The sequence below is a fragment of the Trichoplax adhaerens genome, genomic scaffold (assembly GCF_000150275.1).
Source record: "Trichoplax adhaerens TRIADscaffold_1 genomic scaffold, whole genome shotgun sequence".
In the NCBI taxonomy this organism is placed as follows: domain Eukaryota; kingdom Metazoa; phylum Placozoa; class Uniplacotomia; order Trichoplacea; family Trichoplacidae; genus Trichoplax; species Trichoplax adhaerens.
The window spans coordinates 3,700,304-3,844,482 of record NW_002060943.1 but is presented as its reverse complement, the minus strand read 5'-3'; the positions used below and the strand labels follow the sequence as shown (position 1 = coordinate 3,844,482).

At 31.8% G+C, this 144,179-nt stretch overlaps 15 protein-coding genes across 15 annotated transcripts; 6 read left to right on the top strand and 9 right to left on the bottom strand.

Annotated features, from left to right (window-relative positions):
- Positions 1–11,294: 11,294 nt before the first annotated feature.
- On the bottom strand, positions 11,295–12,164 carry TRIADDRAFT_51669 (uncharacterized protein; the record flags this gene model as incomplete). Its single annotated transcript, XM_002107758.1, has 1 exon — positions 11,295–12,164. The coding sequence occupies one exon, from the start codon at positions 12,162–12,164 to the stop codon at positions 11,295–11,297; it is 870 nt and encodes a 289-aa protein (XP_002107794.1).
- Positions 12,165–24,953: 12,789 nt separating this feature from the next.
- Positions 24,954–25,952, top strand: TRIADDRAFT_51668 (uncharacterized protein; the record flags this gene model as incomplete). The annotated part of the gene is made up of 2 exons (XM_002108565.1): positions 24,954–24,987; positions 25,021–25,952. 2 exons carry the CDS (start codon positions 24,954–24,956, stop codon positions 25,950–25,952), a joined length of 966 nt encoding a protein of 321 aa, XP_002108601.1.
- A 6,868-nt stretch (positions 25,953–32,820) lies between these two features.
- Positions 32,821–33,930, bottom strand: TRIADDRAFT_51667 (uncharacterized protein; the record flags this gene model as incomplete). Its single annotated transcript, XM_002107757.1, has 1 exon — positions 32,821–33,930. The coding sequence occupies one exon, from the start codon at positions 33,928–33,930 to the stop codon at positions 32,821–32,823; it is 1,110 nt and encodes a 369-aa protein (XP_002107793.1).
- Positions 33,931–52,076: 18,146 nt separating this feature from the next.
- Positions 52,077–55,123, bottom strand: TRIADDRAFT_51666 (uncharacterized protein; the record flags this gene model as incomplete). Its single annotated transcript, XM_002107756.1, has 3 exons — positions 52,077–53,527; positions 54,792–54,842; positions 55,012–55,123. 3 exons carry the CDS (start codon positions 55,121–55,123, stop codon positions 52,077–52,079), a joined length of 1,614 nt encoding a protein of 537 aa, XP_002107792.1.
- Positions 55,124–64,378: 9,255 nt separating this feature from the next.
- TRIADDRAFT_49613 (uncharacterized protein) lies at positions 64,379–71,472 on the top strand (the record flags this gene model as incomplete). Its single annotated transcript, XM_002108564.1, has 16 exons — positions 64,379–64,457; positions 66,512–66,624; positions 66,956–67,064; positions 67,439–67,529; positions 67,914–68,079; positions 68,348–68,449; positions 68,545–68,681; positions 69,358–69,406; positions 69,487–69,552; positions 69,795–69,923; positions 70,544–70,636; positions 70,749–70,804; positions 70,949–70,950; positions 71,044–71,112; positions 71,225–71,289; positions 71,395–71,472. 16 exons carry the CDS (start codon positions 64,379–64,381, stop codon positions 71,470–71,472), a joined length of 1,404 nt encoding a protein of 467 aa, XP_002108600.1.
- Positions 71,473–73,073: 1,601 nt separating this feature from the next.
- TRIADDRAFT_16636 (uncharacterized protein) lies at positions 73,074–74,720 on the bottom strand (the record flags this gene model as incomplete). The annotated part of the gene is made up of 6 exons (XM_002107755.2): positions 73,074–73,151; positions 73,253–73,321; positions 73,454–73,587; positions 73,778–73,868; positions 74,194–74,287; positions 74,611–74,720. Coding segments are annotated over 6 exons (576 nt in total), but the record flags the coding sequence as incomplete, so codon positions are not given.
- Positions 74,721–77,141: 2,421 nt separating this feature from the next.
- Positions 77,142–79,395, top strand: TRIADDRAFT_51663 (uncharacterized protein; the record flags this gene model as incomplete). Its single annotated transcript, XM_002108563.1, has 8 exons — positions 77,142–77,231; positions 77,915–77,992; positions 78,194–78,253; positions 78,362–78,436; positions 78,604–78,723; positions 78,812–78,877; positions 79,047–79,121; positions 79,285–79,395. 8 exons carry the CDS (start codon positions 77,142–77,144, stop codon positions 79,393–79,395), a joined length of 675 nt encoding a protein of 224 aa, XP_002108599.1.
- Positions 79,396–80,208: 813 nt separating this feature from the next.
- Positions 80,209–84,999, top strand: TRIADDRAFT_51662 (uncharacterized protein; the record flags this gene model as incomplete). Its single annotated transcript, XM_002108562.1, has 23 exons — positions 80,209–80,291; positions 80,386–80,503; positions 80,600–80,681; positions 80,819–80,925; positions 80,999–81,134; positions 81,271–81,344; positions 81,459–81,662; positions 81,774–81,923; positions 82,061–82,105; positions 82,230–82,337; positions 82,417–82,491; positions 82,813–82,896; positions 83,000–83,045; positions 83,112–83,205; positions 83,292–83,364; positions 83,449–83,517; positions 83,616–83,674; positions 83,760–83,857; positions 83,955–84,080; positions 84,205–84,332; positions 84,423–84,470; positions 84,574–84,690; positions 84,781–84,999. The coding sequence occupies 23 exons, from the start codon at positions 80,209–80,211 to the stop codon at positions 84,997–84,999; spliced, it is 2,343 nt and encodes a 780-aa protein (XP_002108598.1).
- Positions 85,000–85,494: 495 nt separating this feature from the next.
- TRIADDRAFT_51661 (uncharacterized protein) lies at positions 85,495–89,890 on the bottom strand (the record flags this gene model as incomplete). Its single annotated transcript, XM_002107754.1, has 12 exons — positions 85,495–85,613; positions 85,716–85,799; positions 85,961–86,885; positions 87,016–87,165; positions 87,330–87,424; positions 87,501–87,558; positions 87,667–87,766; positions 87,913–87,995; positions 88,074–88,187; positions 88,658–88,786; positions 88,998–89,087; positions 89,804–89,890. 12 exons carry the CDS (start codon positions 89,888–89,890, stop codon positions 85,495–85,497), a joined length of 2,034 nt encoding a protein of 677 aa, XP_002107790.1.
- A 4,027-nt stretch (positions 89,891–93,917) lies between these two features.
- TRIADDRAFT_51660 (uncharacterized protein) lies at positions 93,918–96,655 on the bottom strand (the record flags this gene model as incomplete). The annotated part of the gene is made up of 11 exons (XM_002107753.1): positions 93,918–94,019; positions 94,113–94,175; positions 94,274–94,349; positions 94,440–94,515; positions 94,564–94,646; positions 94,766–94,798; positions 94,947–95,011; positions 95,218–95,313; positions 96,364–96,395; positions 96,440–96,478; positions 96,643–96,655. The coding sequence occupies 11 exons, from the start codon at positions 96,653–96,655 to the stop codon at positions 93,918–93,920; spliced, it is 678 nt and encodes a 225-aa protein (XP_002107789.1).
- Positions 96,656–99,840: 3,185 nt separating this feature from the next.
- TRIADDRAFT_18386 (uncharacterized protein) lies at positions 99,841–105,075 on the top strand (the record flags this gene model as incomplete). The annotated part of the gene is made up of 9 exons (XM_002108561.1): positions 99,841–100,213; positions 100,423–100,744; positions 100,882–100,970; positions 102,492–102,726; positions 102,967–103,083; positions 103,445–103,507; positions 103,730–103,861; positions 104,162–104,616; positions 104,894–105,075. 9 exons carry the CDS (start codon positions 99,841–99,843, stop codon positions 105,073–105,075), a joined length of 1,968 nt encoding a protein of 655 aa, XP_002108597.1.
- Positions 105,076–106,315: 1,240 nt separating this feature from the next.
- On the bottom strand, positions 106,316–108,856 carry TRIADDRAFT_18415 (uncharacterized protein; the record flags this gene model as incomplete). Its single annotated transcript, XM_002107752.1, has 11 exons — positions 106,316–106,501; positions 106,572–106,665; positions 106,772–106,851; positions 106,955–107,037; positions 107,135–107,264; positions 107,373–107,467; positions 107,557–107,632; positions 108,054–108,144; positions 108,254–108,319; positions 108,581–108,637; positions 108,798–108,856. Coding segments are annotated over 11 exons (1,017 nt in total), but the record flags the coding sequence as incomplete, so codon positions are not given.
- Positions 108,857–120,171: 11,315 nt separating this feature from the next.
- TRIADDRAFT_13187 (uncharacterized protein) lies at positions 120,172–126,030 on the bottom strand (the record flags this gene model as incomplete). The annotated part of the gene is made up of 7 exons (XM_002107751.1): positions 120,172–120,261; positions 121,989–122,082; positions 123,006–123,123; positions 123,213–123,278; positions 123,487–123,641; positions 124,225–124,439; positions 125,677–126,030. Coding segments are annotated over 7 exons (1,092 nt in total), but the record flags the coding sequence as incomplete, so codon positions are not given.
- A 1,104-nt stretch (positions 126,031–127,134) lies between these two features.
- TRIADDRAFT_51656 (uncharacterized protein) lies at positions 127,135–130,035 on the top strand (the record flags this gene model as incomplete). The annotated part of the gene is made up of 7 exons (XM_002108560.1): positions 127,135–127,227; positions 128,244–128,429; positions 128,702–128,854; positions 128,994–129,205; positions 129,454–129,564; positions 129,727–129,824; positions 129,923–130,035. 7 exons carry the CDS (start codon positions 127,135–127,137, stop codon positions 130,033–130,035), a joined length of 966 nt encoding a protein of 321 aa, XP_002108596.1.
- Positions 130,036–134,348: 4,313 nt separating this feature from the next.
- TRIADDRAFT_19424 (uncharacterized protein) lies at positions 134,349–141,943 on the bottom strand (the record flags this gene model as incomplete). Its single annotated transcript, XM_002107750.1, has 15 exons — positions 134,349–134,536; positions 134,646–134,771; positions 134,924–135,040; positions 135,240–135,661; positions 135,817–136,130; positions 136,167–136,270; positions 136,443–136,562; positions 136,771–137,174; positions 137,573–137,966; positions 138,417–138,545; positions 138,647–139,041; positions 139,536–139,929; positions 140,439–140,585; positions 140,879–141,270; positions 141,522–141,943. Coding segments are annotated over 15 exons (4,068 nt in total), but the record flags the coding sequence as incomplete, so codon positions are not given.
- Positions 141,944–144,179: the final 2,236 nt, after the last annotated feature.

Below are 144,179 nucleotides of genomic sequence, written 5' to 3'. Positions count from 1 at the left end.
TTACCGTCAATAATGATACTGGATATAAATAGACTAAGACAAAACCTTGAAATTGACATAAAATAGTTGGAATCGGATAATCTAGCCAAACAACAACCACCATGGCTGGTAAAGCTATCATACCGATAGAAAGATCAGCAGCAGCCATATTAGCCAAAAGGATGTTATTAACTTTATGTAATGATGGAGTAGCGTAAATAGTTGCCAGGCAGAAGGAATTGCCTACTACTGAGCCCATTGCAATAATTGATAGTGTTGCAATAGTGACTAATTGTAACGGATTAATTTTAAAATTGGAAGTAGGCAATAAAGTAGTATTTGTATTATCAAAGCTAACTGTAGCTAACTGAAACATACTGTAGAGCTGATAGTTTGGTCTCACTAAATTTTGAATTATCGATTGCCGTCTAACCTTCTGCATAAGATGATAAAATTCACGACTCAATTACAACTAGCAATTGGGGAGAGAAATCTCACTCTAATATTATAGCAGAATAGAAATTCGATTGTAGCAGGGCAATGAACATTATCATGAAGATACCTTTGATAAGCTATTAAAGTTTTATGAGTTTAATTTTCTTATAATGTATCTGCAAGATAAAAAATGAATTGATTGCTTGAGATTTTCCACCGAATAGCGATGCAATTCTTTTAATTTGCTCAAGCATCAGAACATGATAATAAAAAACGTCAAAAAAGATCAGAAGAAATGTAACCATCAACGACAATACTTAAAACTTAATGGGTGGAATAAAAATCAAAGACTAACCGTAGGAATAATTTGAACTGGAAATGTCAGTAGGACTCATAAATACGTAACAAGCATAATATTATATTTATATTCGTTGCCATGGAATATATGGTTGCATGGAAAATATTAATACGCTACTTTAATTATCACTTGCTATGTACTTGCTATTTGTACTATCTATCTTCGAATTAATAATAAGAAATATCAAATATTTCACAGCTATCGACTGGCTCGTCGCTGTTTAAATATTAATGACGTCACGAACATTATATTGATTCTATTTATTCGCTTTCTATCGTAATGTATTGTCACAAATCAGCTTCGTGACAAGGATAACGTAAAACAAATCTCTAAATTACTATAGTCTCCGGGATTCAGTATCCCTTAACTACCTCACAAGAATTTAGACGCCTTTGATTCTACGTTAAACTCAACTAGACAATTGAGAACTACTTTATTCAACTTCTGACGGGCTTATATACCCTTCTACAGCAGTTAACATTCACAAGTCATTTTATAAAAATACTTAGGTGAGAACATCTACTAACTAATTTTTCACAGTCGGACTACAATATGTCCATTCACAGAATCACTTCAGTACACATTACAGCACAGCATTAAATTTACTGTAACACATTTATAATTAGAGTAATTCCTACTGTAAGTAACTAGTTGTAATATATTATCACTATATTATATTAACCAAATTTAGATAGCTATTTCTTCACGGTAGTTCGTACCGTAACATGTATATATATATATACATATACATGCAAGTAAATATTCTGGCCATTCCTAACATGGAAATAACCGAAAAATACGGATTGATCATTAGTTGGATAGGAACTATACAATAATGATAGGTGAATGTCTTAATATAAAATACATATAGAAACGACCGGAAAATAAGGATTAATCAATGGCTGGATTGAAATTATTGAAAAATGGTAGGTTAACGCCTTAATATAAAATTATAGTGTTTTAAAAATGTTATTTATCTACAGTTTTTGATCTTTTATCGGAATAGCGTTATTGTTAGCGAGTGGATTTGATAGGGATTTGTAGCAGTAGTATTTGTTCCACAGTATGCGATGACCGTAAAAACATCGATTCATTATAATCGTTGTTCTGCTATTATCGTTATTAACTTCAATTTTCATTTAAAATTCTATTCATCCGGAACGTAGGGTATATTTTAATACATATAAATATCTTTTTGCTTCAACTGAGGTCAAGTTAAATTGCTAATCTTGCTAATTTTTGAGAAATACATCTTTCGCATTTTTTACAACAAAATTGGAGATGCAAGTGAACCCAAAGTTATTCGTATTGAATACGCTTCTAGATGAAAACTATTACGGTATTTACCGTAATATTTTAAATTTTGTGTGGCAAAATGGCTAGATTTCAATCTACTTCGTTATTAACTTCATAAAAATATCTATCATAGATTTAGCTACGCGACATCAAATAGTTATGATACTCAATCTAGATAGTAAGGCACTTAGTCCTATTAAGATACGATAGGACTACACAGGACGTATATTATGGTATTTCGTATCTTTGTTGTGCTGAACTAAAATTTTAAACTTTATCATTGATATATTTACGGCTATTTTTATTAAAATTTTAAAACAGATCAAAAACGGCTGAATAATAATAAAATCGCCAAGCGACAATTGTAGACGATAAACATTCTAGTCTATCTCGTTATCAACTTTATTCATCTATCTATTATATAGATGTACTTACTCGGCATCAAAGAGTTGTGATACTCAATCCAGATATCAGGGTCCTTGGTCCTATTAAATACGATAGCTCTACACAAAACTCACGTTAAGATGTCTCTCATCCTTATTAAATAAATACTATAGTGTTTACTGTGCCGAGCTGAAATTTTAAATTAAACTTCATCATTGACATATTTGCATCATATTCGCAAAGAAATTCGAAAACAGATCGAAAAACGACTACATTTAAAAGTAAAAATCGCTAATTAACATGACTACTAGATCTTAACTAGTCCTAGTGTATGGAATGGCTGAGTACTGCTCGCTTTCGGAGAATGAAAACACTAAAAATCGAATTCTATCTTTTATAGAGAAATTTGAACGAGGGGTTATAAAAGAACCGAATTACAGGTTGTAATGTAACTTAGTATTGTGATTGTAGACTATTAGCCATGTGTAGTATAATGTACGGTAGATATTTATCCTAAGAGATATTTGGTAGCTGTAACTATAGACTGTAGTGGTAGAGACTCTATGCTAGAGTACAGATGACTATATACAGTAAGCTGTTGAGTTACTAATATGGCTGTAGGTAAAAATAGAACTGTAAATCATATATTAGGATATGGTTAATTCATTGTACTTTGGCTGGTGTGAATAATGTCTACGTAAGTACTGTAGTCGTATCCATATTGGATTAATGATGGTCCGCAGTAGAATAGTCTTACTAAGAATAATTTAACTATGTGTAAAATAAAGTAAAAGGTTGCCATGCGGATTGTAGCTGCGAATGCTACGGAAAGTATAAAAGCATGCAACTTTAGATTATTCTGTTAGTTCGTTGTAGAAGTCTTTAGAAGTAGTATTCGGCTAGAGTAGAGCTGTGTAGTTAATCTTTGTATAAGATTCAATAAAGCCCTTATTTTTCTAAAATTTGGAATTTCGTGATGGTATATATCACATAGGTATGAATCATAATATAGTATTAGTACTAGACAGTAACTAGTTCCAGTACAAGCTATATTTCGCGATTGCTAGATGAATATGTAATGATTTCAGCTAATTGTAGTAGTACTGTAGGTGGCTAATAAGATGAGGCGGCACACTTGTATTGTTTCGAGTATAAGACTGGGATTCTCCAGTTAAGCCGTATCTGATAGCCAAATATAGGATACTGTAATAGCTGTAGACTATTGCGTGGTTATTACAGAATACATGCAAAACTGTTCACTTTTTGGAGCTAAAAATTTTCTAAGGTTATCAATGATGTATGAGTGTCAAAGTTACGTCGATATTCGAAGCAATGCAGTAGTGTACTTTATAAATATATATGCAAAGCTAGATAGTGAAAAATTCGTCGTAATACTTTCTTATCATGAAATGTGCTACCAATTGTAAAAAATCTTGCAGATGGCATAAATTTATCGTACAGGTGCTACATGATTTTAATACATGTCTTCAGCTAGGTAGTAGATATTGGTATTGAAAGGTTGGTTATGCTAAATCGATTACACTTATATACCGAAAGATTGAATTTAAATTCTAGAACCGTGAAAGAAATTACACTGAAATCGTTGTCTAATTTAGAAAATAATACACTAGTATGGTGGGTTGTTAATAAGCTATAAAAATTTTTCAACTATAAGAATGATACACATCAACAGAGGCATTAAGGTATTTAGTATATACTGTAGGTTTTTTGAAGAAAGCCTGACTTTATAATAATTCAATTTTGTAATAATTAAATCTAGTACCGTATATGACAATATTACTTCTTGAAATATTTATAAAGGCATTAACATTATACGTTCATAACTGCTGAAAAAGTTCCATTTTGAAGAATAGAAGAATTTATAAAATCATTTCTAGAGTTAATTTGATAGCATCTGAAATGTACTTGGCCAAAGCTCGTACAATTTTATTCGTTTGATAAAATGATGATTCCTTTATAACGATCCAAATTCAGGAAGACATCTTATTATAATATGCTTAGTGCTATTATCAATAAGTACGCTTGCTTAATAGCGTAGGAAAGTAGTATTGTGCATGAACAAGCTGTTTGGTTGATAAGATAATTAATCTGCAACCTGTTTTTGTCAGGTAAATAATTACTTAACCCTTATTTTGTATTATTCGGGGTTAGCTCAGCTAGAAAAGTTTGACATAAAATATAGGAATAGGTGGATTAGTAACGATTATTAATTTACATTTTATTTACAGAAGCGATAGTTAGCGTATTATCTACTTTTAATGTCAAGTTAGTAACCCTGCTGCTGAAAAAGCTAATAATAATTAAAATATAAATGAATGCATAAATTATTGCAAATACCTCACTATATTCTAATCTTAGCTAGTATCACCGAATTGGTTACCGGATATTAGGTGAACATCTTATGTTATTCGCTTTTACAGTCTTTCTTTGCCTCAAGCTATTGCTGTGTAATAGTAACATTAGTGCTTTGGAGTTATTTTCTTTCAATTAATATACGAATAATTTCGTTTCAGTTATTAGTTTTAATCTGACAAAAACCGTTTACCTTCTGTATAGATACATCTATAATGATGCAAAGATTCTTCTGAATAAATATTTCCGTCAGACATGACAAAAAATATAATGAGCTTGCTGAGGGGAAAAGTAGTTATCTATCCTGTAATAATATGGATAACTCATGAGCTTTATACATACTTTGAAGAGGAATCATAAATTCATGATTCCATCGAGCAAAAATCTAAATTGTATTCTTATCATTTATTTAAAAATTATAAGAAAAGTCATAAGAACGCGGAGTAAAAAATCTTTTAGTTTACAAAATAATTCATAATGAAAAGGGTGTTGTATTGATCTCTTTCGCTTACAAGTTAAATCAGGCCAAATTATCGTCGGAAAACTAGTTTTGTGAAACAAATCTTACCTTACCGAATTGATGATCCCTAACACTTTACAGCCTATTTACAGTTTAAGGTAAGAATATATGAGTTTATTGCCTTCTCAGATAATTGTAGGACTTATACTGTACATAGAATTGATAAATGCGTCATAGGAAACGCAAGTCGTTATTTTTAGTTTTTGTTATAGTCATTTTTATTATTTCCATTTTTGTATTAATTCATAAACTTTTATGTTAATTACCTGATTAATTGAGGTTTTGAACCAAGTTCTTTCGCCAGTTCTTAGAGTACAATAAGAAGACTAAGAGAAATCCTTTCCTTACCTAATTAATTATTAACGAAGAATTTAATGTGAGCTAACGAAATAATTTCATTAGAATACAATAGCTACCATGACGATGAAAGATTTTCATAGTTGTCCCCTCGTTAAATAATATAATTGGATCATCTGCATAGAGATAAGTCGAATGCAATATTTTTGTTTGGAATTATAGTATTTACATAAATATTAGTCACTACTTTCATACCGTAATTATTAGGATTTTTATTAGACAATACTCATTAAAATTTTTGGCCTTGGAAATGATATTAACTTATCTGCGATAGTTTCGCTTTCTTATTCTGTTCCTTTGATCTAACTTCTAGTTTAATTTTTCGAGGTAATGGTAAATTCTCAATTTTGAATGTATAGCATAATCTTTTAGTTACAAATTATAACAAAATGTACGAATTTATCATGAATGTTTCATTGAGTATATGTAGTATTAAATGTAATATATTAATATGAAGCGATATAATGTGTAGTAGATCGGTCTATATTTTGTTCTCTTAATATTATTTGTAATGTTAAAGTGATTAATTTGCTTTGGGGATGAAAGTTGGCACTTATCTGATATTTTTTGGTTTAAGGCTGATCCATAGGAATAATTTAGGCGTATTTCTGCTTAAACGATAAATAAATAATATTACACAGAAATGTCATGAGATATCTTTCCAGAGAGTGATAGTAGATATAGACGTAGCAAAGCATGTCATGTTTCAAGCTGCGACAGTTTGTACTGTTATTACATCGTACAATACCTAAAAACGATATTTAACAGCACTGTTGATATATGTGTAAAATCGAAAATCATTATCCTCTATAACAGCCAATAGCTATTAATACTATTATTCATAAATGTTACTAGAAATCTTTCCAGGCAAATGGTATTAGATATAGATAGATGTAACAATACATATTACGATTCCAGCTGCGATGATTTTCATCATTATTACATTGTTAATAACTAGAAACAGTCTTCGATAGTAATATTAATATATATGTAAAGTCGAAAATGATTATCCTAAATAACAGCCGCCATAGGACAAAGTCTTTATTGTTCCTTGGTATAATAGCAAAATAGCTGTAATTGAGAATTATGAACATATAGTGATATAATGTATGTCTTAATGTATATATTTTTTTAGAGTTTGCAATGTTATAAAAATATAAGAGACATATTTATTGGTATACTTTAAATCGCTACTGTAAGTATAATGGGTGGCTAAAAATTGCTATAATTGTTTAATTTATAAAGTGTATTCTACAGTTGCTACAATGTTATAGCATATAATTGTAATGGTTATTTTTGATCATATATTACATCCTGTTGTCACGGTACGAACTACCGTGAAGAAATAGCTATCTAAATTTGGTTAATATAGTATAGTGATATTATATTACAACTAGTTACTTACAATAGGAATTACTCTAATTATAAATGTGTTACAGTAAATTTATTGCTGTGCTGTAATGTGTGCTGAAATGATTCTGTGAATGGACATATTGTAGTCCGACTGTGAAAAATTAGTTAGTAGATGTTCTCACCCAAGTATTATTATAAGATGACTTGTGAATGTTAGCTGCTGTAGAAGGGTATATAAACCCGTCAGATAGTTGAATAAAGCAGTTCTCAATTGTATAGTTGTTTTAACGTAGAATCAAAGGCGTCTAAATTCTTGTAAGTAGGGATACTGAATCCCGGAGACTATAGTAATTTAGAGATTTGTTTTTACGTTATACTTGTCACGAAGTTGGTTTGTGACACCTGTATAAATATTCGTTACTCTAGTAGTATAAATCATAGTAGTTATAACTAATTTATGGTGAATTACACATCGCAGAGTAAATAAATCTGTGATTGAACTGATATTATAACATTAAATGAGTTTAAGTTTACTTTTAAATATTTCTAACGACCGCTGATGCTCGAAGTATTGACTAGAACTCATAATTGCGACTGAAAAGTACCTAAATTTTGAATAGTAACGAAAATAATGAAATAATTTCATTATCTAGTATTTCGAAGCAATATCTAAATAGGAATTATAGTCTCAACTGCGAAAATTTAAGCCCTACGATTAATTCTGGATGTAAAATCTCGCTAAATCCTGATTGCTCATGATACTCTAGAAAGAAATCAAGAACCTAATCTTCGATAATAGCTTGCATAGAGACTAAGATGCGTAGCAGAATAATGTAGTTTAGGAAGTACTAGTCTGAAGGAGTTTGGTCGTAATAGCATCATCGTGATTTAATAAAATTATTTATCCCCATAAAGATGAACTTGCCTGCAGTGGCCATAGCGGGAATGGATGTTTAGGATATTGATCTAGTCGCAACAGCTTGCGTTAGGATTTTAAGTCTTCTAATTTCACTCTCAAAGATATCTAGATATACTCGATAATCGCTAATAAAGAAAAAAATTGAATCAGTTTCCAAATCCAGATTTGGTGTACTGGATTTAATGAAATGGTAATATAATATTTGCTGCGCTTACTTAATGTAGTACTAGTTTGCAAGGAACCAAATAACGATTACAACAGACATAGATTAAACTACATTAATATCGAATTTCTGCAGTTAGTCTTGATAATCAAAACCATCTTTGCTATACTATAGTACTGTATATGGCTTACACACAGCACCGTACAATGTTAAGAAAGAAATAATAAAAGAATAACATATTATATAATGCATTGGTACATATGAAAATTATGACTGTAAGAAATCTAATGTGTAATAGTTTGCTAATAATCTATGAGATTTAATATTATAGGTAGGTGGTGTCTTAATATCTTAATATTATCATAGGTCATCATAGCCATAACAACTACCTTCCTCTCTTGCCTTTATTTTAAATTCCAAATTTTATTACATTTGTTCCAAGTCAAATTCTTATGGAATTTTCAATTAAAAGTATTTTACAATAGAAATGAGCTGATTACATCAATTTTAAATACATGCTCTGTAGATTGAATAGCGTTACATAGCAATATTTCCCAGTAGATATTACTGTAGTAACACTTTCGTAAAGTCCAAATAACGCAAATATGTTGCTGTATAAAGACTTTATTATATTAACAATGAGTAAACTCAATCTTACTGTTTATTTCTAGCGCCTAATTTTGCTATAAAATATTTCTCCCACTTGAATTCAGATCCTCTGCTATCGCTAATATCAATCAAAACGATGTATTTTGAAAATATATCGTCCAATTAATTAAATAAAGCATCGATATTGCTTAATGCGATTGTTTTTGCCCATTTTTATGGCTACACCCTATAATTTTTCATCAGGAAATGATTTTTATTATTCTGTATACGATCCCAATTTAAGCCCAATTTGCCGTTAATAATATTTGGCAAGGTGCACTTCGAGGTGGAATGAATTTCTCATATAAACAATTAAAAATTCTAGCTAAAAATTTAAAATAAGGTTTCGAATGGAAAGAGCTTTAACGCCGTTATAGAAGGTTGAAATATTTACAGAAGCTTAGAACGTAATAAAATATTCAATCATCTGAATAAAGAACATACTGTAAAAGTCGAAATTTTGCAATAATATGATAAAGCATGGCAGTTGTTAAAAGTGCGAATAATATGTAGGTTTTTCAGAGGGCGTTTTAGATATTTCAGCGTTTAAGTTTACAGAGTTTTTGCCGTGACAAGGTTTCAATAAGTACAATTGCATTATCTACATTCTTGGCAGAATAACTACAAACGATGGCCTCGGCAATCTATTTCTACGTAAATAATATTTTACTTACATACTATGAAAATAATTAAAATTTTTTCCGGCAAAATATTAGAAGCGAAATGCTAATGAATCTGTAATGAACATATAATAGACTCCTGCTATCATTGTAGGTTTGCTTAGCCACATACTGTTCTACTACAATTAGCTGAGATCATTACAGAATCAAATGATTACATTTACTTAATTTTTTAGGCGTACGTATATCCTAATCATGCGATTGTCGTTGGATCGATGGATTTCTTCATATACGATTTGAAATTCGTGATGTGTTTATGGTAAGGGAAAAATTGTATTAATTAGTATTGAAATACAAGAAGAATAATATTAAATGAAAGAGAACTATTTACTGAGAAGAGACTTTCTATCAGGGGATGATAAATATGTAGTATAGTATTAAGAATTTAAATTAATGTTTTATTCCTATTACGGGCTCCATCAAATTATACTGTTGTCATAGATTCGATTTCGTAATTAGTTAACCAAAGATATTGGTGATCGAGATATCAACGAACAAAATTAAGTGCACATTGTAAATATATTTACTCATTGCCCGCAGTATATGACGAAATCACTACCATATAGTATATTTATAGCAATATTAAAAATACTATGGTTGACGATAGGGTAATATCTGAATGAATATCGGCAACCATTTAAATTGTTGATAAATTATTAATTGATTGCATGATAGTAGTTTTAACCATTGCAAACACGAACTGTAGAGTACCATGCTTTAGCGAACCCACAGTTTGTTAAAAGGATTTGAACTTTTTCATGTAGGAATTTACGAGCATAATCTTCCGTGAAAAATATTGCTGATTATATAGATTTTAAAATATTCAATAGGATATATCCTTTAAATCAAAATTTTGACTCTGAGATTAGTAGAACTTTTAAGGCATATGATATTAAAAGAACCTTTATACGTTTAAATTAGAGGTTATTGTAGACAAGTTAACCAGCATTTATTAAAAATTGAATGGCATTTATGCTTTTATCGCGTATTTTATTAATCACAATATATTGTGGCATATTTTTAAAGAACAATTTTAATTCCTCCACGATCACGGTTATTTAAATAATATCTCCTTAATTTCAGAATTAGACTTGAAAAAGTTACGCAACTGGACTACATAGTTGTTATTAATCAAGAGAATTAATTTTAAATGTTAATGCTGGATATGATATCGTTGAATTCTCAACCAGACAATCTTCCAAGGAAGTTAAAAAATTAAGCAGCGGCATAAGAAATCTAGTTAAATAATTATCTCTGGCAGACTAGATGTGCCAGTTAGTATGGTTGCTTTATACTATATCCATATAAAAACAAGTTTTCCAAAGTTATACAATATTATATGTCTATAAGACCGCACAAATAATTACTTAATCAATCAGGCATGTACCTAGCTATTTACGTCATTACGGTAGCAGTTACAGTCATATCCTGCCTTCAATCAAAATCACAAAATTGCATAAAAGATTGACTTTGGTTCGACAAAATAACACAAAATTACTCGGAGCAATGGAAAATAATAATTCAGTTTAGCAATCTATTGATTCTTTACTAATTTAACAACTACAAGTATATTATGGTATAAATATAAAGGAATCTAAATCGCGATTACGTTGCATTTTATTGATTATGCTATGTGTTTAATAAGTCATTGGAGCTTTAACCACAAATGAATTTTAGAATGAACGGAGTTATCTCAAATATATGATTATATGATTACATAGATTTTATATTCCTAGGTTTGATACTCTTTAAATAAAAAAGCAAATACAAAATACGGGTAGTCACATTTATATGTTTCTATCACATAAGTATACCGGTATATGTTGTAATTATGTATTTCTGGTGAAAGTGCTTGATACAGTGACTAAATTATTAACTCGACGATTTCGATGGATAAGTTGCAGTACTTTTAAGCGCAAAGTACTACTAGTAGCTATATAAATCATCGGATTTAAAGCCGAATTGGCAAAAGCAAAGAAATAAACCATAATTCCTACTAAAGAAGTTAATGGTACTGTAGTGCAAGCATCAAGAACACTGACAACTGATAATGGCAGCCAACAAATTATTTTAGTTCCCACTATTAAGGTGGTAGTAAAAATGGTTTTCTTAATATTACGGTAGCTGCTTCCAAAATGATACAGAGGCGTAGCAGTACTTTTCTGATAAGCAATTCCAAACATAATTGCATAGCAAAATAAAACGATAGCAATAGCTAACAACATTGCTGTAATAAATATGCTATTAATGATATGATTTTTAGCATAATCTCTCATAAAAAACCAACATATTTGATTTCGATTATCATAGATTCCTAGTCCATACTTTCCTTGAGCGATAATTGGTATCGAGGACATTATTGCCGATAGTGACCAAGCGGTGACGATTGCTTTAATAACTTTACTTCTACCTACAGATGCAGCATGATAATAAGGTTGAGCTACTGCTACATAGCGATCGATACTGATAATTACAGCAGTATTGATAGAAGTACAATTGAGAACTCCTAATGAAAATGCTTGAATTTGACATAAAACTGTTGGAACATTTTGACCTGCATAAGCTACTGCAATTACTAGCGGTAAGCATATCAACCCAAGTAAAAAGTCAACTATAGCAAGATTAGTTAAGAGTAAACCATTAGGTGTATGCCAGTATTTAGATCTAGAGATAGCCATCAGCGACAACAAATTACCCATTATACTAAATACTGAGATGATCGAGCAAACACATATAATTGCAATTCGTAAATTACTTAATATATGTGTGGAAGATGAAGCATTGACAGAATAGGTGGAATTAAATTGGTGGCTCGATTCGAATTGCCTTTTCCAATCCATAACATAACCCGTTTTTGATAGTTCGCTATACCTAAATGTAGGTTTATAGTGATGAAACTTAGGGACCAAGACGTTGTCGAAGTGATGTTTATTTCTCTTCTTTTAAATCTACTTGAGAACAATAATAACGGCGTCTCTCATAAAACTTGACGTATATTCTCCGTTAAATAATTAATTAGGCGTAAGTATTGACGATATATGCAAAATTATTTAAAGTAATTAATTAGATGATAATTTCTATTGGATCTTTCCGACGCATGAATCATGTTTTGAAAGAATTATTTCGACAAATCAATTGCGTATCTATCGTCTAATAGTAGGCAGTATTTTAGATAACCTGGTATATAACATCAAATAATTATTGTTTAGCGAAATAAAATACTGTCGTTTCAATTAGAGTAGTATTCGAATGGGTGTTTAGGATTATTTAAGTTAAAATTATAAAGGTTTACGAGCAGTAAAATTGGACAATATTCCATTGTATAGAGGACAAAAATGAATAAGACTCTAGAATTGATTAAATTATTCATTTTTACTTATACGTCGCTTTGAATCCTTTCAATCAATTATTAAAACCATTGACATAAATTAGAATAACATTGTTCGGCGTATTAACTCTCTAAGTATTTAATGTTTAGATTTGCTGCTATTGAATAATATACTAATGCCTATTACATTATATTTTTGATTTCTTTAAAATTGAGTCGTATTATATATGCTAATTTGGTCGATTAACAAATTGATGTCCTAATTTTACTTCCATTTTCATTATGAAATTAAAATCGTCATTAGTATACCGATGAAATAATAGCTTTAATTTATTGTCAGAAGAGTATAATATAAATTTATATTTATATTTATACCAAGCGGTATTGAATATTAAAATTAATTGCTGTAATAAATTCAAAATAATTTCTGCTTTATTATTCTATTTTTCTCATTCAAACCTAATAGAATTGTGCCAGTTGGTGTATGGTAACGGAGGGTAAATGAAATTAAACTTTTGTCAGCAAGTTCAAGTATCGTATTGATTGCTATAGATACTGCTTTATGGTGGCATAACTAATTAAAGGAATATCGAATTGTAGTGATTACGTTAGAATCATTTATTCAAAATTGCATGTATCTCGTGGTTTGGAAATTTAATTAGCAGTAAAGAGGTATATTTACTCACTTAATATATTACATTTTTTGCTTATTGTTGGCTTTACTTTGCAATTAACCAATAATAGCAAATGCTCTGAACGATATCTTTATGATTGATTTTACAATATACAATAGATTATGTCAAAAATTCTTGAAAAAATTCAGAAATTTTCGCCATAAGCTAAATTGTACAGTATTTTTGATACTGCTGCTAGTGATCGTGGTAATTCTTTGAGATATTATCGATATGGATATGATTGCTGATTTCCGTGCATTTAAGAGCTTACTTCTGAAGTCACCATTACCAGTTTTATATATCAGCTTCTATGTAGCTTACATGTTGTAACGAATGAGTGTATAATTCTGTAAGAAAATACACGTACAGGCATTTCTATTGGTCTACAACTTTGAACTAGCAAGCAAGACTAACACTTCGGGACAACTGTAAAGATTTTACTCGAATTTCATGGCAGACGCAAAGTAGACCGTTTAATTTCTTGTGCGCAAGCGAAAAATCATTATTAAACTCTTTTTTCATTACTTGGTGCATAAAACGTAAATAATATTTACGTATTCTCAAGCTAATCATTAGGCAATAGTCACATCAGAGGTTGATAACACATTGCTATATCGAAATTAGAAATTTCTCCTACTACCGCTACATAATGCTATTTAATACATATATGGCATTGAATCATAGGCATGTGGTATATCTCTAAAATTAAGCATCAGCTATATAGCCTATACAGGTTTAACTCAAAAATTATAGTCATTTTTAATGTAAACAAAATCCTTCTTATTTAGTATCTGCTATCTATAAATTGTACGTTACGTAAATTGGTTTGTAGCTTTAAGAACAGACTATCTGTAATAATTGATGCAATAAATTTTTGTTCACGATGATCTAACGTCGTGATGCGCGTATAGATTATGCTATTACTTAATGATGAACAATCTGGAAGGTTTAAATATCGGTACAATGTCTAAAATACACATAAATACTATGCTAGTTCTTTGAAGAGAATCATACGATAATAAATATTAAATGTGGCGCTCGAAAAGCCAGTTGATAATTCTGTAATTATAAATAGATAAAATCCGTATTGATTATGATATGATAATAGGTTGGTAACATGCTAAATTGTAATTAAACCGCATTAAAATACCAAACCATAGGAATGTATCGGTAACCTGTCTACAACAATATCGATCCTTTTTGTGTATCCTATTGATTATTATATAACTGTTACAGTAACCACCAATAGTCCCAAATGGCCGTCAAGGACACTCATAGGCACTACTGACAGCAGCTGCTTCGTACATGTAAAACTATATTTAAATACTGACCGTTAGATAAATATATTGGCTATCTAACTATGATTATTTCTATAAATATCATGTTCAAGTTAGAAATATTATTGTATTTATAGAAAGCAACTAATAAACCTGAAATTTCGGAAAGATGATGGGAAGCGAGTTGTAATTCTTGAAAATCAGAACTTTTTGAATTAAAGTGTATTTTGTGTATTTCACGTACAGAGTTTTTAAAAAATAGATAATGATTTACTTGAATAGTCTACTTTAAATGAGTTTCATTAAAATTTTTTCTAAATAAAATTTATTAAAATTCAGAATAGTAAGTGAATCGTATAATTAGATAGTCGTTGTACTTATACTTATATCTCGAGCTGTATACTGCTAGATATTAGTTACTGTACAAAACTGTAATAAAATATATTCAAAATAATTAAACCTTTAACTGCAGATTCGTGAACTTCATTAAGGCACAGTATTTGGTATCCGACAAAATAAACTCGGGTATATTTCCATCATGACTAGCGATTTCTGATAAAACGATACAGTATAAGCTAAATGAGCACAGAATAAATTGAATTATGCAATGTAAACAAAAAATGATAATATGTGAATTCCAATATAAGCATGAATTACCATAGGTACCTTATCAATCGGCGGTGTACATAGATTGTTTTTATGTTAAATTAAATCGTTCAGGCTATATGACTTCAAATAATTATAGCCTGAGCTAGCCAATTAAAATTGTTTCCAGGTAACTTATTTGCAGAAATAATGCGGATAGCAAGAAATTTGAATAGAAGAGTAGACTTAGAAATATCTTGACTGATCATTTAGGGTATTAATTAAGTAACTTATATTACTTCTAGAAAGATTGAAATCATTCGTTAGCGATAACTATAGATGTATAGGATAGAATAATGAACTTGTATAAATATTTAGACAATTACTCCGGACTACTATAAATGAATGAGTGTTATACTGCAATGCAGAAAAAGTTTATGATTTAATGGTGATATATAGCGTCACTTTGATAATCGAATTATAATTTCGACAATTTTCCTTTCGAAATGTAGATGAAATTAGAGTTGGAATTAGTTTATTGAGATATACGCGTATTAACAAATACTACCGGTATTAGTTAAAAATGATCATTGTGATTGCAAGGATAAGTTTAAGAATAGAGTAATAAATAAGAATAGTTAATATCTTGCGCGTTAATTAAGTAGTAATTTTTTTTTTTTTCTTAAATTACTAATATTTAAATTTTTAAAGAAATTTTATTCTAAAAGGCTTATAATTGACAATTTATGTGCCACATTGTCACGGTACGAACTACCGTGAAGAAATAGCTATCTAAATTTGGTTAATATAATATAGTGATAATATATTACAACTAGTTACTTACAATAGGAATTACTCTAATTATAAATGTGTTACAGTAAATTTAATGTTGTGCTGTAATGTGCTCTGAAATGATTCTGTGAATGGACATGTTGTAGTCCGACTGTAAAAAATTAGTTAGTAGATGTTCTCACCTAAGTATTTTTACAAGATGACTCATGAATGTTAGCTGCTGTAGAAGGGGTATATGAGCCCGCCAGATAGTTGAATAAAGTAGTTCTCAATTGTCTAGTTGAGTTTAACGTAGAATCAAAGGCGTCTAAATTCTTGTGACTAGGGATACTGAATCCGCAGATTTTAGAGATTTAGAGATTTGTTTTACGTTATCCTTGTCACGAAGCTGGTTTGTGACACACATTGTCCTGCTTATACCTAGCGTTTAATAAAAGTTATGATCACTTGATTGAATGAACAAAAATATTGCAATCGCAATATCAGTAGTTTTAAAATTGATATAAATACTTGAATTTGGATTAAGCATTTTTTAGTAAAATAATATATTGGATAATTAAGATTGGATATCGCAAACTAAATTTTTTGATATATTGCTCAATGTAGAAGAGATTGAACAAGATTAAAATCTAATACAGAATTTGTAAATTGTCACGAATAACTCCTAAATTGTTGTACAGCCGATAGTTCAAGTCTGTTGTTTTTTAAGCAATTATCGAACCTTCGCTCTGCTATAATGGTCATAGCCAAACGTATTTAGATAGAACTATTGTTGCCTAGATTATACTTCTGAGATGAGTTGCTGCTGTACAGTAATTTATACTGCTGTGAGAATTTATAATTAGAGTTTCGAATGCCGTAACTATTTTGAACGGACAGAAACTCTTTATAGCATGTTCCTTGTTATCGTATATCTCGAGTTGTGCAGAGTTAATTCAGCTAACCGGTACAGGATAAATTCTGATATTATAGTAGGTTAAGAAGTAGATCTCACCCACCCTCCCTTGAAATGAGCAGCGCGGGGGTATTTATACTACTGTTAAATGACTCTGATTATGGGTTCATTTCAATAGGTCAGTATAAGATTCTTACAGTACTTTTAACCTAAAGATTTCTTCATGTAAAACGAATAGCTCTAAGGTAGTAATTTCTGCAGAGTACTGATTATTAAAATAGTATTCGTTATATCGCTAAGGGTGGCCACTGGGCCTTTAAATTTTGATTTCATGTAATATTCTGATGAAAATTGAATAAACATAGAAGCTTTATAGAGTTTTCTATACAGCCATTTTGATTGTTACATTTTCTTATAACGGTTGTTATCGACAGAGCAAGCTTTGCTTGCATACGACAGCGATCCTTAGACACATTATAATGATTGGTATAGAATTGACCACAGTACGAAGGACATTCTACCGCACTGTAGATATCTTACAGTACCTGCTAATCTTAACTTGGTATGTCCATCACCGTACATTAGTTATCATAATGTGCTCTGGACCATTAACTAATCTTAATATAGCATAGTATATTACTGTTACTAGGATATATATAATATCGAATGATAATACTATCTGTTAATTTTATTAAGAAATTGACCATAAACGTATATTTGAAAGTTTCGCTCACCAACCTTAACATAGCATTAATACCGTATATAGTAACCATCCTTATTCAGTAAACATACTAATACGAAAGTTACTTAACGAAATTTGAATTGGTATAGAAATGAATGATCTGTAGGGTTTATGTAAATATTATTGAGAAGGTAGAAGTGATTGATACACATCAGTAGGTACTATTAGTTCTATTGCTCTCTTACAATTCGTAGTGTTATCCTACTGTAGTTCCCCTGTCCCGATTACTAATATGAAAGTTACTTAACGAAATTTGAATTGGTATAGAAATGAATGATCTCTAGGATTTATGTAAATATTATTGAGAAGGTAGAAGTGATTGATACACATCAGTAGGTACTATTAGTTCTATTGCTCTCTTGCAATTCGTAGTGTTATCCTACTGTAGTTCCCCTGTCCCAATTACTTTTGATTTCTATACTGTATATAGTAACCATCCTTATTCGGTAAACATACTAATACGAAAGTTACTTAACGAAATTTGAAAAGTGATTGATACACATCAGTAGGTACTCTTAGTTCTATTGCTCTCTTGCAATTCGTAGTGTTACCTTACTATAGTTCCCCTGTCCCGGTTATTTTTGATTGCTATATATCATATTACAAAAAGTATTTCTAAGAGGATAATGTTCGTTAGTCAGCGATCTGATAGTTACTGAACCTCTGTTAAATGAGCACATTATCGTAAACCGTCAGTAAAGCGACGGGAGTTTGCACTAGTAATAGTTTAAAATAACGTCGTAATAACTTAGAAGTAATCTGTTTTAACTCATGCGCAACCAGCGAAGTCATATTATGATATTGTCAATTTCTGTTCGATAATTATAGCCGCTTATTATAAACCTTTTAACAAGAAAATGCTAAAACGATTTATCAATTAAATCAGACTTGCTTCTATGTAAAAGCATTTTGGGTAAAGCTTTCTTCTCAGTTACGGTATATCGTCATTTCTTATTGACTATATGGCACTAAAATATTATGCCATAAATCTGCACAATTGACAAGATTAAGAAATTTATCAATTACTTCACTTAACCCCTACATATTAGCATTTTGAGCAAAACTGCCTTTTCACTTATGGTATATCGTCATTTGATTATTAATTGATATTTACTGAGCACTTACGAAACTTGAAATGATTGTAATAAGTATAGTTAATCCTTATTAAAGATATCTCATTATATTCTATATGAAATGACTGAATTAGGCTGGATTCTGATGTGCTGTTTTTATCTTAAACTTGTAAAATCTTGCAGTCGGATGTGTAAATTGATGCATGACTATATAAGAAAGCTCTCCAGAAAATAAAATTAGACTTTTCTCCAGCTGGAAATTAACTGCTGTTACGTTTATTGAGGACCAGTAACACTATAGTACATTTAATTGCTTTATAGCAAATCTATTACCTATAAATTGGTAAGATTTTCTTGTATACTATTTTCCAAGTACTTAGCAAACTTGTTCTGTTAGCAAAAAAATTGAATAAGAGCGTCTTTACAGCAATATCTCACCATGTAATTAGTCATACTTGCAGACTTTGCCCACGAATCGCTATAATTATTACTGTGTTGTATGAATTTATAGAATACAATTTGAATTCTTCCATCCATAGATAATGTGACGGTAGTGCGTTGTCAGATATCCGTGTCCAATAACACTACTAAATTCGTTAGGAAATGCTCGTAATTTCGACATTTGATCTGGAGAGGTTAACCATTTGCAATAGTTTAAGATATTAAGTGTGATAATGTAATTGATTTAGAAATAGACAGTTATAAATATTATGGCAAAATTGTAATATTCAACCGTTAATGGATTTCCATTAATGACTGTGTAGATTTAGGTTCGGTACTATGCAAAATATGAACAATAATCAAAATGGCGGTTGTCACACTTTTATGCAATCTATTAGGCACTGAGCGGATTTAAGTTATTTATTGGAATAAGTTACTATTGGTACACAATACAGTATATTAATTAACTCATACATATACTCAATAATGATTAATATAATTACATGGGTATAGAAAAGGCTATATGACGGAGGAAATAATTAACAGATAGCACACGGGGAGTTTGTCACAAGTGTGTGAGGAAGCGCATTTGTACTCAAGGAGAGTAATTTAAGCTGTGTAGTGGAACAACATTTGAATAAAGCTAGCTTTATAATATTACCTATAAGCTTCTAGACTGGCTCTTACTGTTGACTAAGGTCCTTCGCGAAGGTATTGAAGTAGTGAAGCTTGGTAGCAGTCTTACAGTAAGGTGGAAGGTTTTACAGGTAATCACAGAAAAAGAATTCATCATTCTTAATCGGTGCTGCGACACTATTCAATAAGTAACCTGCATTAATTTACTCGTTAAGTTTAATGTCTGGTATAAGGTTAAAGGTGTACAATATACAAGCCTGTAAATCTGTAAGATCAGAAATAGGAGTTCCAAGAGTTTCTTAATCGGATTAAGCACTCTGATGCGCAATTCAGGACGAAATTTTCAGACTTCAGCTTTAAGCTCTGTTATCGTAGAGTTGATTTGCGACAGGTTTGTAGAATCCATTAAACCTTCGTCATTAAGAAACAGAAAACTTGATACATGGTACCTCAAGACTTGTGGAAATTCTTTTTAGTTACGCAATAATTGATAAATCGAATAAAATTATTTAAATTTAAATAGACCTATTACTAAGACAAGTTAGCATGAGTTTTGTATAGGTTGGTAATAAACTTAAACTACTTCTTACCAGCTTTGCAGCATACCAAACAAATGTTTTTGAGGAGAATCGAAAAGAAGATGATTTAAAGTTTACTTTAATGCAGGATACTTAGTGCAGATACTAATCGAGCAAGAGCTTTAATAGCTAGTGTTTATGTAGCTATAACAACACATGATGCAATAAAATTACTCTTACCACTACATCTATTACATAGAATTATTATCACCATAAAATTTATCGGAATCTGAGGCGGGTAAAAGCAGTTGATTACCTGTAATTATTAAAATACATTTTATGATAATAACGTCTGTTTCACTGCTAATTGTCAGACCACCTTCGCATATCTGATTTACGCCAAATTGTACTATCCTTGCTACGCCTTAGATCGTAGCTGGTGGAACCATCTTGCTATTATATACTTTTAAGGCTCTCTAGCTCATACTAAGAACCATTTTCCTTTACATGATTAGTCTCTATAATGACTAGAAATATTGAATAGTCATTTCTGTAGAATTTATTTAATGATTTAGGGTTGAAAACGTGAATAGGAATGACTTTGTAATAATCGATTTACTTATTCACGCTAGTTCTAAGTATGCAGAATAATACAGCAGTGGTCTACAAATATATTACGAATTGCGAAAGAAATGATCTAGTATTCCTAAACTATAAGCTATTTTTCTGTTAGCTTCACAGTATTTACAATTGTATTACAGCCTTACTACGTATCAGGATCATTAAATTTACTATCCTATTTTAGCTTCAATATTTAGCTTCCATGAGTCTATATATATTCGCTTTACCGTAACATGTATCTCAGCTACAAAACCTAGCTTGTATGATAAACAACAATTTAGATTCCTAAACTATTTGTTTATTAACATTATAGTATTTAGTATTTACAATCATATTGTAGCCTTATCAAGTATCAGGATCATAAAATCTCCTATCCTATTTTAGCTTTAATATTAAACCTACATCAGCCTATATATTAGTTTTATCGTAAGATGTGTCTCAACTAAAACACTTAACTTATACGAAATAGAATAATCTAATATTCCTACTTGTTTATTAACTTCACAGCACTTATAATTTTATTCTAGCCTTATCAAGTATCAGGAACCTAAAATTTAATACTTTAGCGTTAATATTTAACCTCTATCAGCCTGTCTATTAGCTATGCTGTAATATGTATCTCAGGTACAAAACCTAACTTTTACAAAATAGAACAATCAAATATTCCTAAAGTACTCTTTAATTAGCTTCTCAGTATTTAAGATTTTATTATAGCCTTACCAAGTATCAGGATCGTAAAATTTCCTATCTTATTTTAGTATTACATTAAACCTCCATCAGCCTATATTAGCTATGTCGTAACATGTGTCTCAGCTACAAAACTTAGCTTATACGAAATAGAACAATCTAGTATTCCTAAACTACTCGTTAATTAGCTTCTCAGTATTTACAATATTATTGTAGTCTTACCAAGTATCAGGATTATAAAATTTCTCTATCCTATTTCAGCATTATTGTTTTACCTCCATCAGCCTATAATATTAGCTACATCGTAACATATGTCTCAGCTACAAAACTCAGGTTAGCATTCACTATTTCGGGGTTATTTATACTATACTAGAGTATCCCTAATTGTAAAATTTCTTATGTACCATAGACATTGCTAAATTTACCTTTACTCTACGAAATTCAATTTCTCTTTGAACACGTAAGTGTCACGATACGAACTACCGTGAAGAAATAGCTATCTAAATTTGGTTAATATAATATAGCGATAATATATTACAACTAGTTACTTACAGTAGGAATTACTCTAATTATAAATGTGTTACAGTAAATTTAATGCTGTGCTGTAATGTGTACTGAAATGATTCTGTGAATGGACATATTGTAGTCCGACTGTGAAAAATTAGTTAGTAGATGTTCTCACCTAAGAATTTTTATAAGATGACTCATGAATGTTAGCTGCTGTAGAAGGGTATATAAGCCCGTCAGATAGTTGAATAAAGTAGTTCTCAATTGTCTAGTTGAGTTTAACGTAGAATCAAAGGCGTCTAAATTCTTGTGAGGTAGTTAAGGGATACTGAATCCCGGAGACTATAGTAATTTAGAGATTTGTTTTACGTTATCCTTGTCACGAAGCTGGTTTGTGACAGTAAGTTAGTCGAATAATTGGCCATACTATAACTTTGGTAAGTTAGGTCTTCCAAAAATAAACATTTACCTTATCGGTCTGAAATCGTATAGAAACTAGAATCTGATTGATTACCGGCTATAATTTTGATATTATTATTTACTATGGATATTATGGTATACAGCTTTAGTCATCATCATTTAGAAAATAAGGAAAAAATTGAGAAAAGAAATGCTAAAAATAAACGATTTTACTACGTGACGATAACATCATTTCATGTTGACGCGGTAGGATTTAGAACATATCACGTAAAATTAATTCCTAGAAAGTACATTAGGATTTAGTTTATATGTCATAATGTGGTATATTAGATCGTGACTGTATATGTATAATATTTCAAGACCAATGACATATCTACCAATTAAATTCTGATTTTGTTGACGTAATAAGACATGCAACCTTGTCAGATTTATTTCGATTTTATATCTAATTACCGGTATGTGGTTGTTTGACTGTATCACCTTGACGACCTATTACAAACAGATTAAATAAAGTAAAGCTGATCATAGTTTAATGGTTTTGTTTAGTTGGCTTTGATAAGTTATTAGGATTATAACAAGGACTAATTGGCTGATGATCTCGATCCAATTCTAGTATTACTATACTTATAAATAAGAAAATTACCAATCTACTTTTTGCTAAATCTTCATAATACCAACTTATCTTTCAGTTTGTAAGTAAATATCATCTATAAAACAGATAGAATGATTTTACTATAAAAATTACAGAATATTTTCTATTCTGTATAAACTGCAATATTAATTCACAAGTCAGCCATAATGACTTTCTATCTGTTTGATAAAGGACAAGAAACTCCCCTGTGACAGTGTTATATACTGTATTAGAGTAGAAATATCTATGTTAGGATAATTCTGTTAGCCTATCCTTATTTAGTTAACTTCTAATTTGGATATACTGTGTTTTAATATAGTACTGACTTTTTATGACCGAGACACAATACACATATTGAATTAATAGTTATAATAGGGAATGCAAATCATCTACTTGCAGTTTGAATCATTTTGATTATAACTTACTTATGGTAGATTGTAAATTATCGTGGAAATGTTCCGTGATAGGACATATCGTAATCTGACTATTCTGTATTATTCATCAGATGTCTATGTTCGTAAATACCGTTGTCTGTATTAAGGGAGCAGTAGCTATAATTAATATCTAATTCAGTAAATGATTCCAAAGTTAATCGTACCAACTATAACTCATGGATATTGAGGAATATTATATAAATGCAGTATATCGTGCAATAAAGTGGATTCTCAAACTTAGTGTTTAACGTAAAATACGAGGCATTAAAGTCTTTGTGTAGTCTGTTAGTAGAGCAAAAGTGTTCGTGATAGTGCAGATATCGTTCCTTGATACGTGGTTCAAGGAATTGACTTATTGATCGTACATTAAGATATCTTGTTGCAAAGCTGTTTTGTGACATCCCCACATTAAAAGGTACTTTGCAATCGAGCCAAGATTTGAAAATATATATCAGAGTAAAGATGATGAAGATTCGTAAAATGAATGACGTAGCCACTGCGAAGATTTTATTCTACTTCCTATCCTATTGTAATAATTATTTAAAGAGCTTTAAACTGGTTTATATATTCATTTAGGTTGCATCAATAATACAATGTTTGATGTTAATAATTAATCGGCTATTGGCTACTGGATCGATGGTTCAAAAAAACATCTGTTTACTTTTCAATTATATTATAGTTTTTGCTGTAGCTAGATAAAAATTAGACCCTTAACTATATATTAAGAGTATAGATGTAATCCATCTATTATAGTAAAATAAATCCTTTGGTGCTACGCTACTGAAAAATACTAAAACTTTTTCCTTATCCTTTTCTGTTTTTATTAACTCCGTATAGTATCTTAGTAAATGTTCATTTTTATTTATTATACTTAGCTGAAAGTTTACTAAATTAGCAATTTTAATCACATCATCCTACTTGAAAATAGCTTTCGCAGTTAGTATCTCTACTAGAGGATAGAATTTTCCATTTTGTAGATAGTTGGTTGTGAGTTTTTTGAAGATATTTGACTCGGAGAGTATCATAATCGTTTGAAGTAATGATGTTATCGTTTACATTCTAAATGAAATATTATGGATTAAAATTTTTACCTTGCATCAATTTTATCATAACAGAGAGACAGCAAAATCCATCTTCCTGCTTATGTAACTTTATAAAGGTGATCACTATTCGTATTTTAGTACTTTGGTCCGTCTTATCAATAATAGCGTCAAAAAATACAGCAATATGGAAAGTAAAGCGTCTTTTATACCCGTTATAGGTATAATTATTTTGACTATTATTACCATTACAGCTATTGTTGGGAATCTGTTTTATTTGATTACTCTGTATAAGAATCCTAGTTTACAAAATCGAATCAATAACAATTTTATTGGGAACTTAGCAGCTGCTGATTTATTAACTGGTTTATTGGCTATTCCAATGGTTCTAACAGTAATCATTATGGGATCGTCTGTACCTTCTACCATATGTCAAGCGCAAGCTTTCCTTGTTGGATGGTTCTATGGAGTATCACTAACAATTGCAGCCGTTATTTCTATCGATCGCTGCATAATTGTTGTTCAACCATTGCGTTATCCCAATTTAATGACACCGAATAAAGTTAAAGTATTGATTATTTTTCCTTGGGTATTTTCTCTAATAATTTATATCGTGCCATTGTTAGGTTTAGAGAATGTTGGTTTGGGGAGATATGGGTATAAAGATTATTGTAGGCTAGACAGTTCTATAATTTCTATTGCAATTGAGCGAGAGGAAGAAAACTGTAGCAAAGGATTTGCTATTGGAAGTCCTGAGGAAGCTCTTGTTTTTGGGGCATCCGATGTTATTGCATCAATTTACTTAATCCATTTAATCTTAGTCATTTCTATTGTCGTCGGTTGTTACAGTATTATTTTTTATATTGCCTGCCAAAAAAATTTAGCTTGCGATCGAAATAGAGCTAGAAGTATTATTAAATCAATTCGAACTACCGCTACTATAGTAGGCACAAATTTATTTTGTTGGATACCAACCACTGTTCTTACTATTTTAGATCTATCTGATTTTGAAATTTTCAATTTGCTACCATTTAAAGTTTCGGTTATATTCTACATCTTATTCTTGGCAACTGCTGCTACTAATCCAATTATTTATATTTGGAGAAGCCATGAATTGCGTAATAGAGTAATTACTACCGTTTGTTACAAGAGAAATAGAATTATGCATTTGCAAAGAAATCTTTGACATTCCGATCAAATATTATTGCTATCCATTTTTTTCATTTTGATATAAATTATGCCATAATTTTGGTCTAATTGGGTTAAAATTGATAGTATACAGCATCAATTTTATCTTACCGTTTACTTATACTGCATAGGTATGAAGTAAGTCGGATACCATAGCTCATAATCGACGTAATGGTGAATTTTAGACCATAAAGAGCTGTAACTAATCTCATATCAAGGATTTTAAAACTTATTTAACATCATCAATACATTTCTTGAATCAAAATAAATTGAGATCTTTCATTTCTTACTAATTTTGGCCAATTTTTTACAATAATTTTACATAGTAGGCAGTCATATTAGCTTTATCCAACATTATAGCAAATGCTATTCAGATGACATAGAAGAATATATTATACAATTGTATACAGATGCTCTTATGCTTGAAGCAAAAAGCAATTTCAATTGAAGATTTGTAACAACATGTAATTTCTTTTCTCTTAATAAAATAAATAAATATTGGGAATACCCTTTGATTTCAAAATATGTGTACGAACAATTCATTGTCGTAGTACTAGTTAACAGAATGTAAATGATATATTAAGCATAAGTAAATGTTTAAGGTAAGTGTAATTGATAGGCAATAATCCTCGGCGTCTATGGCAAATGAGTAAGAATATATGTTATGTCTAGTTATTCTACTGCATCGTATTTTAAACTGATAAATTTGATGGTAGCATTATGTAAATGACATAGCTAGGAAATAGTCCTATATTAGAACTTAGAGCCATTTACATTAATAAGAATAACTCAGTTTATATCCTTTAGACGTTAAACAAGATCGCCATTTTCTCAATATAACTAAGTTTGCACTAGTTTCAATACCAGAAAATTTTGAGCTCAGACACTAAGGATGCGATCAGGCAATGAAGACTTACAAAGATTAGTTGGTACAGCATTATATTTTATTATTTGTAGTCAATATAATATAATATTTAAACGAGCAAACAGTCTGACTGTACTAAGTATAATCGTATAGTCAAGTTTAAATTAAATCTATAAAAATGCTTAAAATCTGGATGATTCCCTGCTTAGCATATGGTCGTTTACCATACTTGGTGCGAGAGAGTTGAGTTTGCGATTCATTCGAGGTAAATCAAGGAATTTACTTAACGATGTCATAGAATTAATTAATACGTTTGTTAAGAAACAGAGTATTTAGCATGTTAGTACTCAGTTTACGGCTAAATTATTAGCCAACTGGCTTCCTTCCTTAAGAGGTAAGTTTATAGAATAATAATCAGCCTGAGGCTACGCCATTCGATCAGATAACAACTTTAGCAAGAGGATGAGCTAATTTACTGTATTTTTTTACTATTTTTGGTTTCAATTCGTTACTGTCACAATTTATAATTTTTGTTATGGTATTACACATTTGTGGAGCCAAATATAAAGCTATTGCAGGTCATTCTATTTATTGAACGATTGCAGTCTTATTTAACCCATTATATAATATTTTCATCTTAGCTACAGTAGCTGAGGTAATATCAATTGTGGTAGGAAAGTTATGAAACACACTGAGGCAGAATTATATTACTTTTCTACCAATTACTTCGAATATCGCTAACAGAGAAATTAGCATGTACTCATAGATTGCATTGAGATCTACTGATACTACCATAAATGATCTAGAAAGTATAAAATTTAAATCTACTTTTAAAATTCAAGAACCTGCCATAAATTTGAACTCGGACGGTCTATTTTGTGTTAATGCTTAAAACTCTGTTAATCTGTTGGCATTTTCACTTACACGAAATCTTAAACAAATCTGAAATGAGCTTAATTGATAATCATTCATGATTTTACTACTTTATTTTTACCTGGAACTTGAGATTTATTCTCTTTATTAAGTTCCGATAAAACCAATCACAGTCATTTACTAACGTAGCTATCATTGTTTACTTTAGAGGTGCTATAAATTTTATTGAGAATGACGCCAAAAAATCATAATGAAATCCTCATTTATAATAACGAATTTAAGGTTTAAACTAGTCGCATTTGTGTTTATTTTTACCCAAACTATCTTGACTATAGATTTATCAAAACAATGTTGATGTACTTTAAGCCATACAGAGATAGAATGAATGCTGCTGGGGTTTTTATATTATAAAGACTATAATAAAATTACGACAAAATGCAAGCTGAGATCTCTAGATATCGCCAATTAAGACTAAGCAAATTAATACATTGACAAGTAAAAAAACCGAATCAAAATAAATTTATTATCTGATAAAAATAAAATACATACTTATATATTAATTACCTGGATCCATTAAATATACTAAAATTTTAGCCGCTAAGAATAATGAGTTTTAAAGAGTTGATAATATAGGTTGGTATAGAAATAAAATTAAGTCGTGTAAAATTTAACCCGCACCTGATGATAAAAATACTTTTACACAGGAATGATAGCGCCGTTCTACTATAATTAAATATTTGTTATTATTTTCGACTTAGTTAGATACGGAAATTTCCGTATAGAGGTTGCAATGTTGTTCTATTAACATAATTCTTTAATTTTATTATTCTCTTTTGTGACTCTAATTGCTATATAGGGCTGCTGGAGTAGGATAGTATTCTCCTGGTCCTAAAGAAATATTACGTAGCATCTCAAGTTGTGCCAATCTCTTGCTGTGTATTTAATAGATGGAAAATATACTGTTAGTAAGGCTCATTGAGTACAACCATTATTAGGAATACAATCCAAGGAATTGTAGTCAGGTTCATTAGATTCTTGAGTTTGTCAATAAAAAATAGGAAAAATAAAATTTGTATACAGAATAAAATTTAAAAAATGAACTTAATTTCCGGATATTTGAATACGGAGATTTTAAATTATTCATATGATAACATGAATTACACCAATTTTTTCACTTTCATTACCGTAAATTTATAACTAGTTATCAGTAATTAGTCGGCAAGCCCAGAAACTTTAGACTGTAATTGCTTGTAGTTTGGTATTAAAAACTGAAGGTTGCGGTATTTTGGTTCAACAACTATACGTATGCTCCACTTTGGAAGGCTCTTCATTTGACAATAAATTCATTTACGAATAATTAATTTCTGTTAGATCACTGATGAAAAATCGTTAAATATTAAAGTGTTGCTCGTAATACACGTATACGGATATATACTAATGACATTTTGGGCTTCACGTTTAACAAAATATCGCCAGAAAAAAGCGGACGCCCTTAAAATGGTATCTTAAAGGTCCTTTTTTTGCCAAATGTATTAAAATAAACGTTCTTAATATTGATAAACAGGGAAAATTACTCTTGCGAAAAAATTAAAAGTATTAACTGAAATCAAAGAATTCCATCTATGTAGTTTACAACGATTTACTCTAATCTGTTGCTTTGATACTTGTAAGGTACACGGTTGATAAGTTAAGCTAAAAGCTATTGCCTTTTCGAATGAATAAAACTATCAGGACTTCAAATTATGTCTTTAAAGTTATTTTTTATGAATACCGTCGTAGCAAAATGTATAATCTTGTAGAGGATGTTACAGTGAAAATTAAAATAATTATTTATCTATATTAGCTTTTAGGAGAGGGCCTCCTAAAAGCTAAAAATATTTTTCTGAAGTAGGCTAATGCTAATGGTCAATTTCAGAAATATTACTCTAGTAGACACATTAAATAATCATACCCTAAATTGACTGTTGATCTTCAGAAGTACTTAATGAAACATTAGCGCAGCTAATGTACTCGTACATTATTGATAAACTTCCTGATGTTATATCTACCTAGCATTAATGACTTGCACAAAAAGTGTAGTGTTCGCTTTGTTACATAAAAAGAAAAATGTTAAATGTTGACAAGGTATGTTTAGGGTATAATGATGACAACGGTAGAATTGAAAATTATTACTATGTTGAGCAAATTAAATTAGCTGACTTTCAATTCATTTCTTTAGACTTTAATTATTCTTATGAAACGTCATCAGCACAAGCATGTAAAATAATGTCGATTAACGCGAGAATGATAGATACTTAATGCTAAGATTAACAGCATCCAGAAAAGTGAAAATTTTCATATTTGTAATGACAACTAAAACGAACTTTATATTTTTTCCAACTTTAAGATCATGATAATTAAAATGGTCTTTAAAATTTGGGACAATTTAGATACCATGTAGTAGTAAAACGAATTATTATGACTCGTGATCTGTATAGTAAAGGTATATCATTATATCATATTACTTATATTGCGGCAGATAGTTATGTTACAGGAGGTATATGTAGGATAATAGTAAATCTAGAATTATAAAACTAATTTATTTTCGAATAAGAGCAAGTGAATGAGTCAGATACCGAATTTATGAGTTAGCTCAACGGTCAGATCGTGTTCTAACGGATTTCAAAGTATAGCCTAAAGTTATACAATTTTGATTAAAGAATTGACGATAGCTAATTGTCACGGTACGAACTCCTGTGAAGAAATAGCTATCTAAATTTGGTGAATATAATATAGTTATAATATATTACAACTAGTTACTTACAATAGGATTACTCTAATTATAAATGTGTTACAGTAAATTTAATGCTGTGCGGTAATGTGCACTGAAATGATTCTGTGAATGGACATGTTGTAGTCCGACTGTGAAAAATTAGTTAGTAGATGTTCTCACCAAGATGACTCGTGAATGTTAGCTGCTGTAAATGGGTATATAAGCCCGTCAGATAGTTGAATAAAGTAGTTCTCAATTGTCTAGTTGAGTTTAACGTAGAATCAAAGGCGTCTAAATTCTTGTGAGATAGTTAAGGGTTACTGAATCCCGGAGACAATAGTAATTTAGAGATTTGTTTTACGTTATCTTTGCCACGAAGTTGGTTTGTGACACTAATATTGTTGATAGATAGAAGATATAACAGCGAGTAGCTTTTTATAATAGAGAGAGTTCTAGTCCTGATTTTTATGTTTCACTGCTACTAGGAGTAGTTCCTGTGTTGAAATAGTGGTCGTAACGTGTAAAAACGGATTTAACCTAAATATATCGTTACTATACACGGTATAGTTATGCACTTAATAGATAATTAAAATACAAAAAAATTTAAATTAATTTAGAACAGAAAAACACTAGGCTAGTTGCAATTTGCGTTTCTGAATTAACATTGCTTAATCGGTAGTGATTGTTTTCGATTACAAGGTACAATGACGGTTATCATATTGCTATTTGCTTAGTTTAAAGTAGACTTTGCATATCAAGAGATCAATATAATTTGATTATAGCCTAAAGATGTCGGATAGTGTGTTATTGATGTAAGAATACGGACAGTTAATATTGTTTATTTTTATAAAATTTTTACGCGTATGCTCTATAGCTACTTGCCAGTATAGATAGAAGATATAACAAGGAGTAAATTTTTACAATAAAAAGAGTTCTAGTTTTGGTATCTATGTTTCACTGCTGTTAGAAACAGTTCCTGTGTCGTAATTGCGGTTGCAACCTATATAAATGGATCTAACCTAAATATGTTGTTGCTATACACAGTATAGTTGCGTATTAATAAAGAATTAAAATTTAATTTAGTATAGAGAAGCACTAAAGTCGTTGCAATTTGTGTTTCTAAATTAATACTGCTTGATTGACTGCAATTATTTTATGATTGATATGCACGTCGGTAGTTATAGTCTTGCTATTTCCCTTAATTTGAAACAGATCTCACATGGCAAGAGATAATAATTTTGAGTTATATCTTCATGATCTCATATAGCGTTTATTGCAATTGAGTCATACAACAGTGACATCCACAGAAAGACATGAATATTTATAAGACTGAATTGGTGTACAGTTATATAACGATTGTCAAGAGATGAATCTTCCGCATTGATCACAGTAAATATTCAGTTTACTTCGATGGTGTTCTTTATGTACTTTATGTGCAAAAAGTTCCATCTGTCGTTTTTATATTACCGGTGAAGATTATACAATTTGTAAGGAAAAATATTCAAAATCAGTTCTGGTTAATTAATTATTAACAAAATATCCTAACAGGAAAAGCAAAACTATTTACAAGAATTACTTGGACAGATCGCCTACATGAGACTATGTACCCGCAGTAGAGAAATTGTTCAACAGTTATGGTAACTATTTTAAAATTATTGATGATTAGCTCAATGTGAAAGTTTAAATATTGTGTCGAGAATAAATTGAATTAATGATCTATACTCATTTCATCTTTTTTTCTAATTCATTAATGTAGAAGTGTGACATGATACGGGACAGAAGTAAATATATAATTTATATCATCGTTATCAAAGATGAGAAGCTATAGTTGATTTCGGTAATTATCTTCTTTTTATAAAGTATTTACTGATTGGAACTCACATTTAACTTTAAATTAATGCCCAATTAAAATGGTTATTAATGCTCTTCTTCGATATTTTAATTTGCGTATTAAAACTAATGAGATAATTTTGGCATTTGGTGGTTCAATAAAAAATAGTTCTAGGATAATAGTTTTTTTGAATTTAAAATTCGTCAATAAAGTCCACTGTTGGACATGTAATGAATTCAGGAGGAGATAAACGAAGCATTTCGGAATCGATGAGGTTAAATCCTACTACTTAATTGTGCTTGCAAAAATTCTTCGTCAAGTGCATATACATAGACTAGCCAATCTTTGGCATCAAAGAGTCCGTAAATGAGTTGAAAACTCCTTTGATCGAGCGGTACGTTAATTTTGTTACCTTAAATACAGTAATGGAAAAATATCTCTAAAGTCTATTGCTACTGTACAATATGCTTAGCGTAGAAAATAGAATGAAAATAATATGAACCTAAGGGATGGGAATTAATTTGTATGGAAGAAATTGCTTTTTACTATTGATTCTCATCATCTGGACGATACGAATCGTTAAGACTGTTAATTTGCTCTACTATACAAGCAGCCGTAGAGTTGTTACGTCGGCTTGGAGAAATTGCGGTTCGTTTTCGAAGAGGCTGCAAGCTTGTTTTAAATTGAAATAATTTTTGAAATTTAAGGCGCAAGACGCCATTAGTGGTAATATAAATGATTGGATTACTAGCAGCACTGCCAAAGGGTGCTAAATAAGCTACCTTGAATAATGTTTCATCAAAGTCAGGATCTCTCCGATGGTAGTGTCCATCTTTAATTTCGATAATACAGGCAGTAACAAATGGCAACCAAAAGAGTAAATTCGTACCGACAATAATTGCTGTGGTACGAACTGATTTCATCACATCGCCATAACCATTTGGTCTCAATTGGTTGGCAACTTTATTACAAGCGATACAAAATATGATGGTATAACTTATTATGATGGCCATCATACTAAACAAGATCAAACAGATCGCCGCGATAGCAATAACAAAATTTGCGTCATAATCGTGGATATTAATCCAGCAGATGTAGACAAGAGTATAATAGCCGAAGCCATAATGTTGTAAATGTAGTAGAGGTAGTGTTGCAAAGAGGATGGATAATATCCAAATTCCCGCTATTAAAGCGATCATAGCATGAAATTTAGCAATAGCTGCATAATAATATGGCTTCGTTACAGCAATAACTCGATCAATGCTGATGAGAGTTGTTGTCATTAATGAAGTGGTATTTAAAAACATAAGCAAGAAACCTTGAATTTGGCATAATGTATTACTGAAATGTGATTGACTACTGACAACGGCCAAACCTAAAGGTATTACTAATAGACTACTGAGTAAATCGACGACGGCCAAGTTAAAGATGAACATATTATTGATAGTATGCAATGAGACCGAACGATAGATAGTTATCAGAGAGAATAGATTACCAGTCACTGCAAAAATCATGACGATGCTAAAGAATAGGGTTAAGATCGGAATATTATAATGTAGCGACCAAGTAAATGGAAGTATTGAAGAATTAGCAGCAAGTGATGATGAAGTCGTCGTAAAATGGTTAGTTAAATTATAACCTTCGAACTTCGACATGTTGTAGAAGAAATAAATGGTGATTCAATACGGCTCCAAGAATGATTTATCTAAATGATATCGGGATAATGCCTTTAAAAAATATGTTACATCCGTGCCTAAAATATTAAGGAAATATTTTTTGTTCAACATGATTAAATTGCATCTTAACTTGCTTAAATTATTCTATCAGCGGATCGATGACAACTGCGCATGGAGTATCACAATTAGCAGGCAAACAGTTCTAAATGAATCCTTGATGAGAGTGGATAGCGCTTTATCCTTTCATTTAGAAGAAAAGCATTATTTTAATTTCTTTCAGTTCAATTGACATTCCATAGAAGATTGGGTATAATATTTACATGGTGATGATATAATAATAGCGAGCAATTAATTAGCTACATAACCAGATTATTATGCCAATGATAGATTGACTATGATCATATAGGCAAGAGAATTAAATGTTAACGTAATTTTTCAATTGAACTATTCATCTTCATTTCAATAGTTTCCCCTATAAATAAACCACCATGGCAGGTGTTGATGCAGAAAAACATACGTATAATTACAGACCATTTGTCCAAGAGAAGTGACGATTGGTGAATATTAATTTCTTTATTAATTGATTAAAAATAGTCGAGGAGAATTTAAAATAGGATGATGATTGGCTGTAAATCAGTTTGAAAAGGTTGACAACCTTGATAATTATATTAAGTATGTCTAGATTGAAATAATGACTTCAGTTTCATGCTGCATACCTATAAATCGCGTTATTTATCGTCATGGCATCCTGATGTGGTAACTACAGTAACTAGATACAAGTAGATCACGCAATTTTTTAAAATCCAAGATCTTGCCTTAGATTTAATATTATTCAATTTTGTTGTAATAGATAATATAAATCTTCATCTGGTATTTTTACTTGGGTAAAATGCTCCTATTTATTTTATTAGCGTAACTTACCATAGGTATAATAATTTGATCATAATGAGAATGCTAAATGGGATTGACAAACCAATTTTGGGTATTTTTATCGTTTTTAATCCAGCTTTAAATCTTCATTTGTAATCTCGGTATAGTTTATAAATTGATTAATTTTCATGCAAGCGGCATTTGGTAATGTTTCCGGCAGCAATTTTACTGAAAGCTCGCATTCAGCATAAACGGACAAGACTGGTTTACGTAATTTGGACTGTTCAAGTTATAAATGCTCTAAATGATGATGTTAGTTTTAAGACTACTTTAGTTCCTCACATCTTATCGTAAATTTATGATTATACTGCCGCTATTACTTCCATTTTAGCTGGAGTTACCCTACAAAATTTTAGTATTTTTAATTTTAATGCAGCAATAAAAGAAACCAATCTTTAATAAATTAGATTATTTTGGCTGAAGAATACATCCATTGGACTAGTGTATATATATATAAAGTATTATGTACGAAATTCTGTGTTAATGCAAATATTGTAGCTGTAGGCGAGTCTTATTATACCATATCATTAGTGTTTACGTGATCAATCTATTGAGAAATTTTCATCAACTTGACATTCATACAGGCTACACTGCCTTCGATAGGAATCCTAAACTTGTTGGACAATGCAATTATTGAAATTGGTAATGAATTAAAATTGAATAATAGTTTCAAATATAGAAAGGCATATTCCTATTTTCATAATGCTGTGACATAAAAATAATATTGATGAAAGCTCTTAACAAACTTAGAATTTGCGCTGTATGCACTCTAGCATTGTTTAAGGTAATATTTTAAAAAAGATTTATATAATTGTTAAGATAATATATCCTTTGTACTATGATCAACATAGTAGTCAGAGAAAGAATGCTGTTTTTGCTTAAGCGAATTTAAAATTTCTTGTATATAAACTGTTGATATTGCCTTTAACCTAAGCTGGAATAAAAGATTAACTGAAAGTATATTCTATATAAAAATTAGGCCCTTACAATTAAAATTATCTGTTCCAATAGTCAAAATTCTTTTAATCAAGCAAATATTAAAATATTTTATTCCAACTACTGAAATGGTTATAACCTCCTTAAAGAGCATCAGATTAACTATAATGTCTAGGTGAGAAATGCCAAATTGAAATTAGTTAAGTAAAGGAATTTTTTAGCAAAGCATCGTGATCACTATATGCGTATGTAAATCTTAAAATTGTCATATATAAGTTAGATGATCAATTGAAATTACTACTGAATTAAGATAAAAATAACTCTGAAACGTATAGTCCAATTAATTGGGCAGCTCTTTCTAGGATTTTTAGTGTCTATCCAAGCGATTTATGAGAATTCAACTCAAGTTCTCGGCCGAGCTCCATAGTTAACTGATTTATTGGTATACATATTTCATGAGGAGACGGCGACATGCTTCTGAAGCAATAACTCATTTATTTCACAATCATATGCATTTATATTGTTAATTTAGATATTAAATGCAGTAAAATTTGTATTCTATATGTTACGTAAATTATCGCATATTATTACTAAATTGATATATAGATATTTTACGATTTAGGTAGCTACAGACTATCTAGTATTTAAATGTTTGTGCTCTGTTCGTATGATTAATTACAAGATTAATAAAATTAAATATCGCGCACAGTATATGACTTTGTCTAGATTATTCAATAGTATTCATTACTGCAGTGGTCAATAATTACTTATTTTTGTAGCATAACATCGTTATAACTGGTTACCAATAAGCAGTAAGTATTACAATAATGCTGAAAAGAAGCATATAACCAGTTTTCAAGGGCTACTCTGCTGACAAAGGATGACGTAAAGTATTCTGCTCTTCTAAGTGGCTACTGTCAACTACTATTTTAGTTTCGGCCTAGAGCTTCCTTTCTAGACTGCAGTTACACAGCTAAACTTGACAACATCGAGCTACTATTACTTTATTTCAACTAATTTGAGCAACGCCATGCACTCGTAAAGATTACAGAAATAAACTACTAATGAGCAATATTAGCGATCACCAATCAAAATCGTAAGAGTTTAGTCGACCTGACTTATATAGGTAGAAATCTACCTAGATATAAATACTTAATTTATACTGTATCATTTACGGTGTATTTATACCGTAACACCAGTATAGTGGGCTAATAAGGATAAAAAGAATTCATATACTATACGTTGTGTTGGAGATGAACTAAGTAAGAAAGCCAATGTAATCGTAAATCTTATACTTTTTGTGCATATATACAGGCATCATCTTAGACCCTTGTTACTAATGCAATGAGTCACTATTATCTATTCTAATGTTATTTAGTAGTTATTTATCGGTATTATAATTACATTCTAAATTTTAAGGGCAATTCCAGTGTATTGAGAATTAATGTATTAATTTTATTGACGGATCCAATACAACCCCAATACCACCATTGTTTGGAGTATGCCCTTTATTTTTTAGGCTATGTTACAGTGTTAAATACTGTATTACAGTAGAAATAACTATGTTAGGATAACTCTGTTAGACTATCCTTATTTAGTTAACTTCTAATTTGGATATACTGTATTTTAATATAGCACTGACTTTTTATGACAGTGGCACTTATACACATACTGAAATTAATAGTTATAATAGGGAATGCAAATCATCTGCTTACAGTTCGAATCATTGTGACTGTAATTTACTTATGGTAGACTGTAAATTATCATGGAAATGTTCCGTGATAGGACATATCGTAATCTGACTATTCTGTATTAGTCATTATATGTCTATGTTCGTAAATACTGTTGTCTGCATTAAGGGAGCAGTAGCTAAAATTAATATCTAATTCAGTAAATGATTCTAATGTTAATTGTATTAACTATGACTCATGAACTATTGAGGAATAGTATATAAATGCAGTATATCGTGAAATAAAGAAGAATTCTCCAACTTAGTGTTTAACGTAAAATACGAGGCGTTTAAGTCTTTGTGTAGTCTACTAGTAGAGCAAAAGTGTTTGTGATAGTGCAGATATCGTTCCTTGATACGTGGTTCAAGGAATTGACTTATTGATCGTATATTGCGTTATCTTGTTGCAAAGCTGTTTTGTGACAGGCTATTATTCTATAAATCACTGTACTACTAACCTCTATCAAATCCAATCAAATAGAAATAAATGAAGTGATATTGAGGCTTACTTACATGGACATTTCTACACTTGAGTTAGCTGCAAAGTTTGTTAGATATTTTTGAAGGTAAAAATAGACTAGACTTAAGGTAGGTATATACTGGTAAATGGAAAAAGGATACGAAGATGAGAAAAGTAAAAATTTTACTGTACTTGGTAATCAGAAATTGTAGTATAATGACAATGATATCTTCGAACATTATTGATTTAAGGCGCTTCTAAAATGTAATATCGAATAATAAATCTCGAACGTATAGATTAATCAAGAAAAGATGTGATTAATTGCCAGTCTTAGAAAGTCGGAGAGATACAATTATTATACATATATGTAATTATTTCATTACTTAGTCATAAAAGCAACTTTGCATATCGAATAAAGTGATCTTAATAGGAATAAATATCTGCTTAATATATGAAAACGTTCGAGAATATGAGCGCCTGAAAAATTAATATAAGGCAACAAAACTAAAGAAATAGGGTTTGATTGCTAGTGTTAGAGGTACCATTATGAATTAGTCTTGCAGTTAAATGATATTAAATGATATTTTGTAAGTTAGCCAATATAACTTTAATCTAAATATCTACTTGATAAATTGTAGAATTCTAAAATATAAAATTTTTAAGGCATTGACGTCTAATAATATATTGCAGATTGCATATGACTTTATTGTTTTAGTCACAAGTATTTTGTATTATTGGAATTATTTGGCCATTCCAATTCCATTGAATGATCATGTACTGGTTAATTATTTTTATAGATATGACATCAGTAATAGCATACGCATGTAAACTAGTATTATTAATAATGGACGAAAATTGTATAACAAATAGGACCAAGCACTTGATAGCAATAATGGTACGTAAACTTGCTCACTCTATTTAGGGATTGCGTACGTGTACCATGTTGTAAATCTATAAATCGGATAAGATCAAATTAGAAACGTCTATTCAGATCAATTATTTTGTTACAATTTTTAAAACAGATGTCCATTTTAGATTTAATTTAAAAAGCTAATGCCCTTCAGTAGTTCATGGCTCTCTGCTATTTATAAACATTTTAAAATAATATCAGTTTTTCAGAAATTGAGCTAAAAAAGCGTGATATTTAAATTGGCGAAATGATTTTATTGAATTTTAATTTTTAGTTAATGACCAAAATGATATCTAGGTCAAATACAATCATTTTATGCCATTCTGAAAATGTCTAAAACATTGTATAAATAGACTAGTTCACAAAATAAGATGAATTAAATCAAACGATTTTCATATTGCAGCATTTATTTCTTGGCTGTTGTCTGGATAAGGCTTGGCCATTTTAATACGTCTGCCTTATGTCAACTTTTAAGTTTGCAAAAGTTTCTTAAATATGTTTTGTAGTAAAAGGACTAAAAGTAGAGTCCTTTGTAGTTTTTAGTATGTAATTAGTATTATTTTACTATACAAAATACCTAGAAAGTGATAGTGTCTTTAAGTTTTACCCTGCCAAATCATCATGTCGCCATCTTTTCTTCTTCATTATTTTACAAGGTATTATATAGATTACTATACAAGTAGCCCTATAGAGCAAATGCCTAATCTAAAGAAAGGGCGTTTGATCGTCTATTCAAATTGTAAAGAAATTTGACATAGTAGCAAAACCCTATCCTTAGAGAAAGGGGATTTATAACATGACGATAAAAGTACTGTAATGTAGTCTATACTCGTACAGTTACAGTACAATCTGACGCTAAAACATCAACTGTCAATACTCGCGAATACTAAGCGATATTAATGTCAGAAAAGTAGTCGTAGTAGTCATATAAATTTTTTTGATAAGCGATTACTGTGATCTTCATAAAAAGCGAATTTTTCCGGATTTGTGTCCGATATAGTTTTCGGATTCGGGGACCGGTCGGGTTTGTGTCCGATATAATTTTCCTGTTTTGGAACCGGTCGGGTTTATTTTTAATATTATGTCTGAATTATAATTTTTCTGTTTTAATTTTTGGATTTTTGTTCATGAAAAATATCGTAAGAGTTGATTTTTGAGATTTGGACATTTTGTTATGAATTTGAAACTTTGCAATTTTATGACGTGACTTGAAGTCACATTAGGAGATTTAGTGAGGAAAGTAGAAAATAAGATGGAAATTGGCAGAGGTTGTGTTGATTGTTAGGTAGTTAGAATGTTGTTTTTATGACTAAATCTTGATGTTTAAAGGTTGATTTTTAGCTTTTTATAGTGTATTAATGATAGAAATTATGTTAGAAATGAAGTTTGATGTATTTTTATAGTTAGCTTATTACTTTTATAGTGTTTTGTAAGGGAATCGTAGGGTAAATTGTGTCTGAACTTTGAATGGTTTTTGTTTTCTTAAATGGTGCAAAGTAGTTTTGTAAAACGGATCTTAAGAGCGATTGGTTAGCAAATGTTTAGTTTTAAATACCTCTGACGGCTCTACGAAGCCTATAAATGATAGTGCAATTAGAAAATTTAGAGGGAGAGTAGAAGAAGATTTTATTTGAAGAACTTGTTGAATTTAAAAGGCCTTCGGGGTCGAATTGTCGTAAGTTAAAACGTTCTTCTTTTTGAAAGGTTGTTTGGTCGTTGACAGTTTTTAAGTCTGCCATTTATTTTAATAATACTTAAAGCTAAGTATTTGTGCGGTTGTTCGGTTTATACTTCTCTCCATTTTTGTTTTGAAATAAATTGTTGTTCGGTTATTTCCCCAAATTTTATTTGGTGTCTAAGTATTAGCGTTAAGTCGACCGGAGTGCAGCGAAAGTAGAATCAAAGTTTGTTAAAGTTTCGTAGCTTGATCTCTACACATTTCATTTCATTACAGTTTAATATACGAAAAATGTGACAACATATAATATTTTGAATTAATTAATTTTTATTTCATTCCTGGCTAAATAGGCTAGCTAGTTTTAATCTACCTATTTAATGTAATCAGATGGATTCCCAAAACGCTTTCACGTTTGTAATGTAACTTAGTATTGTGATTGTAGACTGTTAGCCATGTGTAGTATAATGTACGGTAGATATTTATCCTAAGAGATATTTGGTAGCTATAACTATAGACTGTAGTGGTATAGACTCTATGCTAGAGTACAGATGACTATATACAGTAAGCTGTTGAGTTACTAATAAGGTTATAGGTAAAAATAGAACTGTAAATCATATATTAGGATATGGTTAATTCATTGTACTTTGGCTGGTGTGAATGATATCAACGTAAGTACTGTAGTCGTATCCATATTGGATTAATGATGGTCCGCAGTAAAATAGTCTGACTAAGAATAATTTAACTATGTGTAATATAAGGTAAAAGGTTGCCATGCGGATTGTAGCTGCGAATGCTACGAAAAGTACAAAAGCATGCAACTTTAGATTATTCAATTAGTTCGTTCTAGAAGTCTTTAGTAGTAGTATTCGGCTAAAGTAGAGCTGTGTGTAGTTGATCTTTGTATAAGATTCAATAAGGCCCTTATTTTTCTAAAATTTGGAATTTCGTGATTGGTATATATCACAACGAACAAACATACAAATTACGTATATACTGTTATATGCAAATTTATAAAAATTAAGAAACACTTAAGATAGGATAATAACGTTATTTAGTCTTCATCTTATCATTATTAAAATAGAATTAAATTGTCTTAATGCTTGTGTAGTTTGATAGCTTTCTAATTGTTACTCTGTCATAATTCCCCACTTGTGATTTGGTTATGTCAAGTGCTATGGTAATTGTGTAAGGCTTCCACTGACTTAAAAGTCTTCTAAGGGAAAACTAAGTCTTTCCAGACAGTCACACAACTACTCAGGTTTCTTTCAAACCACTAGTGCTTTTTATTCGGCCACCCGATTTCTAGTCTCTACTAGCTTGTCCTAGCCGGAGCGACTACTACTTGTCTACCAAAATGGTTAACAATTGGGTTAATCAATTATTATTGCCTAATCTATAATCTACGGAGCTACACTTCGTAATATACTTATATAGACAGTTGTGTAAGAAAGAGGAAAATTTTAGATTTAAGATAATTTTAACAATATTTAGCCTTTACTTAATTATTGGTTGTGATAAACTTTTGTGGGTTTAATACAGGTGCTACGCGTGATCTAAGGGGCTCTTAAAATATTGTTTAAATATATTAATGCATGCGAAATAAAACAAACTTAATGGGATTACAGTTTCTTAATTGGACTTTTACGTTCGTATGCTATCTGCTATATTTTTTAAACATAAATTCACTTAATAGAAACAGAGATATTTTACATATTCTGATAAGGCTTAGGAAATTACTAGGTGAAGATTGGTGAAGACCGGTATAAAATAAGATAGACAGGCATTATTACGAATTTCATAGTGCAGCGAAATTTAACGCAGTTAATTTGTACAATCTGGTAGGTAATCAAGAAATTTGGGTTAACAGGTATTAATAATATGACTCAATTTGAGACAGTTTTGATATTGTTGAAAGTTCGCTTTTAGTTATTGGCCAAACTGTGTTATACAGTTTTAATAAAGTTATTTATCAAAGCTAACTAAGATTTCTAAAATGTTACGGTACTAAAACAGGTTGGCACATAGTATAAGAAGTAAGCTATATTATCTAAAAATTTACCAGATTTATTTAATTTTCATTTTTATTTGGTTTGTCATATAATTAAAACAAGCTAGTTCTAATTAGCTATTTCATACAATCTAATACTATACACTTCAGAAAATTTCATATACAGGTTACTATAAACGAAATTAGATCAATATACCTGAGATAATTCTAAGGCTGCTATGTTTTTAACTTTCGTTACTTAAACTTTTTTTCCCTTTCTTTTAGACTTAACTACAACACTTAATCCAACTATCCAAGTACAGTAAAGTTCGAAAAATTTTCCATTCATTAAATGATCAAGTAGTAAATATCTTTAGTTAAATTATTATGACAAGTATTAAGAATTCTTATTTTAATAAATTACTGTTCTTTACCTTGAAATAGAAGTAGCTAATTTGTCCAGGGTATTTTAAATCGTCACATTTAATTACGAAATATTCAATTAGTCCTGGACTTTATAAATTTTCCTTTATGATAAATTTGGATATGTATGTTCAATTATTGCGTCGTTTCTTGTTTTCTCTACTGATTTGTGATTTTAATTTCGTCCGATATCATTTAGAATTACGGCTTCATTGGTTATTGTATTGATTATGGTTTATCTATAAATCGATAATTAAATACGGTAGCTAGGAGATAAATAATCTTTATATGTCATCATATAAGTACACGAAGCATCTGCAGAGTTGCTAGTGGATGACAATATGATATAATACAGTATAAACCTTTAGAGTCTTATAAAGTTTTAATCTGAATATTACCAAATTAATATTTGATATTAATTTCTTTAGTACGTTTATGTATTGCACATCCTAAACAATTTCACAATTGATGAAAAATTAGTTATGCATTATTGCAGTAACTAGCTGCGTAACATAAATCGGATATTGTAGTCTAAATTACTGGTATAATTAAATGAATTGCTACTATGATACAATTGATTAGATAGCTGTATCAGCATGTGTTATTTTAGTTTTTCGGAGCTACCGGATAAAAAAAAGAACCAGTTAATTCACGTACTTATATCTATCATAGTTAAGAATACTTACTATGCACTACGTGAGTTCGGCTAATTTAGACTATTGTATTGCTGAGCCGTACTTATAGCTATCACTTACTGTATATTGGAAGATTACTTACTGTAAAGGTATCATTCATAGCATCCTATTTCGCGTTTAATTAATTTTTAATAAAGTTCGATCCACTATCAGTTATTTTGATAGCAACCAGTCCGTCTATTCTAACTAATAGTCTAAAACTAGATGTTAAAATTTGGTTTTAATTAACGGATTAGTTAGTTAATTATAGATCGTCATTATAATGATTATTGTTTTAAAATACGTTACTAGAGGAAGTTGAATGTAAATATTAATCAACAGTCAAATATTTAAATGAGAATGAATTTTGCATTTAATTCTGCCTCTAAGTACCCCAGTTCATATCATTCCTAAAAATCAGAACTGTTCTCTACTGTACTAGAGGAGCTTCTCGTTTATCGCTATAGTTTAATATCATTTTCATGTTGTGTCAATATAGCGTATAAGATAATACAAAATCTACTGATCGACTGCTTTGAAAGTATTCATAATGTGTCGAAGATTTTGCACTAATAGATATCCCATAGTATACCATATACGTTAGTTAATTCAGCGTTTTGTTTAATGCTATACGTTTTATTTTTTTACTCAATAATATTTCACTTGATTGCATGATTTCGCGAAGATATCAATTATTAATTATTTATAATTCTTACAAGTATAAATCGAGGAATCTGTAATAATCCTATGAGGAAATATATATAGAAGTAATTTTAACTTCAAAGTTAAGTTATAGCACAATAGATTACAATAAAACTTTGATATAGCATTTATACGTTTAAGTAGATATTTAAAAAATAGTAACGCTACAAATATTGTAATGTTATAGTATTCTATAGATATGGTCAGTATATCTAAGCCGCTGCAAGCGTTTCATCATCATTAAATCACAAATGAAAATTATTGCAGAACGAACAATTATCTTCTATTAAAATCTTACAGTATAGCGGTTACATCCGTAACATGGAGAATGGGTAGATTCAACATAAATTCTTAGACTAGCTGTCGTATGAGTAGTCAGTAACAATTTTAAAAGTCACGATTGATTAATGAACTTTTTAGAATCGCACAATAGCTATACAGTAAGATCGATATTTAACCTTACCTAAATGGTAAATTATGTACCCACGTTAGCATTTTTGTTATGGTCAAACTCTTCTTTCAAAGTTTAATGTTATAGTTCTAGCGGGCTTTTGATGTTGCTAAGAGCGAATGATACAGTATCTCACAAGATTATTATGAAGCAAATGATAATTCTAGAAAGATTGACAGCAAACTATGCTGACAATGAAGAATTTAAGTAAATGGCGTTGAAATAAAGCAGGCATGTAACTGCTTTTCGCAGGTTCTTTTAGTGCCGATATCTATGACATGCCTGGATCTGTCTATAATTAGCAATGTATATGATTACAGGCTAAATGAATACGTAGCAGATTATCTGTACAATAAATGGAGTCAATTAAATCTTACTTTCATTTTTAATTAAAATTTTCAATTGTTATGCTAGCCGGTTGTATTTTTAAAACAACTTGCTTCTTTAATACCATCAGTCGGATTTAGATCGGTCCAGATTATAATCCATGTTGGTAATGGTATTTCGACATTACAAAATTCTTGCTAGTTTGTGTAATAGCGAACAATGCATTTTACGAGGCATTCTTCTATACATCCTTAGCTTAATATATGTTAATGCCAAATTTCTATCTCTTATTATCACGGTTATGTTATCTCTCTATATGGTAATTTATCCTGTTAATAATGGTGTTTATTTTCGTACAAAAATTTTAATAAATTGTAGGATTCAAATTAAAACTTCGAAATAGAGGGCTGTATTAATAGTAATTGATTGTCGTCTTTAACGAAAATAATAATCTTTTTACAATTGTAAAAAAATTGATCTTATAAATATGATGTATTACAGATCACTTTTTTTATAGCGTGCTGCAATACTTCATTTAAAGACGTTAAATAATGAAAGAAACTGAAAATGTTCCCTGTTTTCATATTTGCTTCGCCCTTATTTTTCCTCAAATTAGAAATATAGCATTATTAGTATGTAGCTTAATATTGAAGAATTCGTATTGCCATTATATTATATGTGTTGAGGGTTGATTCGGCAAATATGTGCTGTAGTTTTTGTTATTTTATTTTCAAAGTTTAAATTGATCCTGAAATTGTTGATCCAAGTGACTCTATCAAACAGTTCGCAGACGATGAAAAGTATTATGTACAGATTTAAGGCCGTCACGGACTACTAGTCCGCCATTCGAAATCTGTGGGTGTTGGGCGTTAACTTTATACGATGCAAACAACATTTCTTATGCTTATTTCCCAAAAGCGTTCTAGTAATAAAGTATCGTAGGTGTCCTTAATAATTGTAATATTAGAGTCGAAATCTTATACTACAAGTGGCTTAGTCAAATTCTTAAGGACCTAACTTTCGGGCAGTTATATTGGGCTTATTTGAGGTTGATATGTTGTATACATTTAATTTATTTTGGCTATTGGCGTCACTTGAAATTGTTTTAATTAAAGCACTAAAATTAATAATTGTCAAGCAAAGTGACTGAAGCAGAACTTAATTATACAATGTTCGGCTAGTGCTAATAAAAATTTCTAAGCCATCGCATGTACGTGGATCTTCTGCTGGTTTCAAAATAATACATGTGTCATTTATTAGAATGAATTTCTCTGAAAATATTATAGTAGTCGTGACATCCGAGGCTGTTTCTGTCTTATTTTTGTAAGTAAGCTATCAGAAGTGATAGTTACTTATGCTTCACGGTTTAGTAATGACCATAAAGTAAATATCAATCTCATAGGTATATTACTCAGAAAAACGCTGAGAATAATCAAGTTTATGAAGTTAGTATAAAAATATAATATTTCTATTAATTAAGGATAGAAAGTGATTCTTTAATCGAATACATAAACTGATGACGATATGTAATGGTGGTTTATTTGTAACACGATTTATATTAATTGTTGCTATTCTGTGGTAAAATTAGGCTTTAAATCTATTTGACGGAAAATTTGATTTGTATTTTACTTTGGCCGGATTGCAATAAAAATTCTCTAGACGATAATCTTGTTTTAAATTCGAATTGATCACTTTCAAATCTACCGTAGTGTGCCAGTCCTTTCGCACCACAATCATACCACACCAATGTATAATTCACTATTAGTAGATTTTTTAAAACGTATTTCAATTTATACCACCGATGCGGCTGGCAACTTTTATGGCATTGTGGAACCATAATATTTCTTCAAATCATAATTACAACAATTTTCATTATTTCTAAAGCCATATTATCACTATATTACAACTTATTCTGCAATGGATTTTTAAGCATGAGTACAGCATTGCTCTAAACGACAACAGTTCGATTTTATGGAATGGACATTTAAAAAGAACAAATTATTTCCCTGCATTAATTGCTGTTGGAAAGTTCTATCGTAGAAATTTATTGTTTTCGTCTTCATTGACTAATACTAGATGTATTTCTAACGATTAGCTCGTTCTAATGTCTATTTAACATTAAAAAAGGGAAATTTATGACTTGACTTAATTATGATGGTATAAATTAATTATAGCTGTGCGACTATTTTTAGATATTTTATTTAAAGCAGTTATAAAAGTTAGTCAAACTGGTACACAATTAGTGCAAGGTTATTTATTTCGTGATTATGTGCAAGCAATTTTTATTACAGGGTGACAGGGATGAAAGGGGAGCAATTTTAAAACTAAGAGTTAAACAGAAACTGTCAATGCAAGCAAATTAATAATTCAAGGTTGAATATTTAGGTTGTTTTATCAATAGCAATCAGATTGCCCGAAGTATAACCCTGATTGCAATGATCCAATGGAGCAACTGTGGCTACGTTTATCCTAAGACTTTTATATCGTAGCCATAATTTTAATTTACTTGTTAGATTTTGATTAGTCAATAGATAAATGATGGGATTACTTGCTGCATTACTACATATTAATAAGATTGAAGTCATTCTAACGCCATGCGGTAATTTCATAGCTGACTTTCGTGCAAGGTCCATTACAAAAATGATTGAAAAGGGCAACCAAGTGATTAATTTAGTTCCAACTATTAATGTTGTCGTTTTAATTGATTTTTTTATATTTCGACGGCCGGTTAAAATCCCAATTCCTTTTTGGTATGTGATGACTAAAATAATGATATTACATATAACGGTTACCGTAATCGCGACAAAAATATAAAAGATTAGTATAAGTGTGATAACATAGTTGTGCTGATACTTGGAAATATTAATCCAACATAAATTAGATGTAGGTAAGTATCGACCAAGCCCTACCAGCGGACAAATGGCCATAATTAATGGTAATAGCCATAAGATGACTACCTGAACTATAAAGCGTTGATATGCTACTACAGAATTATAGTAATAAGGGTGAGTAATAGCAATACAGCGATCAAAACTAATAGCAGTAGTAGTCGACAACGATGCGCCATAGAATAAAACGACTAAAAATGCTTGCAATTGACACAATACAGGGTTTTTGTATATCGGCTTTAAAAGAACGATTATTGCAACGGGTAGAGTTATAAATCCAGTCATAAAATCAACGATGGCCAAATTAGCAATAAGATATGTATTGACACTATGTAATGATCGACAGCGATGAATAACCATCAAGTTAAATGAATTACCAACAACGGCTACGAAGCTGATTAAGCCTAGTGTGACTACTGGAATACTGCTGTTGCTAATCGAAGTGGAGTTGACTCTTGTGCGATTAAGATAGATATCCATTGAGAATTAAAATAAATCAAAATACGTTTCCGCTTTATCAATCTTGAACCAAGTAAAGCAACTTTTTCTTTTAATCCGATGGCGCTAGTGCTTTGAATTTATTCGTTACCTTCTTGGCGGTTCATGATTAAAATGAGAAGAAATTGCATGCAAAATTAATACAAGGCTAGATATGAATAAAAATTTCAATAGTTTGCTTATTATAAACGGATTTAAAGACGCTTGATAATGATAGGAGAAAAATTTTGACGAGTTCCTTAACTTCTTCTTGTACAACGCCTATCAGTAATAAAACAAAATTATAATTCTTTTGATCTAAATTTATGGTACTATTTATAAAAACTTTTCCTTTTGATTATAATTATAATCTGGATCTAACGTAAACATTGATTATTGACAGTGGGAACGACTATTCAGGTGATGCCTTTCAGTATTTATTAAGCTAGGAATATTCTTAAGGTATTTACTCCTTCTCAGCTTTTAATATAGAGAATATCCTGCCGCTATTTAAATATTTAAGATAATCATAACTTGTCATTTAAATGTAATGAAAATTATTGGAACGGCTCAAGCTATTGTATTTCAATTATTTAACATGATCAAATACTTTTTATATTCCCTTATTAATTTTCTTACTTAAGAAGTTAATTACTTTACAATCGGCTTAGGGATAGTAGTCGGAGCTCATTCATAATCAATTAATGCTTTAATGTTAATATGATGAAATATCGTGGTAAATTCTAGAAATTAGGGCTATGAAATTTTCTCAGTATAATTTAGACTAGTTCTTGATTATATCTAGTGTATTCTTTCAACTGATGATTTGTATGAAATAATTTTAATTCACGCTAATTAGCTATAATATCCATTTGAACATCATAGACATGCAACCAGAGGGAAGTCATAAGTCATTTGCCATTTTTAACGGTGTGAAAAGGTTTAATATTTTGAAAATGAGATAAAATTATTCAAATTGTTCTAAGAAATGTCTAACTTATATACAGGACAGAAGGTACAGAAAAGATTCATGATACTAAATCAATTTTTCATTTCAATATCTTTATTGCATAATGGGGTGATAAAAATTAGCAGTGCATTAGCAAAATTAAAGTAACCTATAAAATAGAGAACGATAAAGTTAATCAAGACCTTGATAAACGAAGTTTTGATTAATATAAACAAATTCACAGTGCATTTTTTTAATGTAAAGACTATCACATTTAAAATTGATTTTTTACACACGTTATTAAATTATTATGTATAAATTTTCATTTCAACAACATCAGTATTGCAGGATATTAATTATCGCTATTAATGCTTTTAATGATAAGAATGATATTAAAATTGATGACTTTAGTAGCTTTACCGGTTATTAGTGCAAACTAATATACCATCTGTAGGTAGTTATGCATTCGTTCTCTTGAGCACTATTCTCATAATTTCCAGCTTAAATAGGATATTAAATATTGAAAGCTGTTTTAGATTATTTCCAATTCAAGTATGAATAAAGTGTAGAGGTAAGGTTTAATGTTAGTTGATATAGTTAAAAGAATACATATTCGATATCTCTTCATAGTTCAAAGACTACATATATAGAGTTTACTGTCTGTTAAAACTGATTTTCAAACATAGTCTTTTGATGAAGGAGGGTACTTAGAAAGGTATTCAATTCTCTACAATTGCATTTGATTATCAGCTAGAGAAGCGGATTATATGCCCACCATTTCATTCTGACTTACTATTTTAATCTAACAACAAATTGTAATCAAATACTTCAACCATTTCCGATGCTTTTACCCTTTCATAGCAAAATGAAACACCTTGATAATCATCTATTTATTAATAACTTCGGTTCATTTATTTTTTTCTTTAATTTGTTCTTGCTTGAAGATTGTTAACTAGTATAGTATTATTAATTGGTATAGGCATTTTATAACCTAAGTAGTAGGAGTAGCTATAAGAAGAGAAATATATAATACAATTATACGCGAAAATACTGAATGTTGAAAGGTAGTTATTAAAGATCAATATTTTTACCACTCTTAAATGTAAATGTTATTATTTGCAGTTTTAAATATGACAATTCTATAATTTGATGTTCTCTTTACAATAAGAAGCATTTGATGTCAGCGTAGCAGAACAATTATTTTTAAATTAAAAACACTTAGTGGACTTTTTCAATTTATATTTGTTAAAACTGCATTAAAGCAATGATTTTATAGACGAATATTTGTTAATCGAATTTAACAGTGAATATTAACAGTCGACAATTTTAATTATAACAATTTTGCCATTTCGAAAGATTTGAAAGCGACATCTAAAATTACTTGATCAACTCTTTTGATTACGATTTTTGCAATTTATGAATGTATTCTACTGTATGTCACGGTACGCCGTTACTAATTAAGTAACTGTAAATTAATGAATGCTTATGAATAGATAAGATAAGGTTATGTGCTATGTCTTAATGCGCTTGTAGCTGATAATAGGATGGTAGAAATGAGATAAAAATAGAAGTTGTTAGCAGTTAATTTACTGTAGGTTTATAAGGTATGTTAATCTCTAAAAATTGAGCTGTATATGGATGAAGGTTAAGCGTCTTAACACCTGATAGCTTGTAGCTATCTAAGTCTGAGAATATCGACATGTATATTTAGTAATGGTATTATACTAATTAATGTAACTTGTAAAGCATGAATTCTCACTCGTTAATATTGGAATTCACTGTAGAAACCTATTTAAGCGCGTGTGTTTGTAGAATAAAAAAAGTAATTGCTCAAGAAACGGCAAGACTCATATTGTGAAGAATAGTGTAATAATTAGTCAGTTGTCTGTGGAGATCAGCCGAGAAATCGAGTTCTCAAATACTTCTCTCATAGAAACTGAAAGTACTGGGAGAAATAGCCTAAGTTTTAAGTAACTACACTAGAGTTCTTTACTTTCCTTTGCCACAAGTGAGGGTTGTGACACTGTATTAGCGGCATATAACCCAACATTAATTTTCTGTCGTCTGAATAATATATGAATCATACTATAACTAATACTTTTGGTATAGATTTGCACTCTCTATTTTATAGTAATAAAAGATATAAAACTGTATAAATTAATAGAATTAATAATTTTTATGTGTCTATTCGTTTGGTTATGACGATCTTATAATAATGCGTACATATTAAAAATATTTTCCATAATAAGAATTATCAGGTACGAGCTAGATAAAAGTTTTACTTGTCGAAAATCTAGCAGTGTTATTTGAAGTAATACGAAAAATTCTGTACCAACTCTTAATCACGTGCTGTTACTTATTATAAGAAGTTTTCACCACATCTGTAATTAAATAATGATTCTCAGAGATTAATGTTTTAAATTACAAGTAAAGCTTTGTCATCGAACGAAATCAATTGCTGGTATAGCAAATCATCGATTATTGATTTAGGTATAAGTCTATATAATGAATTTAAGTATATTTTAATATTAAAATAAATATTAGCTACGACCCTACTGATACACCTCATACTATGTCGAAATGTTTACATCGAGTACGAAACTTTTATTTTGTGCTGTCTAATATTTCATCTTCTAGCATTTTTAAAGATAAATTTAGATCGTTAGTATTTTCAACTTCTAGAGCTATAGTATCTTGTATAGGATTATCGTGACCGTTTTGAATTTTATTGTCTGATTTATCGTTATGTTTGATATCTTTTACATCACATTTAGGATCATAGATATGGTTATTTTCGGCAATGAGTACGTCAGCTTCCGCAATAGTATTTTCTAGTATTTCATTAGAAGTAAATCTATTTTTTTGGTCAACTTGGCTATTATCCTCTTCCTTTTCATGTATATCTAGTATTTCGTTAGTAGTAGATTTACATTTTCGATTTTCTTGGTTTTTGTCTTCTTCCTTGTCTTGTATATCTAGTGTTTCATTAGAAGCAGATCTACTTGATCGTTTAACTCGATTATTGTTTTCTTCCTTTTCCTGCATTTCTAGTTTTTCATTAGGAGTAGATCTACTTTGTCGGTTAACTTGGCTATTACTTTCTTCCTTATCCTGAATTTTCTCTACAATGACAGGATCAGTAGTTTCTTTTTTAGCTGGTAGTTTTACATCACTAGCAACATGAGGAAGAGCACTATTTGAATTATTTCCTTGTTCACGATTGGCATCTTCACTCTGTCGAATATCTTGTGCTGGGTAAGCCTGTGGATATTTCCAATCGTTATCGTTTTCCGTTGAAACTTGGAGACTAACCGGACTGACTACCATTATACGGTCTATTTTTTGCTCATTTGGAATGTTAGATTCACTATGTTTACCATTTGATGGCAGAATATGTTTACTATCTTCGACTTGATCTGTCATTGCTGTTGTTGTATTGATATTTACCGAGGGAATTACATTTTCCTGATTTAGAATTTTCTTTTGATTGTCGCTTTCTTGTCGTTGATATAGATGCATTATAGAATTTTGAATTCTTTTAGCATCAGAATCGGGCATACTATCACTTGATGATGTAGAATTTCGCATATCTGGATACTGTATATGATTTCTTAGCGAGTTCTTAATCATCATAGGCATTGGTGTGGTAGCTTGTGATATTGTTGAGACATATGTTATACTTCGGGGAAGATTAGAGGAGCTAACACTGAGGCAAACAAAGTTATCACTATTAGTTATTAAGCTGGAATGTTCATCTTGTTGGGCTTGATGATTGGTATTTTTCCATGCAGAAGTTTGAAATGCAGTTTCTTTTTGTCGCCTTGCTGAATTAGAAAGTGTAGTATCGCGTACTCGATTTCTTTCTGCCGATTGCTGTAAATTGAGCTCATGTTGCTGTTTTTTACATAAATATGCAACAATACCAATGGCAATTATTCCCATAGGAGTAGCTATGGCAGGAACAATAATTGGTATTAAAGTCGATCTAGTAGTAGCAGGTACTTTCGTTGTTGTTGATGATGTCGATGATGTCGACGATGTAGTTACATTCACATCTATCAAATATTTTAATCGAATTCGCTTAAAAGATTATTTAAGGTATCTGTAAATTTTCAAAATAAGCGAAGGAAATGGTAGAATAATATGGCATCATTTATGAAATAGTTTATGATTTTAAATACTGTTGCAGATATTAAATAAATACTAAAAATTATTAAAAATTGTTTCTAAAGTGTAATTATTGTTATAGCATTATCAATTTAATGGCAAGGTTTATCCTATGGTTTTTTTATTCCACTAGTTTGAATTATAGGTATAGAATTCTTTTCAGATATAGGTATGTTGTTTGTAAGGTGCAAATCATACTACAGCCGCTTAAGCCGATCTTTTGTTAGTCTACAATTAAAAGTGTTATTAATATTATTATCATCAATATTAAGTAGCTATGTTGTTAAATTACGGTAATTTGCATTTTTCCTCTTTTAGTATGTTACCATATTAATACTTGAATGGTATAGAAAAGATTTAGCAAAATTTACTACTAACCAATTGTAAAAATTGCTATAGAAAAAGTAGGTCTAAAACTCTTTTATATACAATACTTCTTTATTACCCATGAAAACTTGAACATCTAAATACTTTGACTTAGCATTAATATACTACAAGCAATGAATTCCACTATATTAATATTCTAAAGCTTTTCTTTTAGATACCGTTATTGACTGAAACTGCTTAATATTGAAAGAACACTGCAGGATATTAACTAACAAAAATATAGTGCTATTGCTTTTATAATGTTTTTGCTTCAGAATACGTGGGCCTGTTTGGAATTCCTTTAAGATTGAATGATAGTGAACTGTAACATTAATTTATTATAATAAGAGCTACATCAGTTAATTTTCAATGTTATTAGCTAATTGGAATGATTTAATTCTGAAATGACCTTAGATAATGTTACCATTGACAGTAATTTATGCTAGAATAGTAACGGTGGCAATTACCATAATTAAATAATAAGCCAGATCTATGTATAGGCAATAAGAATATATATATCTTATTGACATTATTGCTCTCCTGCGATACTGCAACTAAAATTTTTTGCTGCGTTAGCAAATCTACAGTAGTAATAGGCATGGTAAAGGTTGCATAGTTGCATAATCTAGTGCCTGATTTATGTAAAGACTAAATTGTAGGCTGAAATACTGAAAATACTATGTAGATTACTAGCATGAGGAAACAAAATTCCAAGCATGCTGTTAAACTTGATTGTTTGTGTGAAAAATGCGGCATCGATATTTTACAGAGAGTTCATTAACTTACAATTAGTGTGAGTGGTATCTCTTTTAATTCTCCTTAACTGGCGGAAATTTGCTATAAAATAGAGTAAAATATCTTGTCATGATTAGCCTCGCTAGCTTACTCTGAATAATGATTTTTATTCGTAATGGAATACCTACGATCAACCCAACAAATTCAAATAAAAAGAAAATGGTATAAATTATTAACAGTTTGCTAACTACTTTTCATTCCTGATAGTTACCTCCTATCGCACGGATTTGGGTAATTTTAAAATTTACTAGCTGACCAAGTTGAATATTTATCAAATGCGGCGGATATGCACATTTTCCATTAATGGTTATGCCATGGCCCATGATTTCTTTAACCAAGGATATTACTTCACCTCTACAAAATATTGGCCCGACGATATACCTATGGTAGAGTCAATTTGTTCATGTTAATCAAATTTAAGGCTAGTGATTTTGTGCCTCTTAATTTATCATCTCAGCAATCAGACATTTCCTATAAAATAATTAAATTTTATAGGATAATTACACAGCCTTAATTAAGTAAATTAGCAGCAGGAAATCGTAGGTTTGCTTAAAAAATAGTAATTTTGGAACGTTGCATTTGGATATTATGAAATTAATGCTATTTTGGTTAGCAATAAATTTGTTGTAATATTGCTTTAAATGATAAAGTGTGGGTCTATAAGAATGAGTAAAAATTATTTGTAAACAGCTACTCGTGTCTTCTACCCGAGCTCTCGCCTGGAAATAAATACCATTAGACTTTTAAGGTAAAGTAGAACAAAAAATGCCACAGAACCTCTATTCCGGTGATCACTTTTGTTTTACTATAGCTAGAATAAAATCATAAATTCATGAGATACATCTGATAGCTTATCTTATATTTCATTTATGATACATTAGTGGTGTTTACATCTTATACTGATTTCACTCATATTTCACTATCATTTTTCTGTATCGAATGTACCACTTAATAAATTTCGAATTGCTATATTCAATTATTAAAAATATCGAAATTTTTACAAATTAAAAGAAGGTGTAGGAGATTTTAGATCTTATCTGCCCATGTTGGTCAACAATAGTATTACATGGGTTGATAAAAATTATTTTCAGGCATATAGTCAATTACACATACGCGTTACCATGTTGTAAGAAATGGAAAACTTTGATAGATTAAGAGAAGTATCAGAAGACTAGCGTATTTTTTAAATGTCATTGATACCAATTATTAACACATATGCTATATGGTCTATGATCTAAAAAATTAATTAGCCTCACCCCTCAATTTTATGAAAATTAGATTAGATTAGATTAGATTTCATAGTAAAGCTCCTTTCATTTTTCAATTAAGTGAATTGCCACTTATACATCATTATAAGTCATTAAACTATTAATTTCTAGACGCGATAAGGTCATTGTCTTTAATATACCATGTATTTATGCCCCTAGCCAAGATAGTAATCTTCTGTCTGTGTTTGTTAGTCTATGTATGTCCGATATTTATATCGGCACAGTTCACAAAAGTGAATTAAAAGGTGAACTAACTAAAATATTCGGTTGGTCAAATTATTTCCTTTGCCATATCGAATATTGATATCTAAGATTACATCTAGAAAAGTAAAATGATGACTGAAGCAGGATTGAATTAAATTTAGACTGTTGTTAAGCACTACTGCCAGATAAATATTTTTTCTTCAAATTTAAGTGGTAGGGATGATACTACCATGTGAAAGAACTCAATATATTTATTTCATCGTAATTAGTGCAAACTCCCGTCGCTTTGCTGACGGTTATTATGGTGTTGCCTTGCCATTAGGATAGTTTAAAGAGTACAGTAGTAGCTAGTACGGAGAATATCCATATTTGTAGTAGTGCTAGGTAAGGTAAGTAATGCCTTAACGTGGATGTTGTTTGTGATAGTCATTACATAATTGATATTGATTGTTATTGTGTGATAGATAGCAGTAAGATGATTCAAGTTCTAGTTGATGACAGTTGAATTAGACAACCTACGAGCTTAGATTAAGATTAAGTATGAGTAAGAGATTCAAAATATTTACTGATAGAAAAGCTATGTTAGGAACATCTCAGTTCGAGATGTTTCTCCTAGTAAGGTATGACAATAATACTGTTGTTTATAAATTAGACGGTTCCTATAAAAACGGGAACATTGGAGTTGAGTGGTGTGGTAAAAAGTTGTAAATGTATCTTTGCTAATAAAAGTTTCATTTTTACAGTATTTTGCTGTGTGTGTTAAACGTTAAGTAAAAGGGCGTTTAAGTCAGTAGCTACATATAGACTTTTACTGTACGTTACCTTGTCGCAGAAGTGAAATTGACACTAACCTATAATAAAGACTGACAACATTTCTGACATTTTGTGTGTCGAAAACAATTTCGAGAAAAAGTAAATAAACTATAAGACAAAAACGATATATTTAAGATAAATGATCAGGTATACATGTAACTTGTAGCGATCTAATGAATTTATCGCGCACGAAATTTTGAGGTTTTAAGACTATCGTATAGTTCGAGTAATTCTTTCATAGTAGTAATTGGCAAATAGTTGAAGTATACATTTCAACGGCCAACATTCTTATTTAAAAGATTCTATAGAAATATAAAGTATTTCAATTTACACCCGTTTTATACTTACAGATGGCGTAAATAGGGTGGATACGGCTCCGATCTTGCTACAAAATTTTTGCTAGAAGATATCATAAATGGAGATTTTTTCTGCTGGCAATATTTAAACATGTTAAAGAATGAAACAAATATTTGTAATTTCACACATCCTGAATTTTATTCTCAATAAAGTCTAAGGTTATTAAATGATGTGATTCTAACTCACCTGTACATTCGGGTAGCCAAATGCCGAAACGACGTAGAAATAAATTATTAGATATCTGTATCTAGATAAATTCATTTTCGACTTTTACCGTGATTCGGAGATATAAAAATTGGTGTAGAGGATACTTTTGCGATTTATCTCTAGTTGATAAAGTTGAAATGTTAAACCAGCAGATGATCTTTGGAGATTTCAAATATTAAAGGGTTGGTGTCATCGATTCATGTTCTGTCTATGTAGAATTGATTGTTGGTATTGCTACGGTTGTAGATTTGATGTATTAAATGGTTTAGGATAGTGTTTAATCCGAATTAAAAGTCATGAAGTATCATTCAATGGTAAATAAAAGTGAATGAAATAGATCATGGTAGTAAATCTAGATGAAAATTAAAGCAATTCGCTAAAAATTGCCATTAGGGTAATACTATAAGAATGTCTAGTTCTGAAATTATCTTGAATTGTAAGCTTACAGTTATTATAACTAAGACACTAACGGTAGCAATGGAATCGTATTGACATAAATTGTAATAAAATGAAAGGAGAATATAGATAGGCTGAACATAGAATAATAGCTTATGACGTCTGAAAAAATAGAAAGTAGAAAAAGTATAGAGGTAAAATGACTGTTTGCGTCACTAATAGCTAAAGATAAATAGATACGTCTGTGGTTTACTAATTTCAATTGAATCTTATTGGAAAACTGCAAAATAATGTATTAGTCTTACAATTCACCGAATTTTTCTGAGGATATCTAGGAATAAAATTATGGAATAAAAGCACCATTGTCTGTTTATTTATTGAGTTAATTTTTGCAATTGGCAAAGAATATACTAGCCAATACTAGCTAGATGGAGTTCATAGTCAATTTCTCATTTGCGATTGTAGCTTTCAATATAATACTTAATAATTTATTTGAGTCATTTTTACCGATCATTAAAATTTGAAGTTTATTTAACAATTTGGATACCATGAAAGGATCTAAACTCCTTAGTTATCAAAAAGTCTACGATATACCTTAGATTGCATAAACTAAAGGTAAAATTTTAATCTGACGCTAGTAACGACTAAGTTGTAATCTTTAATTTTAACGCTGGTGTAATTATACTGTAATTGTTCAGAGCTATACAATTCAACTTTTTTAATAAATATAATAGAGAGACTCTTGTTCACTGAACTGTTAATAAAAGTAGCTGGCAGCAAATTGCTTTTATCTAAAAATGCCAATTTTCTTTATTAGCTTCTGACTTTCAATAAAGTTTAAATTATAATTGATATATTAGTTTACTAAATAATTGAGTACATAAAATAGGTTTTAGTTGATAATTTTAGAATTAGTGGGTCAATTAACATATTGCACTCATAAGTATGAAATAAGAATGAAGTACATTTTAAAATATATACCATAGCGTAATCGATTTTAATTACTGAAAAGAATTGCAAATATACTTATAACAAATTTTCCTTATTGTGTCATTCTATTTAAAAAATTTATTAAGTGTTTGCTCATAACTAAACAGATTATAATTATTCTTTATAGCCAACCATATTAAATTGGCAGACCTACTGCTATAGAATCAATACAACATTTAGAAAGGCCACTTTAAGTGAAGAAGCATTATTTGCTGAGTTAGTAATAGAATTACACCTCAGGAATAGAAAATGCGAATTAATAATAGGAAGATAGCCGTAGGTGTGTGAGATTAACTAATTTGATCATGAATGACGTTATGAGTGAATCCTGTAATAGGTACAATAGCTATCTAAATCTGACATTGAGTATAGTGAAGATTTAAACAACATGCTTTCAGTTCGTCAAATGATAATACGGCTATTTTATGTCTTAGCAACGCCTGTCTTTGTTAGACGGTTGTATTAAACCATAATTACTAATTGCCATATCGTAATATATAATTAAAAAAATAGAAAGATGGAGCGATGGTAAGATTAAATGTAAAGCAAGCCTGATTTGGGAATCCACCATCCATAATTATACTCCTATGTAGTCTAAACTAGTATAGTATATTAGTTGTAGAAATACAGGGATGGGAGTGAGGTTGTAACAATCTAGTTTGGGATAAGCTATATCGATTTGGAAGTCATCTTCTGATGATATTATTTCATAAATGAGTTGCTATTCATGGCTGTTTTCCATATTTTTGATAATCATACATATATAATTAATTGATATGAAATGTTCCGATATAATGTTGTGCTGCATATGATACATTAATATGATGATATGAAATAGCAATTCTCAAATAAATCATTATATGAGTTAGCTTAATTCTTTCTCTACTTTTTCGCAACTTTGCACAGCTGCATCTTAAGTGACTTACTTAAAGATTTAGTTACAGTAGATGTCTTATCAACGTTGATTTTACTGTCGACTGGTATTGAATGCATGACTATAAAACTATAAATTAAGTCTACATGCGACTCTCCGCTATCGTACTCCTCCTATACGGAGGGTTTTACGCTACAAAATGGTGATATAGAATTGTAGTGAATCTTTTAATGTAATTGGTATTAATTTTGCATCTGTGAGAATAATAGCTTCCTTGTTTTAAATTTTATTTAAAGATAATGTAGTATAGTAGTAAATCTTTTACCGTGATGCTGATAACAATTCGTTCTTCTGGCTTCAAATTTATCTTTTGCTTCTTGTGCGATTTTAAATTGTAGAACAACCTCCTTTTCAAAGGTAACTATTGATTTAACATCGACTCCTGGTTACTTTCTACCGATATGACGGGAACTACACCAGCTATACAATGCAGTTTAGTTTAAAAATACTCTTTATTTCATATTTGACCAAATGATTCATATTCACTTTTGCTGGCAGCGTTATAATAATGCTTACAATTGATTTCTTTTTTGTATTGTAACCTGCCTTCCTCCATGAAAAAAATTTTGACACTATTTCTACCTTCTTGTTTTCTTTATTTTTTTTAAGGGCCTGACTGTAGCCTACGTGATCTCGTTTTGTCCTATTCAGTATGTTGAAGCTATTCGTAAGACTAAGAAATGGGTTCGCATGATTGACTCTGACTAATCCTAAGTCAGTATCCAGTACTAGGAATATCCATAGTATTGTACATACGCATATGATGCTTATACATATACTTTACTTGTACGATTTAATTAAAGCTATTAGTAAGTTTTAATTAAAGATATACTTGAATGGCATTAGGAAAAATTTATTTACCGAATTTAGATGAAAATTTTATCCCACGTAAATATCGGTGCATAAATTGTATTTATTAGTAGATTGCGACTGATTTTCTTATATTGAGATCTATACGTGACTCTGTTCGGTAAAATGTTCGTGTACTCCAGTATGTAGAAACCGAAATATATATGTATGTAGCTGATTATTCGATTGTCTTAAATCAATGTTTCTATCTAACTTGCTGCCATATGTGATGATATTGACAACGCCATGAACTGAAGAGTTGGTAGGACAGTAGTAATTTGTGTATAATCAGGTGATATATTAGGAAAGTACAGTTAGAGGTAGGCATATATTGCATTTGGTATATCATAATAACTATCTACTCCTATTCATTCACTCAACAAAGGTGCCATAATATTATGCATTGCTTCCGCTGGGTAAGAAAAGGTTTACAATTCGCAGTAAACAAACGGGTCTACAGTACGATATAGCATTTCTAAAGTTTACAGGAGGGCTAGTTCAGTAAAATAGCGAAGTTCCGATTTTTGTTCTATACATCATATAAATAAGTATATTTCTGTATTTTGAAATGTACTCATATATCTGTCACAAGATAGACTCTCTCTCACTCTATTCTACTGCCTCACAATAAACGTTTGGCCAAAACTTGTTTAATAACAACATAAAAGTCAGTTTTATTACAGTTTACAAAAAAAGTTCGTATAAGCTAGATAGCCGTAGTTATGTAATGTAGCTGTAAGCAAATTCCCTCGTGTATTATCAAGGTAATGTCCCTCTACAGTGTTTATGAAAGCTACGTTAAAGAATTACACTTAGCCTACGTGCAAGCGAAGCATTCTCTCTCACGTACATTCGCACGATTAATCATATAGTCTTGTTATTCTGTGATCTCTTCTTTTGGTCATTTTTAGTAAATAGAAAATCGAATAATTGCTAGTAAAGTGCAGTGGTACGTCAAATGAGTCAAGGTGTAAATATGAAAGGAAGCACGATCTAGTAGATTGAATTCTGAGATCTTAAAATTATTCACTGAAACGTTTCGCACTCTATCAGTATAGCTGTAAGTAAATACGTATAACATCACTTGAGATATTTCAGCGATAAATCTGGAGCATCAGGAATAAGATCGAACTTTTTACCATGTCGAATATAAATGGACAAATGATTGTACGTTATTACATAAATGGACTCATACTGTATCAGTTATTAATAATATTATTATTTACTTGAGGAGGTTACTCTTACAATCTACCATGGTTCCATTGTGGATTGAAGCGACTTTGTTACCATAATTAGATTGAGCTCAATATACAGTATTTCAGAATGGTAGATTCCTATAGGTTTAGGATAAATATAGATTAGATTCATGCTAGTTGTTAATTAGTCTTATAACTACTGTACTATTCTAAAACACTCTACTAAAGGCCTTTTAGAAATCTAACTAATCTTCACATCCAGTCCTAATCTATTACTTTGTTGATACTTCTTTAAAATAGATATCACCATCGGACGCCTTGACTACGTAGGTTTAACATACACTGTCTTTACTTTAGGATGGCAAAAGACTATGCAAGTCCATGAACTACTCAGTCAGTCCTTGTCTGATTGACTAATCTTAATTACTGTATATCGACACAATGGAAATCCGCGCAGTCCTATGTAAAGGCATTAAGAGGCTAGCCAGGCAACTGGATTTCTTTCTAGTGGTCCGTGGCTATTTCCATGGTTGAAGTTGGATAATGCCGGGATGATGTTCAAATCTTACAACTTTAGTCTATTGATTTACATCAATACTGCCCTATCATTTGCACAGCATAGTCTGCGAATGATGTTTCTTATAATATTAGTTGATATTAGACTCCGTACACAGTTCTATATATCTACACTCTGTAATGAGAAGTCGAATGGAAGAATAGAAGGTATAATTTGTAAAAGTAAATGAGCCAAACAAATAAAAATATTCCAACATATTTTGCTAAGATATTTTACAGTATCAAAGCTAGTTAATGGGAGGTTGGAGTGACTTCTAAGTAAGATGCACGTACTATACTTGCACCTTTTACTCTATATTAATTTATTTAATTTATTTATAAACTAAGAGCTGCCCTGCTCAGATCAGTAGTGTTTTAAAATTTAAATTTCTTGATTGTTATAAGGTATATATTATAATTATACCACCCCTCCAAAAAAGAAGAAAATTGGACGGTATTATTTTGGATATATAGATTATCTGAGTAACATACATAACATACAGTACCATATATAGTCCTGAAATTTAAGTTTCTTGATTATTAAAAAGTATACAATATAATTATATCAATCCCCCCAAAAGTGAACGATACTATTTTAGATACAATCACACTGTAGTAACATACATAACATACAGTACTGTATAATGTATATAGTCCTGAAATTTAAATTTCTTGATGACTATAAAGCATTCGTTATAATTATACCAACCCTCCCCCTTTCCCTCCTCCCCCCCCCCAAAAAAAAAAGTTGGAGGGTATTATTTTTGATATACACCGGTAGATTATCTTCAAGGTTTTATCATCAGCTACGGTTCACTAGCATACTTTATTCTATGCAAACCATTACACATACATAATATACAGTACTGTATATACAGTAATCCCGAAATATAAATTTCTAGATTTGTCATAAAGTATACATTTTAATTGTACCAACAAATTGGACGGCATTATCTTAGATATATAGATTATCTGCGTGAAACACATAACACATACAATTAACGTACTGTATACTCGTATAGTCCTGAAATTTAAATTTCTTGATTGCTCTAAAGTATGCATTATAATTATATCCCCCCCCCCCTCAAAACAAAAAAAAACCCCAAAAACATTAATACTGCCAATTACATTGATCTTGATCTCAATATGGAATTTGACGGACAAGAATGGAGAATGGTTGTTCGAACGGCCTAATTTTTTAGAATAAGTCTGTGTTGACGACTGTGCTTCAAGTATTGGCGTACTGCAGCAATATTAACAAAATTGTTACATCGTTACTGACTCAGTCAGTACTGTCCAGTCATTTGCAACTTGTCTATGCAAACTTTGTTTCAGAAAATCGAAGATTTCAGCCATCACTAATACTGGGTTAGGTAAGTTAGCACTCCATGTTTTTTTCTGAAGGCTGTGGCTGGTCGATGACGGGAATGGTAGAGTGTAGAGTGTAGAGTGTGCGCCGTACCGTACTGTAGCCGACTGCTGTAGTGTACTCACTGTCATTACAGTATACGACAGCAGTGTAGAAATGACTAGTTTGGAACACAATTGTCCAATATACTGTACTCTACAGTACATTGTCCAGGGCAGCCAATCGTCAACTTTTCTCGGCCTTGAATCGATTTTTGTTTGCTTCGCGATCATTTTCATCAAATCCATTGATTAGTAGTATTATTATTATTTTTTGCCATCTATATCAACAAAATCGATATTATTGGGCAAGGTAAGAATTCAATTGTGGACTATTTCACTGGGGAAAGTTGGAATCTTTCTTATATTGTTGATATTTTTCCTAGAAATACAGTAAGGATAATGTCAGGTAAAGTTGGAGAACAAGAAAAGGTTGTATGGCCTCGGAAGAGTGATGACTACGAACTGCGTGAATTGATAGGTATTCTCGACTATCCTTTAAGAGTAGAATGAAATGTTCACTAGCTCAGGAAATAAAGAATAATTGCCCATATAGTAAAGCTTGAGCGAAAGTGTTTTCTTAGTGCCGTCGTTTATGATTAAGCTAAATGAATAGTGTACTACACGATCAGTGGTAAAGTAAGATAGGCAAATGCAATTCAAATACTGTACTACAAGTTGTAATCTACAGGGATTATCACCTCATTTCCTAGTCCGATAACTTGAACGATTAGAATGATTGCATTAATTAATAAATATTTTACGAATATGTACTGAAAGTAATAATTGCTACGAGTTTGTTTTGGAGCGAAAGATAGTTTCTTTTGTAGGAGTCTATGTTGAGTAATACCACAATACTTGAAGAGATTCTTCATCATGATCTTATAAGCACAAATTACATCTAGTCCTTTCTAAAGCTCCAGATATGTTTCTTATACTGGAGTCTATGTTGAGTAGTGCCAAAATACTGGAAAATTATTCTTTGCCATAATCTTAAAACTGACAATCGCTTGTAGTCTTTCATAAATCGAACGATATTTACTTAGATAGTACTTGTCTAGGAGTCTAGTTAAGTAATACTACAGTTCATGAAGATACTCTTCGTCATTGTCTTGCAAGTACCAATTCCTATACTGGTAGTCCTTGATAAAGCCAAAGATATTTTCTTATACAGTACTTGTATAGAAATCTAGTTGATTAATATCAAAATTCTTGAGGTTACTCTTTATCATAATCATAAAAGTACGAATGACTTGTAGTTCTTCATAAAGCTAAGGATATGCTCTTATGTACATAAGATTCTAGTTGAGTATCAACAAAATTCTGAAAGATAATATAGTCATCGTCATTACCGTAAAAGTACAAATTACTTCTAGTCCTGCGTAAGCCTAAACGATATTTTCTTATACAAGTGTAAGAGTCTATATTGAGTAGTATCAAAGTCCTTGAAGATACTTTCCATCATTCAGTTATCTTTAACATGAAATAGCTACATAATCTTGAAGCAACAGCCTAGTCCAGTATGTTGGATTGAAAATCAATTCCTGATAGGATACTAATGGCTGAAAGAGAGACTGTGAATTAAAATTGATAGTATACTGCACAGGAGGGTTTTCTATCTAGCCATTTCGCTGTACGATCATGGTTGGAATGACAGTAATAGACCATGAATTGCTATAACTTGTATTAATTCTGTAATTCGTCGATTACAATGGAGAATTGCTATAGTAAAAATAATTGCTTAAGATATTCCAGTAGTGTAGCTACTGTACGTAGTCATTTTACCGTTCTAGGGAATGACACCGACTATGTAGCAAGTCTTTATGTAATTTTGATACTTCACGTAATGTACACTTGCTGGAGAAATAGTGGATATTCTTGAATTCAAATAAGAAGTAACAACTTGGCAATGTATTCTATAGTTCAGTTGTTTACAACATTTGGGAATGTATTGAAGATTTCAATTATGCATACACGTATTGACTCAAGTCTCGTAGTTAATGGAGTAATCCGGAACACAGCCTAGACTTGTGATTGATGCGTGCTCATCGCTATGCGTCTTACGAATAGTAATTACTGGGATCAATGTTGGATCAATGTTTACTACATCTCGAATGCCATATAGTATTAATTTCGTTTTCAACTGAACACTTTGTAAATAATGTCTACTCCTACTAAACTAGTACAGAGCAAAAACGTTGAAGTAGACGATACTGCCACAATAGTACGACTTGATTGGCTTGAATCCATGACTTATTGTTTATATTATACTAGCAATATATGCATTTTCACTTAATGCTACTGATTGTAAGATAATGATTAATGATCATACAGTAAGTTAGTGATTCAAGAAAAATGTATTAATAATATACTTATTATTATTTAGTTAGTGTCAAGTTTTAAGTTTGTTATAAGACAAACAATTGCACAATGTATTATACGGTAAAGGATTGAGTGGAATAAAATGACGGTATGAACAGCTTTCTTGAAATCATGCTTCCATACGGCTTATCCTAGTCTAATATCTGAATACAGGTCAAGGTGCTTCTGGTTCTGTTTATGCTGGTTATTGCAAACCCATTAAGCAAACATGTGCCGTTAAATGTATCAATCTGGAAATGTGTGGTATTAAATTAAATGAAATCCAGGTATATTAACAGATTTTGCATACTTATTATTTTCTATCGTTAATCTACACTGCTATGTATTCGTCATTGCAATTTAATTGTGTAATACTACATAAGGAGACATTACCAGTAATAATTCATAATTATTTATCCTTTCCTAATTTTGACTGCTAACTATAATTATAAGAATTAATGTACATTATCTGAATATAGAAGTGTCTCAATGCTTTTAAATGATCTCTAGTGAGAAATCTAACTAATGAATTGTTATATAAATAATATTATAAGTTTAAAAATTAATGTATATTATATGATAATATAAGGATCAATGCTTTTTTAAAATAATCTCTAGCGAGAAATCCAACTAATGAGTCAATGCAATCATACTAACGTCACTAACTACTATACTACATTCGTGGTAAAAGAAGAATTATGGCTCGTTATGAGATTGTTAGCTGGTGGTAAGGCTAAATTAATATTATTAATACTAGTTACGTGACGATACATCTGATGCTGGAATTCATTCATAACTTCAATCATTGGCCAAACTTATTATAAATAAGAACTATTCTACGAATTACTTTAATAGTAGACTTGCTATATTTACAATTTTACTATACATACATACTAAAGTACTGTATATCTAACAATATTTAAAGTATTGCTTGGCTGCTGCTGTTAGACTCATCTAGTGTACATCAACTGCAGTTCTTGTATTGTACAGGATGTATTACCGTTATAGTAACGATAACGTTTAATCTTAATATTTGTACTTCCTTAGGATCGATACGTGATATCATGGTTTCCATGAGTGAGAAATCTAATAAGCCATTAGCTGGTATTTTAGATGAAGTTGTTATAGCCACTCTGCTACGTGATGTTTTGAAGGGTTTAGAGTATTTTCACAACAACAATCAGATTCATCGGTTAGGATTCTAATGCTACTCTGGACTTATGTTACTAAATATTTTTTGTATACAAGGCACATAATACATATTTTGGGTGATTAGTACTGCATTGATAAGATAGTTATTATTCATGTTTGACGTAGAGATAGTGTGAACTTAATAAGTTACCGAGTAATTCGTGTGCTTGCAATGAAAGATGTAGTTTCAGTGAAAAGTATTGAAATGAATTTTTATCAATACTGTGCGACTTTATTTCAGTGATGTGAAGGCAGGGAATATTCTCTTAGCAGCCGATGGCACTGTACAACTTGCAGGTAAACTCATCATCACCGACTAGCTGTATTCTGCTACCACTCTAGTAGATAAAACTACTGAACATGTAGCGGACTGAATGTTTTCTAGAGATAGTAAATCTGCTTGCATACGGTGTAATATGATCTTGTCGATTCTATCGGTAGACTTTGGAGTTAGCAATTGGCTTAGTGAGGAATCCGATAGATCCAAGCAGAAAGTAAGAAAAACATTTGTTGGCACACCATGTTGGATGGCACCCGAAGTTGTAGACTTGGTCAGTGAATAGTTTGTCTAAGCAATATACAAACTTTAATGATAATTTTACATATATCAAATCAGTGCTAATATATAAAAATCAAACTATTCTGGTTCACAAAATGAACGATAAGTTGGCTCGTTAAGTTCACAACAGAGTTTTAGTTCTTACCGGTGGCATCATAGACACTGCAATATTATGATATACTTAGTTCTAGTAGATAATAGTGCAAGATGGTAGATGTCTGTGGTTGAATTTATCTAAACCTATTAAATATGTTGTACAGGGATCTGGATATAACAGCAAGGCTGACATCTGGAGTATTGGAATAACTGCTATCGAGTTAGCAACTGGAACCGCTCCATTCTCGAAATATCCGGCGATGAAGGTCTGATATTTGCGATAGACTAATCTGCTTTTACGGCATGACACTAACGGTACGATACTTGGATAAAATTTAATTTTTTTGTGTCATAATTACAGGTACTGATGTTAATATTGAATAACGATCCGCCAACTATTGAAACGAATCAAGATGAACATAAAGAAGACCTAAAGAAGTACTCCAAAGTTTTTCGAAAGATGGTAGAATCATGCCTTCAGAAGGAACCTACTCGGAGGTAGGAAAACATTCATTACACTGATATGCTCTTGGATCCTTTATCTTGATAGTATTCTAAAAATTAAATTTCACTTAGCTGTTTACAGTAGCGTATAATTGAAGGAGACTAAATGTGAACAATGCTATAATATTTTAGAGCATGGAGCAATCCTGCGTTTATGTAATTATATAATTAATAATACTCATTTCGCTTCTGTATACCGCTTCATTAGTATGTGACACTGGGTAAATGGGAATATTTTAGTTAGAAAGCCGTTACAAAACAGTAGGCACTATGTGAAATGGAAGGTCTACTGTAGCCAAGGATAGGTTACTGTAAAATCCTTTGCTATGGCATAAGTTTCGTATACATTAATGTTAATATACAGCAACAACTAATTTACCATCTATTAAATAGTGACGCATGATAAAGGGTTATGTTTGGAAGGCGGTACTTTTTCGCATTACATTTGTAATTTATAATGATGTCGTGATACTTTGTCTGCCAACTATCTTATATTATGTAAAATTTTTATGCCTTAAATAACACCGAGGTACAAGATCGACATAATTTTTTGCAGCATAAAGTTAGAAGTTGTCACAGAATCTTGCAAAATCTTGCACCTCAGTGATATATAATCTTCTGCAAGCTACTTTAGATACGTTTTGTAATCAAATGAAAATATTTAATCTAGGCCCGATGCTACCGAACTGTTAAAGCATCCATTTTTTAAGAAAGCAAAGGTTGGATATATTCGTTTGATAAATATCGGGATTGTTGTGTGTCTATGATTGAGTAGCGAATAAATGTATCGATGTTTTAGGATAAGGATTATATTAAAGAGCATCTCCTTAATAAAGCTCCTACATTAGAAGAAAAAGAGAATAAGGTTATATTACGTTGCTTTTCAAACATTAAATCGATGCCTTTTGACTCATAAATTTGCTCTCTTATACAACAATTGATAAATTATAGCATGCATAGGCAGGAGTTGATCAAATAGGTTATTTGATTTTGTTGTGTAACTGGGTTAACTACTTGAATACCAATAACATATTGAAAATAAGAATTACTAATGCGATGTTGATATCTGTGCAAAAGTAATGCTGAAACATCTTACGATTACACTAGATGAAAGTTAAGAAAAGGGACTACAGACGTGGAGCGAGCGGTGTACTCCATCGAGCCGAAGATGGAAGTTGGACTTGGTCGGATGGGGAGGACTTTGATGAATCCTCTGCTGGGGCTGTGTCAAATCTGGTATGGTTTACGATCCGAACAATTTTATAATTCATCAAAGGATTGTGCTCAATAATTTGGTGATAGGCTATAAACGTAGTGGCCGGAATATGACAGTATTTTGTTAACAATTAAACCTAGCGGTACTAATGTATAACTTGCAATGTACTATCTGATATAGTCTAGCACAAAGAGTTCTTCTAATGAAGTAACGAAAAACCTGAAAGTTGAACCAAAGAAGACGAAACCTACCAAAAATTTGTCATTTGCAGATATGAAAAATCCAACTACTAAGACGCCGCCTGTAGATAACAAGCCGAAGCCTGCCTTACATGAAAGTATGTTATTAATTCAATAGAAAAGACTTACTAAAACTTATAAAATCACTAAAAGCCTTTCTTAATTATTGTATTTGGTTCCTGCAAAAGTAGTGTTTCATAATGTCGTCAATATTTATTAATTGCACAGAAAAAATACCGCAAAATGATAGTAAAGTGGATAAAGAGAAAGATAGTGTAGGCGTTCAATCTATAGCATCTGGTACAAGTGCTATGGCAATTTCTAAATCTCAAGAAGCAACTCAAAATGCTTCACACTCAGGAAAGACGACCGAAACTGGAGGAAGTGTTGCGATGACAAAGGAGAAGAAACAACCGTCTCGGCAAGAACCAAAGCCAGTTTCTGAATCCTCCCGTTCAGTAGGGTTTATTAAACCGACTAACGATTTTGTTACTGTAGTTAACTGATTTCCTGGAAGGGCCAATTAATAAAGTGATAATTCTACCTTAGGTTACAGTTAATTATCCTGGTATTTCGATGCCGAAACATTATACATTAAAACTCAAGCTTAGGTTAATGATATATTACATTTACCATTGCTATTTGGAAGCCTTGAAATTAATGTTAATATTATAATATAGGACTCCAAAGGGAGGTTTAAATGAAATTGAATTTGAATTTGTAAAAGACAAAGGTAACCATATTGATCGGTCTTTATTTTAAAATTGAGATTAGCATATTCAGATAACATATTATGTAATGATAAGAAGTATTCTGGTCGGGTTGCAATAGCTATATTATTTAGGAGAGAAGATTTACATATATTACGATAAAATTGTTGAAAGAATATGTGTTCTTTTAGATACTATTGAAAGTATAACTAATGAACTAGAATCAGCCGGCTTAGTTGGCAAGCAAGATCTTCAATCTGGTACGGACAGTGTTCGCAATTATTTACGCTTGATACTATACGTAATGTTGTACATTTTCATCTCTTATACTGTAATACAATGAATAGCTCCATTTTAATTTCTTGTAAATAGTTGCAATGGCACTGGATAAAGCAATTAAGTCTTTTCAGACGATAAAGTCATTGAGATTTCCAATGGTGCGTCGTAAAAGGAGATCGATTATGTACTAATTTGTACATATTTCTCATTTTTATAATAATTATGCACTAAGTAATTAACTGTTGAAATATTTATTTTGAAAGGTAATTGGTCCGGATGTTGTAAAAGATGAAGGACGCTTAATTGGATGCGGACAAATTGATATTGTAAAGGTGTTATAGTAGTGAAACAATCTTATAAAGAGAAGGACTGTATAATATTGGCAATAAGTGATTTGGCAATATCCGTCTGAGTCATATGAATTTTGTTAATTAATTACTTATGACGCTCATGTAATATGCATTTGTAGTACGGTAAATCATCAGTTTTATATATACAGTATATTAGATTCAGAAACTAGCGAGTACAGCGTAGAATACACTATTTTTTTTATTGATTTAAGGATGGCACAGTCAATATCTAATCATAACCTTTGGTCATAGCTTATTACTCACCATCAATAACAAAGCTTTTAGCCGAGTCTTAAGGGATACAATCTTTCGTTTGTGTAATAAAGACGCCGTGAAAAATGTTGATTTGCAAAGAATATTTCCAAATGTATGAATTGTCTCTAATCGATTGCAAAAAGATTTTTCTGATTGGACACTTTAATAAACGTATTTACAAGTCAAGATTGTAGCTAGCGTTGATAGTGCGTTTGAAAAGAGAATCTTCAATTTTATGTTTATCATTTTAAATTTGTATTGACGCAAACAGGAAACTGATACACGTATATCTGATAGATATCGTAGATATGTCAAAAGGCGTTATTCGTTTGTATAGCAACATTCTATGTTGATTTATACAGCATACAGTAGCTGCGTGCTCATTTGAGTATTTGTCTTTACAGTGCAAGGTTATATTAATAAGCGCGTATTTTATAGTTTAGGAAACGTAGTTAAAACTTATGCTTACATCTATCTATTGACCTTGAAAGTTTACAAATGAAAATAGATGGATTACAGTTATTGCTATAATGTTTCGCATCTTTTTTAATGCATTGTATTTAGAAATTATTTTTTTCCGGTGCTACGAATTAATTTTTAATTCAAAAAATTGAGGCTAATTTAATTTTTAGATGGCCATAAAATAGGCATTTATCTGATTTATTCGTACAGAATTTAAAATCATAAAACAGATTTAATTTATACTTATTCGATAATTCATATTGTACAATTGACATTCATCTCATAATGGTAATACATTAATAAACTTGATTACATTGCATAAGAAATTTGTTGACTTGTAATTTTAGTGTTTTTCAGTTTAGCGGACCAAATTTAGTGCTGCATGCAAGTGCACATGTTAAGATTACATAGTATAAAAGAACAAAAGTTTATCTGTTCCTCGCGCTATACTTTTTAAGGTATATTGCAATCACAAATACGAAATGACCTTGCACTTTATCAAGCTGTATCGAACTCACTTCAAACACTACTAGAGAATGACCAATAATTAATATGTGATGAAGCAACATAAAAATTATCATGCATAACATCGACATATCTACAAAAAGGTGTGATATTGTTTTATATTTTCCTAGTTTAATTTATACTTGACCCTATTCACTTTCAGGTATGAGTATAAATTACTTTCAGCGAAAGTAAAAACTACATGGTACTGTACATAAGCAGGTATAAAGTTTATCGACTTATAGTTGATAGTATCTCAAGCAAAGCTTACTTTGGTAGTATTAAGCAACTCTTGAAATTAACAGCGGCGGCGATCCAAGTGTTGCTTTCAGTTTGAATTGAGAAATAAAGTTTAATTGAAAGAAATACTGTTATAATGGCCTATATAACAACGTGGTAACATATTTTTTCCTGTAGCGATGTGTAACTCCAAGCACTAAAACGCTATCCTATTAAATGAAGGAAGACGATATCAGCCTGATAATTGCAATGTGGGCTAGCATTCTTAAAATGTAGCATGCTTTAAAAAAAACAAAAGTTATTATAGTACCTTAATAGATAGAGCATACAGATGATTCAAACTAACGTGGTTAGGCTCGGGCAATATTGTCGGCTCTCCCTATTGAGTATAGATATCATAGTACATCAATAGAGTATGATATGTGAATGTTATTGTAAAAATTAACATACAGTATAAATGGACAAAGTAAAGACATATATTAGGTTATAAGCTCTATTACAAAATGATTACCTGTAATGGCGGGTCTTGATTTAATAAGACATAATGGAGATGTGGTGGCAAGACTGGTGGGGCAGCCTGAGAACCCTGTAGAGTAGCTGGTATTTCTGAGGTGTAACTTCCATCTGGTGAACTGGAAAGCTTACCTGCACAATAATACAAGTAATAAATGTACAAACAGGCATATCAGAAATGATCAACTTGTTCGTTCTTATACGAGTCACTATCACAATAATATGGAATAAGTAGATACAGACATGTAGATCGTTCATTGTTAAAAAAATTGAAAACAAAGTCGATCGTGATAGTTGGTTTTCTATACGTTCTTCTCGTTACCTGAGTCAGCTTCGATTGAATCTAAATCAAAATCGCTCTTTTGCACATTTAAAATATTGTTGACACCACCATAAGGATCAGGTATGACTTTCTACAAATTGGGTATCCAATATAGACAAGTTATTAGATGAAAATATACCCGTATGTAGATGCGTATTAATATCCGTATTCTCTTAGTTGTTAAAATAAGTGTACATTTAATAAATAAGAAATGTGATACCACATTGCATGTAAGAGCTGAAATTGACTACAGTGACATAGAAACATTTTAGCGTTGTTCCAATTAGAACGCTACAGTATTATGGCAGTTGGTTATAATTAATTCGTCTTTACAACAGGAAGAAAAGAGTATCGACTACTTTATTGATTGTAATTTTCTATTAATTAATTATACTGTAGATATTGGTGATACTCACTTGATTCTCATCGTGTCTCCAATTTCCATCAATAAAATATTTAAACTGATGTTCACCTTCAGGGATATCAAGAATGGTAACAAAATTGCTATGACTTTAGCCATGATGGTATAGTGCGAAGTTAAGGTCACATTGGAGGAATGAGCAAGAGGAAAGAAAGTAGAAAATGAGTTTTAATTATCTTAACAATTATTGGTACGCTCTATCTCAAAGTGATACCGTAACAATATGGGTAGCATGAATGACGCTAGTAAAGTAAGTATTTTTTATTTATGGTTAGCATCGATTGGTCACTTGTACATGGTGATTTATTGACATTATTAGCTCATATCAAGTATTTTATCGCCAACAGTAACTCAAAGTGTAAGTTTAAGTATTCAAGTAGTCTAAAATTGGACGTTATGACGTGATGGTTACCTCTTGACCAAAGGTATTTTCTTCCAATTGGTGAATGTTCCTGCAACGTAAACACTGCTTCCACCTCCTGACCAACGAAAGACCGTAGGTAGTTTATCCTTGTCCACTTCTACTACAAGATCGGAACTGATCGATTCATTATGCGGTGAGCTTTTAGAAATAAAGAAATCGTTTTCTTCTAACGGTGAACCAAATACTGGAGAAGATGGAATTACTTCTTCTTGCTTAATTTTAGTCGTCACGTTCGCAGTTTGTGGACGTGTTTGGGTTGTCTTCGAGCGTGGCCGAGCTTGTACAGGTGCTGTGGTCTGGGTAGGACTGGTAGGGCTTGATGGTGGAGCTGATCGTGATGAATTTGATTGCCCCATACTCTCTTAAAAATTGTCTAACGATTAAAAATAGCAATAAACAAGGAAATCATCAGTCAATTTACAGCTTCGATTGGAAGGCAAACGATTGAAGGAGTGGAAAAAAATTGTCAATGAGTTTTAACGTATTGTATTAGAAATGACAATAACCCCTACTAGTACAGTACAAAAAAAAATCACTTTTGATTACTTAACAACGGATTCAAGCGATTGGAGCGATAGTAAAGCGGTCAAGTCGTTGTGATGCGATTATACCGTATGGCATGGCTGTGCTGAACTCAATGTCAGCCGTCCGCACGTCTGTATCCAGAAATCGCCAATTGCTATTTGCCAGTAGTATCCCCCATCTACTGATCGCTTTGCCAATGGACTACTAGAAATATTACAGGATGGGAGTGATTTCTAGTAGTCCAAGGTTTGGCTTATACAGGACTACATCGATTGTGATGCTATTCATATAACGAAGTACAGATGGTAGCCGATCGAAAAAAGGAACTTTATTACTGCGACAGATAAATCCAGCTAATATACTGTAGAGAGATCAATGACGATACCAAGCGAACCTCTCAATGCAACAACTAACTTTGGCTGCATCGAACACATATGAGTATAGAGGTGGATACTCGTAACAGGCATACAACATTGATCACAGCTGTGATAGAAACGAGTCCAAAAATCTTGTCCTAGAAAATTTTTCAAACGTCCACTGACAGTTTAAAAGGTTTCTAGAGCACTAGATCCATTGTCATGATATCGGGGATTGCTGACAATTTTTCATGAGGTGTCTGTCCAGCTGGTTCAGCAGAAGCACACCCTACACTGTGTACAGTAGTGTGTACTGATACCATGCTGATCAGGTCTATAAATCAATACAGTCCAATTGAAAGCTCGATGATGGCAGACTATGATAAGTTGTATGACATTTTTCTACTAATACGAGCAGTGTTGGAATAAAACACATTTGACTAGGCTGGAATTTTATACAGAATTCTTGAGTTATTTCAACATCGAAGATTGAATGGCACCACTTGAGCACAAGTACAGTAAAGTGCCATACAGATCGACTATCGGATTCTCGGATAGGAGCAAGAAGCATAGGCTACAGAACCCCAGAGGTACGGACCAGTGACGTATAAATCAATACAGTACAATTGAAAGCTCGATGATGGCAGACTATGATAAGTTGTATGACATTTTTCTACTAATACGAGCAGTGTTGGAATAAAACACGTTTAACTAGGCTGAAATTTTATACTGAATTCTTGAGTTATTTCAACACTGAAGATTGAATGGCACCACTTGAGCACAAGTACAGTAAAGTACCATACAGATCGACTATCGGATTCTCGGATAGGAGCAAGAAGCATATAGGCTACAGAACCCCAGAGGTACGGACCAGTGACGTCCCATGCACGGTCCTGTTCTAACAGCGTAATGTACCATGCTACTGTACTGTTTTAGTAGTCTGTCCTAACAGCGTAGTGTACAGTAGGAGCAAGAAGCATAGGCTACAGAACCCCAGAGGTACGGACCAGTGACGTCCCATGTACGGTCTTGTCCTACCAGCGTAGTACTGTATAGCTGTGTAGTAGCAAGAAGCATAGGCTACAGAACTCCAGAGGTACGGACCAGTGACGTCCCATGCACGGTCCTGTTCTAACAGCGTAGTGTACCATGGTACTGTATTGTTTTAGTAGTCTAGCAGTGTAGGAATGGAAGGCACATGGACGTTCTAGAGCAAGAAGCATAGGCTACAGAACCCAGAGGTACGGACCATTGACGTCCCATGTACGGTCCTGTTCTAGCAGCGTAGTGTACATGGTACTGTATTGTTTATCAGTGTAGGAATGGAACGGTCCTGTTGTAACAGCGTACTGTACCATGGTACGGTATTGATTTACTAGTCTATCAGTGTAGCAATGGAAGGCACATGGACGTTATAGCACCTACAAGACGGTGAGGGTGGGGGGTGATACTACCATCGTGACGCTCGCAAGCTTCATTCACTTGCTATCGTCAGTGACACCACTTGAGCACAGACGACTTTGCATACCGACAACAGAGCTGTCCATAGGCATTGGCTGCCATTGGGTTTTGTCTTGGCCGAAGCCTGTGGATCAAATTGATTTATTCCTGTAGAAATCGAAGTGAAAGTCCAACAAGATGCCAGAAAAAGAAAAAAGAAACCAAATGCCAAGCTATTCCAATTTAACATGTAAGGATTACGGTAGACTGGCTGCAACGCAAAATAAGGTATTTACTGCAGAAATACTCCTTCAATAGACCTTTGAATTTCTCTGAACAGTCCCTGCTCGATGTTGCAAATATCTCAATCGACCTGGGAGAAAATATCTTCAGTAGTGGACTTGGTAGTTTGTAGTCCTTGGACTAAGAGAGAGTCAGTGTGTGTTGAATAGCATACAAATGTTGGTATCCTTAGGATGAGTTGGAGACTGTTAATGCCATTGAAATGGACTGCATCAAAGATGATACACTAGCTGCTGTTTGCATGCATGTAGACTCATACTGTACAAGTGTCTATTCGATCTTAATACAGTATAGGACAAAGATAGCGATCGTATGCTCCAATGGCTTACCTTCTCCTAAGTTGTTGATACAATGAAAGTCAGTGGATAGCTTGACATTGATTACAGTCTGCTTAAATGACATAGTTGCTCTTTACCTCGATGATCGAGCTGTTTATTCGTATCCAATTTGGATTGTAGCTCATTTCGTGCTTGACTAACTGTGTATTGGTTTCGTAGACTGTAGTATAGCATATACAAGAATGGATCATACTCCAATAGTTCTGTCTATACGTATATATAATTAATACTCGTATGTCCGTTATTGTCCCTGCAATCTAGCTATCCATCGCCTATTAAATTTCCAATTTCAGCCCATTTCATATTTTACTAACTACGAATACTTTTTAGTATTTGCAAGAATTCGTCCAACCTCATATAGAGTCATTCAATTTCTTACTACGAGATGGTCTTTCTGCGGCTGTTAAGGTATTCTTGCATCAATAGATAGTGGTATAAAGATCCTGTAACTTAAACTCTTGCTTAACCTTAATCATATGGTCGAAGTAATTTGAATGCATGCACTTGTCACGGCTTATCAAGTGGTATAGGGTTAGCCTTGTCGTAATCAATGCTATTTGCATGTGTAATTAATACGTAAAAAAATGGATAAACTATTGAACGTATTAGGATATTAGACAGGAAGAATTGCAACTAAATGATGGCCGCCGAATTTCAATATACTTCAAGGTAGCCATGACAATTATACCACTAACAATTGAAGTCAATCTCGTATCAAACTTCATAGAATCCTAAAGCTGCTTAGCTAATTTGAACGATTTCTCTATATTTGCTTAGGATGCTTTAATTGGTAAGCCAACTGTTAGCGAAGCTGGCAGCTATTCATCCAATACAATACTTTATCCAGCAGAGGTTTGATTGAATAACATATATCCTATGGCAAAACAACTATACATTTAATTGATAGAAAGAGAATTATTATAAACTATACTCGTCACTATGATAAAGCTAAGACTGTATGCAAACACTAATAGAGTCTACGAACATTTCAGTGATAAATTGTTATATATATATTGTAGTGTAGAGAACTAGGATCAACTTATGGTGCAAATTTTCAAGTTACTATCAATTGGGATGTCGATGGAGAAACTTCTGGATCGTTAGGAATACCTCTTGGTCGCATCCCAATGATGGTCAAGGTCTGTAATTGACAGCTATTGTTATAATGCATTCCGAAAATTTCCAACTTGTTTACATATCGTATTTGCTACTACCGAATTAATATAGTGTAAGAATTGCTCACTGTATAATCTAACGCCTGAACAATTAGTGGCTCACCATGATGAAGCTGAAGTAAGTATTCGTAAAATTGACCATCTTGCAATTTCTGTTACAACGTATTTGATTAGCCATTATACTAAGATATTAAAGTGCTATTTTATGTTACAACTATCGTGATATTATTCTACCACAATACTATACAACGCTAATACTTGTTGTATGAACGATCTGACCACTGCAGGAAGCTGGTGGATATTTTATAGTTAATGGCTTAGAAAAAGTCATACGAATGATAGTACTACCGAGGAGGAATTACGTAAGCATCTTAGTGGTAGCTGGTACTATTCCAATATTTAATTCTCTTCGTAATTTATCGTTACGACCAAAATTAAAGTTACTCAATTGATACGTTTGCCTATAAATTATCAATCCATAATTTATACTTTCTATGAAAATATTATATATATATACATATATAGCCTATGGCAATATCGCGTCCATCTTGGAAAAATATTGGAGCATCATTTTCGGAATATGGTATTATCATACGCTGCGTTCGTAGAGATCAATCCGCTGCTGTAAGATCTTAATAGGGTGTTTCGAAATTTATTTTAAACATTATCATTCGATATAAACTAATATCACAATAAATATATATCTTTATACCATATATTTTCCTTTTATACCTTTAGAGAATGACATTGCATTATCGATCAGATGGTGTTTGCATTCTTGCTATTCCTTATCGAAAAGAATTATTCTTTATACCAGTTGTATTCATTCTAAAGGCTAGTTTATTTTAAACGTAGTGCAATTTTTACTTAACGGTGTTACTAATCAACGTCGTTTTTGGTACAAATTTAACAGGCTTTAATTCGAACCACCGACTATTTCATATTTTCTGAAATTGTCAAAGGCAATGAAGATAACTCCCATACTAAAGCGTAATTAAAATTATGACTTTGAAATTCAAATACGAAAATTGGTTAAGGATGACAGTCCATCGAATTAATAGTACCTCGATGTTAACTTATATTGCTATGTAGGTGTGTAGAAGCCATGCTACATGCATTTCAGAAAGAAATGCTTCATACACAGGACGATATTCTTAATCATATCGGTGAGGAGATAGCATTAATGTGTAGCATTAGCCAAGATAATTAAGATATTCGTTTCTTCAGTATTTAATTGGTGTGACATTCTATATTATGAATCAACATACAATGTAAGAACTCTAATTGTTTACTTAAATCAAGGAGAAAAATTTCGTGTTAAAATGAATCTACCGGAATGGACCTATGATGCCGATGTTGCTAATTATTTATTGAAGTAAATAAAATCTGGCAATCCAATGCGTTATTTATTGTTTAAATGGGCCTTAATTACTCTTTACCGCAATATTGATGTCTAATTGCCTTTTTAATAACCTTAGAAATTGTATAGCTGTTCACCTGGATAGAAATGAAGATAAATTTAATTTACTTATGTAAGTATATCATAGTTAAAATTTTTAAGAAAAAATGTTTTCTTATTTCCGTAGTTGTGATTATTAAACAGTTAATATGTTTTATGTTATACAGTTACATGATTCGAAAATTATACGCAGTTGCAAATGGCGAGTGTCAAATAGAGTCACAAGATAGTCCAATGAATCAAGAAATTCTCTTAGGTGGTCATATGTACTCAATGGTATTAAAAGTAAGTGATCATTTATCATTATACAGTATCATGTTACTAGTGTCATTTCTGATCTAGCTATTGTATGCTAATTAACTGATGGCTTGGTAATTACAGGAAAAATTAGAATTATGGCTATCGAGGGTTAAGAATTTAATTTTGAAGTATATGGCAAAAACCAACGATGAAAAATTAGAAAGTATTTATTGCTATTTGATTTATGTAATTGTACTCACAGTTACTTTAGATAAAGACCCATATTTTCACTTAACGAAGTAGATTGCTTGGTTATGTTTCTAAATAGAAATATATAAGTACAATGATTCTATCTTGCAGATGCTATAGTTAGAGCTGCAAATAATGGTACTAATATACCGAATCAACTAGAGTATTTTTTGGCCACAGGGAATTTAGTCGCTAGGGCTGATTTAGGCTTAATGCAGGTTACTATCGTGTTATACTACATTACATTGCTTCGAGGAGTTTCTAATTGTATGTTTTCTCTTTTGTATCAAGGTTGCAGGTTATGTTCTGGTAGCTGATCGGTTAAATTTTATGAGATTCGTATCACATTTTCGAAGTGTTCATCGGGGTAGTTTCTTTACTGAAATGCGTACCACCGCTGTTCGTAAGTTACTTCCTGAAGCTTGGGGTAAGCATGTCGATACATGATGACGAGCCAAAGCAGGAGTGCACATAAACTTCTCTTGCAATTTACGAGCATGGATATATTACTAGCAAATAGATTTAATAATATTTGCAATTTAATGCCTTTCTTGATAATTTAGGGTTTCTCTGTCCCGTTCATACCCCTGATGGTGCTCCATGTGGTTTGTTGAATCATTTAGCGGCTAGCTGCAAAGTAGGTTCAGTCGCGTCTGTTTTTTTACTCAATACTGTATATACTCGTACACATTTAATAGGCTTACATTGAGAAAAATAAAGATTGAAAGGATTTCCTATCTTGCAAATATAGGTCGTAACCAAAATGTCTGATACAACTAAGTTAGTTAGCACGCTGTATGAGTTGGGAATGCTATCATTATCGGATCCACTTATTGAATATAGTTCCGCGCATGTAGTAATATTAGACGGCAAAATTGTGGGGTATATTCAGAAGGAAATTGGAAAAGAAATCGCCGATAAATTACGATATCTAAAGATAAATAACATGGATATGGTAAGCTTCAGTAATTCATCCTTGTCCTTTTAACATACAATATAAATTTCGAGGAGGATAGCAACAGCACATAAATAAAAACTAAGTAATCCATCATGCCATCCGATGTAGGTTGATCCATCTACGGAGATTGCATTAGTCCATGACGGAATTAGCGGTCTCTACAACGGATTGTATCTTTTTACGTCCCCAGCTCGTATGATTAGACCAGTCACAAATTTACGGTTGCAAAAACAAGAAATGATTGGTACTTTTGAGCAAGTAATGGATTTTACAAATTTAGTGTAATACTAATGTAATGCTTGTGTTTGGTTCTTATCTTGTTTCCAATAGCTTATATTCTCATTTGTAAGTAGTGAATTAGAATTTTCTCTCTAACTCTAAATGCTTATTTCAAGGTCTTTATGGATATTTGTATTACTGCTGAAGAAGCATACGCTGAGGTTAACTATTTATCATGTTGAAAATTTTGACTTGTTATTATGCAAGTCTAGTCAATAATAATTGGCCAAAATATTCATTATAATTTATTAGTTATCCCTACATCATCAATTTCTTTTAAATTAGGTAACCACTCATCAAGAGCTATCACCATGCAGCATGCTCAGTGCATTGGCCCGATTAACGCCATTTTCTGACTTTAATCAAAGTCCTCGTAACATGTATCAATGTCAGGTAAAGCAAAGTTATCCTAAAATCAAGACTGTAATTGGTTTTGAAATGATGATGTCATGTTTGTATTGCAACATTTTAGATGGGAAAGCAAACTATGGGAACCCCTATTCAGTCCTTTAAATATCGATCTGATAACAAACTTTATCGAATACAGGTACACAAGTTAATGTTAGTTTAACTGATTGTAGTAGACAATATAGGCTTAATTGATTATATAATATTACTATAAATATTACAGTATTTACTTTTACGTGGATTATTTTTGATAGACTCCTCAAACGCCTGTTGTTCGTACAGCCGATTACGATCATTACGGATTTGATGATTATCCACTAGGAACTAATGCAATCGTGGCTGTTATAGCATATACGGCATGTCCATCCTAACAGAAATTTTTATAATTCACTGTACAATAGCTGGTTATGTTACCTAATTATGCGTATACTTGTACTTTTATGATTATTGATAATAATAGGGCTATGATATGGAAGATGCGATGATACTGAATAAAAGTTCAGTCGAACGAGGATTTGCCCATGCCACTATATATAAATCTGAGGTAACTTTACCGACGTTTTAATACCATACATTATATAATCTATTAATTCCAATTATATATCATTATTTGGCGAGATATAGTAAAATGTATTATTTATGGCTAGGTTATCAATCTGAATTCGAAAACCGCTGATGGATTGGAGATATTTGGTATGCTCCTAGTCATCTTCGAACTGGCTTTCATTTTTCTTTACTAAATTGAAATAATTTAAATAGGCCAAACTCCTGGTACTACTGATAGTGACAATATTGATTTGGATGGATTGCCAAAAATTGGTTCTATACTAAATTCCGGAGATCCATACTATTGGTAATTTTGAGCAATATTGCATTATTACTATACGAGTATGTAGTTAGTTACGATATGACTTTAAGACCATTTAATATTATCTTTAGTACTTTAAATCTTTCTACAAGTCAATGCGTTGTCCATTACTACCGTGGCCAAGAACAAGGAATAGTAGATGATGTACGTTTTAAAGCAAGACGTATTACAAGATATTAACTCGAAATTTGATATTGCTCAACATGACTGACATCAAATATTATCTAGGTTAAATTACTTGGATCGGATAGCGGTCGAAAGCCATTGCAGCGAATATGCGTTAAATTCCGAATCGAGGTATGCAGCACACCCTTAAATATTTACGCAAGTTACTAAAACTTTACGCATAACCTACCCTTATTATTAATATTTGGATCTTCTACGATAAATTACAGCGAAATCCGATCATTGGGGATAAATTTTCAAGCCGTCACGGGCAGAAAGGAGTATGCAGGTATAATGTAAATGCAAGTTCATCGTACTCAGTTTGATAATTTTGTACCCTCAGTTAAACATGGTAACCTAATTTTCAATTTCAGTCAATTATGGCCAATAGAAAATATGCCTTTTACTGAATCCGGCATGACTCCTGATATATTATTCAATCCACATGGCTTTCCATCGAGAATGACTATAGGTTAAAATTTTTCCTTCTATCAATGTTCCTATTTCGCCAATTCATGCAGTAAAATTATGATTATACCATTAATTTTTAAAATGTATATTTATTGCAGGCATGATGATTGAATCTATGGCAGGCAAATCTGCTAGTCTTCATGGACTCTGTCATGATGCAACACCCTTTCAGTTTAGCGAAAAAGTTTCAGCCGTAGATTACTTTGGAAAATATCTAGAGAAAGGTGATGTCTTTGACTTTTCTTAAATAATATTGACTTAAAATTTGGTATAATAATAGATTAGATGATCGTAGGTTCGATAACATGCTTAGCCTTACACAATATGTATATTTCTTAAATGTTAAAGCTGGCTACAACTATTTTGGTACGGAAAGAATGTACGATGGCATGAGTGGCGAAGAATTTGAGGCTAATATATTTATTGGCACTGTATACTATCAGCGATTAAGGCATATGATTTCTGATAAGTTTCAGGTATCTCTACCATATATGACAAATGCATATCTGTATTCGGGCTGAGTATGAATTTTTTATTGAGATGAAATGTTTTCTTGATTGAATTAGGTTAGGACAACAGGGCCAATCGATTCCTTAACTCGTCAACCTGTTCAGGTAACTTTGATTGATTTACTACCTATCGTTAAACGTTAAGTTAGGACTCGTTATTGCGAGAAAATCAAATCTAATGCAGTAGTATTTCATCAAATATTCTTAGGGTAGAAAAAGGGCCGGTGGAGTCAGGTTCGGCGAGATGGAGCGTGATGCTTTAATATCTCATGGCACATCATTTCTACTACAAGATAGACTGCTTAACTGTTCCGATAAATCAGTGGTAACATTGAATTTCACTACAGTGCACAATTTCTAAATAGTATATGTTTAAGATTTGTTGGTTTAAAGCATCCGTACATGTTGATTTTAGGCGCATGTTTGTAAGAAATGCGGTAGCGTCCTAGGGATTACCACTGATGTAAACAAAAATGAAGCCGATATCTTTCGAGAATTCTCCCGAAAAGTTTACAGATGTACTACATGTGATAGCACTCAAGAAGTTACTAAAATGTACCTTCCTTACGTATACCTTTATTTAGTTACAGAATTTGCAGCTTTGAATATTAAAGCTGTAATCGAAGTTGAATAATCAAAATGAAACAACATTCAATTATATATATATTAACAAGACCAACATCAATTAATTTTCATATAGAATAAATGTGGAGAACATAATATCGAACTAGCAATTAATTAATTTTTTCACGGTGTGATGTTGTTCATAACGTTTCACTAAACCTGAAATAGTGGCTACATAGAGAGAAAGTGAAGTAATAAGCACTTTAATTAAATTACAAAATAAACTTGTATATAATATCCATAAGAGGAATTATTAAATTTTATCAGAAATGTAACAGATAACACATCCTGTACAAATATCTGTCCCGTTCTTTAATAAAATTATTTTTTTTAGATATTATTTTAATGTTTAAACTTAAACATTTCACAGTAATTTATTTCTACGATGCTCATGTGTTAGTGCTATGGGTTTTATACTGTGTCTCGTGTATACTCATTTCGAGTAAGAGTAGGGAAAGATACTTTAAATCGAAATTTCGTGCCATACTTATATTGTTCGTTAATGCTATTTTGATAGTTCATCCAACTTTGCTTTCACGTCAGAGCAGCAGCACATCAATTCATCAGCGTGCTCATGTAAATGCTTATCAAGGTCGTCTAGTGAACGTGATCTACAATAAAAATCTGTAGGTAGAAATCGAAATGTAATCGCATTCAGTTCATGTTATTATGTAGGATCATTATTTAATATTCATATTGTAGTTAATAATTATAATTGTATCCTACCCAGTGCACTATTACAAAGGGTTCTAGCCTGGTCTAGTTGGCCACAAGATGCCGCAATAACACAACTATCTAAACTATGATTTCCTAGTAGGCATAGTTGGTGATAGTAATTAGAAGCGATCAGACCTAAAACCAATTTTTTATCAATTTACAATGAACATAAGTCTGAGTTGTCTATCAGTTTGCAGGTTAAATCAGTTATGTATTAAATGAACTAAAAATAAAATTATTTATCTACAACTTACGTTTGCTAATTGTAGCAAATTGATTGATCTGGTTACTCGATCTAGGATTATCGTTAACTTGAACTGGATCTTTCCTTTGATAATGATGGCCTGCAAGCACGTTAGATCTCTCGCCATAATTCGTACGAGTCATTTTCTGACTGTATTCGTCTTCGTTATTTACTTTTGCTGTATAAACGCTATGGTACTTAGGAGAGCTAACAGGATGCCTTGGGTCAGTTATTTCGGAATTAGAAGAATCTTCCGTAGTTCTGTGATGATTGTAGGATGCAGGTGCCGTAACAAAACTCAAACCATCGTCGGATCTACCGGAAGAATTAGAGGTTGCATCTGATCCTGAAAACTGTCGACCATACGATGAATTTTTGTCATAATACTTATAGTTTGATGGTAGTTTTCTAATATGTGAGTCAGTCCAAGCATTCGATGGTAAAGGATTAGTTTGGGTTGCTTGTACACCTAATTTGTTAGATATGTCCCGATTTATCATCTGCTGACCCTTTGAAATTTTACCTGTAACAGACCATTGCTGTAGCCTAGTTACAGTATTGGCTAAGTCATCATCAGCTTCATATGGTTCTCGAGATCGAGTGATTGTAGATGACGTGCTACCACCTTTCGAAACTCGTGAAGTTTGCAATATATCTACGCCATCATAGCTATCGCCATAGTTGCTTTGGGATTCGATATATGAGCGAGAGTCTGATTTTGGAATACTTCCAGTACTAGTAGAATCTTCGAGATCAATTAATTGACCAGTTACTACTTCATTCACCCTACGATTCTCACTAACTAACTGATCGGTATCAGATGTTGACGGTATTGGATCCATTGGCTTTCCAGATGAATTGGTATAAATCAGTAGCACTGGTTGATAGCAATTACGAATGCAACTTTGAATTACATCCTCAAAGGTTTGACCAACCTATAAATCATACAATATTATAGCCAATAATTAAGCATAAGTGCTTACAAAAAGTTATTAATGTTGTTATGCGAGCATTAAATTATATATCATCAATACGTCAATTATACTTTTGTGCATACGATCTTACATCTCGTATATGTGCATCATCACATAATATCCATTTCTTGTATCTCGTATGATGACAGAATGTGGCATAATGCATGCCATAATAAACTACCATGGTATTAAGATCGATCGTGGTTTGGGCTGCATTTTCGTCAAGAACCTTTGAGAATACCTGAAACAATTCAAAATTTCAGTCATTGTGCTCCTAATATATGATGAACTAAACGGTAAATTAACGATAGGCTAGATAGACTGAAGTGCTAATACTAGCGGCTTGTAAAAGCTCTATCGTAAAATTATCATTCTTGTATTATTTAGGCCAAGCCGAATACTTACATCATTTAAAGAAATGCGTGTTTGGATGACATAGAGTAACGATTGAATGGTAGATCTTGGTGCTGACTTTGTCGACCATGAAAAACCAATACTAACTGTTAATACAAAATTGCATTAAAAACATTAATACCAATCTCAATGTCAAGGCTAGCCATAATGAATTCAGGTTACCAATTTCAGGGCAATTTGTAAGATAGCATTCACTTTTAATGATGTTTCTACAATTTCCCTATCAAAAGGTCAAATTGATTTATCAAGCTTCTGGAATGTTATTTGAAGACAAGCAATAAATTGAGTATCAATAGCGAATTTGCTATAACGTGACACCATATCTTACAGGGCATGATTCTTTGGTAGCTAAAACAGATCGAAGCATTTTACCGAATGTAATGTTTCTAAAATCATTATCACGACCTGACGGTATGTAAATCTCATTTCTGTAAAACAATCCGATTCGTTAATTTTATTTCTGAACGCTTTATAGTTTAAAAATATGTATTTCGTGAATAATTCACTTAAATTGAAAATCTTGTACTTTCATTTTACTATTCTAATAAGTTAGAATAGGAGAATGCATTCTTACACAAGTTCGGAAACATTAAGATAAAGCAAAGGTATTCTCAATGGTTCAGGCTCCGAGGTAGCCTCACAATAGGGACAGATACGCTAAAATTCAACGCAGAAACAAGTTATTGAATTAGTGATATACTATGGATTCTAGTGGCTAAACTAACTAAATCTTACATGATTTATCAATGTAAGAGTAAACTTCTTGTGAGTAATACAGCCATCATCCTCACATGTTGCGCTATCAACATCTGTAGTTGAGTGTTCATGTATTTTATCTAGGATATATTCCTGCGTAATCAATATTCGAATGCAAATTAGTGAAATACTGGTAGGCTACTGTTATTTGTATTAGTGGTATAAGGATTGCATAAATGAGTTTAATTGTATCCTTTCGTAGGCTAAACAATAGGATATAATTTTGAGTTTAGTAGAAATAGTTTATTTTTTAAGGAGCGCACACTGAAAATTCATTATTGCGTCGTAGTTAGCCAATAAAGGTCTCCTTTGTTTTATTAGTAGAAATTCTAATTTAATAGCAATAATATTGTCTTTAGGATGTGTTCCAGCCATAAATTGTATTCTTGTAAAATTTTATTGGTTATTTAAAAATCTTTACATAGTAGCGTTTCATGTATGAATTTGCGAAAATGCGATTATTTTAAAGTTTGGATAGTTAAATTTGTTACTGACATTTTCAAGTGCGATCAATACAAAGTTGATACAGGTTAATAGGGCAAAATGTCCGTACTTAAACTTACATAACACTCTACGGCATCATTTGTTTGACCCAGTTGAAAGCGATCAACATTAAGCTTAGCCAGTACTCTTCTTAAGTAATCAGGCTTTAAGACTTGAAAATCGCAGTATTTATAATTATCAAAAATGACCTATAAATAAATAGAATCGTTACCACAGTTAGTTATGAGAGGTAGTGAGATGTTATTGAATCGAGATGGTTAGTGATCACTTAAACAGAATTTCAGGTATTAATTTCAATCAAAGTAATATTCTGTTTGTCCAAATGAATATTGTCTCGATACTCTGCTCTATAGCAAAGCTATCTATTACTTATCTATGAGCATTTACGCTTGGGCTTACCTGTAAAGCTTCGATAATATTATTTGATTTTTGTCTATCGTCTTTTAAATTGTGAAGGCTATCACGAAAGATATCAATATGCCATAATGCCTGAAATCATATGCGATAAGAGATTTGATAAGCTGTTCAATATATGCATTAGGTTGTAGTTAAGTAAGAGAATTTAATAAGCTGTATAACTAATACATTCATTCGATTGTAGTTATAGCCTTCATGAAAATGTAACCAGCTAAACTAATTTCAATTTATTAGACTGGATCAGTAATTACTATGCAGCTTTCGGTTGCTTGATCATTATTATTCTATTAAAATTTAAAGACTGAGAAATTTACACTATTATTCTACCACATTGGATTACTCTCTTTAATCATTACGTGGTAGTGTATCGGGGGATACATGAAATTGAGTTAGAGTCTACGCAAACGACACTACGACAGTGGCAGTGGCATAGCTATTTTTCACTTTTTATACTTAAAGTAAAACAGTATCGTAAATGACTAAAAGAGTCGTGTAACTAAAATTAGAATTATTAACTTTTAATAGAACGAAAGTATCGAGTTTATATACTAGAAGAAAATGTTGATCTTTTGCCTGATATAATATCTTATCTTAATACTGTGTAATATCCAATTGTGTAGTATAACCTATCGGAGCAATCATAATGTACGTACGATGATGCATTTGTAATTTGATCTTAACAGCAATCCTGGCATGCAATCGATCAAAATCAAACGACAAATTGTTCTGAGATCTATTAAAATATCTTCTCCATCTTTATCAATGAATTGAACAAGTATATTAATTACCTGAATAACTGAGTTGAGAAAGCAATTATTTTCACCGGGTTGATTGTCTAGGCCTTTGCTCGATAGAGTAGAACAGCCACTTTCCATTAATACTGAATTGATTTCGCGTCAATAAGAAGAAATAAAATAATTTGATCTTTTACTCTGAATGATTCATTACATCAACATTAGTTGGATGAAATTGTGTTCTAGAAAAGTTGATGGCAGTTATCTACCCAAGGCTAGACTGTATCGATTATTAAACAGTGTTATCAACGCTATTGTCGTCGATTGGAGTCGTAATCGCTAATCTATCTAACTAGCTTTTTAAAGTTTTGATAAAATTGAACGGTTGAACAGTAATTTATAAATAAAAGCGACTTGAATTGGATCTTCACAGTTGCAGGATAATCAATATAAGGTAGAGTCGTTGATCAATGCAAACTTTTGAATAGTAGAGTATTAACACTCGACCGGCCAGGGTCCCTACAGTCTCTCTTGAAGTCTTGCTAACTGGATGTAGATCTAGTCCACTCTGTATAAATACTGGAATGTTGAAGAGCTATCAAGCGCCTTTGCAAAGTGATAATAATAATAACTTCAAACGATTACGTCGATGATTTATCCTTTGGGAATGAAGAAGAATGTTAGAGTAGACAATATCGATGCGATTTCTCAGCTACCAATGCTAGCTAAAATGATATCATACAAGCATGACACTCATAGGCAAATTAACCTTTGAAGCTTAGGCGCACTCGCATACCGTTGAAGAATAGATTTCAATTTTCTACTGGATAGTTATGAAATCACCTTAGGCAGAGCTGCCATTTATTTATTTATTTATTCACATGCAAAATCTAACCTAAGGCACTAGCATACTTTATGCAGAATCATTCTAAACACTCTCTGGCTTAGTTTTGGGGGATAATTTCAGTCAAATCGTTCTCCTGCTTGCAGCTGTTCTGGTTGGTTCCGGAAGTGTCTTCGGTCTACTCCACTACCGTATGTGTTACCCAAAAATGATACTTTTATATGGCACCTATGATATACTTGAGACAGCATATAGTGGTGAGCTACATCCATATTTAGCTATCTAGAGTCTCAAACAAGACTTTTGAAATATATCACTGGCTAGCCAAACGTGCACATAGCCTACTAGAGGAACCTTGACGTCATCTCCAGTTACTGTATAACGCTGTACTATCATTGGTCCATTACTTATTAGGTCATCAGTCTATAAATAGAACACAATACGTAACGTTGGCGGTATCATACAGTACTATGCAATGCATAGTCATGCCTCCAGTATGGATGGGGGTTGATCAATTCGTATCGTAGCAACACAATTTAGCTTATTTTCATTTTTATAGTCAATATGAACCTTATTATACGTTTATGGTCGTGGTGGCCGAGTGGTTAAGGCGTTGGACTCGAAATCCAATGGGGTCTCCCCGCACAGGTTCGAATCCTGTTCACGACGATTTTTTTTCTACTGTTGATGATCGGCACTAATGGCGATATAAATTGGAGATGAAACCGAATGCAATCTAGCTTGGAATTTCAGCCTGCGTCGATCGAAAATGTAAAATGTCTCGCAACTACTGTACCCTGTAATCACCATAGCCTCTCGATTAATTGTATTAGCACAGTGCAGTGAGTGATTGGTGTATAAAATAGTCAAGTCAATCATCGACTGATTAATTAGAATGTCCAGGTGCAAATCGATATTAAGCCTTAACAGCTTTTGAAAAGTCATTTCTGCACCAAAATTGGAGACAAGCGTTTCTGTTATTTTAATGTTTATTACATATGGGAAGACTGAGTATAGTCTACCACGGCCATATAAAATAATCAAGTCAATTATCGATGATTGTATATCCGCCTTGGTATCGGTATTAAACCATTTTACATGAACAGAAATTGATAGATTCAAAAAAGTCATTTTTGCATCAAAATTGGAAATAGAAGTTTCTTTGAACTTAATATTGGATATATTGCATACGGAGACACACTAAGGAAATGATTGTCTTGACAATTTTTGATTAGAAAACCCTCATTCTTATTTCTAAATTCCTCGTAGTATACAGTAGTACAGTATTGACATTTTCTCGTCTTGTTTTGTGCAGTAGTGCCGTGAGTGGCAATGTACTCTTTGGCATTTACTTACAGTGACTGGCGATGGAGTCAGTTTAATCGGTCAGGAGGCTAAGGTAACTACTATGTAAATCTCTACTAGACTAACGATGACTATAAACTCAGATATTACTAAAAAATCAGCTAATTTATTTGTACAGTATGTAGTGCAATTACGTAAACATCAAATATGCTTACTAAGACAATAATAATTTAAAAATATGCAGTTATCGATAAAATTATATCAAAACATAGATAAAATGACGATTAATAAAATTCCCGGAAAGGCTAATCAATGATAATTATGCTTTAACGGCTAACACCGTACTTAAAAAAGCTACTTGGTCGCAATATCGTATAGCAAAGTTAAATTCCAATTCCTGATAAGATATTCTGGATAGATAAACTTAAAATCAAATAGCAAAACTCAAAGTGCGCGCATTATCCAGCAATGTATACCTCCAAATGAAGCTCTCGAGACCGCACACTCTGTCAATTAGCAGTACAGAGCGTGAACCTCCATCTTATACTAAGTTACGGTATACAGGATCTTGAGACTAGTGATGGTTAGAGCTGCTGATTGTCTAAAGTGCGGTACTACAGTGTACTACCGTATGCTCGTATATTAGAGTAAATAAGGTACTGTATATTTACAGCCCACTACAGTATAACAACATATTTACCTAATCAATAAGTTATTAAGAGAATCTTATTTTTCCTGTATTGCATATGTACAATAATGTTCATACAGCATGCTTTAAAGTAAAAGCTATGACTGCTTCAATACTAGATATGAATTCCTTTCAGAAGGAAAGCAGTTGTATAATATCACTAAATAATATTGCATTTCTATACTATCTGAAAATTAGATACTTATAGACACATATCATATTAAGTCATAGTTGCTATTAGGTCACTTCTGGATTTATCATTCGTCATTGCATCAGAGCGATTGAAGGGATAATTGCACGCTGTATGATTATTCGACATGTAAAACTATTTGAGAATAGTGTGACGGGAGGATTATGCAAGGAGGCTAAAAAGAACACTATGTATAATTATTTAAATCCTCTACAAAGTCTTGCAAGCAGAGCAATAAAATTATCTGATTTAACGTAACTGAATTTATTCCAATACCTAACAACAATCTGTAGTAATTCGCAAGCAAGCTTAAAATAACAATGTATTGTTTAATAACAGTATCAGCTGTGGCGAAATCTTGTGAGTAAGAATCAAAACAATTTTATTTAACGTAATTTATAGTCGTATCCAATTGTTCCTAGTACACATTAGGAACAGTAGATACTTTTATGACTGGGCCTAAAAACACAACACCGTGTGAAACTGCGATCAGATCTAGCTAGAAAATAAATATAATTATACATTTACTAACATAATCCAGAATTTCGAGCAATTTGCCTATCACATCGTACCACAACTCATCTATTATGACGGTTATTAGATTACAGAATATCCTTTAATTGATCTTAAATACTTGCTTCAAATTAACATGTACATTTCTGGATAGATGAAGACGGAGACTATGAAAGAATGGGACAATCCCACAATTTTTAACTGCTAGCATATTAAGAATATACCAGGAGTGTATATTCGTATATAGCTACAGTAATGCGAAAAATATGATTACTGATTTAAAGCAAGTACTTTTGTTGATTGTAGGTAACTGTTGTATTTAATGTATTTCAATCTTAGTATGATTAGGCAGAAAAGTAACAAATAATAATCTCACGTACGAAACCTTCTCGAAATAAACATAATTGTATGGCACTTGTACTTACAGTTTTATTACTGTCAGGAATGATCGAATAATTTATGTTTATAGTAGTGATAGAACTAATGGACTTTGGCATAAAGAAAAACTTGTAAAGATTATAATACAATAAATATCTAGAACAGATACAGCTGCTATTTATACATTACCTTATGTCGAAATATGTCATTCTCAACTATTAAACATTATAATTTAGTAGATTTTATGGAGTTAAGAATTAAAGTTTGCCTTTGCTGCTCTCTCTTCTAATTCAGTTTGTAACTCGGAAGAAACTTCAGTAAATAAAGTAGTCCATTCCCATTGCCTATCGGTCTTTATTATAGTAAATGATATCAAGTAGTTGTCGTTCAGTAACTCGACGAAATAATTTATATTTTTTCCTATAAATCGAAAAGCAATCATTACCTCAGCGACTTCTTCTGCAGGCGCTAAGCCTTTTGCCAATAGTTTTAAATCAACTTCTCCGTCCTAATTATACATCAAGTTGTTAGTGTGAGAATTTTAAGCTTTAGTACTATTATAATTATTATACAACAGCGATTTATAAACTGAATTACTGAAATTACCATAATTAGTAACGACGCATGTTTCTGTAAATCTTGATCCAATTCCTTATAGCTTATTACCTTATTGGCTTTTATGCTAATAAAAATTTTGAAGTAATACTATTAATTATGAACTATCGAAATAAAAGAGAAAATAATTACATTAGATGAAAAATCGTAGCAGTACCTTGGTGGAGCAGCAATTCCGTAAGTGATTTCTTCTTCTTCCTGCTTGTCCTCGAGCTCCGGTATGACGGGATTATCTACGTTGGTTTTGAAGTATAGATTTAAAACAATTATATTTTTTTTACCGAGGATTAAGACAGCGAGATTCAAAACGTGGTGAATACCTTCGCCGTCATCCTGATTAATAGTAGTCGCTTTCAAACGTTCGCTAACGAAATAGTAAGAGCAAAGATACAGAAGGTTAGTTTGATTGCTGTCTGAAGAAACACGATTCACATAATTATGTACAAGTGATAACGATCTACTTGAGCTAATTGCTTCTCTTACTCAATTTCTGTATCCTTTTTGTTAGCATTTTTCCTGGAATATATATTTGATTTGAGAAATGATAATTTATAAATTTGCTTATAGTATTAAAGCGTTTTAGCATAAATAAGCTTTCATATTGTATTTGCATCAATACGAATCAACAGCTCCAAAATGATAAACTATTGATCCCGCAGCCTACCCTTTCTTAGCATCATTAGCCCATCCGTCTCTCTTTCTAGCCTTTGGAGGGACATCATTGCCATTCTAGATAATATTACAATGTTATAACTTTGCTTATATAACATTTCTATTGAGATTAAGAGTGATAATGACTAGAATAGAACGCCAATTTGCATATATATGATCCAAAATTGTTAAACTTTAGGACCTATTTTCCACTAGCTTTATTTGATACGTTAAGAAAATTAACGTATCATTTTATTAAGACATGCTTTATGGTATAGACTTACTACACTTCCATTAGCAACGGCACTGTTATCTGCTGATCCATTTTGATTTTCTGCATTAGCTTTAGGTTTGTTAGACCTTCTTCCTTGCTTAGCGTCCTATAGTAATGGAGATTAAAATCAAACGTTTTATTATCCTGAAAACTAACAGACGCTACTAACAGTAAATTAACTTCAATAAATTAACTTCCACTTTTATAACACTTTTATGATAGCCTTATTTTTTAAATAAATTTCTCCTACCATCAATGTACGTGGGTAATATTAATGATAACGCATATGAAATCAAGTAAAGATAAGATTATAATATATCAAAATAGCTATTGAAGCAAATCCAGGCTTGAACTGATTTAGGGGATAAGCAGGGATCATCTAATGCAATGAAATCTTTATTATTTTGTGATGTGCGACATATAATTTGATAAAAGTATAGCTAGTAGTTGTTGATATGGTGATCAATTTATGTTTTGCATTATAGTAGTTAAAATGCAAAATAACATAGGTAACACCATATTGGCGAAGGTGATGTTTACATTTACTTGCAGTATAAGTTTAGATCAATTTAAGCAGCACTAATGTAATCATCTTGTACTTTTTTATTACGAGTGATTCGGCTTCTTGAATAATAAGTCATTTACTGATAACTTCCCATAGCTGATTTTAAATGAGGGTTAAAGCAAGTAATAAGTAAATTCCCAATCAATTTTACATTAACGAAAATGATATTAGGACTGATTAAGAACATAGACGTAAAACAACTAATATAGCATTATCTAGGTTATTTTACGAAATTATAAAGAGAAATTTATTTTCACCAAAACTATATCATTTTTCCTGACGTCCTCGTCAATTAGCTCTGTCTGAAAAAATACTAGAGAGAAATGGAAATAATTCTATACTTATAAAGATGATATTTGCATTCATTTGCGGCTAGAGATCAATCCTAACATCATGTCTATTCTATTTGGTACCGTCCTTATACCATAAGCAAGTTACTTTCTATCTGAAGCATATCGATACCGTAGTCAATTTACAACATAATTTTAACGTTGTTCATAAAACGGTCTTATAACTGTGATAGCCGATAAAGTAACTTCTTGTAGAATCATTTCCATCAAGAAGAAGTGATCAAATTATCTCCAGACTTACTTTTTTACCAGGGAATATTCCATCCATTGCTACTAAGTTTGGTATCGATATAGTTAGAAAGATTTCAAATTCCAACCTGAGCCTTGTACGATAATATTCTTTTTACTATCTATTACTAGAAATAGTAATGTTAATCAATCAAGAATCAGTACTGCAGTCTATAGCAGTGAATTAAACTATCTTTGCTGATATTCACATCTTATTATGGGGGATATCCGTTGTCACGGTAATGAGAACAAGCCAGTGCGCGTGCTCGCCCACTGTTGCCATGCTTTTTACCTGCTCGGGGCATAGTGGAGACTTAACAAATTCTTGACCCTCTAATAGCACTTCTCATTAATCGCTTATAGTGTAGATCGGACATGAAAATAGTGGGCTATGTTTAAGTACCCAATCTATGGGGTTCCACAGGTCCATATGCTACTTTGTTGTCTATGGTACTGCCACAGCATATACGGGATATGGTATATTGCGAAAACGAACATGGTCGATAATTATAAATTCAGAGAATAACTGAATAATCCATTCTGCAATGACTACTGTTTGAAAGTTTTGTTGCCAACAGTATAAGGTATATGTTTGCCATATATCATATGAAGCAATGAACATGGTATGAATAAATTACAGGAATTAATACTGCGCGCAGTCACTGTCTTATCATGGTCATCATAGGAACAGCCGGCATCATATGATATGATTAACATTAATCCTTAAACCATAATATACATATATATATATATATATCACTTATGGGAAGACAACATAGAATTAAAAAAATGGACTTTACGCTTCAGGCTACTTTGCAGTGTCTAACCAGTTCTATAAGTGAGTTCTTTGAGCGATCTTATCACCAAGTTATTTTAAGTTTCCCTAGCAGAGGCCTACAATATAATGATCTACTTAAATTATTTATATGGAAAAATAATAAACAAGTTATAAATAAATTTCCTAGATTAGCGATAGACATTCTAAGTATTATATTCGCAACTTGTTTGCTCCATTGGTTAGTTCTGTGAGCTAGCTGAGATGCGTAGTGGTATCACTAATGTGCCAGTTATCATTCTATGCACCATGCCATCTTAATTCCATTTTATCAACTACAGATTTATGCGGAGATATAGTCAGCTTATTTATATAGGATAATATGTAAATAAACGCACAAAGATTTTTTATGTGCCATACTATCCAAAAAATGGTATTCATAAATTCCTGCAATGAATGTTATAATCAGTAATAATGCAGTAAATCGACTTCACTACTCTATCAAAGAAATCGTTTATTGTGTGATAGAATTGCATATTTCATCTACATCTTGGAACCAAATCGAAGGTATTTATCTGTAAATCAAAACTAAATTCTCATACAATATCATGACTCTTTTTCAATAATATGCATAAATGAATAAAAATCAACGTGTGGCCAATTCCATATCTCCTTAGCTGCAAGATTGCTTAAAGCTGTAAAACATGGCATACGCGCATTTCGATCGCTATAGGGCCAGCAGAAATCGTCATAAAGAAAATAGACTTCGTAACATATACTACAGGATCCTTTTGGTTGACAATTTCAGATTTAAGTAATATAACCGGAACGTCCGTAATAGCTATAGCTACTATAATCAAATCTATAAAAATAAATAACTCGGTAATCAAAATAAATTAAGAACAGAAAAAAATAATAACGATAAGAATGAATATTTGATCTTTGCTATGATCACAATTTCTTCTAATTATTCATTACAGGTGTATACAAAATATTAAATGTGTACTATAGAATTTTTCAATAAATTTATGTACTGCACAGCCCATCTAAAGGGGAATCTGTAAAGCTTTCATTGTATTTGCATAAGTAGAAAGAGATTTAAAGTAGACTAATATGACTTTCAAATGGAATCGTTGAAATTGCCTAATCATCCTTTATTACCTGCGAGGCATATATCTACTTTAATCCGGCAGAAAAAGATCCAATTTATATATTAATGATGTTACTTCCAAATTAAATTGCTACTGCATAAACATCTTGAAATACTGCAGTCTTTTGTTAAATAATAAATTGTATAGCAGAGTAAGCCACATTTCTAAATCTGAAACAATGGACAACTATTTTGATATTATTATACAGAACATTTGAAGATTCTATGTTTAGTACGTTACCCAACTGCTACTAAGTGTCTTTTTAATCCGCTATTAAAATGTAGACAAGAGTATAACCTTGCATAAATAGAAACAAAAATGCTGATTAATTATCTAAGTAACGGAAAGCATAGATTTTCTAAAATGTTACTGTTAAAATGAGCAAAAATTTTTATGATGTTATGTTACTTTTAAAAATCGTATAATTAAGAATCAATTTTATAAAGAGAGAAAATGAGGATTTTTATTTTCCTCATGATGGTCAGTTTAAATAGTTTGTTGAAATTATACATTGATCGAATTTCCTTTCTCCCCTACAGTTATTACAAAATTATTGATAAAAAAGTGAAATTAAAATTAGATTCATTAATCTGGTCACTTATTTCTACAAGATGCCCAATTCTTGTAGGTAGACTGATCAATTTTATAAATTAGATCTTAAATACGCCTATCTACTAGTGAATTAATTCCATTATAATAAATCACCGATACTCTTTAAGCCAATTTTTACATTTTAGTCATGCATATTGGTGGACTTTAAATTTCTTACGATTACATCTATCCATTTAGATCGCTAAATTTAATTTAGAATCACTTATATGCTTTTCTGCTTCATTCTATTTCATCCATTCTCCTAACTGAAAATATAAAGTACTATTGTTTTGGATATTTTATAATTTTGTTTATTCTAGTAAATTTATATCCTCTTACCAAATCAAACTTTCCAATAATATTAACAAGAGAAAAATATCTATTTGAGTCCATTTAATAGCTTATATTATTTGAAGCACCATCATAGGGAAAATTATTTATTATTCACATCCTTAATTGGGAAATGAGTCGTTTAATAAAGCTGCAAACTACGTCATTTCATCATGGCAATATTTAGTATCAAATTGACGTTACATATTATCTCTCTGGGTGATCTAATGTATGTGAGAGTATAAATGATTTCAAATTATTATTTTAAATTGGAGAGGATGCAAAGCATATAGATGGTTTTGGTACCACTAAATTTATTTATTTTACTTTGCGGGAGGTTTTATAATTTATTTATACGAACGATGAAAAAGTTAATCCTTTTGCTTATGATGTACTAGATGGTTATACAGTGATGCTCAAGTAGACTAGGTATTAGATAGATCTGGCGTAAAATAGAGCAAGATAATGTTTAATAAATTCTCTGTAATTAGTTCATTTGATATATTATCGTTGTAACAGGAATATTAAGTACAATCAAGTGAACTATTTTGGCTATTTCCTCCAAGATTACGACCCAAATTTTCGATTACGTCCTTGTTCTTTTCATAACTTTTCATACAGAAATAGAACATCCATTACAGTCATGTTGAAAAACGGTTCTTTTCTGAGATTGTTCTTCTGCTATACCATCCTGTTATGCTATTCTCTCAGTTTTGCAAAAGGAAAAAAGGATCACATCATATTGATCTTGACTGATGATCAAGATGTTGTACTGGAATCGATGAAAGCAATGCCTCATACATCGCGTATCCTTGGTAAGCAAGGAGCAGAATTTACCAATGCTTTTGTAACTACGCCAGTCTGCTGCCCATCGCGTTCCTCCATATTAACTGGAATGTATGTCCATAATCATCATACTAAAACCAATAATGCTAACTGTAGCTCTCCAGCTTGGCGTCATGGACCAGAACGATTAACTTTTGCAAAGTATCTACAAGATGCAGGCTATATCACCGGTAACTATTACGCACTATTCAGTTAATATAGACTTATGGTATTTCTACACTAGTGATTTAAATCAAGACTTGAATAATTTGTTTTTTACAATTATTCCGTAATCATCTTTCTTAATCACTATATTCTTCCTCCTATTATCAACAAACGTAATTTGGTATTAATAATAACGATGCTAATGAAAACAACGTAAATGATCCCAACGAACCAGGCTTTTTTGGTAAATACTTGAACGAATATGATGGTAGCTACATTCCAGTAGGTTGGGACCACTGGATTGGTCAAGTCAAAAATTCAAGATACTATAATTATACCTTGAATCGCAACGGAAAATTAGTAAAACATGGTAACAGGTGCCAACAAGATTATTTTACCGATTTAATTGTGCGAGAAAGCATCAGATTTTTAAAGAAAACTACCGAGAAATACCCCAAGAAACCAATTCTAATGGTATTAAGTATGCCAGCACCGCATGGAACTGAAGATTCCGCTCCACAATATCAGAATCGATATGCACGGGCTAAAGTTCCAAGGTATCTAAAATTATTATTATAATAATTTAACGAAGGATTGATTCTGTAGAGACTGTAAAGAATATAGAAATAAATTCAGATTAATATAAATCAAAGTCATTACTTGAATTCACTACATCTTGATAAATTTTATTCAGGACTCCGAATTATAATTATCATTCATTCGACAAACATTGGATTGTACGTATTGCTCCACCAATGTCATCGGTTAAAATGAACTTTACAGGTTAGATATAAAATTATGTAATGTTGGACACAGTCTAAATCAGCAACTTTATCTGCTATTCATCATGAGCTATAGTACATATATATACACTATATATTATGCAGTTCTAAGACCACTGACTGGAGATGAGTTCACGTCAATAGCCGTAGATTATGTCTAAATCAGGAAAAGTAGATTCTCTTAATTTATTTCAGTAGGTAAGCATGATGAGGAGGAGCTATAACTAAGCTTACAGTTAGTTTCTTCAGCAAGGAAGACCATGATTTCCATTTTATTTAGCATTTTTAGATATTTATTAAATAATAACTTTGTACTAGAACTGATTATATCATAGTTATTATAACATGGGCGATCTTGACCTTTGCTATAATAAATTGGAATATTCCCTAAAATTTTAGGGAAAAATAGATTCTTTTAATTCATTTTAGGAGGAAAACGTGATAAAAATGATCTCTATGCAGGCTTATAGTAAATTTATACCTATAGTAAGACCGTAACCTCTATACTATTTAGCACAACATACCATTAGAGAGACAGTACGCCATATTGAGTAATGATAAATACTACATTAGCATTGGATCACTTGATAGTTATTGTAACATGAGTGATCTTGACTTGGCTTTCAAGAAATTAGAAGTATTCCACAAATAAGAAGATCAAAATCTCATAGTTATCCTGTATATTATCTAATCGTTCACGCTATCGAATAAGTGATAAAATGCCTCATGATAAATAGTTGGTATAAAGTACCATATTAATTCGATAATTTTGATCGCTATTAAGCTAGCAAGAAAATGTCCTTCACCTACTTAAGAATTTACCTTTAATTTAACTTCATGTTATCATAATTTATTACTGTGAAGTCATGTTTTATCTTGATCTTATGATTAGCCACTTGAAATCTTAGCTGGTCTTCTTTCATAGAGAGTAATCGATTTCGTTCAATTTCCTGACATCTTCTGTTTCAATACTATTGAAACTAGATCTTTACGTTGACCATGATAATTCCTGACTATATAGTGTTGTGATCAAGATAGACCGGATATATTGAAATAGACTATATACCGAGTACAGAGATTGCATTAAATAACAACTCTATTTTCTAGCTACATGTACTCAATCCAATGATAAAGTTAAATGATGCAATTAGCATAATTACTTTTACAAAACAGACATCTTTGTTATTGTAGTAGAAGAAAGAGAATAAAGTATCGATTAGTCCTATAAGCCCCAAAATATTAAATGCTACATTCTTTAACTGCTTGAACTAGTATTGGAGTCTATAGTTGGTATATGATTAAATAATAAGCTTTTCATCGTTGATAATGTGCTTCTGAAATGATCAAATGCAGGACGACTATTTCATAATTCGCCTGCATTGATATTTTACGCGTAGATCGTTATCGCATTTAAAAACTTTAGATTTAGTGAGAATATCTCATGTAAGTAGATCACTAGAAGAGATTAACTATTGTAAGATATTAGTCATCCCCAGACGTATTTTTGCTTGCCTTACTTCAGATCTTCTATATCGTAAAAGACTGCAAACGCTTCTTTCTGTTGATGATGCTGTGGAAAAATTATATCGCTCAATACGTAAGCTTGACCTGAAAGAGAAAACTTACCTATTCTTCACTTCGGATCATGGCTATCATCTTGGACATTTCTCTATAGTCAAAGGAAAATCCATGCCCTATGAGACGGATATTAGAGTTCCTTTCCTTGTTCGTGGCCCTATGATTCCAAAAAATGTTAAGTAAGTTAATAGTATTGTAATGAGTTAGTTCTTGATGTTATCGTTTCTATAAGAATTTTTAAGCTTGATTACTAACATTAGAATAATCAAACATCAAAAGATTGATCATTTCTCTCCCAATAGTAGTCAATATTAAAAATATATTTAGAATATTTTTACCTTATTATCTACAACAGAAAGCCCTAAAATTGAAAATATAATATATTGCACCTAATAAAATTTATAATATTAACATCTTAGGGTGGGAGAAATTGTTTCCAATATCGATTTAGCACCAACATTTCTAGATATTGCTGGAGTACCGATTCCATCTCAAATGGATGGAGTATCTATTATGCAGTTATTTAGAATTTCCAGGTATTTTAGTGTCCTCCAATATTATTATTAATCGAAACTAACGTAAATTTATTTTAAAATGAATAATGTAAATGTTTCATCTCATCTATTTTAATGCTAACTGCAAATTGGAATAGAATGATATCAATAAATAATATTTCAATACATTGATCGCTGATTTAATCTAATAAGATTAACAAAAATGGCACATAATTCCTTTGCTACCATGCTGATCACTTCGAATAGTCTCTATTAATTGCGATATCTTAAATAAACAGAACCTATGCAAACCATCAATTCTGTAGTTCTAATTTCCAATCATTGAAGAATGGAAGCTATGTAATATTGGTGTTACAATTGCTAACTTTATACTTTGCATTAGATGGAAGTGGTCTGGAAAGTTTCCCATTACAACATGGAGGGACACAATTCTGATAGAACGAGGGTAAAATTATCAACTGATACATGCTAAAATTTTGTTACGTAAATTTGTTCATTTTGGTTCTTAATCTACTTCTATCGGGAGTTTATTACTTTGTAGCATATTGCTTTCTAAAAGAACAAATTTTGTCGCTAGGAAAGCTCGTGAGAAGACTTATGCCGTTGAAGAATGTGATGTAAAAGCTGCAGAATTTTGCAAATCTTCACTCTATAAATCTTCATGTAGAGGTAAACAGAAATTTGTTTGTGTCCGAGACAATCAGTGTATGAAAGTAAAGAAATGTTCTAATGGTAAAAAGACTAATAAAGATCCTATTTGCATATGTGACAAGCAATTTCTTGATGCCATCATTAACAAGTTAGTAAGCGAATAAAGTAAATATCCGTATATTAAAACAGTCATCACATATTAATATATCAAAGGCGATAAAGGAATGTATTAGTTGATCTAATTAGCGATGTGGATAGAAATTTTGTGGTCATAGATTACTACTTTTCTTGGAGACTAGGTTGATATAAACAAACGTTAGAGGATAAAATATCGAATATAAATTGGTGGATCATAAATAAAGACAATAATAAAGATTGCATGCTCACAATGTATTGATTCTAGAATAATCTTATTCTCTCTGCTATAATTTAGTGATTTCACTAAAAGGCTTCAAGATCAGCAAGAATCAGTCAGGAAAGAGAGAAGTATAGCCGAAAGATATCGGCGTCAAATAACATCGCCTTCGCGTCGATCACAAGACTCAACGAGTTGGAGGCTTAGCTTCTTAAACATGCTAGCAGATTATAATAAAGCAGTTAAAAGACTAAACGATATCCATCGACGCTTGCGATTGATGTTATCCATAAATAAAAATTCATTAAATTACCTAAAACCAACTATTAATGGATGCTTATGTGAGCACGAGATAGATCACGCGAATAAATTAGCCACTGATGCAGTTACTAAGGATATTTCTGCCAGTGGACCTAATGAAGATGGCGATAGTGCTCTAATGACTAATAGATCTGACGGCTACTCTGGTAAATCATCTTGTTCTCGCCCACCATTAACTTGTTTCTACCAAACAAAAGATCATTGGAAGACACCTCCATATTATACAGGTTCTGCTCCATAGAATGATTTAGTGATGTTCAAGTTTTAATAATCTATAGCGAGTAGAGTATTAAAATTCGTCGTTTAATATTAGAAAAATAGATATCAGATGGTAAAAGACAAGCTCTAGTTTTGCACTATCGTTTAACTATTGACTGCATAATTTTAATAGGAGGACAATTAGCGATATTCAAATTTTAATAAATAATGTATTGCAATATAGTAATTAAAATTCGTCGCTTAATGTTAGAAATATCTATTGACTGAATACCGTAATTTTACTAGGCAATCCATTTTGCGCTTGCGGCAACGTCAACAATAATACATACTGGTGTGTTAGAACCATAAATAATACTCATAATTTTCTCTATTGCGAGTTCGTAACCAAATTCGTCGAATATTTTGATCTAACCAAGGACCCGTATCAGGTAAATCATATTTACTACCTAATTTGTAGCTATAAATAACAGTTTAAGATTTAGCGTTTGTAAGCCGTGGCGGATTCTGTAAAGTTTGATTAATAGTTTACTCTTTTAATGCTATGGAGATATTTGCATAAAGTATACAGTAAATACGTTCGGGAAATACCGTTGATGAGCATAGCTAAATCTGATATTACGCTAAATTCTTTCTACTATCGTTCTTTAACTCACATAACATGCTGTAAACCGTATGTTATTGTAGATGTTGATGCTTGTAAGAGTTATCAGTCATACAGCATGATTAATAATATCATTAGAATTCGGATTACGTAGGCAAATTACGCAGACAATCTGATTCTTATCGTAAACAAAAATTACCTTTGTAGATTATGCGATAGGCATTACTAAAATTTTATTAGTGATATCAAGTTATGACACTTAAAAACATATTAACAATTATATCTGTAACATTATAGTTAAAAAACACAGCTGCTAGTCAACCAAGATGGAAGTTGGCTGATTTACATAATACCTTGGAGGAGATGAAAATTTGCAAAGGAGCGAGACAGTGCACTAAATACAAACAGTTACCGTCGAAGTCAAAATATCTATGGATTAGCTTATATAATCATAAACATACATAAAATACAAACAATTTTTAACCGAGCTTAAAGCTATATTATAATTGGTTATCCTAAGAATATCATAACAATTCCGTTCTTTGCTAGTATCAATTTCATAACTTACTTCACATAGAACTAAATGTTGCGAACTACAGTGAAAATAGTAATGCTCATAATATACAATATCAACGTGAGGTTGCTAGTGTTATACAGGCCCTGTTCTTCTAGGATTTGTATTTATATATATCTATTACAGTTGTCCATCTGTACATGATTATTTATCTTGTAATCTAAGATAACTTTGTAGAGTTGTATAGTCATGTAATTCAACAGTGATATATTAAAATATCAGCATAACTGCGTCACTTTTCTAACATTAAAATTGTCGGTTAATAGTATTTATTGGCTAAAATTTGAAATGTTTAAATTTATAACTTCTAGTAACGAGTCAATTCCATACCAAGTTGGTACTGTATCATTAGTAAAATCTAAGTCAGCTCGTTAGTGTGTCTGTATAATAACATGTAAATATTTACCAACAGCCAGCCAAACGATATTTTCATGTTAAAATAACCGATAGTAAATCCTGATTTAAATAACAATGTTGTGCAGGTCTGATATGATTTTATATATATATATATATATATATATATATATCATTATCACAAACTATCAGTCCTACTACGCGTACGTGAGTTCGTTTTATTTACATTATCTAATTTTAGTTTGAAAAAACTATCTTGTAATGCTTCAGGAGCAGTTGTTCGCATATTTGGGTCGTAACACAACATTTTAGATAGAAGGTTAAATAATTTCTTAGTTGCTATATCGTCGCTTCTAGCATATTCCTGCGTGAGAGTATCAGTTACATTAGTCATTTTTTACATGAAAGGGCTTAACATTACTTTATCAACTTACATCTAAAGGTTTACATTCTCGATATACATATTTGGCTCCTTCTCCAGTGCTATCCCATACTACTTTTCCCTTCTTATTAAAGTAGTGGGATTTTCTATAAGGATTTCCAAAAGAAGTCTTGATGTTATTAAGCGTTTCAGAAATGCGGCAAGTGAATAGTCTTATTCTGTTTCAGTCAACGCAATCAATTCATTACTTACTTTCCCTTTAGCTGCATTTCAATGGGAATATCACCCAAAATAATTTCCATCATGGCCAAATGCTCACGATTGTCATGTGTCTACAACAATTAAAGTAGCCATTATATCCCGTAGCTTATTGCATATAGCCTCAAATAATTTCTAACCACTTTAGAGCAACAGTAGGGAGATACAATAACTTACTTGAAATAAAGCATTGCCAGTATAATATTCATACAGAATGCAACCGACACTCCAAATGTCACATGGGTAGCTCCAACCTAATTCTTATTTTAAAATTTTCGACGCAAGTAATTACTACATTTGCTTTTTTATAGTAGTTGCATGTCAATGTTAACAACAATTATGCTGAAGATGTAATACCTAAAATAACCTCCGGTGCACGATAATGTCTGGTTGAGACAATTCTGCTGTGGTATTCACTTTTGAAAACCGCCGAACCAAAATCAATGACACAAATATTACTACTCCGCAAAACTCTTTGTTTCTTTTCCTGAAAATAATAGCATAATGGATGGCATAAAATTATACAATTGAAAAGAGAAAATTGCGGAAGGTACACAAGGAGAATCGTATTAACTATTAATAACGTAATACATACCAGTTCTTCATTGTATTCGGAATGATAACTTGAATTTGTAAATAATATATTTTCTGGCTTTAAGTCAGTGTGAGTAAGATTGTTGTCGTGCAGAACTGAAATAAGAAAATACAATTCAGTACACGGTATCAAAATTTTGTATCTGGCTTTTACACTCAACATAAGCAAAGATACTGATACATACATGCAATTGCACACAATAATTGATATCCCATATTCTGTATATGATGCATAGGGTATGGAGAATACTTATTATCTTTCTAAAGGCGTTAAAAAAGACAGAAAAATGATAGCCAGTTAAGGTAGTCTTTGCAGGTTTCAGTAAGTTATTAAAATTATGCAATACGATAGAGAAATACAGTAATATCAATCTTTTTAACAATTATTTAAGGCATCAAGCTGTACGAAATAGCAATAAATAAAATTAAACAGTAGATTTCAGTTACATAATTAATAACATAATGTTAAAATGTCAAGTCATTAATCAGTGTTCAGCGAGTTTGTTAACAATTTCAGTTAGGCTACGTAATTTATGATACGCCCTAGACTACAGAAGATCTATAAAGTATTTATTTGAAAGTATGCCACCACAAATATAATAATTTTACAATTTATTTAACATACAATGATTATAACCTACTATAGTACTAGTTTTCAAGAAATATTCCAATATTATCTTACCATAAAATCAAACGAGCTACTGCCTAACACATTAAATGAAATACAAGTATGACCATAATAGTCGAACCAATCCAACATTCTGACACAAGGTCTATAAGATTAAACAATTTTAGCGCCATTCATTACTAGTAGTATTGTTGAATTGACAGATAATTTCTAATGTTATAAAATACGAAGAAAGTTTGATTGCAAAAACTCACATTTCTGCTTTGGGATCCCATTTGCAAATTTTTTTTAATACGCGTATTTCCAATTCTGCAGCCTCTCTACAACAAAAGAATACAATTAATCCAAAATAGCTTATTTCTATAATCAATTCTCCCTGATATATCTACAAATTTTTTAACTCCATGTTTGCCTTTTACATAGAGAAAGTACAGCAGCAGCATATGCGTCTACAAGTATTTATGGATGTATGTCAGACTAGTATTAATGATTAGCCAATGTTATTCATTCTTTCCAATATTAAAGAATAGACTTTTAAGATATATTAGCTATTACGTGCATGCGGTGTTGTAACTACTCACCTATACTTTTGCACATTTCGAATAATCTTTAACGCAATTTTATCATCACACTGTCTACTCCAATCATATAAGAGATAAATCCATCATCGATTAATTAATATTAATGTGAAATTAACATAGGTTACGACATTCATAGAATAATGGTTTTTCTCTTATAGAACTTATGTATATAGAATACAATTAAAATTAATTCGGTATACATCATCCAATAGCATACTTGTCGTAACATAACGCAACTTTACCAAATGTACCAGTTCCTAAGGTATCTAATATTTGATCTAAAATTTTGAATAAAAATTAAATCAATAACATTTCTTATCGTATAGCAGGTATGCCATAAATAAGCGATCATTGTAGCAAATGAAAATTTGTTACTACATTGAAATCGAAAACAATGGTTAAAGTTATAACTGCGTTTAATACGCGAAGTGTTACTGCCAACGGCGACTAGATAGTGACGAAACATTGGATTTATTCCTTTCTACAAGTAACGGATTATTGGATAGGCTAGGAAATATTATTGCAGCATAGATATCAAAAAGTACATCTTGATTTCAGCCAATCTCCTTTTTGGTATACGAGGTGTCCTTCCTCGTCATCGTTAATTTTGACTTGTCCACCATTTTCTCTCCTCTGATATTCATGGATATGATGATTTTTAGAATGCATACACAGACAGATAAAAGAGTTGTACTTCAGGAATAGAAACACCGCAATGGGATAACATAGCAAACATATTTAGTTGATCAACACTTCAAGCGAACAGGTTTTATTTTCTAAATTATAACAATATACGCATATATTAGCAACAATAATAATGCCGTAGGGAATAAGAGTCTACTGGAGTCCATTTTTCATTTTAAAGTTTACTCAGTGAACAGACCTACCAGTAGCTTTATAATGACAAGATAGAACATAATTGTAAGACTGTTATCAAAACTGAGGATGATCGATGACAATTTTTACAATTACTAATTACTGTATGAACCAAAGCATTTCAATCCATTAATAAAGTCATGCATTAATTGATATTGCTGATGAATTAAAATTGTCACTTTAAAGGTTAATTAATATCAATATGATATTAAAATTTCACCACCGGTTATTGCTTAAGCTACGGTACGATAAAATTTCAATTATATTTCTCAAATCTTCAATTTCGTAGTGATATTAAGAAACGCCGTTATTTCATTTAATTTTTAATTGCCCTCAAAAAATTAAATCCACTGGGTATAGACACCTTTCGGTATCTAATCCTAGTTTGTATATGGCCGATCCCCGGGATTGACCGTAGCATCTATATACATGCACTTTAACATTCTATCGCAAAGTATGCATTTCAATCATGCTGTTGTTGCAATTATTTAATAAAATAAGTTAAGCGGATTGACTGCTACATCTAAAATATCTTCAAATAGATGGTCAGTTAATGATACGAGAATGCTAATACTTTTTTACATGTTATTCTCGAAATTTGCCCTACAGAAGTGGATTGCAGTCATTCCTAATATATGTCTCATTCAACCTACTAGAAGATGTTAACAATAGCATGTAGAACTAAATGCGAAATTTTTATCATTGGTTTGGCTGTAATTGAGATGATAGTTCTAGGTATCCACTCATAGCAATCTGGAATTATTTTATTGAAGACTTTAAATTTTCCCAAACTCTACTCAAGCCAAGTATTGATTGATTTTAATATGGTGAAAATCAGGATGTCCATCATACCTGGGGAAAGAATTGTGCTAATAAATTGAGAGAGTTGACTTATCCGTCTAGATTGAAATAATCTAGTAAACGCAATCATAAATGCGCATACATAAAAATTGATACCATGTTGCTCTATAAGATGCTAAAATAGACTTATTGGCTGAAAAATGGCAATCATTTTTAAAGTGGTGTCATGACGGACAACTAACCAAATTGTGCAAGGGCGATAGAGTGTACAAACAAGGAAATCATTTTTAATCCCATGTCCACTTTTTCAATATTTGTACCCAAATTGTTGACTGCTACGGGAAAGTAATCAAAATAAAGTTAATTAACGATTAGACAGTACTTCAAAAATGATCTAGTACAACATGGAGTAGTTGACTTTGTAGTCTACAATAATAATACGGTCATGGAATGGAGAGCAAGATATCGTAGTTATTTTAGCGATCATTACTGTACGCGTATAGTATAAAAATGATAATTATCCATTTTGTTATCCTACGATGAGCCCTTTAAAGTTACGGATCAGATCTGATCCAAAAGTACATCTTGGTGGTAATCGTATAAGATGATTTACATTGAGTTATTGAATTTCTTAAAGTAATCTACTAGATACCATGCTAATCATTTCTAATCTTTTTCATAATTAATTCATTCTAATTAGCTGAAATAGCCCATCATAAGCTCTTAAGGTAGATGTTTATCTTAAAGAATTCATAGGAAATAAAGCTGATACTGATTTGATGGATTCTTTCTAAGCATTCCATTACTGTACTACAATTGATTTCATTCTGTCATTGCCACGATAGGATCGCTATAAACGTAGAAGATATACTTGTGCTTGAGAATATATATTTATAGAGAGAGAGAGATATCGCCAACTTTGACAGAGATACAAAGTGAAATTCTTTCCAAAGCTAGCTGTAACGGCTTGCAAGAAGCAAGTTTTTCATCTTGATCCACTTATATCATCGTCTTGGCATGTAATAGAATATGGACTAGAATAATTAAGAATATGGCCCGAATATTAATGTGCTACTTCTTTCATGCTCAATAAACGAATAAGTCCCTCTTTACACTGTCTGCTTGAATACTACTTAGTATCAAAGTAAAAAGTAATGATTGGTAGGGTAGTAGGCGCACCTACGTATACTTGCAAAAGCATTTTGACACAAGATGACGCCTCTCTGCTGTTTGCAAGGGAAAAAAGGATATTGAAATCAACTTAAGAAAGGCTCATGGCCATTGCAAGCCTAGAGTGGACTTTAATCATGATGATCCTATCTTATCCAACGGATTTCTATGGCAAATGTCTCTTGACTACATTATCATTAACGGTCCACTTATGTCAAAGATTAGTACTTTACACGACTACGATGGATCCACATATAGTTCCATTTTCAACAGTGTTGGGTGCATCATTGTCCATGATGGTCTAAGATAGATGTAATTTCATTTTGAACATGTTCAATGCCATGATTGCTGTTTGAATCCGTTGTTCCCCTTAAGAGATGGCCATCAGTTTTTGTTGTTGGCCATTTCAAATTGTACTCGGTCATGTTACAACAGTATTGAAAGATTCCATTGCCAAGTTCTAGAAATCCATCATTTTTTCAATGGATACTACAGTATTCTATTTTGTAGCAACTTGTCTAGGCGTAGCATAATTAAAAAACGATTCTAATTGTCCATGAATACTTTTAATTATAGGGGTTTTACTGTCCTAGTAGACAATACTTTGAAATTATTGATACTATCTATTTCGAATGGAGTGGTGCCGGTCAATTTTACCTTTACCGGACTATTCCGTTCTAAACTGTAGGATCAAGCAAAGAAAAGGGTCTTCTATTGCTATTAAACTGTCTTTTGCAATAGTTTCTACTTTATACACATGATGATTCATCGAATTCTACGTATTGCAGACGACCCATTTTGCCTCTAGCTTCAGAAATTCACTTGCAGCTTGCTCCAAGTATGGATGATTACCATATCCACTTTCATCCAAGCGTATAGAATTCCGATACAATATTATAAATTAGTTTAATGGATTAGACTAAGAAAATGAGCTCGTTGTCGTCATTTATCCATGGCCTTTGAGTAGCTACCGATTGTCATCCTATGACAGTGATGGAAAACTCGACTACAGTATCGGCCTGGCAAATATATTTTTTTTTTCACTGTCAACACTCTTGATGATCGCAAGCATAGAATTAAGAGAGTGTCGAAAAATGGAAGGTCCATTTCATCTCACATTATGCCATCAAGGACTGCAATAGGATTGGTCAACAAGACGAAGGAAAACATAAGCAATAACACTTACGTGATGGCTTGCAGTTGAAGAAAGTCGACTATGGTAAGAGCGATGTTTAGAGGGCCTTGAATGTCGGTGTCGTGAATGGTCCTGGCCGCGGCGACGTTCATAGGTGGATCCTGTAGGATTACTTCGATTGCGCTCTCCATCATAACGCCAATGATGTCGATCAAGACAACGTTGGCGTTGGCGCCTACGATAAGTTGGAGATTGACTACGATCAAGATCATGCCTTGCTATCTTCCTTTTCCTAGCATGATCATCTCGGACTTGGTGATGATAGTGATCCGGAGAGCGACTAGAATAACCGCGTCTCTTTCTTTTTCTATCGACACTGGAAGAAGGCATTTTTTTTCTTCTCTCTCTCTCTTGCAATACTTTACAATGTTGTCTACGGATGGCTAAAGGGTATGAATGGCCAGACAAGAGTAGGCTTTGATTAGTCAAGTAATTTGGACGGAATCAAGAGGTAGAAAATATTAATACGATGATCATTAGCAAGCCAATTGGGGGAATTTCCAGTGGCCAGCAGCGGTCTCCATTACTCTCATGGCTGCCTTTCACTGAGCTGCTATCCAGTCCCATCCCGTCCCATGATGGCTATGGATGAGTGCCGTCCAATTGGCCATCCATCCGTCGTCAAACGACTGTCACCTGCGATATCACCATCCACGCCTCACCAGCGTTGTTGGTCATCCACACTTTGGGTCACCTACCTCTACTGGACGTGGTACAACTATACGGACAGACAGTAGGCAGGAAAGACAACGCCAATTGGACTATACGAGGTAGGTATTTTGGGGCTTGCCTCTCCATTCCACTCGACTACACTGAACACTATACAATCAGTAGAGTAGTGCAGTGCAACATGAACACTACAGTAGCCACTCGTAACGGTGCTGCACTGAGCTGAAGAGGCTGACACGCAACGCTTCACTGCAAACATGACACACTTTTCACACCATCAGTGCCAGTCACAAGCGTGAAGCTGACGCTTGCTACTTGACACCAACCAATCCTACGGCACCAATTGCAAGCATGCCCATTTGCTTATGCGTTTCTTGCTCAAGCTGCCATTGTCGATTATGCCCATCAGTTCTTGTACTAGACACAACAGGGCATGCAGATTGGCCATTGCACTTCTTCTTGCTTTGATTACTTACATGTAAATTTTATACTTTCAACAGTAACAAATTCCCTGCAGATTGGCCATTGCACTTCTTCTTGCTCTGATTACCTACATGTAAAATTTATACTTTCAACAGTAACAAATTCCCTGCAGATTGGCCATTGCACTTCTTCTTACTCTGATTACCTACATGTAAAATTTATACTTTCAACAGTAACAAATTCCCTGCAGATTGGCCATTGCACTTCTTCTTACTCTGATTACCTACATGTAAAATTTATACTTTCAACAGTAACAAATTCCCTGCAGATTGGCCATTGCACTTCTTCTTGCTCTGATTACCTACATGTAAAATTTATACTTTCAACAGTAACAAATTCCCTGCAGATTGGCCATTGCACTTCTTCTTGCTCTGATTACCTACATGTAAAATTTATACTTTCAACAGTAACAAATTCCCTGCAGATTGGCCATTGCACTTCTTCTTGCTCTGATTACCTACATGTAAAATTTATACTTTCAACAGTAACAAATTCCCTGCAGATTGGCCATTGCACTTCTTCTTGCTCTGATTACCTACATGTAAAATTTATACTTTCAACAGTAACAAATTCCCTGCAGATTGGCCATTGCACTTCTTCTTGCTCTGATTACCTACATGTAAAATCCATACTTTCAACAGTAACAAATTCCCTACAGATGTGATCTTGCACTTCTTCTTGCTCTGATTACCGACATGTAAAATCCATACTTTCAACAGTAACAAATTCCCTACAGATGTGATCTTGCACTTCTTGTTGCTTTGATTACCGACGTGTAAAATCCATACTTTCAACAGTAACAAATTCCCTGCAGATTGGCCACAGCATTTCTTGTTGCTCTGATTACCTACGTGTGAAATCTATGCTTTCAACAGTAACAAATTCCCTACAGATTTGCCAGAGCATTTCTTGTTGCTCTGATTACCTACATGTAAAATCCATACTTTCAACAGTAACAAATTCCCTACAGATTGGCCACAGCATTTCTTGTTGCTCTGATTACCTACATGTAAAATCCCTACTTTCAACAGTAACAAATTCCCTGCAGATTGGCTAGAGCATTTCTTGGTGCTTTAATTCAGTAACAAAGTCCCTGCAAATTTGCCAGAGCATTTCTTCTTGCTCTGATTACCTACGTGTAAAATCCATGCTTTCAACAGTAACAAATTCCCTGCAGATATACCAGAGCATTTCTTGTGGCCCTGATTACCTACGTGTAAAATCCCTACTTTCAACAGTAACAAATTCCCTGCAGATTTGCTAGAGCATTTCTTGGTGCTTTAATTCAGTAACAAAGTCCCTGCAGATTTGCCAGAGCATTTCTTGTTGCTCTGATTACCTACGTGTAAAATCCCTACTTTCAACAGTAACAAATTCCCTGCAGATTTGCTAGAGCATTTCTTGGTGCTTTGATTCAGTAACAAAGCCCCTGCAGGTTTGCCAGAGCATTTCTTCTTGCTCTGATTACCTACAAGTAAAATCCATGCTTTCAACAGTAACAAATTCCCTGCAGATTTGCCTGAGCATTTCTTGCTGCCTTGATTGCCTAAGTGTAAAATCCATACTTTCAACACTAATAAATTCCCTACAGATGTGATCTTGCACTTCTTGTTGCTTTGATTACCTACGTATAAAATCCATTCTTTCAACGGTATTAAATTCCCTGCAGATTGGCCACAGCATTTCTTGTTGACTTGATTACCTACGTGTAAAATCCATACTTTCAACAGTTATAAATTCCCCGCGGATTTGCCACAGCATTTCTTGTTCTAACTTTACTGCTCAACAGTCATATCCCACTGCTGCAATTTTGATAGACTTTGATAGTATTCTCTTACTGTCGATAATATGAGAGGATCGACTCGTCGCCATTCAATCATAATCATGGAAAGTCGATGAAAATGCCTTGTCCAAAGCATATTGAGTGGTCACTTTTCTACCTACTGTAGTTCTAGAGCAGACATCAGTAATAGTAAGAGTTGGATCGCAAAGACACATTGCCTACTGCTCTGTTGCAATCTTGACTTAAAGATTAGATAAACTGTAGGAGTCGGACGTTACTGTTGATCCCACCTTCACTACCATCCATAAAATGAGACGTGAATGACATTTAGATTTCCCTTTCAAACTTCACTTATGCATCAATCATTACTTCTAGCAGAAACAAGACTCGATGCAGATTTGCCTATACATTTCTTGTTCCAACTTGCTTGTCGTAATCGGTATCATCACTTCTACCAGAAACAAGATGACATGCAAATTTGCCCATGCATTTCTTGCTCAAACTTTTCTTAATTGCAGCAATCAGTACTCATACCAGATGCAAGGTTACACGCAGATCTGCAGGCCGTTTTGTTCCCCGTAGAAGTAAGTATTGATTGATTGACGTAGCCAAATGAAGTTTGAGCAAGATATCCATAGGCAAATCTGCATCCAATCTTATTTCTAGTAGAAGCACTGATTGATGCAATAAAGTCAAGTTTGAGTAACAAATACCAGAGCCAAACCATCAACAGGTGTATCTACATCTAATTTTGGTTTGTTTCGAGCTTGTAGAAGCACTGATTTATGCGATAAAGTCAAGCTGAGACAAGAAATGCAAGGGCAAATTTGGATGCCATTTTGTTTCTGTTCAAAAGTATTGATTTACGCATATGCAATAAAAAGTGAAACTTAAGAAATACAAGGCAAATCTACCAGTCATTTTGTTTCTGTTGAAAGTACTGATTTACGCTTATGCAATAAAAAGTGAAACTTGAACAAGAAATGAAAGGGCAAATCTACATATCGTTTGTTTTGTTTTTGCTATAAGTATTGATTTACGCGTATGCAATAAAATGAGGTTTGAACAAGAAATGCATAGGTAGATCTGCTATAGATTTTCTTCTTCAAACTATATTTTATTGCATACGCCTAAGCCAATACTTGTAACAGATGCAAAAGAATAAACAGATTTGCCCTTGTTTTTCTCATTCAAGTTTCGCTTAATTACATAAACGTATGCTTCTACTAGAGACACTATTCGATGCAGATTTGCTCATGGATTTCTTGCTAAAACTTCGTATGATTGCATTAATTGGTACTGTTAGCAACAAGCATCCATATCACTTTGTGCAGAGATATTAGATATTTAAGTGACCTTCCAAGAGAATGCATTGCAGATTGATTCAACTGTCTCTATCAAGACTAATAAGACAGTTTGATATCCTTATGTGTAATTCATGAGAGAATTTGGTAGTCAAACGTTATTTAGTAATAGTATCTTATTACCCTTAAATTGATCATGATTGCTACTGAAATTGGCTACAGACAGTACCATAATTTTCAAAAAGCTGAATATTTTAAGGGTAGACGCATGTCATTTGAAAATTAAAATCATAGAGGAAGATGCGTTTCTTCCCCACACCGCAGTAGCTTAAACCTTCCAAAGAGAAAACTGTATAACGATCAATCTTTTCAATACTATCTGGACAGAACTTATCATGACGGCCCCGTTGAAATTCGTAGGCTACGTGAATTGTAGTACTTTCTCCGTCGAGCTTCCAACTTTTCATTCCAAAAATAGTTGGATCAGGAATGGCTACGGTATTCAAATATTTCCACCTTTCCTGTTAATAATTCGCTGACTCATCTAGATATAGATACTAAACTATGAATCTCCCTATGGCTTAGCAAACGATCAGATATTGGCAGAAAAGGATTAAGTGTAAGTTTTCGAAAGAGAATATTCATTTCCTGCAAACTGGATGGATATGGAAATAAAACCGCATCATTTTCAAGGTTAAAGTGTAAAATCATGCAAAATGGACATTCACTATAGGCTAACAAGCATTCTAGAGTTCTTTATAAGCCAAATTAAAGAAGATCAACTTTGAATACAAGTTTCAAATAAATCTTTTATTCTCAGACCGTTCGAAAAACCAAATAAAAAATTGTTTCCAGATGTAGTAACATTGGCCATCACTTCCAACAATATCGTAGTAGATGATATTAAGTCAATTTACACGGCAATTGTAATTATCAAACCACTAGAAAAAAACTGGTTGCCGCTGATCAACATATTTATATACACACACACAAATGAAAATAATAAAGGTATTCCACCTATTGAACATAAAATTTTGACGGCATTTTACGTATCCAAAATCAGATTGTGTGAATTGAAATCTACAAATTGACGCCTAAATTTGCATTAGCTAGTTCTATTCAACTTTTGTAAAACTACCTACCAATATTACGCTCTAAAAATGATGTTGTGTGCCTTCAAATTGACGAATTTACGCGTAAATTTACATTGGCTACCATAGTCATATTGAGTATAACATTTCCAACAACTATGCACCTACATTAAGCACTAAAAGTCATATCGTATAAGACAAAATCGATGGATTTACGCGAAAATTTATATTCGCTAGTTGTAGAAAGAGATTTGATTCCGTTGCAACGATATATAGACAAGTAGTCGAACAAGGATAAAATTGGTAACTTGGTTAATCTCGTTTAACAGATATCATCTTCATTATAGCTCGATTCGTTTTTCTTCTATTTCCTTCTATCTTACATTTGTATTATAGGCATAAAATTCAACACTACGGGCCTGAATTATGTTCTAAAAATCATATGGTCTCAACCAAAATGAAAGCATTTAACTATCAATTTACATTAGCTAGTTCTAGAGAAATAGATGATGATGGCGTTACAATATAGACAAGTTTTTTAGCACGATAAAATTAGCAACTTGGTCAATCTCTCCTTTAACAGACATAATCTTCATTATAGCTCGATTTTTTTCTTCTGCTGTATTCCTGCCTATCTTTACATTTGCGTTGCAGACATAATATTTACTTTGTTATTCTGAATTAGAAAGGGCACTATGAACATCGGACTGGACGTAGTCCAAACTGGGAAAGCATCTAGCGCTATTGGAAAGCAAGAGAGTGCCATTTCAACTTTGCTAGAGAGAGAGAGAGCCGATGATTATATTCGCTTAGTAGGCAATTTTCTACCACGACGAAGTTTGTAACTCCTCCAAGCTCGTTGTATAACCGTTGCAGCCTTCATGGCAGCTCGAATCTTGGCAATTCGGTCTTTTTGCTTTCGTACTGCAGACGAATAAGAATTTTCTCGTTCTGTATCAGCAATGACATCATTACTAATACTTTGTACAGTAAATTTTTCAGGGCCTATTATTGACTTTTTAGGTATATTAGCATGCGAAGGCGTTGATTTCTTAAACATTTTTGGACTAATATTAATGCCTACTGGAGATGTTTGTTCTTGCTTGCCAGTTGATGTGTCAATTTTTTGCCTTCTGTCCATGACTATCTGGCTGGATGAAGTAGTCTGGTAGCTAGACTCTGCCAAGGAATGATTTTCATTAACTGCTTTATGATGATGAAGGCCCACATTAGGTGATGTTATCGTTTCATTTTCTGGAGTGGAAGGATATTCCGATAGGGTATTGGAGATACTAAATACACTTTTAGGATTATAACCACGTTTTCCATAGGTTGGTTTCGTCGGTTGTTGCTAAGATTTAATATTGAAAAATAACATTAACATTTATATCTTGCTGCTTCATCTATTTCTCTCTTATGGTACACCATAAGATCAAAGAAAACCTAAATTCTTTTTTCTCTATATGGTATGCAATATTTTAGTCCTAGATAGTCATAATAACGATGAATATCATTGGTGTATCTATGTACCTTCATGGATTCCATCGGCTTTGTCGGCGTGACATAATCTGGGCTACTTGTGGCATTGCTAGTGTTGGTCATAATGGATGTACTTGCATTAGAAGACTGAGTTTTGATACTATTAGTAGGATCCATAGCGAAAGCTGCTGGGCCATAGGTTGGCATAGTAAAAACTTTGGAAAATGAATCCGATGCAGCCTTATTTTCAACATCCGTATTCCAACTACTTCCTGGAGCCGATTGAACGCCACTACTCGTATTCATATCATACTGTTTAGTAAATTCGCGAGGCGCTGATGTACTTCGGCTAGTTGAATTTTTTCGATTATCACGTAACTGAGCTTTAAAAGCTAACAATTTTTGCCTGGTTGATTCCTCCTTAGCTATTAACTTTTGTTGATTTTCATCTCCATTCAATGTCTCCGTTGAATTTAATTTCTATCCGTTAGAAAGAGAATAAAATTATGTTTAATACGCAAAAAATGAAGCATGGTCTATCCTAGCTTAAATTGATTTAAGAAGAAATTATTTACCATTTCATGGGAATATCTTGAACTTTCTTCCGTTGATGTTGGTGTTTTGTTTGCTTGTGCTGCTAATTGATCCTTAGCTTTATTTGGATTCTGTAGTCTTACAGAGATTCCATACTGTTTCATACTAGACTCTGGTGAAATTATCGTTCCATGTGAGGTTGGAGTTCGATAATCAGGATCATCATGAGAACTTTTATTTACAAGAAGTTGCTTTAGCTGCTGCGATACCTGAGAAAGTCGAACTTCGGTGCGATCCTAGTAAAATCATTTATAAAATCCAAGATATATTTAAATCGTGCTTCACTACCCTATCATCGAATAATATTAATAAAATGGCATAGAGACTACAAATAACTTCAACTCTGCGTTTGCTTTGATGGCTCAAATAATAGATCCTTTATTTACCAGTTTATTTTTTATTTGCTTCTCCACTAATTTCTCTCGAGCAATAATTTCGTTGTTGACATTACGACGCTTTAATCTTAATATTTCAGCATGTTGTTCTGCTAGCTGGTCTTCAAGTGTTAAGGCATTTCGTCTATCATGACCATTCAAACACGACGATCAATACGATAGAAGAAGTTTAGGATATACTCTACTTTAGAATAATGAAATTTATTTTCTATTACAAGCGGCAGAAAATATTGTTAGAGCAACCAACCTCAATTCCTGTTGTATGAATGTTAATTCTTGAATTACTGGACCAATTTCATCATCTCGAAATAACCGTTTCTGTTGTAATAAACCTTCATTTTCTACGTTATTCATGGAATTTGGGGGATCATATTGAGAGCTAAATTATGATAGAAAATGAAATCTACAATGAATATCTTCTATGATGCAGTGCTAACTATTACACGCGTGTATTACTAATGTTCTATAGCCGTAGAAATCCATCCACTACTTTATCAAAAAGTACCTTGACTGATTTAACATTCCTTGACGACCTTGAGAAGCAGGTAGTTTCCTATCTTTAGACTCGTTTGTTAATGATGATATTGCGATATTAGAAGTCGATTTGCTTTTTCGATGTTTTACTTTACTCTCTTCTTTGGTTATAAAGGTAGCACTTTTATTTACTGCAGGAGTAGACTTGGTCGATGACGACATGGAATTGGTTGAAGTTTTACTTCTTTTATACTTTTTGGATGGTGATTTCAATAAATTATCGGATCGGTTAAACCCCTGATATTTGCTATTATAGATTTGTTTAACCGGACTATTTGCTAATTTACTTGGACTACTAGTATTGCTCTGATGGGCTAAATAATGATAACGAAGCTGTTGATCATCATTGTCTATATCATAAGATTGTCGGTTATCGTTCATAGTAACAAATTTACTCGATGGAGTCGATTTATTCCTTTTGCGATCATTCTCCCGTGACCAAATGGAATCTAGTGATTATATACAAGTAGAAAACTGAGAAATAGAATGAAATTCGTTCATCGTACAATATTAATTATATTAAAACTCTTTCTTTCGCGAAATCTTGCAATAACTAAATGAAAATTACCATTCGATTGTCCTGTCCTTTCGAATCCTTCAGGGTTGATGTTGTTCTGAGTAATAATAGCCCGAAAAATCACGAAGCATTCTCTAAACATTTCGATACTATTTACACCTAGAAGATACCAAAATTTAAATTTAATTAAGATACAAACCAGGCATTAAATCCTACTTTACAAGATACTGTGTTAAAACTTGCGTTATTAAAGGGTTCTACCTGCTTTAATTGGATCGTTTACTTTTCCGGCTATAAAAGCGTGAACGATTTCTGCACAATCTCTTTTATCCACTAGATCAAGCTTACGACTAGAATTTCCTAATTTTTGTTCATTCTAGGTAATATCATCATTTAATAATAAGAATTAATACATAAAATACCTCGTCAATGGCTATAAATAAAAGTTAGTTATGTTAATTTTCTGTTTAATACTATGGATCAATTATTGTAAAACGAAAAACATAAATTACATTACCTCACTTTCACCAGAAATTAAGTGAGCTTCAAGTTGAACTATTCTCTCCTTTAGTTTCTTAATAATAGTTTTATCGTTTAATTCTTTATTTCGTCTATATTATTAACAAGTAAGAAATGCCTTTTCATGAACAATTTTTATCTAAAATTATAATAACATCCCTTAAAATTACTAAAATTTTCTCGTAAATGCATTTGTAATAACTAATCACTTTACAAAACATGAAATCTTAACAACATAGCGGTATATAAGAAATTCGTGTTTAATTTATGCTAATAAAACTATCTTTCTAGCTCTTATACATATCTATAGGGCTAACGCCATCGTTTACGTGTCAAAGCTAGGATACAATACTACTAACATCCACCATACAATAAAAGAAATTATAACTCTAATAAAATGAAGTGTATACTACTTTGACGACCGTCAAGTAAATTATGTATCGGTTCGAAGCGAATAAAACTCTATCTTTCTAGCTCTTTCGCTTATCCGCAGGACGAATGCTATTCTCTACCTATTAAATCTAGGATGTAGTACTGGCGACATTTAGTATACAGTACAGCAAAAGTAATTATAACTTCAATAAGATGGAGTAAATAAATACTACTTTTATGAATTCGGAGTAAATTATTATGCATCGATTGGAAGAACGCTTTCTATCGAAACTAATTTATTACAGTCAACAACCGTTCGATTCGTGCAATGTTCAATATGTAGCCCCATTTTATGGTAATAGACTATATTACTCGTCAAGGAATGGAAGGAAACAGAGCTGAAATTCTTTACCTCGTCATATAATATCAGGGTGCAATTCATTAAAATGAAGTGAGTAAATACTACTTCAGTGAATATTCTGTAAATTATTATCCACCATTTATAAGTACTTTAGCTACCAGTATTAATTCATTACAATTAACAACCGTTCGATTAAAATAATATTCAATACAAGCCCAATTATACAGCAGTAGTCTACATTATTCCTCAATGAATGAGATAAATCAGAGCTAATGTCTTTACCTCGCATAATTTTCGATGCAAGCAACACGTTGTGAAAATCGAAAAGTCGACATAGTTTCCATTAAATTATGCATATCACTTGATATGGTAGCAACCATGGATGTTAAACAATTACCACCTTATAAATTGCAAAGTATACAGATTAGGATACTCTAAAATTGGAATCAAATATGTATCATTGTAGTAGTCATGTAAACTCTATAGCACCTATGCTGTCTTTCAAGAGCATAGTCAAGAGAGAATTTCGATAAGGCACATGTTTAGATATGTTAACTGAGCTACTACCAGAACGGACTGTATTAGCGCTATTAGATCTTTGCCTAGAATAACATTTAATCATGAAAATAGAGTTATTTCGATAATATCGGCAATCTTAGTAGATATAAAGTCAAACTTAAAAATTCCTTAATTTAGATGAGGTATATTTATTTATCTTACCAACGATTCTTTTTTGAATTAGTTAATGTGGTGTTGGGTCTACTTGCATAGTTTATATCTTCTTGTAGTGCTATAATGACTTGCTCAAGATAATATAGAGAAAGATTGATTAATTTAGCCTCTTCTAAATGTTTGCCCGATAGCCCTGATTTGGAAACTCTTTCAGACCCCGCCAAATCAACAATATGAAGTTTAGATCTAGGAGAAAAAAGTTATAGACAAGATATTTCAATCTATAAAACGAGCATAATCATTACCATTTGTTATAAGTACCAGTACAGAAGATCCTAATTTGTATGTATCTATATTAACAAGCCTTAGAAGTTTCAAATATAAAATCCACTTCTCTCTTAGTACTCACGGCACAATGCTATCTATACTTTTATTGTAAAATATTCTACACCTTTTATCATCAAATCTATCACTCTAAGGTCAAAAGTATCTACAGCTATAAATAAAAAATTTATACTAAAGATGATTAGTTTACAATTTTTCAATACTACTGTAGTATATAGGAGCAATTAGTATAAGCTAACAGAAAGAAGGTAAAGGCATTAATTTAAAAACGTAAAGCGAAAGAGGATTTATGAAGCAGACATTACTAATCTGATTTTGATATTTTATTTCCTATAATAATTAAACTATGAATTTAACGATCAGCGAAAGAACAAAGTTATTTTCTTACATTACTTTCATTAGTATTAATTAATATACTTAAATACAAAAGTATTTTACTTAGGACTCAATAAAGATTCAATTTTCTTTCTCAAGAATTACTGACCTTGTAATTGTCGGGGTATCCTGAGATGTTGTAGTTTGTATAATGGTAAATATTGTATGGGATCGAGATGAATTATGATTCATAGGCGTTTCGGCAATTTTTTTATTAGCTCTGCCTTGGAACATCAGATCTTGAGCAATTCTTTCGTTTGAAGCTAAGTGAGAAGATAAGTTACGGATAAGTGCACCTTCTCTTCCACCATCTAATATTTGAACCTAGCCGGAAATGAGAAAAATAAACTGGAAGTTAATAAAGATTAAATAAGATAATACCATGGTAAAACTCTGTTCAAAATGGATACATATACTGATTAATGCCGGGACAATTAGTGGGTTGCAGTCTTAACGAAATATATAAAGAATAATTTTGAAGTACTATCACGCGAGGGTGTAAGGTTACAAGAGTAAAATGTTAAAAGCTAACATGTACTAGTAGCCTAAAATATAGCTATATATTTGCTAATCACTAGCTGTGAACATTGAAGAAACAGTGAATTATGTAGACCAAATTTTGGACTGTTAGGTAAACAGTATGTAGAAGCTATCGATACAGTTGAATATTGATCTAAAATTATTTTCCACAAGGTTCTAACAAAGTTCCATGGTAATTAATGTCATGAAATTGCTCATATAATTCTTTTACTGGCGAAACTTAAGTCTATATAAGAAGGATAAATTATAACTTTAATTAGGTAACTATCATTTAACTCGTAGTAACTAAATTGGTATTCTATAGCAGTATCATCAAAATATTGGCGCATACTAATCATATTTTCGTAATATTTCTGCTAAATAATATTATGGCTGAAGAATAAAATAGAGTAATGTAATTCTGTAGCCTAAATTATCTGCGTTGAGAACACAGCTCTGAAGACTAAGAAATGATAAATTATTGTACTAAGTATAAAGTCACGATTCGATATTTTAAATAGTCGATTGCAGCAATCTGGTTGATAAAGTAGTATTGTATGTGCTATGCTTAATCTTCTGAAATTTAGATAATTTCTTATAGTCGATATGAACATATCTAGTAAAAGACCAATCGATAAATTATAATAAACGGTCACTCAAAGTGATTAAAATTACTTCAAGTACAGCAAATTGTGAAACGTGTGATACTTTCTTGTGCTTGTTAGCAAACTTAGCCTATACTAATGCAAAAATCTAGCCATTATTTACTATACTTCAGATAGTAACGCTTACAGAACATGGCCTAAAATCTTTCGATGAAATAAGACGTCTGCATATACTCTTCCAGTAGTTATGTATTGAAGTTAACGAAATAACTATTAAGTGTAAAATAAGATACTAGAAGGGATATATAGCTATAAAACATAATAGATTTTGCTTGAAAATAGTTCTAAAATAGAAAGATTAGCTTAAAATTTATTTCCATATTCGCACTTATATTTCTAAACTAAAACTGAATCGAAATAATAATTTCTTAGCATACCCTTGGCAACTCAATAATCATAGAGCCAGCTTTTGTTGCAGGATTGAGCAAATCATATCCTACTTCCTTATATATCTCCATATAAGTAACGTGGATAGAGATATCTTTGCTATCTATTTGCTTGATGTTACCATAAATTGCTGATAGGATACGAGGTATTATGCCTCTATCTTGAAAATATTTTTGGCTACCATCGATGGTATGAGTTTTACCGGAACCAGTTTGACCATATGCAAATATTGTACCGTTATAGCCTTGAAGAAATCTGTCCACTACAGGCATAGCCACTGCTTCAAAAATTTGATCTTGTAAGGCATCAGGTCCAAAAACGCCATCGTAAAGAAATTCATGACTTATGATCCGTTGATGTTGACTTTTATTAAACTTATTGGAGAAAAATGATTCGGGTAAACTAACTCGTATAGACTGATCTGATGCGACAAAGTATTTACAAGGATTTTTACTCGGTTTAACTCTTAAGAATGTTTTAATGTGACCCATGGATCAACATTTTAAGATGGGTTATAGGATTAAAATGGTAAATTGGTAAAGATATTGAAGGATTAATAATAAGTAACTGCAACACGTTAATTCTTTTAATTACGTTCAGTCAATGACGCTAATTTTCTTGACTTTAGCCGGAACAATCATTGAGAGCAATTTGAGCAGAAAAAGTAATAAATGATGATCTTATTCTAGCAATATTATGTTACGAGATATAACGATATGAATAAAATTTTATTAATCCATCAACTCTACTACCAGTATAATATTATTCACCTATCGTTAGATCACTTGTCCACTTTTACTATTCACTTTATAAACTTGAAATTATCTAGTATGAAGATAAATAACGTATCAATCATGCCTTACAATATCATACTGAACAAGTTACTATTCTGATTTTATTTGCTACTCTCCTTACAGACTAATAGCATAATAGGGTAAGTGTCTAGATTGAGATAGACTAGAGTAATTCATATTCAGTTTGACTTTGCGTATTTCATTTGGATAGCCAATAACGGTATTCTATCGACCAATCACTAGAGCCATTTAACGGCTTTATTGTCATGATAATTTTATTTGTTGGAATCGAGATACTCTATCATGCATGATAAGTTGCTAGCAGGAGGTTACCATCACAACTGATCACGCTTTCTTATCACCATAGCAACCTGGTTATTAAAATTCTACGGACATCGAGGAGGTTAGATTCTCATTATGTATCCATATTCATAACCTACTTCTCCATTTATTTTCTTATAGAGCAATAGTTACAATTATCGCTCAAATCATTTTTAAATCATCGATTCGGTTCCTTTTTTATTCGCTACTTTATAAATTAATAGGATCAGTTCCAGTGCAAGAAACATTCGATCTTAATTTGAAATAGAATTTTATGTACAATATAAATCGAATTCATCAGCACAATCGACAACATTAGATAAAGCCTACAAAATGATTGATAGTAATCAGCCAACATTAACTACTTCAACTAGAATTGGATATAACCCTGGTCCCGACGGTCCATTTCCTAGCTCTAATTTTAAGGTATATGCCAATTAAAGTTTAACTTTTTGCTCGAATTAATATGAGAGAATAATTAGAGAATAATATTGTCATTAGGTATAGATGAATTGGGGTAAAGATGTAATTTTCGAATAAAATTATTTGTGTTCAAATTAATTTTCGACAGATAGCAGTCAAATCCAATACTTTTTACATTAAGATTTCTAACTCTAAGGACTTTATGCTCCGTACCTTACTAGGGGTTGTTTGAATAAAGATAGTAAACGCTATAATTGCTCTACTATTAGATGAATTCAAATACAGATGCAGCTTTCTTATAATATTTTTATTAATGCTGGAACTAATTGTCGACAAATAGCGGCCAATCTTATACTCTTTCCATTAAAATTTCTAGTTGTAAGGACTTTATACTCCGTACCTTATTAGCGTTGCTTAAATGAAGATGTCAAATACTATAATTTGTTGTAATGTTTAGGAAAATTGGATTTTCTATCTAAAATTCTGTTATAGTTAGCGGTAAAGGTAATGAATTAGACGACAATCATGATTTTAAATTCCATGCTCAAATCCGTAATGATGAGTAGATCCCTTTAAGTTAGAAATCAGTGTATCGTTTAAATGACTAAGTATGAAATGATTAAAGTTCCACCTATTGATCAATGGATCATTCTTTATTACATTTAGCCTACGGTATTCGCAAAATTTATTGAAACTAATGGACAAATGTCTTCATACATCAGTTAGGCTTCGGAAGGGAACTATGAATTAATTGGATAATATAATTCTCAACAAATGTAACCATGACAGTTTAAATTCGCTTGCTCGAAATTAAAAATAATATCCTAAATTGATATAAATAATTAGCGAAGTAACGTGTGTTTACGGTCCATTCTCTAGAGCATTTATTATTATACCATTGACAACAACTTCGGGGCAATTGCTTGTTAACTAGAATTACAAGCATATTAATTAGCTAAATTTTGATGGTACAAATGCTTCACAATCAGATTTATTACTAAGGCATTTTGTTTTTTTAGGCTCCTAGAAATTCCATACCTCTTGGAATACGAGAAGGAAAATATAATCTGACAAAACAGATGTATACAACAACTAATAATGATACACTGTATAATCATGAAAACCCAAGTCAGTTTAAAAATTCGAGATACACCAAACCGCAACCTTTCTACCAAGTTCAATATACTGGCAATGTTATAGAAAAAGTAAGTCTCTGAATTATATCCTAATCCTAAACTTCATAAAATTAAAGCGATTACCAGATTATCTCAAGCCTAAATTACGAAATAATTTGATACAACTATTTTAGATGTTGCTTACAATTTCTAGCATTTTCATTAACTTATTGTCGCTTGATAAAGATATAAGTGATTCAAAACGAAACTTTATATTGCTATTGACAAGAATTCCTTATCTTTGTGGCCTTAATTAGCTGCAATTGCCAACAATCTCTGATACTATGATTTACTTTGCGTAGATCGATTCGCTTCCCAGAGGACGAGAGCTAACGACAGGAAATCAAAATACTGAAATGAAATCGAATTACAACGGAGAAAGAGATGTCCAAATTAATTTAAGTGCAAATCGGCCACATATCTTAAATGAGCATCATTCTAGATTTCAAAACCAAGTAAGTAGTGTCAACAAGACTAATTTCGATTTTATACGCTATTCGAATCTATTGCAGTATTGAAAGGCCATCGTGTTTGTTGTGATATTATTCAATAAGATTATACCACCTACCTAATCATTAAATGATTCTTACTTAGTTTAATGACGGAAAGCTGAAGCCAATCTACATTAAAGAGTCCGTCCGAAAAAGTAATGTAGAAAAATATTTTGATCCATATGCAACCCAGTCACAGTTGAGCTTTGAACATCATACCCAGGAGAAAATTGCGCCTTATGCAAAAAATGATATTGCTACCTATTGGGCATGCGAAAATTTTCCGAAAGTTCGCGGATTTGGTCCAAAGCAGAAGTAAGCCCATTTGCCTATCAATTGAATACTAGATCTAGAAAATAAATTACAGCTCTATAATATGACGTTTCCATAATAATATTTAACTTGCTATTTTCGAATAAATCTACCTATCAGTTAAGCAAATTTTCTTGAGATAATTTTCCTTTTAGCTAATCTATATGCAAGGATAAACTTTATGTCAGTTATTCCGTTTGGACTGGTTTTTTTAAGCATTGACGAACATAAACTAATATTCACTCCTGCAGCGTACTACCTAAATTACCAACTCCAACCGGACCTTTAACAAATAGAAATCCCTATTTTTCTAAAATTAAGGAGATTCGAACTCCAAAATCTGCAAATTTTGTACCAAACAGGTAATTCTAAATGTAGATATTACCGTGTTATGAGAATAGAGTTGCTCAATTTTATGACCATTACATCCTTTACAGCTACATTAATTTAAATTATTTAGTGTTATATTCTTTTAGCAATAAGAATAGATAATTTTACTTAATTTATTGAATTTTTTCCTTTAGTGGTTTAAAACCAACGTATTCAACGTATGAAAATCATGATCTTAAACAAGTCCAACAATCACAAGTTCATGATGTTAGTCGACCTCGACAATTTTCAGGTAAGCTTTTTCTTCAATGAATATATTGATCACCTTCGCATAATTTCTCATGTCTCTGATTCTAATAACTAATCGTGGATCCTAAATTGATCGTCTAGTAACCGATCATGGAGATTTTGCAACACTGCCTAACATGTATGGTACCACTTATCGAACGTATGAATTATCTACAGAAAAAATAAAAAATGAAGGACTAACAACTTACTTTTAAATTAGATCAAGATCACTCATTTTTTTGTTCTATCTAATATTAATAACGGATTTACTTCTTCTAGTAATATAAATATGTAAATCAACATTAACATTCTATTAACAGACACAAAGTGACTGTGTCAAAGAACTGCTTCAAAAATCTTATATCTTAACTGTGTAGTACGGAATCAGCTTACTTAAGTAACACACTTACTACCGTGCCAATTACTGTAAACATCTTAACTGCCTATTTATGAAGATTAGAAATATTCAACTATCCCTCTTTTACTTGTTGCATGTTATTTGTGTAGTATAATAAAAAATGAATATACTATTAGAAATAGGTTACTGTCGTAGTTAGTGTTCTGAAATTATGGCTTTAGTCTGTTATTGTATGCTAAATCGGATAATTCTTAGATTATACTTATAGAAAACCTTAGTTTTGAAAGCTCATCATGAAAAAGATATTAGGAATGGCCATTTATTCTTCAAAATCAGTAGCACAAGTAAATAATGATCAAGTATTACATGAAAAAATTTGCTGTACTCTAGGTCTACTTGAAATTGAAAGTTATATTAAAGGCATAATTTATCATTTAATTGACTTTGAGTTTTTTAACTATTGATTTTATCTTATAAATAAGATAATTTTAATCATATTCTGCTTAATAAAAATAGAAATTTAAGTATACTTGAGTATAATTTGTCAATATAGACTTTTCTATGACTTCAAACTGTTATTACTAATCAATCTCTTTATCTAATAGCTAATTTTAAGAATTTAGCTAAAAGAGGTTAAAAATTTTGAAATATTCTATTATCCTTCTTCTACTTGTCGTAAATTATTTGTACAATACCGGTACAACAAGAATTAAATATTCTATAACGAATGATTTTACTTTCGCAGATAGTGTCCTGAAATTTATAACATTGGTCTATATGGCTGCTTTGAGATATCTTCATATTACATACCTAAATCGAATTCTTAGATCGTACTCATTGAAAACCTTTAGTTTTGAAAGCTTTCATGATAAAGAAACATTCGAAAGGGCTACTTATTCTTCAAGATCAGTAGCACAAGTAAAAAATGATCAAGCACTTGTGATAAAACTACTATACAGTAGATCTACTTGAGATTAAATTTTATATTAAAGGCTTAATTTACCATTTAATTGACATTAAGATTTTAGCCGTTATTAATTTGATCTTATAAAGAAGATGATTTTAATTATTTTAGTGCTTAGTAAAAACAGAAATATAAACAAAGTTGAGCATACAATGTCAAAATAGACTTTTCTACGACTTCAAATTTATATTACTAATCAATCTCTTTGTACGATAGCTAGTTTTAAGAATATGTCGAAGAGAGATTAAGTATTCTTAAAATAAACAGAATTTTCAGCCTTGAAATAGTGTTAAAGGTACAAGTAAGCTTTCAGCAATGAATTCCAATTCGTCGCAGTTCTTGTCATATCTGATAGAGCGTCATTTTAAAATTCCATTATTGAATATCTGGATCGAGTTTAATTAGCTGATAAAGTTATCTCATCTTATAGTAATGGTCCAAAAAATGCTTAAATTAATCTCATATAAACATATAGCAAACTACAGTATAGGGCTTGATAAATTTGATAAATCATGAAAGTTAGTGCTGCCATTTTTAACCTTTCAACAATATTTGATATGGATAATACAATAATATATTACCTTAGCAGGCAGCAGCACCATATTTATCTACTCTCTTCTAGAAAAGAGTAAATTTCAATATTAGTTGAATATTTATAAATATTATACGCATATCTGTTGATCTACAATATCACTTAAGTAATAAACTGGAATATACCGTGCGATATGCTCCTAAGAACCCTGAAGAGTAGGAATCACTTATTTTAGCTATATTAAAGCAGCCATAAAGATTACAATATAACCGATACAGATAGCCCATACTGCTGTTGACCAAGCTACCTATAATAACCTTTGGTGATTTAGTCACGGTTTTCATGATAATTATTTCTGAATTCATAAAATCTCATATAGTACAATCTCACAATGATTTAAATGCGTTATAAGACTAAAATTTTTATCAATTCCGATCCTGTAACAAACAATGTTTGGCCATATTCTAACTGAAAGTAACAAATTAGATGTATATTGAAGATCTTTTAATGTATCTTTATTTCTTTTGTTCAATCTTGAGTCCATTGCTTAATATTGACGTAGTAAGTAACAGCGAAAATTATTATAATAATTAGAGCAATAGAACCATAAAATCATTTCTTTCATAGTAATTATTATTTACAATTTATAGTTTTTCAAAAGAATTATAAACAATCATCCATTATCATGGTAAGAGATTTTATATGATAATCTTAGAGGAAAGCATGAAGGTTATATCAAGCTGGAGAAAAATGAAGTACCGCGTTTTAACTTTAAATATTATTGAATAGCACTATTCATGAAATACATAGAATTAGAGAGAAGAATAGTCAACAGCAGAAATTAAATTTCTTGCTTTTACTCATGAAGTGCCATAAGTACAACCATTGACATTTAGTTAGTGGCATTAAAATAAATCCACCAACATGGTGCTAAATAATTTGCAATCCTAAGATTTTAAATGTGAAGAAATCGATGTGCTTACTGCTACCTATTATAAGTGAGAGCGTGCGACTATTGAAGTCTGGTTAGCGGCATTAAAATAAACCATCCAACATGGTGCTGCATAAATTATAATCTTAAGATTTATAGAGAGAAAAAATCGATGTGCATACTGCTGCATAGTAATAACAAATAAGAAATGAACAGTAAAAATGATGGTATTCCTCTAGATAATAATCCCGCAAGGAATTTGAGTAATACCGCCAGTGATGGGATATCAGGAAATAAGTATCATGTCAAAGGTTTACAACATACAATATAGAAATTGCATTTCTTCCATCAACTGTTTAAAATTGTGTGAAATTACTACGCTATCAATAAAATCAGTGTGATAGAGATTCATATGGCAATTGCCATTTAACTATCGTAACGAATTGTTTGCGCTTGTATATGCCTAATCTCAATCTTGCTAAAGCTCTTCTTGGATATTTTTTATACAAACATACAGTATCTGCACATACATTTACGTGCATTAATACTTATACTTTTAGTGTTAATCCATACTATATTAATTTTATAGATGTGATGAAAGGCAATTTAAATTCGATAGAATAAATTCTAGACAGGTACAGACTCTACTAATTATAATGTTACTATATTTTCTCGTTTATGAAATTTCTTTCGCTGCCTATGTGCAATTTTTTCTGGTGTTACAGAACTATAACTATCATATTTAAGGCTACAATCGGAGTAAGTGCTACAACGATCTCGATCTTGAAAGTCAGAATTTTCAGCTATGCTTGAAGAGGATACACTACTTGGTGGTGGAGCATATAAGCCAGTATAAATATTGATTGTACTCCCATCCGAAAATGCACTATCGGAAGTATTTGGAGGAGGGTGATAAAATTGATAATCCGAATCAGTCTCAAGCACTGCAGTATCGGTTTCATCAACCAAAGTACCTTCGTCCTCGTCTTCAATATCATAATAGTCATCATTATCCGAACTTAGATTATTAGGTGTAGGTGGTGGATTGGAATGAAATGTTTCCAAGCTCTTGGCAGAAATTTCATTGCCATAAATTTGTGATAATCCTCGACAAGTAGAGTAATTCTCAGGTAAGGGCAAGCGATTAATTGAAACTGTAATGTTATTTCCATTGGTATTGGTTTGATTATTGCCATCGATGTTGCTTTCTTGGTTGTCATTTCTAATGTCACCTTGTCCGATGTAAGTTTTGCCACTTTTTGTTTCTAGGACATCGTCTACTTTTTTATTTTTTCGTTTAGAACAACGCCATATGATAATTCCAACCAACAAGAGGACAAAGGCCACACTAGCAACAGAAATGATCACCAAGTGTTTGAAATCAAAACCTTTAGTTTGTGAATCAGTAACGCTTGTCGGTGGTTTGCTTGATAACGTAATAATTGTTGTTGCTGCAATCGTTGTGGGTTTCAAAACTATAATTAATCAAGATAATTGTCATCAATGAAGCGTTACTATAATTAGCTAAAATCGCAGCTTAAATGATCTCACAATGAACACATCATATTAATGAATTAAAGACTGAAGTATAAATAAAATAAGAAATAGCTATAATAAATATAAATAAAAATCGTGAATGAATAATAACGTTTGAATAGAAGATAAATGCAGTTATTTTCACTCTAATTTATTCTGTTCAAGCGACTAGCAAAATCAGAACTTAAATCATGGAATAGATTAATGTTATGAATATCCAAAAATTAGCGCAAGCATTTTAGCAACTGTAATTAATAAAGAAATCGTAATAGATGTCCACCTACCGCAGCTAAACTCATCGGAATTATCATCACAGTCATTAATGCCGTCACATTTTTTATGCCATGGTATACATTTATCGTTTTTGCAATGAAATTGGAATGGTGAACATTTCGCTATCCATTTTAGTATTGATTCGATTTGCAAATAAAAACATAGGAATAATTAGAACCTAGTTACTCCATTTTCTTGATATTTTATTTAATGTAAGAAATTTCAACTTACGACAATTAATTTCATCTGAATTATCAATACAATTGATTATATTATCGCATCTTGATTTTTCATTAATACAGGTAGAGATGCTAGGTGATCGGCATTTAAATTCCCCTTTCCCACATTCTTTAATTTCTAATTATCAATAGAATAAAAATAGGAGTTGATTTCTTAGAAATTAAATTACTCAGTAGCCAAGCTTTTTAATACGAGTAGTTTGAAGAAATAAGTAATGCGTTAATCTAAGCTAGTATCTTATAAGACGTATCAAATCTGATTATATTTACCTTGACATGTTCGACTATCATTGAGAATACGATAGCCAAATGGACAAGAACAACGAAAAGTTGATTTTTGATAAGAATCTACTATGCACAAATGGGTGCAGTTATGATTTGAGCAAGCTCCGGAACCTAGTTTTTCAAATGTATGTAATGTTTATTTCTCAATGTAATTGTAATTTTATAGGTTTTCTCTCTATATATACAAATATATATATATATATATATATATTTATCTTAACACATATATCGACACATAAATATATGTTTAGAATTGAAATTAAAAATTCATGCTGTATACTGTAAATTGAGACAATCTTACCCTTCATATTAAAATTGTTGACTACATTAATCCCAGTTAGATCACTCAAGCGATTAAAAACAAGTTGAGGTACTGCATAAAGCGGGCTCTTGGGTAATTTATAGCTTCTATAAATGGCACTATCTTGAAGATCAGCCCAATAAATATACTTGGAATAAATAGCCACCGAATATGGGTTGATTGGGCTTTTAACGTTGAAATCTAGATCATGTCGGTTCGTGCCATCAGAACGAGCAGATGAGATAGTTCTAGTTCCAAGATCAATCCAATAAAGCCGATTGGAGGAATTTGAAATATCGATTGTTAGTGATGTTGGCTGATACAATTCGTTTTCGATAAGAATAGCGGAATAGGTCGCATCGTAGTTGCAACGATAAATCTTTGGTGAATCTGCTGAGCCAGCATGAATCCAGTAGATATGGCTGTAAAATAATTAAGATCAAATTCCCATTAAAAACTGATCCACTATCTACATAAGTCAATTATACATAGTTTAATAATCTATGAAATTCATGAGAATAGGAGAAGCAAGTAGAAAAGCAAATACAATTGCTATTATACTCAAGAAATGATTTACCTTTTATAGGGATCAATCGCAATTGATCTTGGAGCATACTGATACCCTATTACAGCATAATAACTTTTCCATTCGCCTATTTTAGCAACCTGAATACTGTGTAAGTTCTCTGATGACCAAAAGAGATAGCGATTAACTGAATCTAACGCTATATCATAAATATCTTGTTTCTTTTCATTAACCACTTCTTGGTATTCTACAAGCTCTGATGTTGATTTAGCAGCTCGATTAATAACTGAATGGCCCTGATCATTTTTATCAATCCAATAGTAATATTTTTGCACTTCATCATAGGTAATGGAATGAATTTGATGCTTTGATTTTATAAAGTTTTTCGTACCAGGATAAACATGCATATCTTGAATTGGTAATAACGTGTGAGGATTGCTTTTGCCATCTAAATCGGCTTTGCTAATTGTCTCTTGCTGAGCAAACAGCAGATATGCATTGGGTTCTATAAAATGAAAGCCAAATAAAGAAAGCTTGGTATCATGGTAAGATAGACAATTATAGTTAAAATTAGATTTTGTACCCAAACCGATAAACGATTAGTGTAATACCAACAATGCCGTCTTCATTTCAATTTAGTGATGAATTTATTACCTACAAATCGATCTGATCCTTACCTGTACATTTACCACCTTTCGCCACCAGATGAGTAGAGCATTCACATACTGCATCTTTACTCGAGATTGAGAGGCATAGTTCCCTACAAGGGTTACGAGGTTTATCGCAAGCGCTACCATCTACTCGGTCAAGAATAAGAACAGAAAATCCATAAATTTTACTTGGACGCATTAGGGTATTATTTCCGAAAGTAGTAATCGTATCTACTATGCTTAATGACAAATGTTGCTTGTTTCTACATTGGATATAATTATAACCATTTTAGTTTACTGTTATTTCTATCTTAACTCTATTTTAATAGACAGTCATCAAACTACTATCGCTTACGTTTTTGGCGATTTTTATGATATACCAATAAGTTGTTGGGATGATCGTCAAAATTCCGTAAATCGTGCACATGCTCCCTTTGAAAATTAGTTTTATTTGCTTTCATAATGTGGCTTTCTTTGCTGTCAATCCAATATAATTTATCCTCGTAGATTGATAAAAAGTTAGAGCTAGACATGAATTCGGGAATCATTTCCAGATTGGTACCAAGGAGTGATGCAGAATAGATACGTTTTCTGGTAGAATCAATCCAAAAGATGCGATCATTATCGAAATCGATTTCTAAACTGACTGGAATGCCTGCTACTTCTACGATTGTCTTCCGCTCTGTTCCAGCTAAAGTAGATCTTTCTATTTTAGCCCCATCAAGTACATTAGAATTATGATTGACCCAAAATAATAATCTATAATTAGGACAAATAAGATTAAGGATTAGATAGTTATTGCAAAGGTAATGACCAATTTACTGATATAGTAGTTGCGGTAGAAACTTTAGAAGTAAAGTTTTGCTTATAGGTGCATTCTTATGGCTCAATTGGTTCTATCATGGTGAATTGGAGGACTTTTTGAATTTACAATAATTCAAGTCTAAACATTGACTGCTAAGGAATTTTATCCCATGTAAACTGAATATGACTATGTTGTGATGTAATTTAGATCACTACGTACTAAATTTTAGTCATCTCCATTTATTCAAAACTAAATGGATAACGAATTAAATCAAAGCTACAGCACAGTTCATTTCGATTCAATAATTATATCAATACGAAAGTGAAATACAGAGCGCTTGATTATAACTTACCCCTCCTTCGGATGTATCACAAGATAGCTGGGCTTGTACAAGTCTTGCCAAATCAAAATTTTACGAGCTGTTCCATCAGACTTGGTAACTTCAATTCGATTAAGAATGTTATCTGTCCAGTATATATATTTGGTAGTCCAATCGAAAGCGATCGAATTTGGACTAGCTAGATCAAATTCAATAATAACGTTTCTATTCGTTCCATTTAAGTACGATGATGAAATTTGCTTCAATTCAATATCACTCCAATAGACTTCTTCTGTTCGACTATCAAACGATAGTCCACTACCACCTTGAATACCATTAATAGGCAATTTCTTGATATCATATCGATCATTTAGTGATAGACGGTATAACTGCTTGCTTGTTAGCAATAGAAAGAAAGCGTTCGGAACTAGAATGAAGGATACAAATTAGAAGATACAATTAGTCATGATGGTACCAAAATAGAACTTGTTATTCATTGGTAAGCAATAAAGAAAATAACTTGTCGGAATAAGAATAGAGCAGCCAAGTACACAAATAAGTCTAACGTATTTTGCAAATAACGAGACCAAAGTAGAACTTCTTACTAAATTATTTACTGGTGAGAATAAAAACATTTTTTGTCAGAATAAGAATAGAGTAACCTAAAGTAGTACGCAAATGAACCTAAGACATTTTGCACACCCTTAAAATGGATTGATATAGTATAAAACGGCTAAGATCTTCTAAGCAATTCTATATCATTAAGTCAGTTCTTTTTCAGTAGCGTCGTATTGTGTACGTGTATAATAACTTCATCACCTATATCTTCTAATGATATATATCATTGGCTGATCGCTCTTGAATATTAAATACTTACCGAAGCAAGTTTTTTCATCTTCCTGTAATTCATAGCCGAAAGGACAAGAACAAATATGGCCACTGCCTCTAAAAAAGCAATAGTGACTACATCCGCCATTTTTATGAGCACAGGTATTATTTCCGGCGCCTGTTTATATCATACTTAAATTTAGTATAGGAATATTTCTGTATAATGATAATCCTTATGCAAAGAGGAAATAGACATTGATATTGATTACCCTACCCTACCTGCTCGTTGGTAAAATGCTAAATCGACAGCAGCTAATCCCATTAAATCTGACCGATGGTAGACCACTTCAGGGGTGGTTGGATTACTCTTATGGATTCTTTCCACTTTTCGCTTAATCCAATCTGAATAGTAAATGTAATCACCTTGCAAAGTCAAACCAAAAACATGAAAGAGATTGTTTTTGACCAATGTCTTCCTTCCATGACCGTTTAAATCAGAAATTTCAATGGTATCACGGTCAGCATCAGCCCAGTAGAGTATTTGCTTGTCGTAATCGATCGCGATGCCATTTGGCCAAACGATGGAATCATTGACGATTACTTTTCGATCAGAACCATCCAAATAAGCTCTCTCGATCTTTGGTACTTTTCCCCAATCACTCCAAAATATGTATCTATATCATAGCGTTATGATATGCAATAATCTCGATTAATGATACTATCTACATAACGAATAATCATCATTCATTCTTCTTTATTTAAGTAACTATAATAAAAAATTAAAGTTTTATGCGTAACCATACGCTGAAATACTACTTTGAAATTTTGATCAAAGAATTACTACTGAAAAGTCAAGGACAGTGAAAGGATAATGTTAAAAATGATCACTTTGTCTACTTTCGCGGATCTTTTTTTATCTAAATCTACTATTTCTTGGTATGTTCAGATAAATTATAATTATTTTACATGGATTAATTGTTCTTATTTTTATTTATTCGAGATGAAATTAGATTGTAAATTCTCTTCTGGAATCGAAAAAGCTTCAGTATACTACGCTAATGTATTCATTATGCGGCTTTCCAACTTCAGCAAAGTACGACCTAGCACTAACTTCGCTTTATAGAACAACAGTATTGAATTCAACATTCTAAATAGGCTATCGTTATACCCTCGAAATGGATCGATAGCAATGGCTCTTGGCGTATCCAAATCGGTCTTAATGATAGTTTTACGTTGAGTTCCATTTAACGTAGCTACTTCAATTTTCTTTTCAATCTTGTCAGTCCAATAAATTGTACGAGCTATCCAGTCTATAGCTAGTCCTTCCGGTGACTGAATATTTGGTATAATAACTGATGCTCCACTACCATCTAATTTTGCTCGTAGTATGGCCTGAATGATGTTGTCAGCCCAATAAATATAATGATCGACTGGATCGTAAGTTACGTCGAAAGCATGCTTGATATCTTGAATATTGATTCTAACATCGATAAATTGTGGTGCATCCAACGACATCCAGCGTAAATCACTGCGCCTTGTAATCAGTAAAAAGTTAATTGGACCTACGCAATCCATAAGAAAGCAGAATGAATGGTTTTTTTTTTAATTATTACCACAGTCACAGTGGTCTTAATTTTAAAATTCTAAAAATACAAATTCAATGACTTATTTTGAATGCATTTAAATTAGTTATAATCAGAGATAAATAGAGGAGTGGCATTTCGAGCAAAGGTAATGTGAAAATGTTATGAAGTAAGATAGGGATCGGATTGTTTAATCAGTAATTGCTTTACTATTTTAGGGTACAAGAATATAATGGGCGGTGTAAATATTAAGTAAATAGAGCTCGCATCAAGTTGGAATATTGCCAGCTTTTTCAAGATGTAGAAACCTACTCAATTTGCACAAGTTATCAAAAGAATAGGTAGTATTGCTGGATGAGATGGCTCTGTCAATATTAAAGTAATTTACTTTCTTTTTTAAAAAGCGATAATACATCATATAATACAGTATAATAAAGCATTTTGAATGATATTCTATTGGGCCAACAGCAGAAATGCAGTCAATTTACCTGAATGACAAACTTTTCCCGATTTAAAGCTGACACCAGTTGGACAAGCACACGTATAACCTGTCGATTGGCTATTATTTCCTTGAGATGGGGATATTAAGCATAAATGGCTACAGTTTCCGTTATTATGGCCACATGGATTATGGGCTATTTTTGAAAATAGATAACTAATGTTAGCATAATTTGAAATTATAAAAGGAGACATCAAATTTACTGCAAAAGAAGGAAAGTAAATGGAAATGAATAAGATCGATATAAAAATCGAATTAAAATAGTACTACTGTATGTAAATTTCAAATAGAGAGTAATCTATGCATAATTTGAAATCATAGATACAATTTTACTGCAAAAGAAGGAAACTATATCAAAATGAAATCAAAATAGCACTACTGTATGCAAACTTCAATGAGAGCGTTCTATAAGTTAAGCTCGATATGAACCTCTGGGTTGATGCTTCGGCGCTAGACTTTTAATTCCCAAGGGAGTCTTATTACCAGTTATAATTTTACGACCTTCTTTACCACTCGTTTTATGGCATGATTGTATTGCAAATGCTTCCCAATCCGTCCAAAATAATCGTTTACCATGAACGGTGATGTCATGTGGATGTTGTAAGTTCGATTTTATGCTGACAAAATTACTACCATTCAAATCTAAACGATAGATTGCTTTGGTATAGCCATCGGTGAAGAAAAGCTTTTCAGTTAAATAATCGATGGACAAACCATTGGGCCAGTACATATTGTCACTTCGAATAATTTGCTTTGCTGAACCGTCCATGGCTGCGCGAACGATTTTATTCTTATCGCCCCACTCAGTCCAATAAATATACCTATACCAATAAAGATAATACTTAATGAAGTATAGGACAGGTATAAAAACAATCACAAGATTATACATCGAGGTGTTCCATGAAATAAAATAAAACAGTTGAATGTGCCCAACAATTGAAACACTCAATCTTAACAAATGTTAAAGAAGTTTGTATACTCTCTTTGGGCCAGTATATCAAAATTCCCAAACACTACATTGCTCGATAGCTGCCTTTCCAATCAAAGTTGTTTTATCATTAATATTCCTTACCCTTGAAGAGGATCGACGGCAATAGCTCTTGGATAGGCAATCCCTTCAGTGAATAAGGCTTTCGCATTTGTTCCATCTAGATTACTAACATAAATTCGGTGGTTATCATCGTCGATAAAATAAAGTTTATCGTTGATCCAATCAACAGCTATTCCAGCCAGCGAATCAAATTGGAGGTTAGGCACAACTTTAGCCTCTAACGCAGTATAATGGGCATTATTTTTCAAAGCTGACATGTCCTTGTAATTAAAATGGCTTATACGGCCGGTTTTGGAGTCTGTCCAATAGACAGCTTTCTTCTTGAGGTGGTAATCAATGGCAACTGCGTAATGTAATCCTGAAATTAGCAATCGATCACCTTTCCCATTTGTGTCAACGATACGAATTTCACTGGGATTAGTATAAATCAGGTATCCGGCTGAAGCTGCAGGCAGAAATTTTTCAAATTAGTAACCATAAATGCAGCTGTTAGTGATTAATTGCTGTCATTTAACCTAGTAATTCATTTACTAGCATGGATAATAGTAGAGATACCAACATGGTACCAATTCAATGAGGTAAATTTAATGTAATAGCTTGTGAATCAAGTTTATAATGGAAATTGATTTCATTTATTGATTGTAATTAATCAATATGCATGAAGTGGATACGTAAGCAATTAAATTATAAATATCTTTATTTAATTCCTATCATAAATCAGTTATTTTTTATTTATTTTTTATAGATCTCAGGTGATTTTCAATATTGTTTGAAAAAGATTTTTATAATGTACTTCCTTGGATTAGAGTTTAAAATATAAAAATTTAATGGATAATTTAGTTAATATTCTAAACAAAGTTTTTATCCTCGATTTCTTATAGATCTTAAATAATTTTGGCATCTTTAAACACATAAGCAAAGGCCAAACTATGCATTCAAATTTATATTCATGATTATTTCGGATAAATTCTACGTAATAACTATTAATTAATTAATTAATTAATTAATGCTCTAAAATTTTTTAGCATGATGGGAAAATGGAGAGGTAACGTAGAATTATTTTTAATCACTTCATCTGCAGGAAATTTGGGAATTCTTAGAATTCTAAAAGCTATTATTTGATTTTTCCTAGATTAGTTAATTAACACCAATTTGCTTCACAACATAATTTATTAATAAAAAATATTAATATAGAGTATTCATATGTATATTTCCATATTTCGGATACGAATATTTCAATTTTATCACTATGCGTTGCTAAATTCAAGCTAATATTGATCGAATGTTATAGCAGTGGCGAAATTGCATCATTGAAAGGATTAGGATTGAAAAGATAATGTTGAAACGGGGAAAATCTATTTTATTCGAAACTGAGGGGTACTATGCAAGGATACATGGGATCATCTGAAAACACGCTGTCTATCCTGTGCTCATTAGCTTGGATAGTTGCTGCATGTCGGTAAATGTTTTCAAGTTATTCGGAGTTAATAAATAAGATTGAACAATAAAAATTTTCTGTTAATTAAATTTCATCAAAGCCACACCGTATTTGGCAAACAATAATGATGAATAATTTAGCCTGTTTATTATTTAGATTGTCTTATCTTAAAGTATAATATTAGTTTTCTTTGATGTTATCTGATATATACAGTACAAATTAACATTTCTAATCACTATAAAAGATAGATTCGACATTGCCCTTAATTACTTCAATGATGTACATACTCCTTGTATCCGTTCTACGCCTATAAAAACTATTACACTGACTCTAATTTGCTCTCACTTTACTACAACCATCATTACCAGTACAGGTGCTCTTAGTCATAATTAGACAGTAAAACAAAAACGTTCTGGAAAGCTTTAGATCATCCGAAATGCGGTGGCATTAAATAAATGTGATGATACTGAAATGTTATTATTAAACTAATAATTGAATATGATCTTTTAAGCATGGCCATAGAAATGCGATGGAAAATAAAGATGCGGTAGAAGGCGTTAGAAGTATAGGTATACAGATTCGAATTATAGCATACATCAAGATTTATTATATTTCGTTGTGTTTTCAAAATTTTCAGCGCCATAGGTCGGCATTGAATTTCTTTCAAACACACATCAAATAATTTCCTTGTATTTGTTTCAGCATAAACCGATAGAAGGGATTAAAGTCATCATCCGATAAGCCTGTTCATAATTAATAAATTAAGATGAAAAAATGACTGTTATGTGTTTTCTTAGAACGACTTTTCGGAAATGTCTATTCGATTTTCCTACATCGTTTTGATGATGCCAATTTATTCAAATTCTGTTTCTTCGGAAAACAGTTGATACGAATTTAGTTTCCTCATAACTATTACTGGCTTTTCTTTAACAGCCTTTAATAAATACCCTTTTCAGTACTATTTGCTTTATTTTAATCGGCTTTAAAATCTATATTACGAGGAATATGATGCGCAGCATGTTTTTTCTTATTTGTTTTTAAAAGCATCCTATACACGAGGAAGCTTTCCGCATTATATGAATAAAAATGAGCGTTCACAGAAATAATGTAAAAGACGAATTACTTTGAACTTAATGCCTTGACTAAAAATAGACAAGTGCGTGTGTTCATTATTAAATTGTTCCCTTTTATACAAATAAGTGTGGTGTAGAAACCAATCACTCATCATATGAAGGCAATTT